We start from the raw sequence: 144,179 nt of genomic DNA, 5'->3' as shown, positions 1-144,179 counted from the left end.
TTCTAGGGTTCTTGGGGTTTGATTTGGGGTTCGAACGATTCCGGTCTGATTCGAACCAAACCAACGGTGGTTTGGTGACGAGGGAGGTCAGGGATTCCTTAGTGTGAGTTTGGGACCGGTTGGGGAAGATTTAGGTTCTGCTCGAATCTTCGATTGAAGATTCGAGAAACTACAGGCCGATTCGAGGCAAACGGTTAACAGATCCGTAACGAGGGTGGTCAAGGGGTGCCTTGGTGTGAGTTTGGGATTGGTTGGGGTGGGTTTCAAGTTTTGCTCGAATCTTTGATTGAAGATTCGAGAAGCTACAGGCTGATTCGAGCAAAACAGGTAAGGGATTCGTGGAGAGGGTGGTTAGGTGCTCTAGGGGTGTTAGTTTCATGGTAATCGGCATTGTTGCCGCCGGCTTTCAGGCGAAAGGGTTTCAGGGCGGCTAGGGTTTCGAGGGTCGTTTGGTTTGTCTCTGCAAGAGACGATGAACAGGGGGTATGGCTTAGGGGGTGCGAGGTGAGAGGTTGGATTTATATACGGAGGGGGTGGTTTAATCCTGGTCGTTGGATCAAGCATGATCAATGGCCTGGATCAGCTCACTTAAAGGAAACGGTGATGTTTGGTCATTCCTCGAGACTGGGTCGACCCGGGTTGAAATGGACCGGGTTATGGGGGAAGCCTGGGACCGTTAGATCAAAACAAATCAATGGCTTGGATTTATTGGCCAGATACGACGTCGTTTAGATATATCTGGAGACGGACTGGACCGTTTGATCGTATGAGATTGACGGTCCAAATTCACAATGCCCAAACGATGTCGTTCTGGACTGGTCGCAAGTGGACTGGATTTGGGACGGGTATGGGCTGACTTGGGGGTGACATTTGGGCCTGAACTTTTCCCTTTTAAACTGGCCCAGTCCGAATTTTTACCCTTTCTTCTCTTGTTTCTTCTTTTCCCTTTTACTTTCTTTAATTCCTAAAAACCAAAATTCCTAAATTAAATTGTAAAACCAAGATTATTTTAAAAAGATATTAATTAACCCTTAACAACAATTAACACACAAGATCAAATATTGATTAAAATAAAAATCACATAATTAAACAATAAAAATGACAAAGCTACCAAAAATTCATATTTTTGTGATTTTCATTCTTTAAAATAGGACATGGTTTAATTAATTCAAAAATGCATAATTAAATTCTAAATATGCATGCAACAAGTATTTTGGTATTTTTCAATTAATTAAAACAAAATAAACATTTACAGACAAAAATAATTATCCAAAATATCACGCAAAAATTCTCAAAAATGTACCCAAAGGCAATTTGTTTTATTTTCGATTTCTTTTGGAGTAGTTTTCGTGAAGCAAAAATCATGTGCTCACAAAATTTACTAAATACTGGGCAGAATTAGTTGGTCGTACATATTCTGCCGTACATATTAATTTTATATACATTATTTCAACTTCAACTTGAAATTTTAATTATAAATTAATGTTCATTTTATAATTTAGTACATTATTTCAACATTAACTTGAATGAATTTGAAGTTGAAAAATTGGTTTGAGAAGTATTTCAAATAAAATAATAGTTTTAATAAAAAAATATTTTTTTAAGCGAAATTCATGTTCAAACACAAATATAGTTAAACCTCTCTATAGTAGCCTCACTTGTTTCTATATTTTTTGCTGCTATAGTAAAGTATTATTATAGAGGACATATATTATAACATAATTTAAAAATTGATTCCAAGAAAATTTGGCTTTTATAGTGAATGACTGTTATATGAGGATACTGTTATAGAGAGATCTGACTATATTACGAATCTTACCCACTAAATATTATAATAACTACGTATTTAAGCTTAAGAAGGCTAAAAGTTGGTAAAATTTGCACGGGGGGCGCCCTATTTGGTCGCCCCCATTTAACTTATACCCATTTTTAAAAAAAAAATATTAACTTGTATCCACTTTTTAAATAACTTCAGCCCCCTTTCTCCTCCTCTTTTTCCTCCTTCGTTTTCTTCTTCTTCTTCTTTCTTCTGCTACTGTTGGTGCTGGTATGAAACTTCAGTTCATTGGATGATTGCCATAAATATGTTTATCAGATTATTTAAAAATAAATTATAAATAATTACGTAAGTTAGTAGACAATAATGTGTAAATATTTCCACGTACGTAACAACAACAACAACAACAACCCAGTGTAATCCCACAAGTGGGGTCTGGGGAGGGTAATATGTACGCAGACCTTACCTCTACCCCGAGGGGCAGAGAGGCTGTTTCCAGGAGACCCTCGGCTCAAAGAGGCAACAAGAGACACTATATTAGTACTATCAATAGACTCATAATAAAACAACATAAAGTACCATAAAATCCATAACATAACATAAATACCATAAAAAACAAAGTAACAGCAATATAAGAGATATAGGAAATACGAGAAAGATGTAAGGTATTAATACACAGGAGATAAAGCCCATCATCAGTAGTTGATCAATAGCATCCTAAGACTACTTCCTAACTGGCTAGTCTCACTCTAGTGCGCTGTAACAAAGACATCACAATTTCCCTAACCTACCACCTTAATGCTCGATTTCCACATACGTAACACTACTAGAAATTTGAAAAAAAAAACGACCAAAATTTGGCGACCAAAATTGGTCTGTCAAGAAAAGCGACCAACGTTGGTCGCTAAATTGGAGAAAATAATTAAATAATTATTCTAAATACATTAGCGACCAAGGTTGGTCACTTTTTGGTCGATAATTTGGTCAAACTGTTGATCGGACTGGTCAGACTTGCTTGGTCAAAGAAATACTGAAATTAGAGACCAACTTTGGTCGCTGAAAGTGGGACACACTTATAAAATTTTAATAATTATATTATTATTTTAAAAAAATTATAAAATATAAATAAATATAATTTAAAATTAGCGACCAAAGTTGGTCGCTCACGAAAGGGGAAGCAGATAGAGACCAACTTTGGTCGCTAATCTGGGACCCAGTTATAAAATTTTAATAATTATATTATTATTTAAAAAAATTATAAAATATAAATAAATATAATTCAAAATTAGCGACCAAAGTTGGTCGCTTACTAAAGGGGAAGCAGATAGAGACCAACTTTGGTCGCTAATCTGGGACCCAGTTCTAACATTTAACAATTATATTATTATTTTAAATATTATATAAAATATAAATAAATCTGATTTAAATTTAGCCACCAACGTTAGTCGCTAATTTTAATTTTCTAGATATTTAGCGACCAACTTTGGTCGCTAATTTGAATTTCTGGATAATTAGCGACCAAAGTTGGTCTCTTTTCAGGTCAACATTGGTCAAAATTAAAAATCACTTTTATATTTACTATCTAAATAATATAAATTTAATCCGTTAACACTTTTGTAATACAAGAGATGAATACACTAAAATATACTCTAACATGCTATATATGTAGTTAAAGTAGTACAACGAAGCGTGATATATATATATATATATATATATATATATATATATATATATATATATATATATATGTTAATTGAATCATCGACTTATAACCTACTCAGATGCATCGTTGAATATTAAAAACAAAACGTCTCGACTTATATTAATTAATCTGTTATAATTGATTCATCGACTTATAACCTAGTGATGAATGAATGTAATTCATTAACTCTGTTACGATACAACTAATGAATACAGTATCATGTACTATAATATACTATATATGTAGTTAAAGTAGCACGAAGTGTGTGTGTGTTATATATATACACACACTAACATATACTATAACAAGTTATATATACATTATAGTATCACAGTGAAGTATCTATGTGTGTGTATGTGTGTGTGTGTGTGTGTGTGTGTATGTATAAGAACATGAAGCATTCCAAGCAGGGTTCTTTTAGGTATTGATACTTTTTTAAATTGATTCATCAACTTATAACCTACTTAGATGCATGTATATATATTAAAAGCAAAACATCTCGACTTATATCAATTAATATGGTATAATTGATTCATCGACTTATAACCTAGTGATGAATGAATGCAATTCATTAACTCTGTTACAATACAACTAATGAATACAGTGTGAGCACGTGATTTTTGCCCTATGAGAACTACTCCCAGAAATTCAAAATAAAATAGTTTTGTGTTGTTTGTGATTTATTTGTAATTGCCTGTGCACGTTTGTTTTTACTTTAATTAAGAAATAAAATATGTGTTGTATGTATAGTTAGGGTTCAATTTCACAATTAGGAATTGATTAAACAATATTCGTTTTACGAAAAATGAAAAATCGAAAAATAACGTACTTCGCATTTTAAGTGTTTAATGTCAAAGTGTGTGATTATCTTTGTATTTAATCTTGTGTAATAATTGTTAATAAGGGTTAATTAGTATTTTTGAGTTAATTTTGGTTTTACAATTTATTTGACAAATTTTTGGTAATTAGGAATTAAAAAATAAAATAGAAGAAAAAGAAGAAACAAGAGAAGAAAATCGGACGGGGCCAATTTTAAAAGAAAGTTCAGGCCTAGTCCAAATACCCTCTTACCCGGTCCAATCCAACCAGTCTCGGAGACGGGTGGAACGACGCCGTTCGGGCATGAAAAATCTGGGCCGTTGATCTTACTCGATCGAACGGTCCAGTCCATCTCCAGATATATCCAAACAACGTCGTATATAGCCAATAGATCCAGGCCATTCATTTCATTTGATCCAACGCCTCAGAACAATCCCCATAACCCGGTCTGTTTTACCCAGGTTAACTCGGTCTCTTAATGAGACCAAACGACACAGTTTGATTTAAGTGAATTGATCTGGACCCTCGATCTCTCTTGATCGAACGGCCAAGATCAAACCACCCCCCACTATATAAGGTCAATCTCATACCTAACCCCCCCAATCCAAACCCCTGTTCATTATCGTCTCTCAGAGACGAAGTCCCTTCCCCAAACCCTAGCCGCCATGGCACTCCTTCACCTGAAACCCGGCGGAAACAACGCCGCCGGTCACCAAATTAACACCCCTTAAGCATTTAACCACCCTCGATCCAAATCCAGGAACCACTTGCCTCGAATCAACTTGGAACTTCTCGAATCTTCAATTGAAGATTCGAGCAAACCATGAACCAAAACCAATCCACCCCAAATTCATACCCTGGCACCCCATGACCTCCCTCGTGCCCAAACCACCTTTGGTTTGTTTCGAATCTGGCTAGAAACACTCGAACCCCAAATCGAAACGTAAGAACCCTAGAAAACCAAAACTGGTTTCTGTCCGAAATTTAAAGGAATTTGGGTGTTTAATTGACCTTAGTCGAAGTGTTTTTAGTTGAGAACACTCAATTAAGGTCCGTTTGACCTCAAAAAGTTCAAGTCCGAGTCAATTCAAGTCCGTCTGTTCTCTGTTCCATTTAAGGTACTTTTCCTTCTTTCCTTTTATTCTATTTTTGATGTTTTAAATGTCTGTTTATTTGTTTAGCATTGTTATATTAATTTTTTAATTTTTTGTCGATTGTTCTGTTCTTCTCCCTCGGACCTTTTATTTGGTCGAATTTGTTTCTGCTCATTGTTGTGTATAATTATAGGCTGTGTAATCGATTCGAATAAGTTTCGTCGATTAGTTAAGTTTTATTATAAATCCATGTTCTTGTCAATGCCGCTTGAATTGCCTGATTATCTATTTCTAATTGATTGTTGTCAATTGTTGTAGGCAATCAGTTAATTAGTTATTGTCAATTAATTCAGTTTTATTAGTAGTTTCGTCAAATGGTTTGAGGTCGAATGTTGTATGTGCTGATCTTTAGGCAATTAGCTTCAGGGCATTGTCAATATGCTGACAATGATCCTGCATTCTTGTATAGGTTTGACTTAGAATCCCTGCATTTATGATTGATTTTGATTCAGTTTCAGTTTCAATTTTAATGATTCTGTTGAGTTCTGTGTTGTGATTTAAATTCAGTTCATTTGTTTCAATTGGATTTCAACCTTAGTCATTCAGTTGTCATGAGGATTGGTTATAGCTGTTAATCATAATCAGTTTTAGATGATTGTTAGCTTGAACAGATTTTAGAGTTAAAAGAGTTTAATGCAAATGAATAATTTGTATTGGGGCAGTAATATTAAGGGGTTTCAGGGGTGATTTGGGAATGGAACAGTTAGGATAATATTTTAATGTTAGTGTCTTGTTAGTGGGGTATTAAATGTCTTTAAATTAATGTGTTAATGGGGAACAAGAGGGAATTGGGGCTGAAAATAAGGAAAAGCATTCCTTAGTGGGTTTTAAGTGGAAATATGCAGATTTTTGTTTGCTGGGGGGTCGGGTAGTTAAGTTTTAAAGAGGGGGCAGGTCTGTAATGGCTATAAAAATAGAAGGCATTTGGACTGATTGAGAGGGGATTTTTTTGGAGATCAGAAATTCAGAATTAGAAATATATAAAATAGGCTAATTTTAATGTTAAGGAGGTCAGTTGAGTTTGAGAGTAAGAAAGTCTAGTCTGCTTTGATTGCTGAACATCAATTAAAAGAGTAGAGTTTCTTGAAAGTGTTCTTCTTTGAGAGTTAAAGAATAGAGAATCAGAAAGTACTGTTTCATTGCATTTCTGAGTTGATTTCTGCTCTCCGTTTGTTTCTAGGATTTCTCTGGTTCAGTATGGTATTGTTGGGGTTGTCAACTGGTTTTTCTGAGTTTCTTGTGGGTTTCCCGTTACTGTTCCATTGGTTATTGCTGGGATTTTGCTGGTTTTAATCTGTTATTGGGCTATTGTTGTTTGTTGCTATTGCTGTGCTGCTACTGCATCTACTGTTTCTCATCTTCCTCTTCTTTTGTTTCCAATACCAGGTACACGACTGTAACGCTGGCTATTATAAGCTGAAATATGTGGAAGCATGAATACCTATAAAAATGGAAGTCTGAAGTTTGATTCAACTTTTTCTTTGTTTACTGATTGTAGTTAGAACATTTTGTATACTACTGCTATGTAAATTTTTGATGCTTTGTATAGTTGGACTGTTATATGTTGATGCCTAAGTAATGTAGACGCAATGGTTTAGTATAGTTTAGATTTGATTTGTATATGATTGTATAAAGTGGGCTGAAGTTGGATGTGTATGTTTATGCTAATTAGCCTGCATATTGGTGCTAATCACCAATCTTGATGTAAGATGATTTATCCATGTGGTTTAAATGTTGAAAAAATCAGAATAGTTTGAAGCATGAGACAAAAAATGTGAGATTTACATCTTTCGCGTGTAGTGATAAGTAGAAACTGGTTGTCATCTAGGATATATGCATTAATTCAAAGACATCCTTTTGACATTTGTTTGCTAATAACATTTCAATATCATAGCTTCAAAATATTGGGTGTTTTAATTATTGATCTAGTAAGGCTAACTTGAATCAATTAGTTTAATCAGTCGCTTCGCATCTTTGGCAAAAATCATGTTCCTAGTAGTGACTTGAACAACCCCAAATGTATTAGTGGTAGTAGAATTAGTAATAAAATTAAGATTTTTTTAAAAAAAATATATATAGAAAATCGTAGTCATTTTAGCATGGACCTTTAAATAAAACATGAGACGAGCCTCGCCGGATAAAACGTGTAAATTGCGAGGCTCTCAATAATTGGCTAAAAATAAAACATTTAGAATTCGGGATGGGTCGTTTAGTGAATTTCACGGCCCTCCCCAAAGATAATAACGCGCTAGTCACTTTAGGCGCACTTTTAATAATTTACTTTCTTAAACCCAGGTGCACATTTATGTGACCCAAATCCAAATCTCGACGGAGTCGAAATGTATCGATAACCACGGGTGCATTGATGTGACGTGGTTCGAGATGTATTTTACAACGTCGCAATTCCCGGTAAAAATAATAATAATAAAAACGTTAAATAGTTAAAATTTGCGCATAGGTTCAACATGTATTAAAATCAGATAAATAAGCCGAATATGACAGTTGAGCGACCGTGCTAGAACCACGGAACTCGGGAATGCCTAACACCTTCTCCCAGATTAGCAGAATTCCTTATCCGAATTTCTGGTTTGCGGACTGTAATACAGAGTCAATTTGTTTCCTCGATTCGGGATTCAACCGGTGACTTGGGACACCATAAATCTCCTAAGTGGCGACTCTGAATTAAATAATAAATCCCGTTTTGATTGTCCTTTAATTGGAAAAACTCCCCCTATACATCCCTTCCCCGGGTGTAGGTGAAAAAGGAGGTGTGACAGCTCTGGCGACTCTACTGGGGACATTAACCCAGAACCACTTGTTCAGAGTTAGAAATTTGAGCTTGGAATAATTGTTATATTAGCTTTATTTATTATCTGATTTTATTACATTTTTTCATCTAATGTGCTAAATGTTGATTTTACCGCTTTGTTATTCGGTGAATTGTATATAAATTGTTACGAAACTCATCTTCTCTCTGAGTCTTCTAAATCATGAAGAAGGGTGCACTTCGTGTGACTTCTTTTCTATTTAGAGTCAATCCCATTTTTTAGAACGAGGTTCGGATAAGTTGCTAAGCCGGTGAAACTTCTGTATTCCCGGTACGCTGCCTCCTCCTCGGCTCGAGTTGTCCACTCGGGTAAGCCAGGTTTAGAACAATACACTCAGGTTTTAAACCTAGTATGACAAAACCACATGCCGGATCCCTAGTAGGAACGTTTGTTTGCATCATGTGCATTTGACTTTGGAGACTCAACATAAGGGTTGGGTCTGTCTAGGACAGGTGTACCAGAAATAAAAAAGACCATCATGATGCATCTTACTTGCTACATGTGCATTTATATGCTTCGGACTCGCATGCTGACCGACTTTTAAATATTGGGAAAAATGAAAAAAAAAAGAGAAATAGCAGTGTAGAGGGTTAAGAGAGTTAATCACTAGTTTTGAAAATACCAATGCCCGAATAGTGTCGAAATTCTGCCAAATTTTGTTTTTAGAAAATGAAAAAAAAAGTTTTTATTTTAAATAGTTTGTTTTATTCAAAAAGCAAAAAAAAAGTCTTTATTTTTTGTTTGTCTTGTTTTCAAAATAGTTTATTTAGGAAAAAAAAATAGTCTATTTTATTAGCCCGAACTACGTCGGTTTGATTCTCACCGGATGTGAGATACGTAGGCAACCCTCATCGGGTCCAACTTCCCCTTTTTACAAAAATACCCAGAAAATGTCAAAAATTTTATGATAAGTCGGGGGGTCAAAAATACCCAGAAACTTCCCCTTTGGCTGACTTTGCATAAACGGCCACTTTTGGTCATTTTTTTTTGTTTTGAATTTTGAACAATTAGCCCACACAACCTTAAAATCCTCGTCCCCGAGGCTTTGTAAGGTCGTGTTCTTAATGTCGGGTTACTATTTTGAAAAAACCAGAAAAGAGTCTTAAATAAATCAAGTGATGCTATTTTTGTCAAAAATAGCCAAATGTTCCCGAAAAGGACGCCGGAAGGCTGACTTTGCATAAACGGTCACTTTTGATCATCCTTTAGAGTTTTGATCGGTTGACCCTCACAGGCTTCATCCCCGAAGTGCTGAAAGGTCGTGTTCGGAAAATCGGATCTTTCTTTTTGAAAATATAGTCAAATAATTTTTTGAGTCAAATAATTTTTTGCTTTTGTTTAAATCACCTTAATAAATGTGCAGGATGAGCACAAGTGAAAACAAACCCTTCACCATCTTTAGCAAGGTCCCTCTCCAGCTCCATATGTGGTGGGACGATTTGGGAAAAAGCAGCAAAGAAATAGTGGTCAGAGTCTTGGGGGGTTTTATCAGTCTACTAAATGTCAAGGCAAGCACGGATGTCATCGAGGCTTTGATACCATTTTGGGACTCGACCCGAAATGTATTTCGCTTTGCGGATTTTGAGCTTACACCCATACTGGAGGAAGTAGCAGGTTATGGGGGTATGAATGGGAATCTGAGAAGTTAGTATCTGTTGTCACCAAGGTCGGTATCGCCACACCGATTTCTGGACTTGTTAAATATTAGCCGGACTGTGCAAAATAATGATTTATCAGAAGGATGTTGCGCTCTTCAGTTCTTATATCAGCGTTATGGTAATCCGCGGGGTTTTGACGAGCCAAATTTGGGACTGATTCACGCCGGAAACAGAGGTAAATGGGAAGCAAGACGAACCTTGGCATTCATAACGGCATTCTTGGGAATCATGGTTTGCCCACGAGACGACAAGAAAATAGAGATAGGTCTCGTGGGGATGGTTGATGTCGCAATGAAAAGGGCTGACAACACTATAGTTCCCCTGATCTTATCAGAAATATACCGAGCATTGACCGTGTGTAAGGAGGGAGGAAGTTTTTTCCAAGGTTGCAATCTATTACTTCAGTTGTGGATACAGGAACATCTCTGCCATCGAGTGGGGTATATGAACTTCGGGCTGACTGGTTTAAACTGCATTGAAAAGTTTGAGAAGCGGGTAACGGGTGTTGCATTCCCTGAGGGTACTGGAGATTGGTTTATACGACTGAGATCACTAACGGCGGACCAAATTGAATGGGCATTTGGGTGGTTGCCCGCTACTGAAGCAATATACATGTCGGCCAAAGAATGTTATGTTCTTTTGATGGGTGTCCGTAGTATCCAACCATACGCTCCCCATCGGGTATTGTGTCAATTGGGAAGGTTCCAGATTATCCCTCATGATGAAGATTTGAGCAAGCATACCATCAAGCTAATACCGAATGCCACAGTCCTGGAAGATACAATTCGCAAATTGTGGCATGAATGCAGATTCCTTGAGCCCAAAACTATGGTGCGAGATTTAGCCAAAGGCGAGGTGAACCCGAAGTATGATGCATGGTTTGGGAAAAGGTTCCGGATTCGTCAAAGGCCTGCTAAAAGAGCCCATGTCCCGCAATTCACGAATGACTCGCAAGAACAATGGGGCTGGCTGGCAAAAAAATTAGGCTATCTGGTTGAAATTGGCAAGCTGAAACAGCAAATTGAGGATCTGAAATATGAAAATAGCGTGCAAGTCGATGCTGACACAGGAAAAAAGAACAGATTGACTCAAGCAAATAAGGCCTTGAAAGCCCAAATCCAACGAGTCAGAATGGATGCCGACAACCAACAAAGGAGTCGGTCCGACGAAGGTATGATAACTGGGTTGAGAAACCAAGTCATTGAAAGCCGAGAGGGTTTGGCAAGATCAGAGGCCTGCATAGCAAGAATTCGGGCCAGATGGGCAAAACGTACAACAACGCGAGCAAAGCACTTACGGCAAGTGAGAAGGGATTATGAAGCTAGCATTGAAATATTAAGAGAAACAAATTCCACTCTCAAAGATCGGGTCTTTAAACAAGCCCGAGATGTCAGAACGGACAGGAAGCGCTGCTATGATTTAATGACCCGAATGGAAGAACAAATGGAGAGGTTCCAAGATCAACTCGCTGACAACGCTCAAGTACTGGGAGCAAAGAATCAACGAATAGAGCAACTATTCACGGAAAGGGATAGAATCAGGGGTAGAATTGAGGAGATTGGGCATTACGTCACCATGAGGTGCCTAGCTTGTGAGGAAATACTCCGTGATACCCTTTTTGCTTCAGTCATGGGTTACGTCCACCGAATCATGGAAGAATTGAAAAGCTTGCAAAGGGGCCTTGCACCAAAGCCCGCGGAAAGGCCGAACGATGCCCCGTGGGCACCAAAATTCAAAGCGTTAATGTACTCCTAGTTTCAAATCTGTATTTTTCTATTTTCAAAAGTCTGTTGTCTGTCCGTGTGTTTCCTTTTGGCATCAAATTATGTTAGTACTTCGGAGTCTGTATTTTGTTTTCCTTTTCCAAATGGGTAGTTTGTAATAGAAGTTTTAGTAATGAAATAAATTTTCCAAAAATTGGTGTCTTTATTTGTGGTAGAACTACGCATGGTCTGATTCATGCGGGGACATGATACATAGGCAATCCACATAAGATTCGACCACCGCTAAAAGAAAAAGTTAATAAAAGAAAGGAAAATAAAGAAAGAAAAAGAGAGAAAGAGAAAACAAATAAAGGAAAGTTTCAGAAACACCTAAAGGGCACAAGTAAAATAAGCCGGGATGATGCATACGGAGCAAAGACATGTTAGAAATGGTTAAACTGCCTAGGAACATTGCATTCCCCAACGTGCAATTGCAATATATGTTAAACTCTAACGCTAACAAGTTTGATGTTTTCCAGAGATTTCAAACCAGTTAGTTTGTTAGAACGTTTTGGCAGATTACCATTACCAAACAAGATCCAAAGGGCCCATACCGAAAAGCATGACTAACTCAGAAAACAGTGTTGAAGAGGAAAGGACGGAAAGTCAGATGCTGAAAGAGGCAATGGAAAAAATGGAAAAAATGAGACTGGAAACTCTCCCACCAGGACACACGCCGGAATACCCTTCACCCGGCCCTTCGACAAGCTTCCCAAGTCACCACTACTATCAGGGAAGAAATCCCTATGATCCCCAAGCTCCACCACCCAATCAGAACCTTCCCCCACCAAATGTTCCTGTTTTCGTGGCACCCCCACCAGCCACGTTACAAAGATCATCCAGTGGGCCGTTGTTTCAGGCTCACGATAACCAATATTACCCCCTAAATCTACCCTCAAAGCACCCGAGCCATATACTTATAATCCTCACTTTGAAATCCCAGTGGAGACTGAAAAGTCGGCTAAGGGCCCGGAGCAGGACGAAGTACTTCGAAAATTTAAAAGCCTGGAGCAGTCCTTCAGGAATATACATGGATTAGGCATTCAGGTCAGTGTAGCTTACAAAGATCTATGTCATTTCCCTGATTTTCAATTACCGGTAGGGTTTAAGATGCCAAAGTTTGATCTATACGAGGGGCACAGTGATCCAATGGCACATCTGCGAGGGTTTTGCAGCAAGATGAGAGGAGTAGGTGGTAAAGATGAGCTGCTAATAGCTTACTTTGGTCAAAGTCTAAGTGGGTCAGCACTGGAATGGTACACAAGACAGGATCCGAGCAGGTGGTACACCTGGGACGATCTAGCACAAGCATTCGCAGGTCACTTCCAGTACAACCTTGATATCGTCCCTGACCGTCTCACATTGCTGAAACTTGAGAAGAAGCCGGGAGAGAGCTTTAGAGAATTTGGGTTCCGGTGGAGAGAACAGGCAACAAGAGTTGATCCTCCGATGAGAGAGGGGAAATGGTGGACTACTTTCTGCAGACTCTAGAGCCAACTTACTTTGGTCACTTGGTGACGTCAGTTGGCAAATCTTTCAACGAGGTGGTGAAAATGGGCGGTATGATTGAAGATGGACTTAAGTCCAACAAAATCCTGAGCTATTCGGCAATCAAAGCAACAACTCAGGCCATTCAGAGCGGCACGAGAGGTGCGCTCGGGAAGAAGAAAAGAGAAGAGGTCGCAACAATAGAGGCAGGTAATTCGTCCAGATCGAGAGGTCCTTTCCCCCGCTACCAAGCCATACCCCATCACCCAAATTACCCACACACTCCAAATTACCCCCCATAGCCCTACTACCCACCACAAGAACCATATTTCTCCGTCCATCAAGCCCAGACATATACCCAGCCTCCGGCTCGCCCACAGTGGCGTGCGCCGGCTCCCTAAAATACCTATCCACCTCCACAGAATACATATCCACCTCCACAAAACATATATCCACCACCAAGGGCCTACAGGAACCCCGCAGGGCCAGGTTTCCGGGGGAATCAAGCTTTCAGAAATGAAAGGGTGCAGAGACAAAGAACATTCACTGAGTTGGGAGAAACCTATACTACTTTGTTCCACAAATTAAGGCCGTTAAGTTTGTTGAGTCCTGTTGAGCCCAGATTGCCGAATCCCCTTCCCCAAAATATGGACCACTCGGTAAGTTGTGAGTATTGTTCGGGGGCTCCCGGACATGATACCGAGAAGTGCTGGAAGTTGAAATGTGCAGTGCAAGATCTTATTGACACCAACAAGATCGAGGTACAGACATCGGAGGCACCCAACATCAATCAGAACCCGTTGCCAGCACACCACGAAACTCACATGATCGAGCTTGTGCACGAAAGAGGGGAGCTAAAGAAACCCTCACAGACGGTGATGATGATCCGTGCCAGTCCAAAAGAAAAGTCGACAGGTGGAGAAGAGGTGGTACAGTTGGAAAAGGTAGACGTCAAGCCAGTAGTGGTGATGGGGAAGAGTTCGCCTGTTGTTGCAAAGAATCCAGAGCCGGTCAAAGTAACGGTGCGAGGGGTACCAAGCAAGCCAGCATGCATAGGGCCAGTTATCATCAGGCCAGTAATGCAGATGCCGATAACCAGCGAGAAAGTCGTGCCATGGAGCTATAGTAAAGCGATGGTAATGTAAAAAGGGAATGAGGTTGTGGAAGAAGTATATGAGGCCCAGGGCTTAACTCGTTCGGGAAGGTGTTTTGCTCCCGTAGAGTTAAGAAGGTCCAACCCAGCGGTGGTAAAGAAGCCAGTGATGGAGGAAGAGGCTGAGGAGTTTTTGAAGAAAATGAAGGCACAAGACTACTCCATTGTGGAGCAGTTAAGAAATACCCCAACGCAGATTTCGTTACTATCACTGCTGATCCATTCCAGCGATCATTGCCAGGCACTGATGAAAATCCTGAACGAGGCCCATGTTCCGGATAAAATCTTTGTAAATCACTTGGAGAGGATAGTGCACAAAATCTTCAAGGTAAACCGAGTGACGTTTTCTGATGATGAATTGCCAGCAGAGGGTACAGAACATAACAAAGCCCTATACTTGACCGTGAAATGCGAAGACTCGATGGTCACCCGAGTATTGATTGATAATGGATCAAGCACCAACATCTGTACTTTGACTACTCTGAACAAGCTGAAAGTTGATCATGACCGGATTCACAGGAACAGCGTCTACGTCCGAGGTTTCGATGGAGGTGGTACCGACACAGTGGGTGATATCATACTGGGATTAACCACTGGTCCAGTAGAATTCACTATGGAATTCCAAGTGGTAGACGTGGCAGTATCATACAATCTTCTATTGGGGCGACCCTGGATCCATGCAGCCAAAGCAGTGTCTTCTACATTGCACCAGATGGTGAAATTTGAATGGGACAGGCAGGAGATAGTGGTGTTGCACGCGGATGACGGTACAGGTATTGTAAGTGATGCCGTTGTGCCATTCATAGAAACTGATGACGACAAAGGTCCATGGGTGTACCAGGTTTTCGATGCAGTTTCACTAGATAAAATTTCTGAAGGCGAGGACCTTCCACTTCCCAGGATCGTAGCTGCGACCTTCATGGTAGACTCGGAAATGCTAAACAGCGGGTTTGTACCAGGAAAAGGTTTGGGGGTTGATCTGCAAGGTATGGTCCAACCATTTTCTTTGCCCAAGAACCTGGACACTTTTGGGCAAGGATTCAAGCCTACGACAGCAGATGTAAGGCGGGCCCGAAAGTTGAAGAAGAAAGTTTGGGTTCTTCCCAAGCCAGTTCCACGTCTTTCTAGATCCTTTGTCAGAGCAGGTATCAGAAGGTTGTCAGTCCCCAAAATTCTCGGACCTCTGATTAGGTCAGATGGAGATTTGAATCAGGGTTTTGAAAGGTTGTTCGCCGATGTCAACATGATAGAAGCTGGAGAAGGTTCCAGTAGGGCAGATATACAGTTTGTGGGGCCTAGGGCCAATATCAACAATTGGACAGCTACTCCTCTTCCTACCCGGAGGGAGTCTTGGTAGTAGGCTCTGGATTTTCTTTCTTGTTTTCTGGATTATTCCAGAGTTGTAATCCAGTTTTGTTTTATTTTTGTATTCGACAAAAGCGTGAAACTCTGTTATCCCGCATTTTAATAAAGTGAAAGTTTTCTCTCTTTATTTTGTTTTAATTCTGTTTTCTTCTTTTCTCTTTCTGAACAGTTCTCTTTATACTGGTTCTAATGACATGGCATGCACAACGGATCTTCAACCTAGTCTAAAAAATCAATCTGATTCCAAACTAATGGTACAAGAGGTCGATTATGATGATGAATCGGAATACGATGAGGATGAAGCCTTTGAAGAGATAAATAGAGAATTAAGCCAGTTCGAAGAGAAACCCAAGCCCAATTTGAACGACACTGAAGCTGTCAATTTAGGGAATGCAGACGATGTCAGGGAAATAAAAATAAGCATCCACATTGAGCCGAACATCAGGAAGGAACTAATCAAAGCACTCATTGAATTCAAAGATGTTTTTGCATGGTCGTACGATGACATGCTGGGCTTAAGCACCGATCTAGTGGTTCACAAATTGCCCACTGACCCGGTGTGCCCTCCAGTCAAGCAGAAATTGAGGAAGTTCAAGACAGATATGAGTGTGAAGATTAAATAAGAAGTAACCAAGCAGCTGCAGGCAAAGGTTATTCGGGTCACTCGATATCCTGAGAGGTCAGCAAGCAGTAAAAACAGCACGAAGCAGCAGTAACATCACAGTCCCACGGTAGTCCCAGCTACCCAAAATTCCCGAACTACATTGACCTGATTCCTTTATAGCCAAGGATATGTAGGAAACCTTTGAAGCAGAGGTTCGGTCAAATCTTTCTAAAAATGCTTCCCACGGAGTATTCGAACGGGCAAAAATCGCTCGTATCCGCTCACTTTATCTTTGCACGAAAACTCTTCGAGTTTCCGCACAAAGAGGGGCAGCTGTGAGCACGTGATTTTTGCATTACGAAAAATTGCTCCAAAATAAATCAAAATAAATTTCTTTTACTGTGTAATTTGTGAATTTGCGTGGTGTTAAATATTTGTATTATGTCCGTAAATGTTTATATTTGTCATAATAAAATAAAAATAAAATAAAATACATATTGCATGCATATAGGATTTAATTATGCATTTAAGAGATAATTTAAATAAAATCATAAAAATATGCATTTTGTGCTATTTTTAATGTTCCACTGTGTGATTAATGTTGTCTATGTGTTAATAGTTGTTAAAAAGGTAATTAATATCTTTGTAATGGTAATTTTGTTTTTATAATTTTTAATTAAGATTTTTGTTAATTAATAATGAAATTAGAAAATAATGAAAAAAAAAAAAAATAGCACAAGTTATACAAAATTGGACCTGGATTAAAATCCAGGCCCAAAACGTTAAATCCCCCCACAGCCCAATCCAAACAGCCAAGTCTGACCCAGTCCCAAGCTGATACCAAACGACGTCGTTTGGTCATCTCTAATCAAGGGCCGTCAGATTAAATACAACCAACGGCCAAGATCTCATCACCCTTACCCGCAACCCATAACCCGATCCATTAACCCGATTCAATCCGACCCCAACTTCAAATCAAACGACGTCGTTTGGTTTAATGAATCAATCCTGGCCTTTCATCTTGCTTGATCGGACGGACGAGATCGATCCATCCCACCCCTATATAAATCCCAAACCCTTACCCCGGCCCCTAACTAAACACCCCCCCATCCTCTCTTGTTCATCATCTTCTCAAACAGACCCCTAACCCTAGCCGCCCCTATTCCCCTTCGCCTGAAACCCGGCGGCATCAACGCCGCCGGTCACCAAAGTAACACCCCAGAACCCCCTGAGCCTCCTCTATCCGAATATGTTACCTGCTTGGTTCGAATCTCCCTGGAGGTTCTCGAATCTTCATTTGAAGATTCGAGCCAAGTTCAGACTTAAACCAATCAACCCCAAATTAACACCATGGCTTCCCCTAACAACCCTTGTTATGGATCTGAAGATAGTTTGGCTCGAATCACTTCAGAGCTTCTCGAATCTTCTTTTGAAGATTCGAGTCAAACAAAAAATTACCCAGAGTCTGATTAAAGTTCAGAGGTATTTTTCTATTTATTTTGTGTATTCTACGTGTATTGTTGTCCGTATTAATAGCTTGTTAATTTTTCATATTTGTTTTGATCAATTCTGTCATTTCTGTCTATTTAATCCGAATGTGAATTGTTTCTGTTGGTTGTGGTTATTTACAATGTGTGTAATCGACTCGATTAAGTTCGTCGATTAATTATATTACGAATTTTTTCATTTCTGAAAATGTTGACTAAAACAGTCTGCTTCTATTATTTTAGACTAATTATTGACAAATGTTGTAAATAGTCAATTGATTAATGCTCGTCAATTAAATCATGATTGTCTGTGAATCAGTGAATTCAAATGTATGTTGTATATGTTATTGTCTGAACATTAAAATTTCAGGACATTGTCAGTATTGACAATGATCCTGTGTGTGTTTGATTCTAGTTCAGTATTAAGTCCAGTCTGAATTGTTTTGATAATTGCAGTAATATGTTGTTAGTTCTGAATTCAGTATAATATTGCTGTAATGTCCAGTTTGAATTCAAGTTTGCAAAAGTTGGTCAAATGCAATTGTGTTAGGAAGTTAATAGGATTGGTTATAGCTGTAAATCAGAAAGATAACTAAGTTTGTACAGATTTTAGAATCTGTTTTGCTGTAGGTTCTGATTTTGTTTTCAGTAATAACATTAGGATTTCAGGGGCATTTCTGGGAATGAGCAGTAAAAAACAGGGTGTTAGTACTAGTATATTATAATGTAATGTTAGTTGCTATTAGTTAATAATACTAATGGGGAACAAGGGATAATGGGCTGCTGAAAATCAGGGAAAAGGTTTTACATAATGGGATTTTCTGTTTTTAAAAAGAAGAAGGGGGTCCAAGAAGCACTTAAATTGCCTAGGACCAGCCCTGTATAAATACAGGAGCTGGACAGACAGTTAAGGGGACAGAATTTTTGAGTGAGAAAAAAAGAGAGAATTTTTGAGTGAGAAAACAGAATTTTTAAGAGAGAAAAAACAGAATTTTTGAGTAAGAAAGACAGAATTTTAAAGGAGAGAAACAGAATTTTCAGAGAGCTTTTTTAACAGACAGAGAAATTTTTTAAGAGAGAATTTTTTTTAAGAGATTTTGAGGGCTGAGATTTTAAAGGAAGGAAACAGAAAATAGAACATTCACATACACACTCACATACAGATACAGCAGCAGAAACAGAAAATTAGAAACAAACTGAATTTGAAACTGAAGAAAGAAAAAAAAACTGAAATCTGAAATGATGTTCTTTTGTTGAATCTGTTCAACTTTATGTGATTCCACTGTTCAGTTAAAATCTGAAGTGTCTTTCAAAGTATCTTACTGTGCATCTGGGCTCTTCGAATCCTATTCTTGATCAGATTTACTGTGTTATCAGTATATTCTACTGAATTTGTTACTGCTGTAACTGCTGAAACTTACTTCTTCTACCTCCATTTTCAGGTATATGTCTTTTAAATTTTAAGTCGGAAAGAGATTTCAGCATGACCCGTCAATGAAGCTTGAATTGAAATGTTATTTTCCAATTGTCCAAGTTCATTAGTTCTAATTTCATTTTTATGTTAGTTAACTAATAGTGAATTCAATTTGATAGCTATGAGTTAAATTGTCTTATTTTGAAATTCATATAAAGTTTTGTAATAATGTTAGCTATTCCGAAATCTCATTGGTATAGATATATGTGAATTGTCAAAACAGGGAGTGAGGCATAAAAATGGGCCATTGATTACATCCCATAATACCATTAGTTGAATGTAATGATTAAGAAGTTACATTAGTAGAATATCTTGTAACAAATATGATTTTTTTTGTTTAGGTTGGTATAAGTTATTATATGGTATGATGACAGGTATAATCATATGAGTAAAGTAAGTTGGTATAGCTCATCATGATGTTAAAACGTTATGAATATTTACGCCAAACAGTTAGGTTATATGTAAGGTAACTTTGTTGAATTAACTTGCATAATAACGCCTTTTCTATAAATTTGATGCTTATCTACTTTCATAAAACAAAGTGACCAAATAATTAGGTCTATTAAGATTAAAACGAGCATATGAGAATAAGTTGATTTGTATATACATAAATGGCAACTTCTTAAATCAATGGTAATTAAAAATAGAATTTGCATTAAATAATCATGAAAATTCCCGGAAAATATTTCCTTCCTTTATGAATTATTTATTTTCGGTTTCATATGCAATTTATTCTTTGGCATATTTATATATGTCACATTTGTTTTAAAGTTAGTACTAATCATATTTTTATTCTGTCTTTTGAATTTGAATAATTGGAATGAATATGATTTATATTCGGAAATTATAATCAATGGTCGATATTTAATAAATTGTGGATTATTTTCCAAAAATTTAAAGAATATCTTAAAACAAGATTTTTCGTGATATAACAAACATTTTTTTTCAAAATTTCATAATATCATTACAAATATGTTGTGCAATTAGGGATACGTTCGCGTACCCTGATTATACCTTTTAAAGAAACAAAACTTCGGATTATGCGTACGCGCAATTTCGAGCGAATATTTAATAAAAGGATTTTTCTAAAGGCGTTAAATCAATTTCATAAAAAACCCGAGATGTACGGTTCACTATTCAAGAAAAATAAATATTCTTGATTCAAAACAATCTCGGAGAAATGATTGCTTAATATATTATAAAAAATTATTGTGTACACGTACGCGTGACACAATTCCGCATTTTTAATTTATAACACGAATATACGTACGCGTAATTCGATTCAAAGAAGGTTTCAATCGTAATAAGTATAAGCAGTAGTAAAATCAGAAAACATCAATATTTAATAAAATCAAGTTGATTAAGCCAATAATAAAAACAGTTAAGCGACCGTGCTAGAACCACGGAATTCGGAAATGCCTAACACCTTCTTCCGGATTAACAGAATTCCTTACTCAGGATTTCTGGTTCGCGGAAAAAAATAAACAGAGTCATATTCTCCTCGATTCAGGGATTATAATTGGTGACTTGGGACGCCTCAAAATTCCCAGGTGGCGACTCTGAAACAAATAAACAAATCCCGTTTCGACTGTCCTTTAATTGGAGAAAACTCCCCACGCGCCCCGCGGGCGCGGTGCTGGGGACCCGAACCCAGAATCTCTGGTTCAGGGTTTAAAGAATTCGAACTTAAAATATCTGTTTTATTGGCTTTACTTACTATATAATTTTCAACTGTTTATATGCTAATATGCTAAATGTTTTTTTTTACCGCTTTAATATTATTTGAATTGTGAATATATACAACTGCTACGAAACCCCCTTCTTTCTGAGTCTTCTGAATTTATGGTGTACACGTGCGCGTGACCCACCTTTCTGTTAAAGTCATACCAAATAAGACGGAGTTGGGACAAGTAACTAGGCCGGGCAGACTTTCGTGCTCCCGGTACGTTGCCCCCGCTTCGGCTCAAACTGTCCGTTTGGGTAAGCCAGGTTTAGAACAATCAACCTAAGGTTTTACACTTAGAATAACTCAGCCATGTACCGGATCCCTAGTAGGAACGAATATTTGCATCATATGCATTTGCCCTTGGAGACTCAACACAGGGGTTGGGTCTGTCTAGGACAGGTGAACCCAAAATTAAAAGACCATCATGATGCATCCTACTTGCTACTTGTGCATTCATTTGCCTCAAACATGCTTGTTGACCAGCTTAAATAAAATCATGGTAAGAAGCAAGGAATAAAATGGGTTGTTTTAAAATTTTCGAAAAAAAAATAGTTTTAAATTTTGAAATAAAAATATTTAATAAAAAAAAATTCGAAAATAAATTTTAGTATAAATTTTCCCAAAATAAATTTTGACTTTATTAAAATTAAATTTCAGATACAAAATGAGCACCACACAAAGCCCCTCATCCACAAGTACGGAGGAATTTCTATGTCAGCTTCAAATGTGGTGGTATGATTTGGGCGAAGACGGTCAAAAATGGGTCGTCAAGCATTTGGGAAATCTCACGGACATTATGAAAGTTGAGCCTCGGGATGATCTGATTACGGCATTAGTAACTTTCTGGGACCCTGTTCACAATGTTTTCCGTTTCTCTGACTTCGAGCTTACTCCTACATTAGAGGAGGTAGCTGGCTATGTTGGTTTTGACGGAAGTTTAAGAAATCAAAGCTTGATATTCACAAAGGCTCCTTCAATACATCGATTCTTCGGTCTTCTGAACATCAGCAGTCAAATCAGGAAAAGCAATGTCATCAATGGATGTTGTTCCTTCAACTTTTTGTATTCCAGATTTGGAAAGTCAGATGGGTTCGAAATTCATGAGAAAGGCCTTACTAATAAGCAAAACAAAGACACTTGGCAGATACACCGACGATTTGCTTTCATGGTGGCTTTTCTAGGAGTCATGGTCTTCCCAAATAAAGAGCGAACAATTGATATTCGCACCGCAAAAATTGTGCAAATCCTCACCACTAAAGAAAATCACACCCTTGTCCCCATCATTCTGTCAGATATTTATCGGGCTTTGACTTTATGCAAATCAGGGGCGAAGGTTTTCGAAGGATGCAAAATTTTGTTGCAAATGTGGGTGATTGAACATCTCCAACAACAACCCAAGATCATACAGTATGGGTCGAACAGAGCTAATTGCATCGAGAGCTATGAGGAAAGAACAAAAAATTACCAAGCTCCAGAAGGGATAGAAGCATGGGTATCTCATCTAAAGGCTTTAACGGCAAATCAAATTGAATGGACTCTGGGATGGCTCCCGATGAGAGAAGTAATACATATGTCAACCTCAAATAGTTATCTACTACTATTGGGATTGAGAAGCATTCAGCCATATGCACCACTAAGAGTCCTAAGACAACTAGGGAGATATCAAATAGTTCCTGATGAGGAAGATTTGAGTATGCAAGTAATCGAATTACACCCAGAAGCCACTATTCCCGAAGCTCTACTTCAGCAGATGTGGAATGGGTGCCGATACTTGAAAAGTGATACTCAAGTCCTAGACGCTACCAAGGGTGAGATAAATCCTGGATATGCAAGGTGGTTCGAAAAGCGGTCCCGCGTGGATGATGTACCGGAACCTGAGCTAAAAAGGCCAACAAAAAGACCCCATGTTCAAAATTTCAATGATAAAATCCAAGAACGGTTAATCTGGGGAGAAAAAGAAAAAGGGTACAAAGCCACTATCCATGCCCTAAAAGAAAATCTAAGAAGCCTCAGTTTGGAGAAAGATTTGCAAGAACAAGAAGCCAAAGGCGAGAAAAAGAGTCTAGCTTGTGAGAATGAAAATCTTCATGCTCGATTCCAAAAAATGAAAAGAGTCTCTGAAACGCCAAAGAGAAGCTGGAAAGATCAAAAAACCATCGCCAATCTCTTCGAAAAAATGCAAGATTTTGACTCCATTCTTGCAGAAAACGAAAGGGCATTGAGCAAAGCAAAAGAAAGGATCCAACAATTAAATGAAGAAGCCAGATCTAACAAGGAACGCCAGGATAGGCAATCCGAAAAAGACAAGGCTCAATTCAAGAAGGAAAAAGACTATTGGATGCGATCAGAAGACCAGCTTCGTGCACAACTAGAAGAGGCAAGAAGATGCAACAGAGAATACCAACAAGCAGACCTCGACAGGGAAAGATCACAAGCAAGATTAGAGCAGGCCAGACTCCGAGCTCTATTAGAATCAGCTTTAGATCGTGAAAACCGTGTCAGAGACATAGCCACCACTCGTCAGCAGCAATTGCAAGACCAAGACCAACGTCTCCAAGGTTTCAGGGCACAAGTCCACGACTTGGCAGTCTTCACATCTCAAAGTTATGTAAACTGCCAAGGAATGGATTGTGAAAGGTTTACAGAGCATGCGCCCACTTTTGCTCGTCATCTAGCAATAGAGTTGGAAAGGATGTATCGTACGCTGGGAGGCCATCCAGGTCAAGCCCCACATTGAGCAGATAATCCAATATTAGAGAACAAAAGTGGAAAGTGGGGCATTTTGTGAGATGTTATGAATTGTATCTTTTATTCTGATTTAAGTGTGTGTATTTCAAGCTATTTTCTTAAAGTTTTCGAATGTAATTCCATCTTTGTGTAATAAATAAACATGATTGACTTTGGTCCGAACTACGCAAGGTCTGATTCATGTTTGACATAATACATAGGCAATCTCTAAGAGTCGACCACCACGATAAAGATATCTATAGTAAATAAAAGCGAATGACAATTTTTCAATTTCAATAAAGCTGGGACGATACAAGCAACCGAGCGAATGCATAATAGAAAGGGATTATTTGTCTAGGAGCATTGCATCTCAACGTGTGATTATATATGTGTTAAACTCTCAAAACTAACAAGTTTGTCCATTTTCAGAATTCGACCAGTTAGTTTCTCTAAAGAGTATACTGGCATATTATCACTATCATACAAGATCAAAGGACCAGTACCCGAAAGTATGTCTATCCCAGATGTTGACACAGGAATGGAGATAGAAGAGATGGATGTCGGGAAAATGAAAGAAGAAATGCTTAAGCTCAAGCAGCAAATGGCAGAAATGTACCAAGCTTGGTCTACAGGACAATTGCCCCCATCTTACCCAAATAACCCTGCTCCATCAATAATCCAAACTCAGGATAATATCACCACTGAATTATCCCCAAGTTTCCCCATTTATCAGCACTACCGAGGCACCACCTCTCAGACACCACAGTCTCCACCTCCAAAACCAGTTCCGTACCTTCCTCCACCTATGACTCCTGTTTTTGTAGCACCTCCCCCTGCTACATTTCACAAATCTCCTAGTGAGCCTACATTTCAGGCCCAAGACAACCAATATTACCCCCCGGAGCCCACCTTCAAAGCCTCCGAAATCAATTCACCTGCTCCTCAGTTTGATCTCCCAACCGAAATTAACAAGCCAGCCAAAAATGCTGAACAAGAAGAGATGTTCAGGAAGGTCAAAAGTCTAGAACAGTCGTTCCGAGACATGCGAGGATTAGGTGGGCAAGTCAGTGTAGCCTACAAAGATTTATGCTTATTCCCTAATGTACAATTGCCATTTGGCTTCAAGATGCCCAAATTTGACCTATACAGCGGGCACGGCGACCCAGTAGCCCACTTAAGGGGTTTCTGTAGCAAGATGCGAGGAGCTGGGGGAAAGGATGAATTATTGATGGCTTACTTCAGTCAAAGTCTAAGCGGATCAGCTTTGGAGTGGTATACACGCCAAGACCATGGAAGATGGTACACCTGGGATGACCTGGCACAGGCATTCGCATACCATTTCCAATACAATCTGGAAATCATCCCAGATCGATTATCTTTGACCAAATTTGAGAAGAAACACAATGAAAGTTTCAGAGAGTATGGTTTTCGGTGGAGAGAACAGGCGGCAAGAGTGGATCCTCCTATGAAGGAGAGCGAAATGGTAGACTACTTCCTCCAAGCCTTGGAACCAACTTACTACGCCCACTTGGTTTCAGCGGTTGGAAAATCATTCAACGAGGTAGTGAAGATGGGAGGTATGGTAGAAGAAGGCCTCAAGACAAACAAAATCATGAGCTATTCAGCAATTAAGGCAACTACTCAAGCTATTCAAGGCGGGGTAGGAGGAATCGGAAGAAAGAAGAGGGAGGAAGCAACCGTAGTTGATTCAGGAATTTGGCCAGGACCCAGGGGTTCACCGCTTTACTATAATCAGCAACGACCTCGCCAATCAGCTTACCACCATGATTCATCCCAACATTACTATCACCCTTCAGAGCCTCATTTCGCCATTAACCACGCTCAAGCATACAATCAGCCACCTGTTCACACCAATTGGCGTGCTCCTGTCACACCAAATACCTACCCCCGAGCTTATCCCGGACCAGGTTTCAGGCCTAGACCAGCATTCAGGGGAGAAAGGGAACAGAAAAAGAAAACTTACACTCCATTGGGAGAGTCTTACACTAGTCTGTTCCACAGGCTGAGACAGTTAGACATGTTGAGACCAATACAATCCAAGCTACCCAATCCTCCACCAAAGAATCTGGATTACACCATTAGCTGTGAATATTGCTCCGGTACACCAGGCCATGATACGGAGAAATGTTGGCATTTGAAAAATGCAATACAAGAGCTGATTGATACTAATAAAATCGAGGTTCAAACCCCCGAAGCTCCAAATATCAATAGAAATCCAATGCCAGCCCATCAAGAGGCTAATATGATAGAAATCATACAAGCTGATGGGGAGACAAAGAAGCCGTCACAAACTGTCATGATGATCAAGTCTCATGAAACCAAGCCAGATAAGCAGTTAATGGAGGAGAAGCCGGTGTCTAAGCATAACAAGAATGGTGGTGAACCGTCTATGATAGTCGATGAGGGATCATCGAACAAAGTTGCCGCAAAACAAGAGAGGACAAAGGTGATAGTACCAGGGGTTGCTAACAAACCCGTCGTAATTGTGGAAGGAGCACGTACAGATCGAGTTATTATTGCACCTGTAATTCAGCTGCCAATCATCAACAACAAAGCCATCCCATGGAACTATGAACGGGTGACCGTAATGTACAAAGGCAAAGAAATCAAGGAAGAAGTGTGTGAGGTACAAGGCTTGACTCGTTCGGGAAGATGTTTTACTCCCGAAGAGCTGAGAAAAACTAAAAACAATCCAATGCCCACGAAGAAAGCTGTGACGGAAGAAGAGGCGGAGGAGTTTTTAAGAAAAATGAAGCTCCATGATTATTCTGTTGTGGATCAATTAAAGAAGACCCCCGCTCAAATTTCATTGTTGTCATTACTGATCCATTCAGAGGAACACCGTCTGGCATTGATGAAAATCCTGAATGAAGCTCATGTTCCTGAAAAGATCTCTGTAAATCATTTGGGCAAAATAGCCAACAGAATCTTTGAGACGAACAGGATTACATTTGCTGATGATGAATTACCTGTGGAAGGTACCGAGCACAACAGAGCTCTTTACCTCACCGTGAAATGTGAAAACTCCGTAGTAACCCGGGTATTGGTCGACAATGGGTCCAGTGCAAACATATGCCCTCTCTCCACTTTAAACAAATTAAAAATTAAAGAGGAGAGGATTCAAAAGAACAGTATCTGCGTACGAGGATTTGACGGTGGAAGTAGAGATTCATTTGGCGACATAGTGTTGGAACTAACTATAGGGCCAGTTGAATTCACAATGGAATTCCAAGTTTTGGACATGACTGTTTCTTACAACTTGTTGTTGGGTCGACCATGGATCCATGCTGCTAAAGCAGTCCCGTCAACATTACATCAGGTTGTCAAGTTTGAATGGGACCATCAAGAAATAGTCGTGCATGGAGAAGAAAATTTAAATGCTCACAACAGCACCATTGTACCAGTCGAGGGAGCAGAAATTGACCAAGGACCATGGGTATACCAAGTGTCAGACACAGTGTCGGTAGAGAAAATTCCAGAAGGAAAATACCTTACGAATCCAAAGGTATCCTCTACATCAGTCATGGTAGCTTATGAAATGCTGAAGAATGGCTTTATACCCGGCAAAGGCCTGGGCTTATCTTTGCAAGGAATTGTACAACCAGTATCTCTCCCCGAGAACTGGGGAACATTCGGTTTAGGATTCACACCGACCGCCAATGACGTGATGAGAGCCAGGAAGTTGAAACACCAAGCATGGGTTCTTCCAAAACCAGTACCACAGCTGTTGAAGTCTTTTGTCAAGACCGGTGCTAAAAATCGCCCGATAACAACAATTCCTAAATCCCAGGTCAATCCTGAGGAGGAATTAATTGAAAGGTTCGAGAAATTGTTTAGTGATGTAAATATGCTGGAAGACGGAGAAGGGTGTAGCAACGCAGAAGTTCAATTCGTTGGACCAAAAACAAAGCTCAATAATTGGAAAGCCACTCCTCTCCCAATTCGAAAGGAGTCTTGGTAGTTTATTTTGATTTTTTTCAGTTTGTTTGGGATATTTCAAGGTTGTAATCCCAAAATTTATCTTACAGTTGGTTTGAAGCGTGCAAAACCTTGTTATTTTTCATTATCCAATAAAAAGCAGTTTCCTTTTTATTATCATTCCTAATAGCTTTCTTTTCTTTTTCTTCTTTTTTGTACAGTTCTTTTTATGCTGGCTCTAGTGATATGGCATGCATGAGGAATCTTCAGCCCAGTCTTAAAAATCAATCTGATTCCGAAATATTAATTCAAGAAACATATTGTGATTATGAATCAGAATATGATGAAGATGAGGTTTTTGAAGAGATTAGTAAAGAGTTAATTCACTTTGAGGAAAAAATCAAACCTAACTTGAATGATACCGAGGATGTCAATATAGGGGACACGAGTAATGTCCGAGAAACTAAAATAAGTGTCCATCTCGAGCCAAAAATCCGAGAGGAGTTAATTAAAGCACTCATAGAATTCAAAGATATTTTTGCATGGTCGTATGACGACATGCCGGGCTTGAGCACTGATTTAGTGGTCCACAAATTACCCACCGATCCAACAATGCCTCCTGTCAAGCAGAGGTTGAGAAAATTCAAGCCTGATATGAGTGTGAGAATTAAAGAAGAAATCACCAAACAATTGGAAGCAAAGGTCATTCGAGTCACTCGATATCCTGTTTGGTTAGCTAATATCGTTCCTGTGCCAAAGAAAGACGGCAAAATTAGAGTATGCGTCGACTATCGCAATCTCAACAAAGCAAGTCCAAAGGATAATTTCCCATTACCCAATATCCATATCTTGATCGACAATTGTGCCAAGCATGATATAGGATCTTTCGTGGACTGTTATGCCGGATATCATCAAATTCTAATGGATGAAGAAGATGCAGAAAAGACGGCATTCATCACACCATGGGGAACTTATTGCTACAGGGTAATGCCATTCGGTTTGAAGAACGCCGGAGCAACCTATATGAGAGCAATGACCACAGTGTTTCATGATATGATACACAAGGAAATTGAGGTATACGTGGATGATGTAATCATAAAATCAAAGCATCAGACCAACCACGTTGGGGATTTGAGGAAGTTCTTCTTAAGACTTCGCAGGTACAACCTCAAGCTTAACCCTGCCAAGTGCGCATTCGGAGTTCCATCTGGAAAATTGCTGGGATTCATAGTCAGTCGACGAGGCATCGAGCTAGACCCATCAAAGATCAAAGCCATCCAAGAACTGCCACCCCCAAGAAACAAAACTGAAGTAATGAGTTTGTTGGGAAGGTTAAATTATATCAGTAGGTTTATTGCTCAGCTCACAACAACCTGCGAGCCAATTTTCAAATTGTTAAAAAAGGATGCTGCAGTCAAATGGACCGATGAGTGTCAGGAAGCGTTCGATAAAATAAAAGGGTACTTATCAAACCCACCCGTGTTGGTCCCGCCAGAGCCAGGAAGACCTTTGATTCTTTACTTGACGGTTTTGGAAAATTCATTTGGTTGTGTATTGGGGCAGCATGACCTCACTGGCAGAAAAGAACAGGCCATCTACTACCTTAGCAAGAAGTTCACAGCTTATGAGGTTAAGTATACTCATCTGGAAAAGACATGTTGCGCCCTAACATGGGTAGCTCAAAAATTGAAACACTATTTGTCATCCTACACTACTTACCTCATTTCTCGGTTGGATCCATTGAAATACATTTTTCAAAAGCCTATGCCAACAGGAAGACTTGCAAAGTGGCAGATATTGCTCACAGAATTCGACATCGTCTATGTGACTCGAACTACAATGAAGGCTCAAGCACTGGCTGATCATTTAGCCGAAAACCCGGTCGATGAGGAATATGAGCCGCTGAAGACTTATTTTCCTGATGAGGAAACAATGCATATCGACGAGGTGGATCAAATTGAAAAACCTGGCTGGAAACTTTTCTTTGATGGAGCTGCTAACATGAAAGGAGTCGGAATAGGAGCTGTAATCATTTCTGAAACAGGGCATCACTATCCTGTTACGGCTCAACTACGATTTTATTGCACCAATAATATGGCTGAATATGAAGCTTGCATTTTGGGGTTAAGGCTAGCTGCAGACATGGGTATCCGAGAAATCTTAGTCATGGGAGATTCGGATCTTTTGGTACATCAAATTCAAGGAGAATGGGAAACCCGAGATTTGAAGCTCATACCATACCGACAATGTCTACATGATCTTTGTCAGCGGTTTCAATCAGTGGAATTCCAACATATTCCAAGAATCCATAATGAAGTTGCTGATGCATTGGCTACTCTAGCATCAATGTTGCACCATCCAGACAAAGCTTATGTGGATCCAATACATATTCAAATCCACAATCAGCACGCTTATTGCAATATGGTTGAAGAAGAATTTGATGGAGAACCATGGTTCCACGACATCAAGGAATATATCAGGATGAGCATATATCCCGCACAAGCCACAGGAGATCAAAAGAGGACCATCAGGCGATTAGCAAATGGATTCTTCTTAAGCGGAGGAGTTTTGTATAAAAGAACACCAGATCTTGGATTATTAAGATGCATAGATGCCAGACAAGCTACAACTGTCATGACTGAAGTACATTCAGGAATTTGCGGACCCCACATGAGTGGATATGTGTTGGCAAAGAAAATCCTCCGAGCTGGTTACTATTGGCTTACCATGGAGAGAGATTGTATCAGTTTTGTACGCAAATGTCATCAATGCCAAATACACGGAGATTTGATTCATTCTCCACCATCCGAGTTGCACACAATGTCGGCACCATGGCCTTTCGTTGCTTGGGGCATGGATGTGATTGGACCAATTGAACCGGCAGCATCCAATGGACACAGATTCATTCTGGTAGCTATTGATTATTTTACCAAATGGGTTGAGGCCAAGACATTCAAATCAGTGACCAAGAAAGCTGTGGTCGATTTTGTCCACTCAAATATCATATGTCGATTCGGAATCCCGAAGGTGATCATCACAGATAACGGTGCTAATCTTAACAGCAACTTAATGAAAGAAGTATGTCAACAGTTTAAGATTACACATCGTAACTCTACCCCATATCGGCCCAAGGCGAATGGAGCAGTAGAAGCAGCCAACAAAAACATAAAGAAGATACTGCGGAAAATGGTAGAAGGTTCAAAACAATGGCATGAAAAATTACCCTTTGCATTATTGGGATACCGCACTACTGTTCGCACTTCAGTAGGAGCAACTCCTTATTTGTTGGTATACGGCACCGAAGCAGTAATTCCTGCAGAAATTGAGATTCCTTCCCTTCGGATCATTGCCGAAGCAAAGATTGATGATGATGAATGGGTCAAAACCCGTCTAGAACAGTTAAATTTGATTGATGAAAAATGATTGACCGCAGTATGCCATGGTCAATTATATCAAAGAAGAATAGAAAGAGCATACAACAAAAAGGTGCGTCCCCGGAAGTTCGAAGTAGGTCAGCATGTGCTGAAACGCATTCTTCCACATCAGGTTGAAGCAAAAGGCAAATTTGCTCCGAATTGGCAAGGACCATTCATTGTGACCAGAGTATTATCGAATGGTGCACTATGTTTAACAGATATTGAAGGCAAATGCATAGATATGGCGATCAATTCTGACGCGGTAAAGAGATATTATGCATAACTTTTGAATGTTTGTATTTAGCACTATTTCAAAGATTGAAATGACAAAGGCAATTTATTCTGCTGTCCAAACACTATACCATTTGCTTCCCCTTTGAGCCATACTTGTTTCTTTCCTAACCTCTCTTGGAATCAATAAAATAAAATAAAATAAAATAAAAAAATCTTCACTATTATGGAGTGAACTACGTTTGACCTGATTCCTCAAAGAAGGATACGTAGGCGCCTCACGGCTCGGTCATAGGGTGCACAACATGCACAATGTGCACGGAAAAGAAATATCAAGAGACCCCAATCAAGAGACTGGGGCAGGAATTGTATGGGAAATAAGAAAAGATTCCAAGAGTTGTAATTTTAAACCCATACCAAAGCTATTTAGCTTTTAATACTTCTTCCATTCTTAACCTTATACCAAAAAGACCTTTCGATCAATCATTGAAAAATGCTGAGGCAAGCAAATGAAGTGGTTCATAACACTTTGGTACAAACAAGGAAAGAAAAATGAGAGAGTCTTATAGGTGAAAACCCACGCGGGCACCATAAGGAGACGAAAGTTGAGAGAAAAGTAAAATGAGAGAGTCTTATTGGTGAAAACCTTCGCAGGCACCATAAGGCGAAAAGGAAGTGAAGAAGTGAAAAACGAGACAAATTTATCGATGAAAACTCCTTGAGACAATTGAAAGGAGATTGATTAAAAGACTGGGTTGATTAATCCGAAATGCATACCCTGATCATTGGCGCCAGTAATTCCAATCAGATAAGTCCTTTATTATTTTTCCAACAGTCATCCAAAAATTGGATATTTCTTTTCATTCTATAATTGTCGAAATCAGCGTATTTTGTTACTAATAATCTTACTTTTTCCAAGCTTTAAGATAAGTTTTATTCCAAACAAATAAGAAAGAATGTCAAGGTATACTACCAAGATTCGAGGTTACAAAATACGGCCACGAAAGGTGGGAGATAAAATATGGATGTAAGAAAGAGGAAATCAAAAGTGGATCAGCAAAGTCAGAAGAGGCATATGATTACAGTTAAAAGGTTTTGAAGGAAAACATACAGAGGGAAATCCTATAGTCAAGGATCAATTACAAAGACAAAACAGTCTTTTCAATCATTCCAAGGCAATAAAGAGAGACGAAGAGAAACATCACCATCGGCAAGAATACCACAGCCAGCCACCCTGCTTTAAACTAACGAAGTTTTCTTTGATTTAAAACAGGGGCAAATAGAATATTTGTGTCAGGAAATACCTGGTAAAGAAGAAAGAAGAAATCAGGCGTCCACCTGGAGAATGAGGATGAAAATTAAAGAAATCAGGCGTCCACCTGGAGAATGAGGATGAGAATTAAAGAAGTCAGGCGTCCACCTGGAGAATGAGGATGAGAATTAAATAAATCAGGCATCCACCTGGAGAATGAGGATGAGAAGTCAGGCGTCCACCTGGAGAATGAGGATGAGAATTAAAGAAGTCAGGCGTCCACCTGGAGAATGAGGATGAAGAATTAAAGAAGTCAGGCGTCCACTTGGAGAATGAGGATGAGAATTAAAGAAGTCAGGCGTCCACCTGGAGAATGAGGACAAAGAAAAGAAGAAATCAGGCGTCCACCTGGAGAATGAGGATGAGAATTAAAGAAGTCAGGCGTCCACCTGGAGAATGAGGATGAGAATTAAAGAAATCAGGCGTCCACCTGGAGAATGAGGATAAGAAGTCAGGCGTCCACCTGGAGAATGAGGATGAGAATTAAAGAAGTCAGGCGTCCACCTGGAGAATGAGGATGAAGAATTAAAGAAGTCAGGCGTCCACTTGGAGAATGAGGATGAGAATTAAAGAAGTCAGGCGTCCACCTGGAGAATGAGGACAAAGAAAAGAAGAAATCAGGCGTCCACCTGGAGAATGAGGATGAGAATTAAAGAAGTCAGGCGTCCACCTGGAGAATGAGGACAAAGAAAAGAAGAAGTCAGGCGTCCACCTGGAGAATGAGGACAAAGAAAAGAAGAAATCAGGCGTCCACCTGGAGAATGAGGATGAGAATTAAAGAAGTCAGGCGTCCACCTGGAGAATGAGGACAAAGAAAAGAAGAAGTCAGGCGTCCACCTGGAGAATGAGGACAAAGAAAAGAAGAAATCAGGCGTCCACCTGGAGAATGAGGATGAGAATTAAAGAAGTCAGGCGTCCACCTGGAGAATAAGGATGAAGAAAAGAAGAAGTCAGGCGTCCACCTTGGAGAATGAGGACAAAGAAAAGAAGAAGTCAGGCGTCCACCTGGAGAATAAGGATGAAGAAAAGAAGAAGTCAGGCGTCCACCTGGAGAATGAGGACAAAGAATTAAAGAAATCAGGCATCCACCTGGAGAATGAGGATAAAAAAAAATTGAAGAAGTCAGGCGTCCACCTGGAGAATGAGGATAAAGAGAAAGAAGAAGTCAGGCGTCCACCTGGAGAATGAGGACAAAGAATTGAAGAAAACAGGCGTCCACCTGGAGAACGAGGATGAAGGAAGAAAGAAAAGCAGTCGAGGCACCCACCTGAAGAACGAGGGAATGCAATTGAAGTGTTGAAACCAAAAGCCCACTCATGTGAGAAAGGAGCACACTTAGAATCAATAAAGCAGAGGAGTCCAACAGAATCCCCAGCAAGAAACAACAAAGAGTTCCAAGAGGAATACGGAATAAGCCAAATGCCCAAGATTCACCAAGATATCAAGACAACAAGAAACAAGGGCATGATCTAGATAAGATTTTTTATAATTCTTGTACCATAATCTAGCTTAATTTTGTATTTCCTTTAAAGTAAGGTGTAATAAGGAGGTCAGTAAGCAGTAAAAACAGCACGAAACAGCAGTAACATCACAGTCCCACGGTAGTCCCAGCTACCAAAAATTCCCGAACTACATTGACCTGATTCCTTTATAGCCAAGGATATGTAGGAAACCTTTGAAGCAGAGGTTCGGTCAAATCTTTCTAAAAATGCTTCCCACGGAGTATTCGAACGGGCAAAAATCGCTCGTATCCGCTCACTTTATCTTTGCACGAAAACTCTTCGAGTTTCCGCACAAAGAGGGGCAGCTGTGAGCACGTGATTTTTGCATTACGAAAAATTGCTCCAAAATAAATCAAAATAAATTTCTTTTACTGTGTAATTTGTGAATTTGCGTGGTGTTAAATATTTGTATTATGTCCGTAAATGTTTATATTTGTCATAATAAAATAAAAATAAAATAAAATACATATTGCATGCATATAGGATTTAATTATGCATTTAAGAGATAATTTAAATAAAATCATAAAAATATGCATTTTGTGCTATTTTTAATGTTCCACTGTGTGATTAATGTTGTCTATGTGTTAATAGTTGTTAAAAAGGTAATTAATATCTTTGTAATGGTAATTTTGTTTTTATAATTTTTAATTAAGATTTTTGTTAATTAATAATGAAATTAGAAAATAATGAAAAAAAAAATAAAAAAAAATATAGCACAAGTTATACAAAATTGGACCTGGATTAAAATCCAGGCCCAAAACGTTAAATCCCCCCACAGCCCAATCCAAACAGCCAAGTCTGACCCAGTCCCAAGCTGATACCAAACGACGTCGTTTGGTCATCTCTAATCAAGGGCCGTCAGATTAAATACAACCAACGGCCAAGATCTCATCACCCTTACCCGCAACCCATAACCCGATCCATTAACCCGATTCAATCCGACCCCAACTTCAAATCAAACGACGTCGTTTGGTTTAATGAATCAATCCTGGCCTTTCATCTTGCTTGATCGGACGGACGAGATCGATCCATCCCACCCCTATATAAATCTCAAACCCTTACCCCGGCCCCTAACTAAACACCCCCCCCATCCTCTCCTGTTCATCATCTTCTCAAACAGACCCCTAACCCTAGCCGCCCCTATTCCCCTTCGCCTGAAACCCGGCGGCATCAACGCCGCCGGTCACCAAAGTAACACCCCAGAACCCCCTGAGCCTCCTCTATCCGAATATGTTACCTGCTTGGTTCGAATCTCCCTGGAGGTTCTCGAATCTTCATTTGAAGATTCGAGCCAAGTTCAGACTTAAACCAATCAACCCCAAATTAACACCATGGCTTCCCCTAACAACCCTTGTTATGGATCTGAAGATAGTTTGGCTCGAATCACTTCAGAGCTTCTCGAATCTTCTTTTGAAGATTCGAGTCAAACAAAAAATTACCCAGATCTGTTCCAAAGTGACACCAATCAACCCCTAGGCTTCCCTCACCCTTGTGTCATACTTGGTTTCTCTCGAATCTAACCAGAAATGATTAGATCCCAAATCGAGTCTTCAGGAAACCTAGAAATACCAAATTTCTGGATTTTTTGTCCAAATTGATTCAAGGATTGAGGTTTAATCGACCTTAGTCGAAGTATTTTCAGTGGAAAATACTTCGACTAAGGTCTGTTTGATTTCAAACAAAAATCCGAAGCTGAGTTGGGATCGAGTCTGATTAAAGTTCAGAGGTATTTTTCTATTTATTTTGTGTATTCTACGTGTATTGTTGTCCGTATTAATAGCTTGTTAATTTTTCATATTTGTTTTGATCAATTCTGTCATTTCTGTCTATTTAATCCGAATGTGAATTGTTTCTGTTGGTTGTGGTTATTTACAATGTGTGTAATCGACTCGATTAAGTTCGTCGATTAATTATATTACGAATTTTTTCATTTCTGAAAATGTTGACTAAAACAGTCTGCTTCTATTATTTTAGACTAATTATTGACAAATGTTGTAAATAGTCAATTGATTAATGCTCGTCAATTAAATCATGATTGTCTGTGAATCAGTGAATTCAAATGTATGTTGTATATGTTATTGTCTGAACATTAAAATTTCAGGACATTGTCAGTATTGACAATGATCCTGTGTGTGTTTGATTCTAGTTCAGTATTAAGTCCAGTCTGAATTGTTTTGATAATTGCAGTAATATGTTGTTAGTTCTGAATTCAGTATAATATTGCTGTAATGTCCAGTTTGAATTCAAGTTTGCAAAAGTTGGTCAAATGCAATTGTGTTAGGAAGTTAATAGGATTGGTTATAGCTGTAAATCAGAAAGATAACTAAGTTTGTACAGATTTTAGAATCTGTTTTGCTGTAGGTTCTGATTTTGTTTTCAGTAATAACATTAGGATTTCAGGGGCATTTCTGGGAATGAGCAGTAAAAAACAGGGTGTTAGTACTAGTATATTATAATGTAATGTTAGTTGCTATTAGTTAATAATACTAATGGGGAACAAGGGATAATGGGCTGCTGAAAATCAGGGAAAAGGTTTTACATAATGGGATTTTCTGTTTTTAAAAAGAAGAAGGGGGTCCAAGAAGCACTTAAATTGCCTAGGACCAGCCCTGTATAAATACAGGAGCTGGACAGACAGTTAAGGGGACAGAATTTTTGAGTGAGAAAAAAAGAGAGAATTTTTGAGTGAGAAAACAGAATTTTTAAGAGAGAAAAAACAGAATTTTTGAGTAAGAAAGACAGAATTTTAAAGGAGAGAAACAGAATTTTCAGAGAGCTTTTTTAACAGACAGAGAAATTTTTTAAGAGAGAATTTTTTTAAGAGATTTTGAGGGCTGAGATTTTAAAGGAAGGAAACAGAAAATAGAACATTCACATACACACTCACATACAGATACAGCAGCAGAAACAGAAAATTAGAAACAAACTGAATTTGAAACTGAAGAAAGAAAAAAAAACTGAAATCTGAAATGATGTTCTTTTGTTGAATCTGTTCAACTTTATGTGATTCCACTGTTCAGTTAAAATCTGAAGTGTCTTTCAAAGTATCTTACTGTGCATCTGGGCTCTTCGAATCCTATTCTTGATCAGATTTACTGTGTTATCAGTATATTCTACTGAATTTGTTACTGCTGTAACTGCTGAAACTTACTTCTTCTACCTCCATTTTCAGGTATATGTCTTTTAAATTTTAAGTCGGAAAGAGATTTCAGCATGACCCGTCAATGAAGCTTGAATTGAAATGTTATTTTCCAATTGTCCAAGTTCATTAGTTCTAATTTCATTTTTATGTTAGTTAACTAATAGTGAATTCAATTTGATAGCTATGAGTTAAATTGTCTTATTTTGAAATTCATATAAAGTTTTGTAATAATGTTAGCTATTCCGAAATCTCATTGGTATAGATATATGTGAATTGTTAAAACAGGGAGTGAGGCATAAAAATGGGCCATTGATTACATCCCATAATACCATTAGTTGAATGTAATGATTAAGAAGTTACATTAGTAGAACATCTTGTAAAAAATATGATTTTTTTTGTTTAGGTTGGTATAAGTTATTATATGGTATGATGACAGGTATAATCATATGAGTAAAGTAAGTTGGTATAGCTCATCATGATGTTAAAACGTTATGAATATTTACGCCAAACAGTTAGGTTATATGTAAGGTAACTTTGTTGAATTAACTTGCATAATAACGCCTTTTCTATAAATTTGATGCTTATCTACTTTCATAAAACAAAGTGACCAAATAATTAGGTCTATTAAGATTAAAACGAGCATATGAGAATAAGTTGATTTGTATATACATAAATGGCAACTTCTTAAATCAATGGTAATTAAAAATAGAATTTGCATTAAATAATCATGAAAATTCCCGGAAAATATTTCCTTCCTTTATGAATTATTTATTTTCGGTTTCATATGCAATTTATTCTTTGGCATATTTATATATGTCACATTTGTTTTAAAGTTAGTACTAATCATATTTTTATTCTGTCTTTTGAATTTGAATAATTGGAATGAATATGATTTATATTCGGAAATTATAATCAATGGTCGATATTTAATAAATTGTGGATTATTTTCCAAAAATTTAAAGAATATCTTAAAACAAGATTTTTCGTGATATAACAAACATTTTTTTTCAAAATTTCATAATATCATTACAAATATGTTGTGCAATTAGGGATACGTTCGCGTACCCTGATTATACCTTTTAAAGAAACAAAACTTCGGATTATGCGTACGCGCAATTTCGAGCGAATATTTAATAAAAGGATTTTTCTAAAGGCGTTAAATCAATTTCATAAAAAACCCGAGATGTACGGTTCACTATTCAAGAAAAATAAATATTCTTGATTCAAAACAATCTCGGAGAAATGATTGCTTAATATATTATAAAAAATTATTGTGTACACGTACGCGTGACACAATTCCGCATTTTTAATTTATAACACGAATATACGTACGCGTAATTCGATTCAAAGAAGGTTTCAATCGTAATAAGTATAAGCAGTAGTAAAATCAGAAAACATCAATATTTAATAAAATCAAGTTGATTAAGCCAATAATAAAAACAGTTAAGCGACCGTGCTAGAACCACGGAATTCGGAAATGCCTAACACCTTCTTCCGGATTAACAGAATTCCTTACTCAGGATTTCTGGTTCGCGGAAAAAAATAAACAGAGTCATATTCTCCTCGATTCAGGGATTATAATTGGTGACTTGGGACGCCTCAAAATTCCCAGGTGGCGACTCTGAAACAAATAAACAAATCCCGTTTCGACTGTCCTTTAATTGGAGAAAACTCCCCACGCGCCCCGCGGGCGCGGGAAAAAAGGAGGTGCGACAGCTCTGGCGACTCTGCTGGGGACCCGAACCCAGAATCTCTGGTTCAGGGTTTAAAGAATTCGAGCTTAAAATATCTGTTTTTATTGGCTTTACTTACTATATAATTTTCAACTGTTTATATGCTAATATGCTAAATGTTTTTTTTACCGCTTTAATATTATTTGAATTGTGAATATATACAACTGCTACGAAACCCCCTTCTTTCTGAGTCTTCTGAATTTATGGTGTACACGTGCGCGTGACCCACCTTTCTGTTAAAGTCATACCAAATAAGACGGAGTTGGGACAAGTAACTAGGCCGGGCAGACTTTCGTGCTCCCGGTACGTTGCCCCCGCTTCGGCTCAAACTGTCCGTTTGGGTAAGCCAGGTTTAGAACAATCAACCTAAGGTTTTACACTTAGAATAACTCAGCCATGTACCGGATCCCTAGTAGGAACGAATATTTGCATCATATGCATTTGCCCTTGGAGACTCAACACAGGGGTTGGGTCTGTCTAGGACAGGTGAACCCAAAATTAAAAGACCATCATGATGCATCCTACTTGCTACTTGTGCATTCATTTGCCTCAAACATGCTTGTTGACCAGCTTAAATAAAATCATGGTAAGAAGCAAGGAATAAAATGGGTTGTTTTAAAATTTTCGAAAAAAAATAGTTTTAAATTTTGAAATAAAAATATTTAATAAAAAAAAATTCGAAAATAAATTTTAGTATAAATTTTCCCAAAATAAATTTTGACTTTATTAAAATTAAATTTCAGATACAAAATGAGCACCACACAAAGCCCCTCATCCACAAGTACGGAGGAATTTCTATGTCAGCTTCAAATGTGGTGGTATGATTTGGGCGAAGACGGTCAAAAATGGGTCGTCAAGCATTTGGGAAATCTCACGGACATTATGAAAGTTGAGCCTCGGGATGATCTGATTACGGCATTAGTAACTTTCTGGGACCCTGTTCACAATGTTTTCCGTTTCTCTGACTTCGAGCTTACTCCTACATTAGAGGAGGTAGCTGGCTATGTTGGTTTTGACGGAAGTTTAAGAAATCAAAGCTTGATATTCACAAAGGCTCCTTCAATACATCGATTCTTCGGTCTTCTGAACATCAGCAGTCAAATCAGGAAAAGCAATGTCATCAATGGATGTTGTTCCTTCAACTTTTTGTATTCCAGATTTGGAAAGTCAGATGGGTTCGAAATTCATGAGAAAGGCCTTACTAATAAGCAAAACAAAGACACTTGGCAGATACACCGACGATTTGCTTTCATGGTGGCTTTTCTAGGAGTCATGGTCTTCCCAAATAAAGAGCGAACAATTGATATTCGCACCGCAAAAATTGTGCAAATCCTCACCACTAAAGAAAATCACACCCTTGTCCCCATCATTCTGTCAGATATTTATCGGGCTTTGACTTTATGCAAATCAGGGGCGAAGGTTTTCGAAGGATGCAAAATTTTGTTGCAAATGTGGGTGATTGAACATCTCCAACAACAACCCAAGATCATACAGTATGGGTCGAACAGAGCTAATTGCATCGAGAGCTATGAGGAAAGAACAAAAAATTACCAAGCTCCAGAAGGGATAGAAGCATGGGTATCTCATCTAAAGGCTTTAACGGCAAATCAAATTGAATGGACTCTGGGATGGCTCCCGATGAGAGAAGTAATACATATGTCAACCTCAAATAGTTATCTACTACTATTGGGATTGAGAAGCATTCAGCCATATGCACCACTAAGAGTCCTAAGACAACTAGGGAGATATCAAATAGTTCCTGATGAGGAAGATTTGAGTATGCAAGTAATCGAATTACACCCAGAAGCCACTATTCCCGAAGCTCTACTTCAGCAGATGTGGAATGGGTGCCGATACTTGAAAAGTGATACTCAAGTCCTAGACGCTACCAAGGGTGAGATAAATCCTGGATATGCAAGGTGGTTCGAAAAGCGGTCCCGCGTGGATGATGTACCGGAACCTGAGCTAAAAAGGCCAACAAAAAGACCCCATGTTCAAAATTTCAATGATAAAATCCAAGAACGGTTAATCTGGGGAGAAAAAGAAAAAGGGTACAAAGCCACTATCCATGCCCTAAAAGAAAATCTAAGAAGCCTCAGTTTGGAGAAAGATTTGCAAGAACAAGAAGCCAAAGGCGAGAAAAAGAGTCTAGCTTGTGAGAATGAAAATCTTCATGCTCGATTCCAAAAAATGAAAAGAGTCTCTGAAACGCCAAAGAGAAGCTGGAAAGATCAAAAAACCATCGCCAATCTCTTCGAAAAAATGCAAGATTTTGACTCCATTCTTGCAGAAAACGAAAGGGCATTGAGCAAAGCAAAAGAAAGGATCCAACAATTAAATGAAGAAGCCAGATCTAACAAGGAACGCCAGGATAGGCAATCCGAAAAAGACAAGGCTCAATTCAAGAAGGAAAAAGACTATTGGATGCGATCAGAAGACCAGCTTCGTGCACAACTAGAAGAGGCAAGAAGATGCAACAGAGAATACCAACAAGCAGACCTCGACAGGGAAAGATCACAAGCAAGATTAGAGCAGGCCAGACTCCGAGCTCTATTAGAATCAGCTTTAGATCGTGAAAACCGAGTCAGAGACATAGCCACCACTCGTCAGCAGCAATTGCAAGACCAAGACCAACGTCTCCAAGGTTTCAGGACACAAGTCCACGACTTGGCAGTCTTCACATCTCAAAGTTATGTAAACTGCCAAGGAATGGATTGTGAAAGGTTTACAGAGCATGCGCCCACTTTTGCTCGTCATCTAGCAATAGAGTTGGAAAGGATGTATCGTACGCTGGGAGGCCATCCAGGTCAAGCCCCACATTGAGCAGATAATCCAATATTAGAGAACAAAAGTGGAAAGTGGGGCATTTTGTGAGATGTTATGAATTGTATCTTTTATTCTGATTTAAGTGTGTGTATTTCAAGCTATTTTCTTAAAGTTTTCGAATGTAATTCCATCTTTGTGTAATAAATAAACATGATTGACTTTGGTCCGAACTACGCAAGGTCTGATTCATGTTTGACATAATACATAGGCAATCTCTAAGAGTCGACCACCACGATAAAGATATCTATAGTAAATAAAAGCGAATGACAATTTTTCAATTTCAATAAAGCTGGGACGATACAAGCAACCGAGCGAATGCATAATAGAAAGGGATTATTTGTCTAGGAGCATTGCATCTCAACGTGTGATTATATATGTGTTAAACTCTCAAAACTAACAAGTTTGTCCATTTTCAGAATTCGACCAGTTAGTTTCTCTAAAGAGTATACTGGCATATTATCACTATCACACAAGATCAAAAGGACCAATACCCGAAAGTATGTCTATCCCAGATGTTGACACAAGTATGGAGATAGAAGAGATGGATGTCGGGAAAATGAAAGAAGAAATGCTTAAGCTCAAGCAGCAAATGGCAGAAATGTACCAAGCTTGGTCTACAGGACAGTTGCCCCCATCTTACCCAAATAACCCTGCTCCATCAATAATCCAAACTCAGGATAATATCACCACTGAATTATCCCCAAGTTTCCCCATTTATCAGCACTACCGAGGCACCACCTCTCAGACACCACAGTCTCCACCTCCAAAACCAGTTCCGTACCTTCCTCCACCTATGACTCCTGTTTTTGTAGCACCTCCCCCTGCTACATTTCACAAATCTCCTAGTGAGCCTACATTTCAGGCCCAAGACAACCAATATTACCCCCCGGAGCCCACCTTCAAAGCCTCCGAAATCAATTCACCTGCTCCTCAGTTTGATCTCCCAACCGAAATTAACAAGCCAGCCAAAAATGCTGAACAAGAAGAGATGTTCAGGAAGGTCAAAAGTCTAGAACAGTCGTTCCGAGACATGCGAGGATTAGGTGGGCAAGTCAGTGTAGCCTACAAAGATTTATGCTTATTCCCTAATGTACAATTGCCATTTGGCTTCAAGATGCCCAAATTTGACCTATACAGCGGGCACGGCGACCCAGTAGCCCACTTAAGGGGTTTCTGTAGCAAGATGCGAGGAGCTGGGGGAAAGGATGAATTATTGATGGCTTACTTCAGTCAAAGTCTAAGCGGATCAGCTTTGGAGTGGTATACACGCCAAGACCATGGAAGATGGTACACCTGGGATGACCTGGCACAGGCATTCGCATACCATTTCCAATACAATCTGGAAATCATCCCAGATCGATTATCTTTGACCAAATTTGAGAAGAAACACAATGAAAGTTTCAGAGAGTATGGTTTTCGGTGGAGAGAACAGGCGGCAAGAGTGGATCCTCCTATGAAGGAGAGCGAAATGGTAGACTACTTCCTCCAAGCCTTGGAACCAACTTACTACGCCCACTTGGTTTCAGCGGTTGGAAAATCATTCAACGAGGTAGTGAAGATGGGAGGTATGGTAGAAGAAGGCCTCAAGACAAACAAAATCATGAGCTATTCAGCAATTAAGGCAACTACTCAAGCTATTCAAGGCGGGGTAGGAGGAATCGGAAGAAAGAAGAGGGAGGAAGCAACCGTAGTTGATTCAGGAATTTGGCCAGGACCCAGGGGTTCACCGCTTTACTATAATCAGCAACGACCTCGCCAATCAGCTTACCACCATGATTCATCCCAACATTACTATCACCCTTCAGAGCCTCATTTCGCCATTAACCACGCTCAAGCATACAATCAGCCACCTGTTCACACCAATTGGCGTGCTCCTGTCACACCAAATACCTACCCCCGAGCTTATCCCGGACCAGGTTTCAGGCCTAGACCAGCATTCAGGGGAGAAAGGGAACAGAAAAAGAAAACTTACACTCCATTGGGAGAGTCTTACACTAGTCTGTTCCACAGGCTGAGACAGTTAGACATGTTGAGACCAATACAATCCAAGCTACCCAATCCTCCACCAAAGAATCTGGATTACACCATTAGCTGTGAATATTGCTCCGGTACACCAGGCCATGATACGGAGAAATGTTGGCATTTGAAAAATGCAATACAAGAGCTGATTGATACTAATAAAATCGAGGTTCAAACCCCCGAAGCTCCAAATATCAATAGAAATCCAATGCCAGCCCATCAAGAGGCTAATATGATAGAAATCATACAAGCTGATGGGGAGACAAAGAAGCCGTCACAAACTGTCATGATGATCAAGTCTCATGAAACCAAGCCAGATAAGCAGTTAATGGAGGAGAAGCCGGTGTCTAAGCATAACAAGAATGGTGGTGAACCGTCTATGATAGTCGATGAGGGATCATCGAACAAAGTTGCCGCAAAACAAGAGAGGACAAAGGTGATAGTACCAGGGGTTGCTAACAAACCCGTCGTAATTGTGGAAGGAGCACGTACAGATCGAGTTATTATTGCACCTGTAATTCAGCTGCCAATCATCAACAACAAAGCCATCCCATGGAACTATGAACGGGTGACCGTAATGTACAAAGGCAAAGAAATCAAGGAAGAAGTGTGTGAGGTACAAGGCTTGACTCGTTCGGGAAGATGTTTTACTCCCGAAGAGCTGAGAAAAACTAAAAACAATCCAATGCCCACGAAGAAAGCTGTGACGGAAGAAGAGGCGGAGGAGTTTTTAAGAAAAATGAAGCTCCATGATTATTCTGTTGTGGATCAATTAAAGAAGACCCCCGCTCAAATTTCATTGTTGTCATTACTGATCCATTCAGAGGAACACCGTCTGGCATTGATGAAAATCCTGAATGAAGCTCATGTTCCTGAAAAGATCTCTGTAAATCATTTGGGCAAAATAGCCAACAGAATCTTTGAGACGAACAGGATTACATTTGCTGATGATGAATTACCTGTGGAAGGTACCGAGCACAACAGAGCTCTTTACCTCACCGTGAAATGTGAAAACTCCGTAGTAACCCGGGTATTGGTCGACAATGGGTCCAGTGCAAACATATGCCCTCTCTCCACTTTAAACAAATTAAAAATTAAAGAGGAGAGGATTCAAAAGAACAGTATCTGCGTACGAGGATTTGACGGTGGAAGTAGAGATTCATTTGGCGACATAGTGTTGGAACTAACTATAGGGCCAGTTGAATTCACAATGGAATTCCAAGTTTTGGACATGACTGTTTCTTACAACTTGTTGTTGGGTCGACCATGGATCCATGCTGCTAAAGCAGTCCCGTCAACATTACATCAGGTTGTCAAGTTTGAATGGGACCATCAAGAAATAGTCGTGCATGGAGAAGAAAATTTAAATGCTCACAACAGCACCATTGTACCAGTCGAGGGAGCAGAAATTGACCAAGGACCATGGGTATACCAAGTGTCAGACACAGTGTCGGTAGAGAAAATTCCAGAAGGAAAATACCTTACGAATCCAAAGGTATCCTCTACATCAGTCATGGTAGCTTATGAAATGCTGAAGAATGGCTTTATACCCGGCAAAGGCCTGGGCTTATCTTTGCAAGGAATTGTACAACCAGTATCTCTCCCCGAGAACTGGGGAACATTCGGTTTAGGATTCACACCGACCGCCAATGACGTGATGAGAGCCAGGAAGTTGAAACACCAAGCATGGGTTCTTCCAAAACCAGTACCACAGCTGTTGAAGTCTTTTGTCAAGACCGGTGCTAAAAATCGCCCGATAACAACAATTCCTAAATCCCAGGTCAATCCTGAGGAGGAATTAATTGAAAGGTTCGAGAAATTGTTTAGTGATGTAAATATGCTGGAAGACGGAGAAGGGTGTAGCAACGCAGAAGTTCAATTCGTTGGACCAAAAACAAAGCTCAATAATTGGAAAGCCACTCCTCTCCCAATTCGAAAGGAGTCTTGGTAGTTTATTTTGATTTTTTTTCAGTTTGTTTGGGATATTTCAAGGTTGTAATCCCAAAATTTATCTTACAGTTGGTTTGAAGCGTGCAAAACCTTGTTATTTTTCATTATCCAATAAAAAGCAGTTTCCTTTTTATTATCATTCCTAATAGCTTTCTTTTCTTTTTCTTCTTTTTTGTACAGTTCTTTTTATGCTGGCTCTAGTGATATGGCATGCATGAGGAATCTTCAGCCCAGTCTTAAAAATCAATCTGATTCCGAAATATTAATTCAAGAAACATATTGTGATTATGAATCAGAATATGATGAAGATGAGGTTTTTGAAGAGATTAGTAAAGAGTTAATTCACTTTGAGGAAAAAATCAAACCTAACTTGAATGATACCGAGGATGTCAATATAGGGGACACGAGTAATGTCCGAGAAACTAAAATAAGTGTCCATCTCGAGCCAAAAATCCGAGAGGAGTTAATTAAAGCACTCATAGAATTCAAAGATATTTTTGCATGGTCGTATGACGACATGCCGGGCTTGAGCACTGATTTAGTGGTCCACAAATTACCCACCGATCCAACAATGCCTCCTGTCAAGCAGAGGTTGAGAAAATTCAAGCCTGATATGAGTGTGAGAATTAAAGAAGAAATCACCAAACAATTGGAAGCAAAGGTCATTCGAGTCACTCGATATCCTGTTTGGTTAGCTAATATCGTTCCTGTGCCAAAGAAAGACGGCAAAATTAGAGTATGCGTCGACTATCGCAATCTCAACAAAGCAAGTCCAAAGGATAATTTCCCATTACCCAATATCCATATCTTGATCGACAATTGTGCCAAGCATGATATAGGATCTTTCGTGGACTGTTATGCCGGATATCATCAAATTCTAATGGATGAAGAAGATGCAGAAAAGACGGCATTCATCACACCATGGGGAACTTATTGCTACAGGGTAATGCCATTCGGTTTGAAGAACGCCGGAGCAACCTATATGAGAGCAATGACCACAGTGTTTCATGATATGATACACAAGGAAATTGAGGTATACGTGGATGATGTAATCATAAAATCAAAGCATCAGACCAACCACGTTGGGGATTTGAGGAAGTTCTTCTTAAGACTTCGCAGGTACAACCTCAAGCTTAACCCTGCCAAGTGCGCATTCGGAGTTCCATCTGGAAAATTGCTGGGATTCATAGTCAGTCGACGAGGCATCGAGCTAGACCCATCAAAGATCAAAGCCATCCAAGAACTGCCACCCCCAAGAAACAAAACTGAAGTAATGAGTTTGTTGGGAAGGTTAAATTATATCAGTAGGTTTATTGCTCAGCTCACAACAACCTGCGAGCCAATTTTCAAATTGTTAAAAAAGGATGCTGCAGTCAAATGGACCGATGAGTGTCAGGAAGCGTTCGATAAAATAAAAGGGTACTTATCAAACCCACCCGTGTTGGTCCCGCCAGAGCCAGGAAGACCTTTGATTCTTTACTTGACGGTTTTGGAAAATTCATTTGGTTGTGTATTGGGGCAGCATGACCTCACTGGCAGAAAAGAACAGGCCATCTACTACCTTAGCAAGAAGTTCACAGCTTATGAGGTTAAGTATACTCATCTGGAAAAGACATGTTGCGCCCTAACATGGGTAGCTCAAAAATTGAAACACTATTTGTCATCCTACACTACTTACCTCATTTCTCGGTTGGATCCATTGAAATACATTTTTCAAAAGCCTATGCCAACAGGAAGACTTGCAAAGTGGCAGATATTGCTCACAGAATTCGACATCGTCTATGTGACTCGAACTACAATGAAGGCTCAAGCACTGGCTGATCATTTAGCCGAAAACCCGGTCGATGAGGAATATGAGCCGCTGAAGACTTATTTTCCTGATGAGGAAACAATGCATATCGACGAGGTGGATCAAATTGAAAAACCTGGCTGGAAACTTTTCTTTGATGGAGCTGCTAACATGAAAGGAGTCGGAATAGGAGCTGTAATCATTTCTGAAACAGGGCATCACTATCCTGTTACGGCTCAACTACGATTTTATTGCACCAATAATATGGCTGAATATGAAGCTTGCATTTTGGGGTTAAGGCTAGCTGCAGACATGGGTATCCGAGAAATCTTAGTCATGGGAGATTCGGATCTTTTGGTACATCAAATTCAAGGAGAATGGGAAACCCGAGATTTGAAGCTCATACCATACCGACAATGTCTACATGATCTTTGTCAGCGGTTTCAATCAGTGGAATTCCAACATATTCCAAGAATCCATAATGAAGTTGCTGATGCATTGGCTACTCTAGCATCAATGTTGCACCATCCAGACAAAGCTTATGTGGATCCAATACATATTCAAATCCACAATCAGCACGCTTATTGCAATATGGTTGAAGAAGAATTTGATGGAGAACCATGGTTCCACGACATCAAGGAATATATCAGGATGAGCATATATCCCGCACAAGCCACAGGAGATCAAAAGAGGACCATCAGGCGATTAGCAAATGGATTCTTCTTAAGCGGAGGAGTTTTGTATAAAAGAACACCAGATCTTGGATTATTAAGATGCATAGATGCCAGACAAGCTACAACTGTCATGACTGAAGTACATTCAGGAATTTGCGGACCCCACATGAGTGGATATGTGTTGGCAAAGAAAATCCTCCGAGCTGGTTACTATTGGCTTACCATGGAGAGAGATTGTATCAGTTTTGTACGCAAATGTCATCAATGCCAAATACACGGAGATTTGATTCATTCTCCACCATCCGAGTTGCACACAATGTCGGCACCATGGCCTTTCGTTGCTTGGGGCATGGATGTGATTGGACCAATTGAACCGGCAGCATCCAATGGACACAGATTCATTCTGGTAGCTATTGATTATTTTACCAAATGGGTTGAGGCCAAGACATTCAAATCAGTGACCAAGAAAGCTGTGGTCGATTTTGTCCACTCAAATATCATATGTCGATTCGGAATCCCGAAGGTGATCATCACAGATAACGGTGCTAATCTTAACAGCAACTTAATGAAAGAAGTATGTCAACAGTTTAAGATTACACATCGTAACTCTACCCCATATCGGCCCAAGGCGAATGGAGCAGTAGAAGCAGCCAACAAAAACATAAAGAAGATACTGCGGAAAATGGTAGAAGGTTCAAAACAATGGCATGAAAAATTACCCTTTGCATTATTGGGATACCGCACTACTGTTCGCACTTCAGTAGGAGCAACTCCTTATTTGTTGGTATACGGCACCGAAGCAGTAATTCCTGCAGAAATTGAGATTCCTTCCCTTCGGATCATTGCCGAAGCAAAGATTGATGATGATGAATGGGTCAAAACCCGTCTAGAACAGTTAAATTTGATTGATGAAAAATGATTGACCGCAGTATGCCATGGTCAATTATATCAAAGAAGAATAGAAAGAGCATACAACAAAAAGGTGCGTCCCCGGAAGTTCGAAGTAGGTCAGCATGTGCTGAAACGCATTCTTCCACATCAGGTTGAAGCAAAAGGCAAATTTGCTCCGAATTGGCAAGGACCATTCATTGTGACCAGAGTATTATCGAATGGTGCACTATGTTTAACAGATATTGAAGGCAAATGCATAGATATGGCGATCAATTCTGACGCGGTAAAGAGATATTATGCATAACTTTTGAATGTTTGTATTTAGCACTATTTCAAAGATTGAAATGACAAAGGCAATTTATTCTGCTGTCCAAACACTATACCATTTGCTTCCCCTTTGAGCCATACTTGTTTCTTTCCTAACCTCTCTTGGAATCAATAAAATAAAATAAAATAAAATAAAAATCTTCACTATTATGGAGTGAACTACGTTTGACCTGATTCCTCAAAGAAGGATACGTAGGCGCCTCACGGCTCGGTCATAGGGTGCACAACATGCACAATGTGCACGGAAAAGAAATATCAAGAGACCCCAATCAAGAGACTGGGGCAGGAATTGTATGGGAAATAAGAAAAGATTCCAAGAGTTGTAATTTTAAACCCATACCAAAGCTATTTAGCTTTTAATACTTCTTCCATTCTTAACCTTATACCAAAAAGACCTTTCGATCAATCATTGAAAAATGCTGAGGCAAGCAAATGAAGTGGTTCATAACACTTTGGTACAAACAAGGAAAGAAAAATGAGAGAGTCTTATAGGTGAAAACCCACGCGGGCACCATAAGGAGACGAAAGTTGAGAGAAAAGTAAAATGAGAGAGTCTTATTGGTGAAAACCTTCGCAGGCACCATAAGGCGAAAAGGAAGTGAAGAAGTGAAAAACGAGACAAATTTATCGATGAAAACTCCTTGAGACAATTGAAAGGAGATTGATTAAAAGACTGGGTTGATTAATCCGAAATGCATACCCTGATCATTGGCGCCAGTAATTCCAATCAGATAAGTCCTTTATTATTTTTCCAACAGTCATCCAAAAATTGGATATTTCTTTTCATTCTATAATTGTCGAAATCAGCGTATTTTGTTACTAATAATCTTACTTTTTCCAAGCTTTAAGATAAGTTTTATTCCAAACAAATAAGAAAGAATGTCAAGGTATACTACCAAGATTCGAGGTTACAAAATACGGCCACGAAAGGTGGGAGATAAAATATGGATGTAAGAAAGAGGAAATCAAAAGTGGATCAGCAAAGTCAGAAGAGGCATATGATTACAGTTAAAAGGTTTTGAAGGAAAACATACAGAGGGAAATCCTATAGTCAAGGATCAATTACAAAGACAAAACAGTCTTTTCAATCATTCCAAGGCAATAAAGAGAGACGAAGAGAAACATCACCATCGGCAAGAATACCACAGCCAGCCACCCTGCTTTAAACTAACGAAGTTTTCTTTGATTTAAAACAGGGGCAAATAGAATATTTGTGTCAGGAAATACCTGGTAAAGAAGAAAGAAGAAATCAGGCGTCCACCTGGAGAATGAGGATGAAAATTAAAGAAATCAGGCGTCCACCTGGAGAATGAGGATGAGAATTAAAGAAGTCAGGCGTCCACCTGGAGAATGAGGATGAGAATTAAATAAATCAGGCATCCACCTGGAGAATGAGGATGAGAAGTCAGGCGTCCACCTGGAGAATGAGGATGAGAATTAAAGAAGTCAGGCGTCCACCTGGAGAATGAGGATGAAGAATTAAAGAAGTCAGGCGTCCACTTGGAGAATGAGGATGAGAATTAAAGAAGTCAGGCGTCCACCTGGAGAATGAGGACAAAGAAAAGAAGAAATCAGGCGTCCACCTGGAGAATGAGGATGAGAATTAAAGAAGTCAGGCGTCCACCTGGAGAATGAGGATGAGAATTAAAGAAATCAGGCGTCCACCTGGAGAATGAGGATAAGAAGTCAGGCGTCCACCTGGAGAATGAGGATGAGAATTAAAGAAGTCAGGCGTCCACCTGGAGAATGAGGATGAAGAATTAAAGAAGTCAGGCGTCCACTTGGAGAATGAGGATGAGAATTAAAGAAGTCAGGCGTCCACCTGGAGAATGAGGACAAAGAAAAGAAGAAATCAGGCGTCCACCTGGAGAATGAGGATGAGAATTAAAGAAGTCAGGCGTCCACCTGGAGAATGAGGACAAAGAAAAGAAGAAGTCAGGCGTCCACCTGGAGAATGAGGACAAAGAAAAGAAGAAATCAGGCGTCCACCTGGAGAATGAGGATGAGAATTAAAGAAGTCAGGCGTCCACCTGGAGAATGAGGACAAAGAAAAGAAGAAGTCAGGCGTCCACCTGGAGAATGAGGACAAAGAAAAGAAGAAATCAGGCGTCCACCTGGAGAATGAGGATGAGAATTAAAGAAGTCAGGCGTCCACCTGGAGAATAAGGATGAAGAAAAGAAGAAGTCAGGCGTCCACCTTGGAGAATGAGGACAAAGAAAAGAAGAAGTCAGGCGTCCACCTGGAGAATAAGGATGAAGAAAAGAAGAAGTCAGGCGTCCACCTGGAGAATGAGGACAAAGAATTAAAGAAATCAGGCATCCACCTGGAGAATGAGGATAAAAAAAAATTGAAGAAGTCAGGCGTCCACCTGGAGAATGAGGATAAAGAGAAAGAAGAAGTCAGGCGTCCACCTGGAGAATGAGGACAAAGAATTGAAGAAAACAGGCGTCCACCTGGAGAACGAGGATGAAGGAAGAAAGAAAAGCAGTCGAGGCACCCACCTGAAGAACGAGGGAATGCAATTGAAGTGTTGAAACCAAAAGCCCACTCATGTGAGAAAGGAGCACACTTAGAATCAATAAAGCAGAGGAGTCCAACAGAATCCCCAGCAAGAAACAACAAAGAGTTCCAAGAGGAATACGGAATAAGCCAAATGCCCAAGATTCACCAAGATATCAAGACAACAAGAAACAAGGGCATGATCTAGATAAGATTTTTTATAATTCTTGTACCATAATCTAGCTTAATTTTGTATTTCCTTTAAAGTAAGGTGTAATAAGGAGGTTCAGTAAGCAGTAAAAACAGCACGAAACAGCAGTAACATCACAGTCCCACGGTAGTCCCAGCTACCAAAAATTCCCGAACTACATTGACCTGATTCCTTTATAGCCAAGGATATGTAGGAAACCTTTGAAGCAGAGGTTCGGTCAAATCTTTCTAAAAATGCTTCCCACGGAGTATTCGAACGGGCAAAAATCGCTCGTATCCGCTCACTTTATCTTTGCACGAAAACTCTTCGAGTTTCCGCACAAAGAGGGGCAGCTGTGAGCACGTGATTTTTGCATTACGAAAAATTGCTCCAAAATAAATCAAAATAAATTTCTTTTACTGTGTAATTTGTGAATTTGCGTGGTGTTAAATATTTGTATTATGTCCGTAAATGTTTATATTTGTCATAATAAAATAAAAATAAAATAAAATACATATTGCATGCATATAGGATTTAATTATGCATTTAAGAGATAATTTAAATAAAATCATAAAAATATGCATTTTGTGCTATTTTTAATGTTCCACTGTGTGATTAATGTTGTCTATGTGTTAATAGTTGTTAAAAAGGTAATTAATATCTTTGTAATGGTAATTTTGTTTTTATAATTTTTAATTAAGATTTTTGTTAATTAATAATGAAATTAGAAAATAATGAAAAAAAAAATAAAAAAAAAATATAGCACAAGTTATACAAAATTGGACCTGGATTAAAATCCAGGCCCAAAACGTTAAATCCCCCCACAGCCCAATCCAAACAGCCAAGTCTGACCCAGTCCCAAGCTGATACCAAACGACGTCGTTTGGTCATCTCTAATCAAGGGCCGTTGGATTAAATACAACCAACGGCCAAGATCTCATCACCCTTACCCGCAACCCATAACCCGATCCATTAACCCGATTCAATCCGACCCCAACTTCAAATCAAACGACGTCGTTTGGTTTAATGAATTAATCCTGGCCTTTCATCTTGCTTGATCGGACGGACGAGATCGATCCATCCCACCCCTATATAAATCCCAAACCCTTACCCCGGCCCCTAACTAAACACCCCCCCCATCCTCTCCTGTTCATCATCTTCTCAAACAGACCCCTAACCCTAGCCGCCCCTATTCCCCTTCGCCTGAAACCCGGCGGCATCAACGCCGCCGGTCACCAAAGTAACACCCCAGAACCCCCTGAGCCTCCTCTATCCGAATATGTTACCTGCTTGGTTCGAATCTCCCTGGAGGTTCTCGAATCTTCATTTGAAGATTCGAGCCAAGTTCAGACTTAAACCAATCAACCCCAAATTAACACCATGGCTTCCCCTAACAACCCTTGTTATGGATCTGAAGATAGTTTGGCTCGAATCACTTCAGAGCTTCTCGAATCTTCTTTTGAAGATTCGAGTCAAACAAAAAATTACCCAGATCTGTTCCAAAGTGACACCAATCAACCCCTAGGCTTCCCTCACCCTTGTGTCATACTTGGTTTCTCTCGAATCTAACCAGAAATGATTAGATCCCAAATCGAGTCTTCAGGAAACCTAGAAATACCAAATTTCTGGATTTTTTGTCCAAATTGATTCAAGGATTGAGGTTTAATCGACCTTAGTCGAAGTATTTTCAGTGGAAAATACTTCGACTAAGGTCTGTTTGATTTCAAACAAAAATCCGAAGCTGAGTTGGGATCGAGTCTGATTAAAGTTCAGAGGTATTTTTCTATTTATTTTGTGTATTCTACGTGTATTGTTGTCCGTATTAATAGCTTGTTAATTTTTCATATTTGTTTTGATCAATTCTGTCATTTCTGTCTATTTAATCCGAATGTGAATTGTTTCTGTTGGTTGTGGTTATTTACAATGTGTGTAATCGACTCGATTAAGTTCGTCGATTAATTATATTACGAATTTTTTCATTTCTGAAAATGTTGACTAAAACAGTCTGCTTCTATTATTTTAGACTAATTATTGACAAATGTTGTAAATAGTCAATTGATTAATGCTCGTCAATTAAATCATGATTGTCTGTGAATCAGTGAATTCAAATGTATGTTGTATATGTTATTGTCTGAACATTAAAATTTCAGGACATTGTCAGTATTGACAATGATCCTGTGTGTGTTTGATTCTAGTTCAGTATTAAGTCCAGTCTGAATTGTTTTGATAATTGCAGTAATATGTTGTTAGTTCTGAATTCAGTATAATATTGCTGTAATGTCCAGTTTGAATTCAAGTTTGCAAAAGTTGGTCAAATGCAATTGTGTTAGGAAGTTAATAGGATTGGTTATAGCTGTAAATCAGAAAGATAACTAAGTTTGTACAGATTTTAGAATCTGTTTTGCTGTAGGTTCTGATTTTGTTTTCAGTAATAACATTAGGATTTCAGGGGCATTTCTGGGAATGAGCAGTAAAAAACAGGGTGTTAGTACTAGTATATTATAATGTAATGTTAGTTGCTATTAGTTAATAATACTAATGGGGAACAAGGGATAATGGGCTGCTGAAAATCAGGGAAAAGGTTTTACATAATGGGATTTTCTGTTTTTAAAAAGAAGAAGGGGGTCCAAGAAGCACTTAAATTGCCTAGGACCAGCCCTGTATAAATACAGGAGCTGGACAGACAGTTAAAGGACAGAATTTTTGAGTGAGAAAACAGAATTTTTAAGAGAGAAAACAGAATTTTTAAGAGAGAAAAACAGAATTTTTGAGTAAGAAAGACAGAATTTTAAGGGAGAGAAACAGAATTTTCAGAGAGCTTTTTAACAGACAGAGAAATTTTTTAAGAGAGAATTTTTTTAAGAGATTTTGAGGGCTGAGATTTTAAAGGAAGGAAACAGAAAATAGAACATTCACATACACACTCACATACAGATACAGCAGCAGAAACAGAAAATTAGAAACAAACTGAATTTGAAACTGAAGAAAGAAAAAAAAACTGAAATCTGAAATGATGTTCTTTTGTTGAATCTGTTCAACTTTATGTGATTCCACTGTTCAGTTAAAATCTGAAGTGTCTTTCAAAGTATCTTACTGTGCATCTGGGCTCTTCGAATCCTATTCTTGATCAGATTTACTGTGTTATCAGTATATTCTACTGAATTTGTTACTGCTGTAACTGCTGAAACTTACTTCTTCTACCTCCATTTTCAGGTATATGTCTTTTAAATTTTAAGTCGGAAAGAGATTTCAGCATGACCCGTCAATGAAGCTTGAATTGAAATGTTATTTTCCAATTGTCCAAGTTCATTAGTTCTAATTTCATTTTTATGTTAGTTAACTAATAGTGAATTCAATTTGATAGCTATGAGTTAAATTGTCTTATTTTGAAATTCATATAAAGTTTTGTAATAATGTTAGCTATTCCGAAATCTCATTGGTATAGATATATGTGAATTGTCAAAACAGGGAGTGAGGCATAAAAATGGGCCATTGATTACATCCCATAATACCATTAGTTGAATGTAATGATTAAGAAGTTACATTAGTAGAATATCTTGTAACAAATATGATTTTTTTTGTTTAGGTTGGTATAAGTTATTATATGGTATGATGACAGGTATAATCATATGAGTAAAGTAAGTTGGTATAGCTCATCATGATGTTAAAACGTTATGAATATTTACGCCAAACAGTTAGGTTATATGTAAGGTAACTTTGTTGAATTAACTTGCATAATAACGCCTTTTCTATAAATTTGATGCTTATCTACTTTCATAAAACAAAGTGACCAAATAATTAGGTCTATTAAGATTAAAACGAGCATATGAGAATAAGTTGATTTGTATATACATAAATGGCAACTTCTTAAATCAATGGTAATTAAAAATAGAATTTGCATTAAATAATCATGAAAATTCCCGGAAAATATTTCCTTCCTTTATGAATTATTTATTTTCGGTTTCATATGCAATTTATTCTTTGGCATATTTATATATGTCACATTTGTTTTAAAGTTAGTACTAATCATATTTTTATTCTGTCTTTTGAATTTGAATAATTGGAATGAATATGATTTATATTCGGAAATTATAATCAATGGTCGATATTTAATAAATTGTGGATTATTTTCCAAAAATTTAAAGAATATCTTAAAACAAGATTTTTCGTGATATAACAAACATTTTTTTTCAAAATTTCATAATATCATTACAAATATGTTGCGCAATTAGGGATACGTTCGCGTACCCTGATTATACCTTTTAAAGAAACAAAACTTCGGATTATGCGTACGCGCAATTTCGAGCGAATATTTAATAAAAGGATTTTTCTAAAGGCGTTAAATCAATTTCATAAAAAACCCGAGATGTACGGTTCACTATTCAAGAAAAATAAATATTCTTGATTCAAAACAATCTCGGAGAAATGATTGCTTAATATATTATAAAAAATTATTGTGTACACGTACGCGTGACACAATTCCGCATTTTTAATTTATAACACGAATATACGTACGCGTAATTCGATTCAAAGAAGGTTTCAATCGTAATAAGTATAAGCAGTAGTAAAATCAGAAAACATCAATATTTAATAAAATCAAGTTGATTAAGCCAATAATAAAAACAGTTAAGCGACCGTGCTAGAACCACGGAATTCGGAAATGCCTAACACCTTCTTCCGGATTAACAGAATTCCTTACTCAGGATTTCTGGTTCGCGGAAAAAAATAAACAGAGTCATATTCTCCTCGATTCAGGGATTATAATTGGTGACTTGGGACACCTCAAAATTCCCAGGTGGCGACTCTGAAACAAATAAACAAATCCCGTTTCGACTGTCCTTTAATTGGAGAAAACTCCCCACGCGCCCCGCGGGCGCGGGAAAAAAAGGAGGTGCGACAATGACTACGGTGTTTCATGACATGATACACAAAGAGATTGAGGTGTACGTAGATGATGTGATCATAAAATCTAAGCGTCAGGAAGACCACGTGGCAGACCTAAGGAAGTTTTTCCAAAGACTTCGAAGGTACGACATTAAGCTCAACCCGGCCAAATGTGCATTTGGTATTCCATCTGGAAAGCTATTGGGATTCATCGTCAGTCGGCGAGGCATTAAGTTGGACCCGTCAAAAATCAAATCCATCCAGGAATTGCCACCGTCGAAGAACAAAACAGAAGTAATGAGTCTATTGGGAAGGTTGAATTATATCAGCTGGTTCATCGCTCAACTCACGGCGACCTGTGAACCCATTTTTCGGCTACTGAAGAAAGATGCTGCGGTAGAATTGATGACAGAATGTCAGGAAGCTTTCGACCAAATCAAGGGGTATCTATCAAACCCATCTGTGTTGGTCCCACCTAAACCAGGAAGACCGTTGATTCTCTATCTAATGGTACTGGAGAATTCATTTGGTTGCATACTGGGGCAACATGATATCACAGGAAAGAAGGAGCAAGCCATCTATTATCTCAGTAAGAAGTTTACGGTCTATGAGGTTAAGTATACTCAACTTGATAAGACGTGTTGCGCCCTAACTTGGGTGGCACAGAAGTTTAAACATTATCTGTCATCATATACTACTTATCTCATTTCACGCTTGGATCCACTAAAGTATATTTTCCAGAAGCCTATGCCCACAGGGAGGTTAGCGAAATGGCAAATATTACTCACGAGGACGGCCATGAAAGCCCAAGCATTGGCCGATCACTTGGCTGAGAATCCTGTTGATGAAGAATACGAGCCATTGAGGACATATTTTCCTGATGAAGAAGTGATGCATATAGATGAGTTGGAATTATCTGAGGAACCAGGTTGGAAGCTCTTCTTTGATGGAACCGCAAATGCGAAAGGAGTTGGAATAGGAGTGGTACTTATTTCTGAAACAGGACATCATTATCCTGTTACGGCACAACTACATTTCTATTGTACCAATAACATGGCTGAATATGAGGCATGCATTTTGGGCTTATGGTTAGCTGCAGACATGGATGTCCAGGACGTCTTGGTCTTGGGAGACTCGGACCTCCTGGTGCATCAAATCCAGGGTGAATGGGAAACACGGGATTTGAAGCTTATACCATATCGACAATGTTTGCACGATCTGAGTAAGCGATTTCGATCAGTGGAGTTCAGACACATCCCAAGAGTTCACAATGAGGTTGCCGATGCTTTGGCCACTTTAGCATCGATGTTGCACCACCCAGACAAAATTCATGTTGACCCATTGCATATCCAGGTTCGTGACCAGCATGCTTATTGCAACATGATAGAGGAAGAAATGGATGGCGAGCCATGGTTTTATGATGTCAAGAAATACCTCAGGATGGGGTATACCCAGAGCAGGCCACCGGAGATCAAAAGAGAGTCATTCGGCGATTGGCAAATGGATTTTTCCTCAGTGGAGGATTGTTATACAAAAGAACACCAGATTTGGGATTGCTGAGATGTATAGATGTTGGTCAAGCCACGACAGTGATGACATAGGTACATGCGGGAGTTTGTGGGCCACATATGAACGGATATGTATTGGCGAAGAAGATTCTTAGAGCAGGGTATTATTGGCTCACTATGGAGCGTGATTGTATCAATTTCATGCGAAAATGCCATCACTGTCAGATACACGGAGATTTGATTCATTCTCCGCCAACAAAATTGCATACAATGTCAGCACCGTAGCCATTTGTTGCATGGGGCATGGATGTCATTGGACCGATTGAGCCAGCAGCTTCCAACAGTCATAGGTTCATTCTAGTCACCATCGATTATTTCACCAAGTGGGTTGAGGCTAAAACTTTCAAGTCGGTAACCAAGAAGGCAGTGGTGGATTTCGTTCATTCCCATATCATCTGTAGATTTGGGATCCCCAAAGTGATCATCACGGACAATGGCGCTAATCTTAACAACAGTTTGATGAAAGAAGTATGTCAACAGTTCAAGATTACACACTGTAATTCCACCCCGTATCGTCCCAAAGCGAATGGCGCGGTTGAGGCAGCCAACAAGAACATAAAGAAGATATTGAGGAAGATGGTAGAAGAGTCCAGGCAATGGCACGAAAAGTTGCCATTTGCATTGTTGGGATATCGCATTACTGTCCGCACTTCAGTAGGTGCAAATCCTTATTTGTTGGTATACAGAACTGAAGCAGTGATACCGGCAGAAGTAGAAATTCCGTCCCTCCGGATTATCGCTGAGGCTGGGATTGATGATGATGAATGGGTCAAAGCCCGATTGGAGCAGTTGAGCTTGATTGATAAAAAGAGATTGGCAGCAGTATGCCATGGCCAGTTGTATCAAAAGAGGATGGCAAGAGCATATAATAAGAAGGTGCGTCCTAGGAAATTTGAAGTAGGACAGCAGGTGCTGAAACGAATCTTGCCACATCAGGCCGAAGCAAAGGGCAAGTTCGCCCCGAATTGGCAAAGGTCGTTTATTGTGACCAGAGTGTTATCCAACGGCGCCTTATGTCTGACACATGTCGAGGGAAGATGCATCGACATGGCTATCAATTATGACGCAGTCAAGAGATATTATGTGTAATTCCTTTGATTGCAATTGATGTTTGTCTGTTTGTACTTGGCATTTATCGGAGAATGAAATGACGGAGGCAATTCTTTCTTCTATCCAAACACTTTAACCTTTGCTTCCCCCTTTGAGCCTTATTTATTATTTCATACCCCTATCTTGGAATCACTAATGAAAATGAAAAAAAAGGAAGAAAAAATAATAACAAAACAAAAAGAAAAGCCACAAGAAAAAGAAATACAAAGGAATCGAATGAACTACGTTCGACCTGATTCCTCAAAGAGGATACGTAGGCGCCTCACGGCTCGGTCATAGTATAACAAAAATCAAAAAAATCCCCCAAACAAGAAAACTGGGGCAGAAGTTACTTTTTAAATTGTGGAAAAAGGTTTGATTCCGAGAGTTGTAATGTTTTGCCCATTAAAGTTATTTTGAATCTTTTGATATCCTTTTCCTTTTAGCCCCACACAAAAACCCATATTTGATGTCCAAAAAGACCTCTCGATCAGTATCCAAGAGATGTCGAGAAGGCAAATGAAAGCCGAGAATAACACACTGATCCCCGACTGAAAGAGGATTATGAGCCGACGAAATTGATAGCCAAAGGAATCCCTAGTAGAGAGAATCTTATCAGTAACACTCCAATCCCCAGCTGAGAAAGAGAAAATAAAATGAGAGTCTTATGGTGAAAACCTTCATAGGCACCAGAAGGCGACGGGCATTGAGAGAGTATTATTAGTGAAAACCCCTCGAAGGGCACTATGAGGCGACAAGATAAGATTGGCGAAAAGGATCCGTTGAGGCATCAAGCAATGCAAAAGTGTTGATTTGGCAAAAAGAGTTCGGCGCCTACATATTGCGAAATGAGGCCACCAGAAAGATTGATTGATATAAATAGACTGGGTTGATTAATCCTGAATGCACGACATGATCGTTGGGATCGGTTATATCATTTAGATAAGTCCTTTCCCTTTTATTCTCCCCAGCATTCGTTCGGAAAGACTTCTTCTTTTTCGATCTTTTGAAATCATCACTTTTCATTTCTTTTGTTTTAAGAATTTTTCCTCCAGCAGTTTGTTTTGAGAAAGATTTTTCAGAGCTTACTACCAGTTTCCAAACGATGCAAAGCAAAATGCGAATAGGACAGGCCAAAGATAAGGCGACAAAGCAAAAAGAAGTTTGTCGCAAGACCAAATGATGAATGGGTCTAGATTCCAAGATGACCAAATTTCCAGGGGAAGTTGGAGCAAAACAGAAAAACAACAGTTGAAAAGTTATGGATCAAATTCCAAGAGGATCCCCAGTAGATTTGCGAGATGCAGGAACAACTCCGACAGATTATCAACCAAGTTCCGCGATGGTCGGACAACACAGAGCGGGGAAGGAAGAGAAAAGAAAAACCATCCCCAGCAGGAATATCATCCCCAGCAAATAATATCATCCCCAACAAGTTTACTAAAAAACGCAAGGCAGGGAAAGGAAAAAGGGAAAAAAACATCCCCGGCAGGTGTGACACGACCACTCACCACGTTTTAAATTAACAAATTTTTCTTTGATTTGAAGCAGGGAAAGGAAATGTTATTGACAGCGGGAAGACATGACCACAAAGAAGATTATCAAACTGGGGCAGAAAATTTTCTCTCATTGCGGAAATTTTCTTGAAATCAGATACCCACTTGGGGAAGATGGAAGATAACACAAGTTTTGAAGGAAGTGGAATCCCCAGCAGTTTACGGGAAAAGGCAATACAAGTTTTAAAGAAAGCAATCTTGGAAGAATCAAGATAACCCAAGTTTTAAGGGTAAGGGTCTTTGAATCAGTATCATCCCTACCATTGTTAAAAGGAGGAAAGTAAGTAGTCTTAAAGAAGGAAGATAATTCCCCAGCAGTGTTATCCCCAGTAGGTTTTAGAGAAGTGAAAATACCAGTTTGAGAGAAGTAGTTGCTGATGGAGTCAGGAGCCCGCCTAGAGAATGGAGGTTGTTAAATTTTAAGTTGGAGTCAGGAGCCCGCCTGTAGAACGGAGGTTGTTATATTTTAAGTTGAAGAAGTCAGGAGCCCACCTGTAGAATGGAGGTTGTTAAATTTTAAGTTGGAGTCAGGAGCCCGCCTGTAGAACGGAGGTTGTTATATTTTAAGTTGAAGAAGTCAGGAGCTCGCCTGTAGAATGGAGGTTGTTAAATTTTAAGTTGATGAAGTCAGGAGCCCGCCTGTAGAACGGAGGTTGTTATATTTTAAGTTGAAGAAGTCAGGAGCCCGCCTATAGAATGGAGGTTGTTAAATTTTAAGTTGATGAAGTCTGGAGCCCGCCTGTAGTTGTTATATTTTAAGTTGAAGAAGTCAGGAGCCCGCCTGTAGAATGGAGGTTGTTAAATTTTAAGTTGATGAAGTCAGGAGCCCGCCTGTAGAACGGAGGTTGTTATATTTTAAGTTGAAAAGTCAGGAGCCCGCCTGTAGGATGGAGGTTGTTATGTTTTAAGTTAATGAAGTCAGGAGCCCGCCTGGAGAATAGAGGCTGATTTATTTGCAAAGTCGCTATTGGAGTCAGGAGCCCGCTTGTAGAACAAAGGAGTACACGTTCGAGTTGAAGTCAGGAGCCCACCTGCAGAATAGAGGAATACATTTCAAGATCAAGTCAGAAGTCAGTAATGCAGAGGGTCACAACAAAAATAGCCCCAGCATGAATCCCATTTCAGAAATCAGAAAGAAGACTACAAGAGCAAGTCAAAGATAGATAAGATTCTGTAATCATTAGTTTAGTCTAACTTTTATTTTCTTTCTAGCAATGGTGTAATAAGGAGGTCGAAAAGCAGTAGTAACAGCATGCAATAGCAGTAACAACAACATCGCTGTCCCATGGTAGTCTCAGCTACCAAAACTTCCCGAACTACATTAACCTGATTCCCTCTAAGCCAGGGATATGTAGGAAACCTTTGAAGCAAAGGTTCGGTTAAATCTTTTCAAAAATGCTTCACACGGAGTATTCCAACGGGCAAAAAATCGCTCGTATCCGCTCACTTTGTCTTTTCACGAAAACTCTTTGTGTTTTCGGACAAAGAGGGGCAGTTGTGAGCACGTGATTTTTGCCCTATGAGAACTACTCCCAGAAATTCAAAATAAAATAGTTTTGTATTGTTTGTGATTTATTTGTAATTGCCTGTGCACGTTAGTTTTTACTTTAATTAAGAAAAAATATAAAATATGTGTTGCATGTGTAGTTAGGGTTCAATTTCACAATTAGGAATTGATTAAACAATATTCTTTTTACGAAAAATGAAAAATCAAAAAATAACGTACTTCGCATTTTAAGTGTTTAATGTCAAAGTGTGTGATTATCTTTGTATTTAATCTTGTGTGATAATTCTTATTAAGGGTTAATTAGTATTTTTGAGTTAATTTTGGCTTTACAATTTATTTGACAAATTTTTGGTAATTAGGAATTAAAAAAAGAAAATAGAAGAAAAAGAAGAAACAAGAGAAGAAACTCGGACTGGGCCAATTTTAAAAGAAAGTTTAGGCCCAGTCCAAATACCCTCTTACCTGGTCCAATCCAACCAGTCTTGGAGACGGGTGGAATGATGCCATTCGGGCATGAAAAATCTGGGCCGTTGATCTCACTCTATCGAATGGTCCAGTCCATCTCCAGATATATCCAAACGACGTTGTATATAGCCAATAGATCCAGGCCATTCATTTCATTTGATCCAACGCCTCAGAACAATCCCCATAACCCGGTCTGTTTTACCCAGGTTAACCCGGTCTCTTAATGAGACCAAACGACACCGTTTGATTTAAGTGAATCAATCTGGACCCTCGATCTCTCTTGATCGAACGGCCAAGATCAAACCACCACCACCCCCCACTATATAAGGTCAATCTCATACCTAGCCCCCCAATCCAAACCCCTGTTCATTATCGTCTCTCAGAGACGAAGTCCCTTCCCCAAACCCTAGCCGCCATGGCACTCCTTCGCCTGAAACCCGGCGGCAACAAAACCGCCGGTCACCAAATTAACACCCCTTAAGCATTTAACCACCCTCGATCCAAATCCAGGAACCACTTGCCTCGAATCAACTTGGAACTTCTTGAATCTTCAATTGAAGATTCGAGCAAACCATGAACCAAAACCAATCCACCCCAAATTCATACCCTGGCACCCCCTGACCTCCTTCGTGCCCAAACCACCTTTGGTTTGTTTTGAATCTGGCTAGAAACACTCGAACCCCAAATCGAAACGTAAGAACCCTAGAAAACCAAAACTGGTTTCTATCCGAAATTTAAAGGAATTTAGGTGTTTAACTGACCTTAGTCGAAGTGTTCTCAGTTGAGAACACTCGATTAAGGTCCGTTTGACCTCAAAAAGTTCAAGTCCGAGTCAATTCAAGTCTGTCTGTTCTCTGTTCCATTCAAGGTATTTTTTCTTCTTTCCTTTTATTCTATTTTTGATGTTTTAAATGTCTGTTTATTTGTTTAGCATTGTTATATTAATTTTTCAATTTTTTGTCCATTGTTCTGTTCTTCTCCCTCAGACCTTTTATTTGGTCGAATTTGTTTCTGCTCTTTGTTGTGTATAATTATAGGCTGTGTAATCGATTCGAATAAGTTTCGTCGATTAGTTAAGTTTTATTATAAATCCCTGTTCTTGTCAATGCCGCTTGAATTGCCTGATTATCTATTTCTAATTGATTGTTGTCAATTGTTGTAGGCAATCGGTTAATTAGTTATCGTCGATTAATTCAATTTTATTAGTAGTTTCGTCAAATGGTTTGAGGTCGAATATTGTATGTGCTGATCTTTAGGCAATTAGCTTCAGGGCATTGTCAATATGCCGACAATGATCCTGCATTCTTGTATAGGTTTGACTTAGAATCCCTGCATTTATGATTGATTTTGATTCAGTTTCAGTTTTAATTTTTTTGTTGAGTTCTGTGTTGTGATTTAAATTCAGTTCATTTGTTTCAATTGGATTTCAACCTTAGTCATTCAGTTGTTAGGAGGATTGGTTATAGCTGTTAATCATAATCAGTTTTAGATGATTGTTAGGTTGAACAGATTTTAGAGTTAAAAGGTGTTAATGTAAATGAATAATTTGTATTGGGGCAGTAATATTAAGGGGTTTCAGGGGTGATTTGGGAATGGAACAGTTAGGATAATATTTTAATGTTAGTGTCTTGTTAGTGGGGTATTAAATGTCTTTAAATTAATGTGTTAATGGGGAACAAGATGGAATTGGGGCTGAAAATAAGGAAAAGCATTCCTTAGTGGGTTTTAAGTGGAAATATGCAGATTTTTGTTTGCTGGGGGGTCGGGTAGTTAAGTTTTAAAGAGGGGGCAGGTCTGTAATGGCTATAAAAATATAAGGCATTTGGACTGATTGAGAGGGGATTTTTTTGGAGATCAGAAATTCAGAATTAGAAATATATAAAATAGGCTGACTTTTAATGTTGAGGAGGTCAGTTGAGTTTGAGAGTAAGAAAGTCTAGTCTGCTTTGATTGCTGAACATCAGTTAAAAGAGTAGAGTTTCTTGAAAGTGTTCTTCTTTGAGAGTTAAAGAATAGAGAATCAGAAAGTGCTGTTTCATTGCATTTCTGAGTTGATTTCTGCTCTCTGTTTATTTCTGGGATTTCTCTGGTTCAGTTTGGTATTGCTGGGGTTGTCAACTGGTTTTTCTGAGTTTGTTGTGGGTTTCCCGTTACTGTTCCATTGGTTATTGGTGGGATTTTGTTGGTTTTAATCTGTTATTGGGCTATTGTTGTTTGTTGCTGTTGTTGTGCTGCTACTGCATCTGCTGTTTCTCATCTTCCTCTTCTTTTGTTTCCAATACCAGGTACACGACTGTAACACTGGCTATTATAAGCTGAAATATGTGGAAGCATGAATACATATAAAAATGAAAGTCTGAAGTTTGATTCAGCTTTTTCTTTGTTTACTGATTGTAGTTAGAACATTTTGTATACTACTGCTATGTAAATTTTTGCTGCTTTGTATAGTTGGACTGTTATATGTTGATGCTTAAGTAATGTAGACGCAATGGTTTAGTATAGTTTAGATTTGATTTGTATATGATTGTATAAAGTGGGCTGAAGTTGGACGTGTATGTTTATGCTAATTAGCCTGCATATTGGTGCTAATCACCAATCTTGATGTAAGATGATTTATCCATGTGGTTTAAATGTTGAAAAAATCAGAATAGTTTGAAGCATGAGACAAAAAATGTGAGATTTACATCTTTCGCGTGTAGTGATAAGTAGAAACTGGTTGTCATCTAGGATATAGGCATTAATTCAAAGACATCCTTTTGACATTTGTTTGCTAATAACATTTCAATATCATAGCATCAAAATATTGGGTGTTTTGATTATTTATCTAGTAAGGCTAACTTGAATCAATTGGTTTAATCAGTCGCTTCGCATCTTTGGCAAAAATCATGTTTCTAGTACTGACTTGAACAACCCCAAATGTATTAGTGGTAGTAGAATTAGTAATAAAATTAGGATTTTTTTTAAAAAAAATATATAGAAAATCGTAGTCATTTTAGCATGGACCTTTAAATAAAACATGAGACGAGCCTAGCCGGACAAAACGTGTAAATTGCGAGGCTCTCAATAATTGGCTAAAAATAAAACATTTAGAATTCGGGATGGGTCGTTTAGTGAATTTCACGGCCCTCCCCAAAGATAATAACGCGCTAGTCACTTTAGGCGGGCTTTTAATAATTTACTTTCTTAAACCCAGGTGCACATTTATGTAACCCAAATCCAAATCTCGACGGAATTGAAATGTGTCGATAACCACGGGTGCATTGATGTGACGTGGTTCGAGATGTATTTTACAATGTCGCAATTCCCGGTAAAAATAATAATAAAAGCGTTAAACAGTTAAAATTTGCACATAGGTTCAACATGTATTAAAATCAGATAAATAAGCCGAATATGACAGTTGAGCGACCGTGCTAGAACCACGGAACTCGGGAATGCCTAACACCTTCTCCCAGGTTAACAGAATTCCTTATCCGGATTTCTGGTTCGCGGACTGTAATACAGAGTCAATTTTTTTCCTCGATTCGGGATTCAACCGGTGACTTTGGACACCATAAATCTCCTAAGTGGCGACTCTGAATTAAATAATAAATCCCGTTTCGATTGTCCTTTAATTGGAAAAACTCCCCCTATACATCCCTTCCCCGGGTGTAGGTGAAAAAGGAGGTATGACAGCTCTGGCGACTCTACTGGGGACATTAACCCAGAACCACTTGTTCAGGGTTAGAAATTTGAGCTTGGAATAATTGTTATATTAGCTTTATTTATTATCTGATTTTATTACATTTTTTCATCTAATGTGCTAAATGTTGCATTTACCGCTTTGTTATTATGTGAATTGTATATAAATTATTACGAAACCCATCTTCTCTCTGAGTCTTCTAAATCATGAAGAAGGGTCCATTTCATGTGACTTCTTTTCTATTTAGAGTCAATCCCATTTTTTTAGAACGAGGTTCGGATAAGTTGCTAATCCGGTGAAGCTTCTGTTTTCCCGGTACGCAGCCTCCTCCTCGGCTCGAGTTGTCCGCTCGGGTAAGCCAGGTTTAGAACAATACACTCAGGTTTTAAACCTAGTATGACAAAACCACATGTCAGATCCCTAGTAGGAACGTTTGTTTGCATCATGTGCATTTGACTTTGGAGACTCAACACAGGGGTTGGGTCTGTCTAGGATAGGTGTACCTGAAATAAAAAAGACCATCATGATGCATCTTACTTGCTACATGTGCATTTATATGCTTCGGACTCGCATGCTGACCAACTTTTAAATATTGGGAAAAATGAAAAAATGAAAAAAAAAAGAGAAATAGCAGTGTAGAGGGTTAAGAGAGTTAATCACTAGTTTTGAAAATACCAATGCCCGAATAGTGTCGAAATTCTGCCAAATTTTGTTTTTAGAAAATGAAAAAAAAGTTTTTATTTTAAATAGTTTGTTTTATTCAAAAAGCAAAAAAAAGTCTTTATTTTTAGTTTGTCTTGTTTTCAAAATAGTTTATTTAGGAAAAAAAATAGTCTATTTTATTTGCCCAAACTACGTCGGTTTGATTCTCACCAGATGTGAGCTACGTAGGCAACCCTCATCGGGTCCAACTTCCCCTTTTTGCAAAAATACCCAGAAAATGTCAAAAATTTTATTATAAGTCAGGTCGTGTCGTTGTTGTCAAAAATAGCCAAATGTTCCTGAAAGGGACGCCGGAGGGCTGACTTTGCATAAACGGCCACTTTTGGTCATTTTTTTTTGTTTTGAATTTTGACCAATTAGCCCACACAGCCTTAGAATCCTCGTCCCCGAGGCTCTGTAAGGCCGTCTTCTCAATGTCGGGTTACTATTTTGAAAAACCAGAAAAGAGTCTTAAATAAATCAAGTGATGCTGTTTTTGTCAAAAATAGCCAAATGTTCCCGAAAGGGACGCCGGAAGGCTGTCTTTGCATAAACGACCACTTTTGATCATCCTTTAGAGTTTTGATCGGTTGACCCTCACAGGCTTCATCCCCGAAGTGCTGAAAGGCCGTGTTAGGAAAATCGGATCTTTCTTTTTGAAAATATAGTCAAATCATTTTTTGAGTCAAATAATTTTTTGCTTTAGTTTAAATCGCCTTAATAAATGTGCAGGATGAGCACAAGTGAAAACAAACCCTTCACCATCTTTAGCGAGGTCCCTCTCCAGCTCCATATGTGGTAGGACGATTTGGGAAAAAGCAGCAAAGAAATAGTGGTCAGAGTCTTGGGGGGTCTCATCAGTCTACTAAACTTCAAGGCAAGGACGGATGTCATCGAGGCTTTGATACCATTTTGGGACCCGACCCAAAATGTATTTCGCTTTGCGGATTTTGAGCTTACACCCACATTGGAGGAAGTAGCAGGTTATGCGAGTATGAATGGGAATCTGAGAAGTCAGTATCTGTTGTCACCAAGGCCGGTATCGCCACACCAATTTCTGGACTTGTTAAATATCAGCCGGACTATGCAAAATAATGATTTATCAAAAGGATGTTGCGCTCTTCAGTTCTTATATCAGCGTTATGGTAATCCGCGGGGTTTTGACGAGTCAAATTTGGGACTGACTCACGCCGGAAACAGTGGTAAATGGGAAGCAAGACGAACCTTGGCATTCATAACAGCATTCTTGGGAATCATGGTTTGCCCACAGGACGACAAGAAAATAGAGATAGGTCTCGTGGGGATGGTTGATGTCGCAATGAAAAGGGCTGACAGCACTATAGTTCCCCTGATCTTATCAGAAATATACCGAGCATTGACCGTGTGTAAGGATGGAGGAAGTTTTTTCCAAGGTTGCAATCTATTACTTCAGTTGTGGATACAGGAACATCTCTGTCATCGAGTGGGGTATATGAACTTCGGGCTGACTGGTTTAAACTGCATTAAAAAGTTTGAGAAGTGGGTAACGGGTGTTGCGTTCCCCGAGGGTACTGGAGATTGGTTTATATGACTGAGATCACTAACGGCGGACCAAATTGAATGGGCATTTGGGTGGTTGCCCGCTACTGAAGCAATATACATGTCGGCCAAAGAATGTTATGTTCTTTTTATGGGTGTCCGTAGTATCCAACCATACGCTCCCCATCGGGTATTGCGTCAATTGGGAAGGTTCCAGATTATCCCTCATGATGAAGATTTGAGCAAGCATACCATCGAGCTAAGACCGAATGCCACAGTCCCGGAAGATACAATTTGCAAATTGTGGCATGAATGCAGATTCTTTGAGCCCAAAACTATGGTGCGAGATTTAGCCAAAGGCGAGGTGGACCCGAAGTATGATGCATGGTTTGGGAAAAGGTTCTGAATTCGTCAAAGGCCTGCTAAAAGAGCCCATGTCCAGCAATTCACGAATGACTCGCAAGAACAATGGGGCTGGCTGGCAAAAGAAGAAGGCTATCGGGTTGAAATTGGCAAGCTGAAACAGCAAATTGAGGATCTGAAATATGAAAATAGCGTGCAAGTCGATGCTGACACAGGAAAAAAGAATAGATTGACTCAAGCAAATAAGGCCTTGAAATCCCAAATCCAACGAGTCAGAATGGATGCCGACAACCAACAAAGGAGTCGGTCCGACGAAGGTCTGATAACTGGGTTGAGAAACCAAGTCATTGAAAACCGAGAGGGTTTGGCAAGATAGAGGCCTGCATAGCAAGAATTCGGGCAAGATGGGCAAAAGGTACAACAGCGCGAGCAAAGCACTTACGGCAAGTGAGAAGGGATTATGAAGCGAGCATTGAAATATTAAGAGAAACAAATTCCACTCTCAAAGATCGGGTATTTAAACAAGCCTGAGATGCCAGAACAGACAGGAAGCGCTGCTATGATTTAATGGCCCGAATGGAAGAACAAATGGAGAGGTCCCAAGATCAACTCGCTGACAACGCTCAAGTACTGGGAGCAAAGAATCAACGAATAGGGCAACTATTCATGGAAAGGGATAGAATCAGAGGTAGAATTGAGGAGATTGGGCATTACGTCACCATAAGGTGCCTAGCATGTGAGGAAATACCCCGTGATACCCTTTTTGCTTCAGTCATGGGTTACGTCCACCGAATCATGGAAGAATTGAAAAGCTTGCAAAGGGGCCTTGCACCAAATCCCGCGGAAAGGCCGAACGATGCCCCGTGGGCACCAAAATTCAAAGCGTTAATGTACTCCTAGTTCAAATCTGTATTTTTCTATTTTCAAAAGTCTGTTGTCTGTCCGTGTGTTTCCTTTTGGCATCAAATTATGTTAGTACTTCGGAGTCTGTATTTTGTTTTCCTTTTCCAAATGGGTAGTTTGTAATAGAAGTTTTATTAATGAAATAAATTTTCCAAAAATTGGTGTCTTTATTTGTGGTAGAACTACGCACGATCTGATTCATGCGGGGACATGATACGTAGGCAATCCACATAAGATTCGACCACCGCTAAAAGAAAAAGTTAATAAAAGAAAGGAAAATAAAGAAAGAAAAAGAGAGAAAGAGAAAACAAATAAAGGAAAGTTTCAGAAACACCTAAAGGGCACAAGTAAAATAAGCCGGGATGATGCATACGGAGCAAAGACATGTTAGAAATGGTTAAACTGCCTAGGAACATTGCATTCCCCAACGTGCAATTGCAATATGTGTTAAACTCTATCGCTAACAAGTTTGATGTTTTCCAGACCGTCTCACATTGCTGAAACTTGAGAAGAAGCCGGGAGAGAGCTTTAGAGAATTTGGGTTCCGGTGGAGAGAACAGGCAGCAAGAGTTGATCCTCTGATGAGAGAGGGGGAAATGGTGGACTACTTTCTGCAGACTCTAGAGCCAACTTACTTTGGTCACTTGGTGACGTCAGTTGGCAAATCTTTCAACGAGGTGGTGAAAATGGGCGGTATGATTGAAGATGGACTTAAGTCCAACAAAATCCTGAGCTATTCGGCAATCAAAGCAACAACTCAAGCTATTCAGAGCGGCACGGGAGGTGCGCTCGGGAAGAAGAAAAGAGAAGAGGTCGCAACAATAGAGGCAGGTAATTGGTCCAGATCGATAGGTCCTTTCCCCCGCTACCAAGCCAGACCCCATCACCCAAATTACCCACACACTCCAAATTACCCCCCACAGCCCTACTACCCACCACAAGAACCACATTTCTCCGTCCATCAAGCCCAAACATATACCCAGCCTCCGGCTCGCCCACAATGGCGCGCGTCGGCTCCCCAATATACCTATCCACCTCCACAGAATACATATCCACCTCCACAAAACATATATCCACCACCAAGGGCCTATAGGAACCCCGTAGGGCCAAGTTTCTGGGGGAATCAAGCTTTAAAAAATGAAAGGGTGCAGAGATAAAGAACATTCACTGAGTTGGGAGAAACCTATACTGCTTTGTTCCACAAATTAAGGCCGTTAGGTTTGTTGAGTCCTGTTGAGCCCAGATTGTCGAATCCCCTTCCCCAAAATATGGACCACTCGGTAAGCTGTGAGTATTGTTCGGGGGCTCCCGGACATGATACCGAGAAGTGCTGGAAGTTGAAATGTGCAGTGCAAGATCTTATTGACACCAACAAGATCGAGGTTCAAACATCGGAGGCACCCAACATCAATCAGAACCCGTTGCCAGCACACCACGAAACCCACATGATCGAGCTTGTGCACGTCGGAGGGGAGCTAAAGAATCCCTCACAGACGGTGATATTGATCCGTGCCAGTCCAAAAGAAAAGTCGACAGGTGGAGAAGAGGCGGTACAGTTGGAAAAGGTAGACGTCAAGCCAGTAGTGGTGATGGGGAAGAGTTCGCCTATTGCTGCAAAGAATCCAGAGCCGGTCAAAGTAACGGTGCGAGGGGTACCAAGCAAGCCAGCATGCATAGGGCCAGTTATCATCAGGCCAGTAATGCAAATGCCGATAACCAGCGAGAAAGTCGTGCCATGGAGCTATAGTAAAGCGATGGTAATGTAAAAAGGGAAGGAGGTTGTGGAAAAAGTATATGAGGCCCAGGGCTTAACTCGTTCGGGAAGGTGTTTTGCTCCCGTAGAGTTAAGAAGGTCCAACCCAGTGGTGGTAAAGAAGCCAGTGACGGAGGAAGAGGCTGAGGTGTTTTTGAAGAAAATAAAGGCACAAGACTACTCCATTGTGGAGCAGTTAAGAAAGACCCCAACGCAGATTTTGTTACTATCACTACTGATCCATTCTAGCGATCATTGCCAAGCACTAATGAAAATCCTGAACGAGGCCCATGTTCCGGATAAAATCTTTGTAAATCACTTGGAGAGGATAGTGCACAAAATCTTCGAGGTAAACCGAGTGACGTTTTCTGATAATGAATTGCCAGCAGAAGGTACAGAACACAACAAATCCCTATACTTGACCATGAAATGCAAAGACTCGGTGGTCACCCGAGTATTGATTGATAATGGATCAAGCGCCAACATCTGTACTTTGACTACTCTGAATAAGCTGAAAGTTGATCATGACCGGATTCACAAGAACAGCGTCTGCGTCCGAGGTTTCGATGGAGGTGGTACCGACACGGTGGGTGATATCATACTGGGATTGACCATCGGTCCAGTAGAATTCACCATGGAATTCCAAGTGGTAGACATGGTAGTATCATACAATCTTCTATTGGGGCGACGCTGGATCCATGCCGCCAAAGCAGTGCCTTCTACATTGCACCAGATGGTGAAATTTGAATGGGACATGCAGGAGATAGTGGTGCACGGGGATGACGGTACAAGCATTGTGAGTGATGCCGTTGTGCCATTCATAGAAACTGATGACGACAAAGGTCCATGGGTGTACCAGGTTTTCGATGCGGTTTCAGTGGATAAAATTTCTGAAGGCGAGGACCTTCCACTTCCCAGGATCGCAGCTGCGACCTTCATGGTAGCCTCAGAAATGCTAAACACCGGGTTTGTACCAGGAAAAGGTTTGGGGGTTGATCTGCAAGGTATGGTCCAACCAGTTTCTTTGCCCAAGAACCTGGACACTTTTGGGCTAGGATTCAAGCCTACGGCAGCAGATGTAAGGTGGGCTCGAAAGTTGAAGAAGAAAGTTTGGGTTCTTACCAAGCCAGTTCCACGTCTTTCCAGATCCTTTGTCAGAGCAGGTATCAGAAGGTTGTCAGTCCCCAAAATTCTCGGACCTCTGATTGGGTTAGATGGAGATTTGAATCAGGGTTTTGAAAGGTTGTTCGCCGACGTCAACATGATAGAAGCTGGAGAAGGTTCCAGTAGGGCAGATATACAGTTTGTGGGGCCTAGGGCCAATATCAACAATTGGACAGCTACTCCTCTTCCTACCCGAAGGGAGTCTTGATAGTAGGCTCTGGATTTTCTTTCTTGTTTTCTGGATTATTCCAGAGTTGTAATCCAGTTTTGTTTTATTTTTGTATTCAACAAAAGCGTTAAACTCTGTTATCCCACATTTTAATAAAGTGAAAGTTTTCTCTCTTTATTTTGTTTTAATTCTGTTTTCTTCTTTTCTCTTTCTGAACAGTTCTTTTTATACTGGTTCTAATGACATGGCATGCACAACGGATCTTCAACCTAGTCTAAAAAATCAATCTGATTCCGAACTAATGGTACAAGAGGTCGATTATGATGATGAATCGGAATACGATGAGGATGAAGCCTTTGAAGAGATAAATAGAGAATTAAGCCAGTTCGAAGAGAAACCCAAGCCCAATTTGAACGACACTGAAGCTGTCAATTTAGGGAATGCAGACGATGTCAGGGAAACCAAAATAAGCATCCACATTGAGCCGAACATCAGGAAGGAACTAATCAAAGCACTCATTGAATTCAAAGATGTTTTTGCATGGTCGTACGATGACATGCTGGGCTTAAGCACCGATCTAGTGGTTCACAAATTGCCCACTGCCCGGCGTGCCCTCCCATCAAGCAGAAATTGAGGAAGTTCAAGACAGATATGAGGGTGAAGATTAAAGAAGAAGTAACCAAGCAGCTGCAGGCAAAGGTTATTCGGGTCACTCGATATCCTGATTGGTTGGCTAATGTGGTGCCAGTGCCGAAGAAAGATGGGAAGATCAGAGTGTGTGTCGATTACCGCAATTTGAACAGGGCAAGCCCCAAGGATAACTTTCCATTACCCAACATCCATATCTTGATTGATAATTGTGCCGGACGTGAGATCGGGTCTTTTGTAGATTACTATGCTGGGTATCATCAGATTCTGATGGATGAAGAAGATGCGGAAAAGACGGCATTCATTACGCCGTGGGGGACATATTGCTACCGGGTAATGCCTTTTGGCTTGAAGAACGCTGAGGCAACATACATGAGAGCAATGACTACGGTGTTTTATGACATGATACACAAAGAGATTGAGGTGTACGTAGATGATGTGATCATAAAATCTAAGCGTCAGGAAGACCACGTGGCAGACCTAAGGAAGTTTTTCCAAAGACTTCAAAGGTACGACATTAAGCTCAACCCGGCCAAATGTGCATTTGGTGTTCCATCTGGAAAGCTGTTGGGATTCATCGTCAGTCGGCGAGGCATTGAGTTGGACCCGTCAAAAATCAAATCCATCCAGGAATTGCCACCGTCGAAGAACAAAACAGAAGTAATGAGTCTGTTGGGAAGGTTGAATTATATCAGCAGGTTCATCGCTCAACTCACGGCAACTTGTGAACCCATTTTTCGGCTACTGAAGAAAGATGTTGCGGTAGAATGGATGGCAGAATGTCAGGAAGCTTTCGACCAAATCAAGGGGTATCTATCAAACCCACCTGTGTTGGTCCTACCTGAACCAGGAAGACCGTTGATTCTCTATCTAACGGTACTGGAGAATTCATTTGGTTGCATACTGGGGCAACATGATATCACAGGAAAGAAGGAGCAAGCCATCTATTATCTCAGTAAGAAGTTTACGGTCTATGAGGTTAAGTACACTCAACTTGAGAAGACGTGTTGCGCCCTAACTTGGGTGGCACAGAAGTTTAAACATTATCTGTCATCATATACTACTTATCTCATTTCACGCTTGGATCCACTGAAGTATATTTTCCAGAAGCCTATGCCCACAGGGAGATTAGCGAAATGGCAAATATTACTCACGGAGTTCTACATCGTCTATATGACGAGGACGGCCATGAAAGCCCAAACATTGGCCGATCACTTGGCTGAGAATCCTGTTGATGAAGAATACGAGCCATTGAGGACATATTTTCCTGATGAAGAAGTGATGCATATAGATGAGTTGGAATTATCTGAGGAACCAGGTTGGAAGCTCTTATTTGATGGAGCTGCAAATGCGAAAAGAGTTAGAATAGAAGCGGTACTTATTTCTGAAACAGGACATCATTATCATGTTACGGCACAACTACGTTTCTATTGTACCAATAACATGGCTGAATATGAGGCATGCATTTTGGGCTTACGGTTAGCTGCAGACATAGATGTCCAGGACGTCTTGGTCTTGGGAGACTCGGACCTCCTGGTGCATCAAATCCAGGGTGAATGGGAAACACGGGATTTGCAGCTTATACCATATCGACAATGTTTGTACGATCTGAGTAAGCGATTTCGATCAGTGGAGTTCAGACACATCCCAAGAGTTCACAATGAGGTTGTCGATGCTTTGGCCACTTTAGCATCGATGTTGCACCACCCAGACAAAATTCATGTTGACCCATTGCATATCCAGGTTCGTGACCAGCATGCTTATTGCAACATGATAGAGGAAGAAATGGATGGCGAGCCATGGTTTTATGATGTTAAGGAATACCTCAGGATGGGGGTATACCCAGAGCAGGCCACTGGAGATCAAAATAGAGTCATTCGGCGATTGGCAAATAGATTTTTCCTCAGTGGAGGAGTGTTATACAAAAGAACACCAGATTTGGGATTGTTGAGATGTATAGATGTTGGTCAAGCCACGACAGTGATGACATAGGTACATGCGGGAGTTTGTGGGCCACATATGAGCGGATATGTATTGGCGAAGAAGATTCTTAGAGCAGGGTATTATTGGCTCACTATGGAGCGTGATTGTATCAATTTCGTGCGAAAATGCCATCAGTGACAGATACACGGAGATTTGATTCATTCTCCGCCAACAGAATTGCATTCAATGTCAGCACTGTGGCCATTTGTTTCATGGGGCATGGATGTCATTGGACCGATTGAGCCGGCAGCTTCCAACGGTCATAGGTTCATTCTGGTCACCATCGATTATTTCACCAAGTAGGTTGAGGCTAAAACTTTCAAGTCGGTAACCAAGAAGGCAGTGGTGGATTTCGTTCATTCCCATATCATCTATAGATTTGGGATCCCCAAAGTGATCATCACGGACAATGGCGCTAATCTTAACAGTAGTTTGATGAAAGAAGTATGTCAACAATTCAATATTACACACTGTAATTCCACCCCGTATCGTCCCAAAGCGAATGGCGCGGTTGAGGCAGCCAACAAGTACATAAAGAAGATATTGAGGAAGATGGTAGAAGAGTCCAGGCAATGGCACGAAAAGTTGCCATTTGCATTGTTAGGATATCGCACTACTGTCCGCACTTCAGTAGGTGCAACTCCTTATTTGGTGGTATACAGAACTGAAGCAGTGATACCGGCAGAAGTAGAGACCCTACGGATTATCGCTGAGGCTGGGATTGATGATGATGAATGGGTCAAAGCCCGATTGGAGCAGTTGAGCTTGATTGATGAAAAGATATTGGCAGCAGTATGCCATGGCCAGTTGTATCAAAAGAGGATGGCAAGAGCATATAATAAGAAGGTGCGTCCCAGGAAATTTGAAGTAGGACAGCAGGTGCTGAAACGAATCTTGCCACATCAGGCCGAAGCAAAGGGCAAGTTCGCCCCGAATTGGCAAGGGCCGTTTATTGTGACCAGAGTGTTATCCAACGGCGCCTTATGTCTGACAGATGTCTGTCACACCTCCTTTTTCCGCACCCGCATGGGCGCAAAGGAGTTTTTTCCAAGTAAAGGACAATCGAAACGGGATTGGTTTAATTATTTCAGAGTCGCCACTTGGGAGATTTAGGGTGTCCCAAGTCACCAATTTTAATCCCGAGTCGAGGAAAAGAATGACTCCATATTACAGTCTGCGTACCAGAAATCCGGATAAGGAATTCTGTTAACCCGGGAGAAGGTGTTAGGCATTCCCGAGTTCCGTGGTTCTAGCACGGTCGCTCAACTGTTATATTCGGCTTGATTATCTGATTTCATACAAGTGTGAACTTATGTGCAAAATTTAACTTTTAACCGCTTTTATCATTTACTGTTTTTATCAAGAATTGCAACGTTGTGAAAATGTATCTCGAACCACGTCACAATCAATGTACCCGTGGTCGTCGACACACTTTGACTCCGTTGAGATTTGGATTTGGGTCACATCAATGTGCACCCGAGTTTAAGGAAATTAAATTATTAAAGGCGCGCCTAAAGCGACTAGCGTATTTATTTTGGGTAGGACCGTGGAATTTTACTAAACGGTCCATCCCGAAGTCTAAACAATTTTTAAAGCAAATATTTACTGAGGGCCCCGCAATTTGTATTTTATTTGGCGAGGCTCATCTCATTCCTTTTTTTTTTTTCTTTTTTTTTGAAATGAATTTGCAACGTCATGGACACGCACCTCGAACCACGTCACAATCAATGTACCCGTGATTAGAGACACATTTCGAATCCGTCGAGATTTGGATTTGGGTCACATAAATGTGCACCCAAGTTTAGGAAGGTAAGGTTTATTAAAGCGTGTCCTAAAGAGACTAACGTGTTGTTATTTTAGGAGGGTTGTGAGATTTGCTAAACAACCCGTCCGGGAAACTAAATGCTTCAATGATTTACATTTAACAAGGGCCCCGCATCTGCGTGTTTTGTTTATTTTCATCGAGGCTCATCTCGTTCTTATTTTAAAAGGACATCCTATAGCAACTACGTTTCTTGTCGTGTTCGTCTCTATCAATTGAAAACGGTAGACAGTCCTAATTAATTACATGATTGCGAGTTTATCTATAACAGAATTCCGAGTGCTTGCGCAAAATCAGAAAACATGGCCATGCACGTGGGCAGCTAATCGGTCATTATGGGCCCAAACCCAGCCAACATAGTATCGGCTGGGCCTGGGCCGCTGCCTTTCTGATGAAAGCCTGCTGGGTTCGTTTGATTCGGGCTCGACCTTCGTGAGGTTGAGAAGTGCAGACTTGCGCTGTTTATTTTAAAGCAATGGTTCGCCAATTATAAGGAGGCAATTTATCAAAAGGAAATGAAGTTAACTAACATGGACGGTTTTATGCATTTAAAGACATGTTAAACGCAATTAGATAAAGCCTAGGTACAACCTATTGCATTGGGAATACTTTTATCTATCAACCCATATATACAAACTAACATTCTATCACCACACATTGATATCTACTAGGCATGCAGGCTAGCTTCAGTATCTAGACAAGAAAGTAAGCTATTATACATTACATGAAGTTTAATATAACAGTCTATGTATGAAATAAACATCTTCAGCTCTTCTCTTTTATATTCATGCTCAACTTTCAAGTTACATTGACACTATTAATCGTGTACCTGGTATAGCAAAGAAAAAGAAGAAGGAGAATGGTCAGCTGAGTAGTATGCAGCAAATACAGCAACAGCAGATAAACACCAACAACACAGCAACAACAACCAGCCACAATGATGGAGCTCACAAGTGGTCGAGCAACAAACAAACAGTCCCAGAGGCAGAATGATGAACCAACAATATTTCCCAGAACAAAGAGGAACAACCAATAGTCGAGTACCAAACCAATGAACCCAGAAAAGAAAGATGAAACAACAGCAAACAGAGTATTCAATGCAGCAACACTACCAATTCAATAACCAGAAACAGCTCAACCAATGCAAACCAAGAACTTGGCCAAGACAGCTTGACCAATATGCACTCTTATACAACTTTCAGGCAGTGTTTGGTTGCAGTGTTTATTGGAAACTAACTTATGTTTTTTCAGTTTTCTTTGAACTCACCAGACCTCTCTTTAGACTACAAATTTTCCAGCCCTTTGTTTTTCCCTCTCTGAAAGCTAAAAGTCCAGCCTAAGACCCTTAAACTTCAGCCCCTGTTTTAGTTATCAAATGGCCTATTTATAGGCCAAATGCACCATTACAGCTGAGCTGCCCTGCCTGCCAATTGGCAGAATGCCCATACTCTTTAAGCCCATGCTCAGCATGCTTGGTGTCAGCTCCCTTTATTCCCCACGCCTGGTTTTGTTTAATCCAGAATTATGGGCTCATTTGTTTATTCATTTTGAGCCCCCATACCCTTGTGTCTTGTTCCCCCATTGGTATTAGTTTAATCCTAAGTTAGTACCCTTTTTGTCAGCTCACTTAAACTAATTACTTCTGTTCTTTTTAAACACCCCAGAATACCCCCGTTAACCTTGATTATTACTGCCCCTGCCTATTGCAGCATTAGGGCATTTTTGCACTGATGAAAACTCGAACTCAGGACTGCCTAGACTGAACCCTTTTAGTCATTTTTATAATGCCAACAGACCATTTCAAACATTACTAGGTCATCCAGCCAGTGTCCGAGTTTAATTAGTTATGTGAAACTCCTAGCTCCTTCGATCCATTAGTTATAGAAAACTAATCGACGACATTTATCGAGTCGACTATACTAATTATAGCAGGTAATAATCAGTCGCTCATATAAACAACACGTTCGGGGACCTAAAGGGTATCAGACAACTTTTATTAAATTACTGGGCCTATATGAATTAGTTCCTTTGACGATTAATCTAACTGACGATCATGTTTATCACAGAGTGTATTCAGAACAAACAGAAGACAATCGACCAAATAAAGGGTCTTTAACAGAGATGAAAGAAATCTGGAAGAAGTAACAAAATAACAAACAAACACAAAGAGATATGCTGACAACTTATTTGGAAATAAAACAAAAGAACGGAAAACTTACCAAAATGTTTAAACCAAACAGACCCAAATCAAACTCGACTTCGAACCTTTGAGGCCGAACAAACCTTAATCAGGGTGTTCTCACATGAGAACACCTTGGTTAAGGTCTATTAGACCTCAAACCTATGTCAAAACTGGCCGGGTTCCCCAGGTGCATGTGCTTCAGAAGTCTGGATTTCCAGATCTGGATTTTTGGGAGTTGTGGGTGGATTCGGACCAAACCAAGCTTGGTTTGGTCACGAGGAAGGTCAGGAGAGTGTCTAGCATGAAGATGGGGTGGTTTGGCATAGGTCCAGGTTCGACTCAAATCTTCAAACGAAGATTCGAGACGAACGGAAGTGATTCGAGGCTTGTGGTTAGTGGATTCGTGTTCAGGATGGTCGGGTGCATCGGGGGTGTTATTTTGGTGGTCATCGGAACTGTGGTTGCCAGGCTTATGGTGGGAAACCTAGGCTGCTAGGGTTTGAGAGGAAAGGGAGCCTGGGGAAGATGGTGAATAGTGGCCGAGGGGGGGGTGTGGCTTGGGGCGTGGGGTAAGGGGGTTAGGTTTATATATGTATTGAGGGTTTAGATCCTGGCCATTGGATCAATTGAGATCAAGGGCCAGGATCTAACCATTGAGGAGGGACGACGTCGTTCGGGAGATGATAGTGGGTTATGACCGGGTAGGGGATTGGATCGGGTCATGTTGACGGGTTTAGAGGAAGGCCTGGATCCGTTGGATCAATGGGAATGAACGGCCCAGATTAACTTGCCTGAAACGACGTCGTTTCGACTTAGCAGGGGCTGTATTGGACCGTTTGATTGCCATGAATCAACGGCTCAGATTGAGGCGCTGATACGACGTCGTTTGGGACGTGTCCGGGCAGCCTGTGTTTGGACTGGATCTGTGTCCTGGTCTTGGGCCTATTTTGTTTCATTTCTTGGCCCAAACCGATTTTCCCTACTCTTTTGCTTTTGTTTTCTTTCTTATTATTTTTTCTTTTCTTTTAAACAAAATAAAAATAACAAATAATAAGGTAACGGATTTAAACAACAATGCAACATTTTAACACAATTATCACAAAAATATTTACGTAGGTTAGCTAAAAGCCTAGGGCGAACGGTGCACATATATATTTTTTGAATTTTCTTTTACTGACCGAATTATGGTTTAACCATCCTAATACATATATTTTGTATTTTGTTTGTTAATGATTAAATGCAAAAAAAAAAAAAAGAATGGACAGATCCACAAGTGACTAACAACACATGAAAACTCGAACAATTGTACAACGAAGCCATTTGTCACTATTTTTATTTTCTTTTGGAGCGAATGTCCGTAAAGCAAAAATCACGTGCTTACAGCTGCCCCTCTTTGCACGGAGACACGAAGGGTTTTCGCGCAAAGATAAAGCGAGCGATTTTTGCCCGTCCGAATACTCCGTGTGAAGCATTTTTGAAAAAGATTTGACCGAACCTTTGCTTCGGAGGTTTCCTACATATCCTGGGCTGAACAGGAATCAGGTCAATGTAGTTCGGGAAATTTTGGTAGCTGGGACTACCATGTGACTGTATTGCTTGCTGTTGTTGTGCGCTGTTGCATGCTGCTGTAGGATGCTACTGCTCAACCGATCTCCCTATTACATTGCTCTAAAAGGAAAAACAAGAAGTTAAGCTAGAGTATGAGGTCTCATCTATCTCCCACTTGTTCTTGTTGTCTTGCTTTCTTGTCGGCTAATGCTTTCCTCTGACGCCTGTATTTTGTGAACTTGGAGATGATGCTGATCCTTCGCTGACGTTTGAATGCCAGTTTTCGTCACTTTGCTTGACCCGCTGGGGATACGACTTTCTTCTTTAAATCTTTCAATGGTTTCCTCAGTGGTATGGCTTTTCATCAGAATTGTTATGTTGGGCATGCCATAGCGTTCCCAAACTGCTCTTTTGAGACGCGTTCCTTCTTCCCTTTGAATGTGCGCTTGCTTTTGCAGTTGTCTGCTTCTTGGTGCTGAGGATTTTATTGTTTCCCGTTTGGGGATCTCTGTCGTAACCTTCCGTCTTCAGGTGGGGTGACTGATTCCAAAATCTAGAGCTGAATGTATTCCCGCATTATACTGGTGGGCGACCTAGAACTTAAATGTATTCCCGCATTATACTGGTGGGCGACCTAGAAAAAGTATTCCCGCATTATACTGGTGGGCGACCTAGAACTTAAATGTATTCCCGCATTATACTGGTGGGCGACCTAGAACTTAAAAGTATTCCCGCATTATACTGGTGGGCGACCTAGAACTTAAATGTATTCCCGCATTATACTGGTGGGCGACCTAGAACTTAAATGTATTCCCGCATTATACTGGTGGGCGACCTAGAACTTAAAAGTATTCCCGCATTATACTGGTGGGCGACCTAGAACTTAAAAGTATTCCCGCATTATACTGGTGGGCGACCTAGAACTTAAATGTATTCCCGCATTATACTGGTGGGCGACCTAGAACTTAAAAGTATTCCCGCATTATACTGGTGGGCGACCTAGAACTTAAAAGTATTCCCGCATTATACTGGTGGGCGACCTAGAACTTAAAAGTATTCCCGCATTATACTGGTGGGCGACCTAGAACTTAAAAGTATTCCCGCATTATACTGGTGGGCGACCTAGAACTTAAATGTATTCCCGCATTATACTGGTGGGCGACCTAGAACTTAAAAGTATTCCCGCATTATACTGGTGGGCGACCTAGAACTTAAAAGTATTCCCGCATTATACTGGTGGGCGACCTAGAACTTAAAAGTATTCCCGCATTATACTGGTGGGCGACCTAGAACTTAAATGTATTCCCGCATTATACTGGTGGGCGACCTAGAACTTAAAAGTATTCCCGCATTATACTGGTGGGCGACCTAGAACTTAAAAGTATTCCCGCATTATACTGGTGGGCGACCTAGAACTTAAATGTATTCCCGCATTATACTGGTGGGCGACCTAGAACTTAAATGTATTCCCGCATTATACTGGTGGGCGACCTAGAACTTAAATGTATTCCCGCATTATACTGGTGGGCGACCTAGAACTTAAAAGTATTCCCGCATTATACTGGTGGGCGACCTAGAACTTAAAAGTATTCCCGCATTATACTGGTGGGCGACCTAGAACTTAAAAGTATTCCCGCATTATACTGGTGGGCGACCTAGAACTTAAAAGTATTCCCGCATTATACTGGTGGGCGACCTAGAACTTAAATGTATTCCCGCATTATACTGGTGGGCGACCTAGAACTTAAAAGTATTCCCGCATTATACTGGTGGGCGACCTAGAACTTAAAAGTATTCCCGCATTATACTGGTGGGCGACCTAGAACTTAAATGTATTCCCGCATTATACTGGTGGGCGACCTAGAACTTAAATGTATTCCCGCATTATACTGGTGGGCGACCTAGAACTTAAAAGTATTCCAATTGTTTCCCCGTTCTTCCGAGAAAATTTTCGACAATCGGCAGAAAATTTTCTGCCCCGGTTTTTGGTAACTTCCATGGCATTGCATCTTGTTGCCGTCATCAATTCTTTGCTCTCCTGCAAAAGACAAAAGGTTTTAGTCAGTTTTAATCGTGGGGGTAGAGGGTGCCTTTCTGGCGAGCCATTTTTCTCTCTTCCCCTTTTCTTGCTCTTTGTCCCCATAATTGGTTGGCAGGCAAAGTTGCCTGTTGGGGATCTCTAGCCTGCTGGGGATATGGTTTTCAATTTATCCCCTTTTCTGCTTTCTTTTAAAACACATGATGTGGGAGTCTGCTTCTAACTCCCGAAACCACTCCCTTTGGAGCTTACTTCTTCCAACATTTCCGAGCACAGTCCCTGCATCGCCTGGGGCCGGCCTTTTAAGACTGTTTGTATTACCCTGCATTGGGTGAATTTCCCTTCGGTTTCTGGTAGTAAGCTTTGAAAAATCCTTTAAAGAACACTTTTTTAGGAAAAGAAAATAAAGATATGGAAAAGAGAAAATCTTTCTGAACCAATCTTTTGTGGGAGGAGACAATCAAAAGAACTTATCTGGATGACACAACTGGTCCCCGTGATCATGACATGCACCATAGATTCCCGACCCAGTCTATTTGTATCAATTGATTTGTCCGACGGGCTGACTTGCTGGGGATGATAAATGGATGTTCATCTTGTTGCGAATGTGGTAGGTTTCGCTGCTCTATCTTGTCGCCTCATAGTGCCCTTCGAGGGGTTTTCACTAATGAGACTCTCTCTTTTCTCTCATCTCCCGGCGCCTTATGGTGCCTGTGAAGGTTTTCACCAATAAGACTCTCTCATTTCATTTCCCTCATCTTACATCGCCTCTCGGTGCCTGTGAAGGTTTTCACCGATGAGACTCTCTCATTTTATTTCTTTTCGAGGAATCGGGGTGTTGTAGATATGATCCTCTCTTCTGGAGATTCTTTTGACTATCAACTCATTCCCAGTCTTACGATCCTTTTCTTTGCTGGGGATCGGTGTATCATTCTCGGCCTTATTTGCCGGATTTGGCATCTCTCGAACATTGATCGGGAGGTCTTTTGGATGTCGATGTTGGTTTTGGTGTGGGATTGAAGGAAGGCTAAAAAAAAATGAAAACAACTTGGAGGGTGATGTGCTACAACTTTTGGAATCAAACCTTTGTTGGAACTTAAAACATAACTTCTGCCCCAGTTTTCTTGCTTGGGGAATTTATTTATTTTTTACTTTTATGTTGTGCTACGTGCATTACGCACGCTGTGTCTATTATGCATACTATGTACATTATGCATCCTATATTTATTATGATGCATACTATGACCGAGCCGTGAGGCGCCTACGTATCCTCTTTGAGGAATCAGGTCAAACGTAGTTCCCACGGTTTTGTATTTCTTTATGATTTCATCTTCTTTTTCTTCTTCTTTTTCTTTTCTCTTTTTTTTTTTTTTTTTTTCATGTCCTTTCCATTAGTGATTCCAAAAGAGGGGTATGAAAGGATTACTTAAGGCTCAAAGGGGGAAGCAAGGGTTAAACAGTGTTTGGATAGAAGAAAGAATTGCCTCCGTCATCTCATTATCCATCAAATGCCAAATACAAACAAATAAACCAAAAATTGCCATAATTAAAGAAATTACGCATAATATCTCTTGACTGCATCTGAATTGATAGCCATGTCGACACATCTACCTTCGATATCTGTCAAACACAGAGCGCCGTTGGACAATACTCTGGTCACGATATAAGGCCCTTGCCAATTTGGGGCGAATTTGCCTTTTGCTTCGACCTGATGTGGGAGGATCTTCTTTAACACCTGCTGCCCTACCTCAAACTTCCTGGGGCGCACCTTCTTGTTATATGCTCTTGCCATTCTCTTCTGATACAGTTGACCATGGCACACTGCTGCCAATCTTTTCTCATCTATCAGGCTCAACTGTTCCAATCGAGCTTTTACCCATTCATCATCATCAATCCCGGCTTCAGCGACAATTCGGAGGGATGGAATTTCGACCTCCGTTGGTATCACGGCCTCAGTTCCATACACCAACAAATAAGGAGTTGTGCCTATGGAGGTCCGGACGGTAGTGCGGTACCCCAACAAAGCAAAGGGTAATTTCTCGTGCCATTGTCTGGACCCTTCCACCATTTTTCGTAGTATCTTCTTGATATTCTTATTGGCTGCTTCGACTGCTCCATTCGCCTTGGGACGATATGGGGTGGAATTGCGGTGTGTAATCTTGAATTGTTGGCACACCTCTCTCATCAGGCTGCTATTAAGATTCGCGCCGTTATCCGTAATGATCACTTTTGGGATCCCAAATCTGCAGATGATATGGGAGTGAACAAAGTCCACCACCGCCTTCTTGGTTACCGATTTGAAGGTTTTAGCCTCCACCCATTTGGTGAAGTAATCAATGGTCACTAGAATGAACCTATGACCGTTGGACGCTGCTGGCTCGATGGGCCCAATGACATCCATGCCCCATGCTACAAACGGCCAGGGTGCTGACATCGTATGTAACTCTGTTGGCGGAGAATGAATCAAATCTCCATGTATCTGGCACTTATGGCATTTCCTTACGAAAGTGATACAGTCGTGTTCCATGGTTAGCCAATAACACCCTGTTCGAAGGATCTTTCTTGCCAATACATATCCGCTCATGTGTGGCCCACAAACTCCGGCATGTACTTCCGCCATAACCGTCGTTGCCTGCCCGGCATCTATGCATCTCAACAACCCCAAATCCGGGGTTCTTTTGTACAATACTCCTCCACTGAGGAAGAAACCATTCGACAAACGCCGAAGGGCTCTTTTTTGGTCTCCAGAGGCATGTTCTGGATATATCCCCATTTTGAGATATTCCTTGATATCATGAAACCAGGGTTCGCCATCTGCTTCTTCTTCTATGGTATTGCAGTAGGCGTGCTGATCACGGACTTGGATATGCAGAGGATCAACATACATTTTGTCAGGGTGGTGCAGCATTGATGCTAAGGTGGCTAAAGCATCTGCAACCTCATTGTGAACTCTCGGGATGTGTTTGAACTTCACCGATCGAAATTGCTTGCTCAGATCATGCAAGCATTGTCGGTATGGTATGAGCTTCAGATCTCGTGTTTCCCATTCACCCTGAATTTGATGTACCAAGAGGTCCGAGTCTCCCAAGACCAAGACGTCTTGGACATCCATGTCAGCAGCCAAGCGCAGACCCAGAATGCAAGCCTCATATTCGGCCATATTGTTAGTGCAATAGAAGCGCAGTTGGGCCGTAACAGGATAATGCCGTCCTGTTTCAGAGATGAGTACTGCCCCTATTCCCACCCCTTTTGCATTTGCCGCTCCATCAAAGAAAAGCTTCCAACCCGGTTCCTCGGGTAATTCCAACTCATTTGTATGCATCACCTCTTCGTCAGGAAAATACGTTCTTAAAGGCTCGTATTTTTCGTCAACGGGATTCTCTGCCAAATGGTCTGCTAGTGCCTGGGCTTTCATGGCCGTCCTTGTTACGTAGATGATATCAAACTCTGTGAGCAGAATTTGCCACTTTGCCAACCTTCCCGTGGGCATAGGTTTCTGAAAGATATACTTCAATGGGTCCAAGCGGGATATGAGATAAGTAGTATATGAGGACAGGTAGTGCTTCAACTTCTGAGCTACCCAAGTCAGGGCGCAGCATGTTTTCTCGAGTTGAGTGTACTTGACCTCATGCACTGTGAATTTCTTGCTAAGATAGTAGATGGCCTGCTCCTTCCTTCCTGTGTCATCATGTTGCCCCAGTACACAACCAAATGAATTTTCCAAGACTGTCAGGTAAAGGATTAGGGGTTTCCCGGGCTTAGGCGGGACCAACACGGGTGGATTAGACAGATACCCTTTGATTTGGTCGAAAGCCTCTTGACACTCTGTCGTCCAACCTTCTGCAGCATCCTTTCTCAGTAGCCGAAATATGGGCTCACAAGTTGCTGTGAGTTGAGCGATGAACCTGCTGATGTAATTGAGTCTACCCAGCAAACTCATTACCTCTGTTTTGTTCCTTGGCGGTGGCAAATCTCGGATGGATTCAATTTTGGATGGGTCTAACTCAATCCCCCGTCGACTGACGATGAATCCTAGCAACTTTCCTGATGGAACCCCGAATGCGCATTTGGCCGGGTTAAGCTTGATATCATACCTCCGGAGTCTTTGGAAAAATCTCCTTAGGTCTGCCACATGGTCCTCCTGACGCCAAGATTTGATGATCACATCATCGACGTACACCTCTATTTCTTTGTGTATCATGTCATGAAACACAGCAGTCATTGCTCGCATGTACGTTGCCCCAGCGTTCTTTAAACCGAACGGCATTACCCGATAGCAGTAGGTTCCCCATGGCGTAATAAATGCTGTCTTCTCAGCATCCTCCTCATCCATTAGGATCTGATGATAACCCGCATAGCAATCCACAAAGGATCCGATCTCGCGCCCAGCGCAATTATCGATCAGGATATGAATGTTGGGTAACGGGAAATTGTCCTTGGGACTTGCTTTGTTGAGGTTGCGGTAGTCGACGCACACCCTGATTTTTCCATCCTTCTTTGGGACTGGTACCACATTGGCCAACCATTCGGGATACCGAGTGACCCGAATGACCTTCGATTGTAATTGCTTGATCACTTCTTCTTTGATCTTTACACTCATTTCTGTTTTAAATTTCCTTAGTTTTTGCTTGACCGGAGGGTGTGCCGGGTCAGTGGGCAATTTGTGAACCACTAAATTGGTGCTCAATCCAGGCATATCATCATATGACCATGCAAAAACATCTTTGAATTCCCTGAGAGTTTTGATCAATTCTGCTTTGACATTCGGCTCAATGTGGATGCTAATTTTGGTCTCTTGGATGTTATCAGCGTCTCCTAGGTTCACAGCCTCAGTGTCATTTAGGTTAGGCTTGGGTTTCTCTTCAAATTGGCATAGTTCTCGATTTATTTCTTCGAAGGCTTCCCCTTCGTCACCTTCGGGTTCATTATCACAAACGACCTCTTGCATTGTTGAGTCAGATTCAGATTGATTTATTAGACTAGGTCGAAGATCCGCTGTGCATGCCATGTCATTAGGACCAGTAAAAAGAGAACTGTTCAGAAAGAAAAAGAACAAAACAAGAAATTAAAATGGGACAAAAGAAAAGAACTTTATTAAATTCGCAGGATAAAAAGGGTTCACACTTTTACAAAACGAAAGTAAAATTGGGATTACACCCTTGGATAATCCGATCAAACAAACAAACAAACAAAACATTAATCAAAGCCTACTACCAAGACTCCCCTCGGACAGGAAGAGGAGTAACCGTCCAATTGTTGGTCTTGGCCTCAGGCCCCACAAATTGTATCTCTGCCCTGCTGGAACCCTCTCCAGCTTCCACCATACTGACATCCGCAAATAGCCTTTCAAAACTCTGATTGAGGTCTTCATTTATTCCGATCAAAGGTCCTCGAATCTTTGGGATTGCTGACCCCTTGGTACTAGCTTTAACAAAAGACCTCGAGAGGCGTGGTACTGGTTTAGGCAGAAACCAGACTCTCTTCTTCATTTTTCGCGCTTGCTTCCTGTCTGCTGGGGTTGGTTTGAACCCCAACCCGAAAGTTTCCAGATTCTTAGGAAGGGAGACAGGTTGGACTATCCCTTGAAGTTCAACTCCCAGGCCTTTTCCCGGCACAAACCCATTACCCAGCATCTCCGATACCATCATGACTGTCGCGGCAGCTACCCTAGGGTGCGGGATGATTTCTCCTTCAGAGATTTTGTTGGCCGACCCTGTATCGAGAATCTGGTAGACCCAAGGACCCTTGTCATCAGTGGTCTCTATGAAAGGCACAATGGTTCCGCCCATGGTGCATGTTGTATCCTCACCGTGCAACACGACCTCTTGTCTTTCCCACTCGAACTTCACTGCCTGATGTAGGGTGGAAGGCACCGCTTTAGCTGCATGAATCCAAGGTCGTCCTAACAGCAAATTGTAAGATACCGTGGCGTCCAATACCTGGAATTCCATGGTAAACAGGACCGGGCCAATGGTTAGTTCAAGTACAACATCCCCCACAGTGGCTGTTCCGTTTCCGTCAAACCCTCGGACACAGATGCTATTCTCCCGGATTCTTCCACGGTCAATCTTTAACTGGTCCAGGGTGGATAATGGACAAATATTGGCGCTTGAGCCGTTATCCACTAATACTCGGGTTACCACCGAGTCTTCACATTTGACAGCTAGGTATAGAGCTTTGTTGTGCTCTGTACCTTCCACCGGCAGGTCATCATCTGAGAATGTCACTCTGTTCACCTCGAAAATCTTGCTGGCAATGGTTTCCAGGTGGTTTACAGAAATCTCACTGGGTACATGGGCCTCGTTCAATATTTTTAACAGGGCTCGGCGATGTTCCTCGGAATGGAGGAGTAATGACAATAGTGAGATCTGGGCAGGTGTTTTTCTCAGCTGCTCAACCACAGAATAGTCTTGCACTTTCATCTTCCTCAGGAAGTCTTCGGCCTCTTCTTCTGACACTGGCTTCTTGGTTGCCACTGGGTTGGTTTTCCTTAACTCCATCGGAGCAAAACATCGACCTGATCGAGTCAGCCCTTGCGCTTCACAACTGACTTCTTCCACCTGTTTTCCTTGGTACGTTACCACTGCTTTTTCATATTTCCAGGGGACAGCCCTGCTGTCAAGCATTGGCAGTTGGACCACCGGCTTTATGGTTACCCGTTCTCTACATACCCCTATCAACACGACCGCCGGTGTGGGCAGGATCCCTGGTATTACCAACTTGCTTGGCTCGGGTTTGCTTGCTATGACGGACGGGTTCTTCCCCCATAATACTACCGGCTTGACACCTTCTCCCTGCGACTGTGCATTTGTTCCTCCCCTGGTTAAGACTTCTTTTGGGGCAGCTTGGATCATCATCACTGTTTGTGAGGGTTTTCTTAATTCACCTCCCTCACACACCAACTCAATCATGTGAGCTTCGTGGTGCGCTGGCAGTGGATTTTGGTTGATGTTAGGAGTCTCCGGTGTCTGGACCTCGATCTTATTGGTGTCAATAAGATCCTGTATGGCATGCCTTAACTTCCAACACTTCTCGGTATCGTGCCCGAGCATCCCTGAACAGTATTCACAACTGATTGAACGATCCAAATTCTGAGGCGGGGGATTTGGTTCCCGAGTATGGACGGGACTAACCAAACCCAATTGCCGCAGCTTGTGGAACACAGCGGTGTAGGTTTCTCCCAGTTCGGTGAAGGTTCTTTGCTTCCGCAACCTGTCATTTCTGGCATCTGGATTTCCCCGGAAACCTGCCCCTGAAGGATTTCTATATGCCCTTGGTGGAGGGTAAGTGTTTTGTGGTGGTGCATATATGTTCTGGGGAGCCGGTGCGCGCCATTGTGGGCGAACCGGAGGCTGAGTGTATACCTGGGCTTGGTGTACGGAACAATGTGGTTCTCGAGGTGGATAGAAATTTTGTGGTGGGTTGTATGGATAGTTTGACCTGTGAGGCCTGGGTTGGTTGTAGTGTGGCCTGCCAGCCCTGGACCAACTGCCTGCCTCGATCGTGGCAACCTCTTCTTTCTTTCTTCTTAGCGCACCTCCCGTGCCGCTTTGAATAGCCTGGGTCGTGGCCTTAAGTGCCGAATAGTTTAAGATCTTGTCCGACCTCAAACCTTCTTCTATCATGACCCCTATTTTGACTACCTCGTTGAAAGATTTTCCAACCGTTGTCACCAAGTGACCAAAGTAGGTTGGATCCAATGTCTGCAAAAAGTAGTCTACCATTTCTCCCTCTCTCATGGGAGGATCGACCCTAGCTGCTTGTTCTCTCCAACGGAACCCGAACTCGCGAAAACTTTCCCCGGGTTTCTTCCCAGTCCTCAATAACGTGAGACGGTCAGGGACTATCTCTAGATTGTACTGGAAATGACCTGCAAAAGCCTGTGCCAGATCATCCCACGTGTACCACCTGCTGAAATCCTGCCTGGTATACCATTCCAGCGCAGATCCGCTCAGACTTTGGCCGAAGTAAGCTATCAAAAGCTCATCCTTGCCTCCTGCCCCTCTCATTTTGCTACAGAACCCCCGCAAATGTGCCATGGGATCACCGTGCCCTTCATATAAATCAAACTTGGGCATCTTGAACCCAGCCGGGAGTTGGACATCTGGGAAAGGGCACAGATCTTTGTATGCCACGCTGACTTGATTGCCCAGCCCGTGCAAGTTTCTGAAGGATTGCTCCAGGCTTTTGAACTTTCTTAACACTTCATCCTGTTCTGGGGCCTTAACAGGCTTCTCAACCTCTGCCGGTACTTCCAAATGGGGATTGTAAACCTGTGGTTCCGGTGCGTGGAATGTAGGCTCAGGGGGATAGTACTGTGTATCGTGAGCCTGAAACAATGGCTCACTGGTCGTTCGCTGCAAAGGGGCTGATGCAGGTCCCACAAAAATGGGAATATTGGATGTTGGGAGAGGTTGGTGGGGTGGTGGAGCTTGGGAATCATGAGGGCTTCTCTCTTGATGATAGAGGGGGTTTGGGCGGCTTGTGGAAGGGCCAGAGTGAGGGTACTCCGGTACGTGTCCCAGTGTCTCAGGGCTCTTTTGCGTTTTGGCCAGGGCTAGCTGCATGGCATGCATCTCCAGTCCCATCCTCTCAATTTTTTCCATTGCCTCTTTTAGCAACTGGCTCATCGGCCTTTCTTCCTCATTACTATTCTCAGAAGTGGTCATGCTTGTTGCTACCGGTCCTTTGGATCTGGTTTGGTATGAATGTGTTGCCAGAATTCTTTAACAACTAACTGTCTGGTATCAGACAACAACAAACTTTGTTAGTGTTAGAGCTTAACAGATTTGATCATAACACATAGAGGATGCAATGCACCTAGGCAGTTAACCGTTTCTACATGCTTTGCTTCAAACCACATGCGTCATCCCGGTTTGTTCATTCGTCTCTTTTTTAGAGTATTATGCGAAACCCCGCGTTTTTATTTTGTATTTTTATTTTTATTTATTAAAAGCGGTCGAATCTTATGGGGATTGCCTACGTATCACGTCCCCGCGTGAATCAGACCAGGCGTAGTTCTGCCTTAAAGTAAAGAAACACAAAATTCTTGTGAAATCGTTAAATTCATTCTCAAAATTTTGCTATTACAAATTACTTCAAGCAAGGAATAGCAATAGTACAGGACTCCACAGTTCTTAAGCCGTTTTGACTAAAAGAAAAGAAAACAACATATGGAAAAACAACAAAACCAAATAAACAAAACTCAACCAAAGATTAATTTTCCAACTTAGGGGCCCACGAGGCATCATTCGGCCTTTCCGCGGCCCTTGGTGTGAGGTCTCTCTGCAGACCTTTCAACTCATTCATGATTCGGTGAACGCAACCCATGATGGAAACAATGAGGGTCTTCCGGGGCATTTGCTCGCATGCCAGGCATCTCACGTAGATGTAATGCCCAATCTCGTCGATCCTTCCTCGAATGTTGTCCCTTTCTGCGAACAAATGCCTTATCTGCCGGTTCTTCAATCCCAGTGTTCGCGCGTTGTTGGCAAGCTGATCCTGGAATATCTCCATTTGTCGTTCCATTCTGTTCATTGCATCGTAACATTGCCTTCTGTCGGCTTGGGCATTTCGTGTTTGCTTGAGGATCCTTTCTCGAAGAGAGGCATTCGTTTCCTTTAAGGTCCCGATGCTCAATTCATACTCCCTTATGACTTGTTGCAGGTGCTGCCTCCGAGCCATCGCACCGTTTGCCCACTTGGTTCGCAATTTTGCCGTGCTGGCCCTGGCTTTTTCCAACTCTTTCTGGCATTTCGCAACCTGATCCTTTAACCCTGCTATCAATCTTTTATCTGCCCGGCTTCTCAGCTGGCTATTAGCCTCTTTTTTCATTCTCCGGATCTGAGCTTTGAGGACCTCGCCTTCTCTGATTAACTTGTTCCTTTCTCCCTCGTGGGCAGCAGACTGTAATTGGCACTCAAACCTCATATCCTGAACTTGTTGCTTTAGTTTGCCTGCTTTGACGAGATATTCCTGCTCTTTGGCCAACCAGCCCCACTGCTCTTGTGAAGATTTGACAAATTCTTGCAGGTGAGGTCTTTTGGTCGGTCTTCCAGATGATGTCTCCCCTTTGTACCAGGCCTGATACCCGGGCGAAACTTCCCCTTTTGCCTGATTCATTACACAAGTATTTGCTTCTAAGTATTGACATTGGCTCCAAATTTGACGAACCCTTGCTTCAGGAAACTGGCCGTCGGGACTGATCTCGATTACCTGGATGCTCAGATCCTCGTTTTTCGGCACTATCTGATACCTCCCAAGTTGCCTTAAAACCCGATGTGGTGCGTATGGTTGAATGCTCTTAAGTCCCATTAAGAGGAAATGGGGCCTAGCTGCTGGCATGTATATGACTTCGTCGATTGATAACCATCCTAGCGCCCATTGTATTCGACTGGCGTTGAGGGTATGGAAATATGAGGTCCATGCTGTGACTCCTTCTGGCAGGTAGGTTTCATTAACTCTGGTATAGAACTCCTCTATGCAGGTCTTTCCTGCGGATCCATGGCTCAGAAACGGGGCTCGGTGACATAGGTGTTCGGTCATCCACATTTGCAACAACAAATTGCAACCCTCGAAAAAGCTTCCTCCGGCTTTGCAAGAAGTGAGTGCCCGGAATATATCAGCTACTATCATGGGCGCCAACGTACTATCACTCTGTGTGAGCAACGTACTGACGACCCCTGCTATCTTTATGTCAATATTCCCATCTTTTCTTGGGAATACTAGTAGTCCTAAGAAAGTTATCATGAAAGCAATTCGTCTATGTTCTTCCCACTTCTGGCGATTACCTTTGCTGCACAACTGGTTTTCTGGCTTGTCGAATCCTCCTATGTGACCATATCTTTGATATATGAAACTCATGCTGCAAAAACCTTTTGCCAAGTCAGGGTTATGAATTGTTCTGACTATTTTTAAGGAGTCCAGGAACCGGTGTACTGCCACAGCTCTCGGAGCAATCAGATATTTGTGCCTCAAAGGAGTCTCAGCGCTGCCGATATACCCTGCTATTTCTTCTAAAGTTGGGGTAAGTTCGAAATCTGAGAAGCGGAAGACATTGTGCGCAGGATCCCAGTGGGGGACTAGTGCCCTTATGATATCTCCTCGTGGCCTGATATCCAACAAACTCGTGAGGCCTTTCAGATACTTCTTGATTTCGTCATGCCCCTCTTTGCCCAAATCATTCCACCAGAGCCGCAATTGGAGGGGAATTTTATTCATGATTGAAAATGGTTCATTCGGAATCGTGCTCATTCTGCACATTTATTAATAAGATTTTAACAAACGACACTTATCCTGCTAAAAGCAAAAACATATGCGATTTTTTGAATTTTGAATTTTCATGTATATATATATAAAACTTTCTAAAGAAGTCAATATATATTATTTTTATTGTTTATTTGTTTATTTATTTATTATATTTTTTTTTTTTTTTTTTTCGAAAAACTGGGAGCCTGAAAGGACTTTTCTAGACTTATAACAAGATAAATACTTTTACCATAAGTAAAGATATATACATTTGGAAATAAAGCAAAACTTTCGAATTTTTCATATATATATATACATATATTTGTAACAAATGATAAAAGTAAAGACAACACAAGACTTTTTTTTTTTTTTTTTATTATTATAAAAAACAATTTTAAAAATAAGATTTTTTTTTGATTTTTATGATAAGACAACTCTATATTTCTATTGATATAATTTTATTATGAAAGATAGAACAACGACTTTTCAAAATTTTGGCCGAGTTTTGACAGTATTTGTTTTTTTTTCAAAATCAATTCCCAACCGTTATTTCCCTTTTTTTTTTTTTCACAATATTCCAAATATCAAAAACACCGGTCAGCATGCGGGTATGAGACAAATAAATGCACGGAGAACAGTGGGATGCACCAGAATGGTCTTTTCATATCAGGTTGCTAGTCCTAGACGGACCCAACCCCTGTGTTGAGTCCCCTAAGTCATATGCAACGTGATGCAAATAAGCGTTCCTACTAGGGATCCGGCATGAAGTCACGTTATTCTATGTTCAAAACCTGGGTCGGTGTTCTAGACAGTGTACCCGAGCGGACAACTCGAGTTGAGGAAGGAGCTCCTTTCCGGGAACCAAAAGGCCAGCCGGCTTAGAAACTTTCCGAACCTCTTTTATTTGGGGTATGACACTAACAGAATAGGGAGTCTCAACCAGTAAGCACATCCCCGGAGGTAAGAAGAGAAAGGTTTCGGCACAGTTTATATACAGTTCAAATAATATCAAAGCGGTAAAAGCAGCATTTAGCACATTAGGCTCAAAACATGTAATAATCAGATAATAAATAAAGCCAAATAATAACAATTATTTTAAGCTCGAATTCTTAACCCTGAACCAGTGGTTCTGGGTCATATCCCCAGCAGGAGTCGCCAGAGCTGTCACACCTCCTTTTTCCGCACCCGCATGGGCGCAAAGGAGTTTTTTCCAAGTAAAGGACAATCGAAACGGGATTGGTTTAATTATTTCAGAGTCGCCACTTGGGAGATTTAGGGTGTCCCAAGTCACCAATTTTAATCCCGAGTCGAGGAAAAGAATGACTCCATATTACAGTCTGCGTACCAGAAATCCGGATAAGGAATTCTGTTAACCCGGGAGAAGGTGTTAGGCATTCCCGAGTTCCGTGGTTCTAGCACGGTCGCTCAACTGTTATATTCGGCTTGATTATCTGATTTCATACAAGTGTGAACTTATGTGCAAAATTTAACTTTTAACCGCTTTTATCATTTACTGTTTTTATCAAGAATTGCAACGTTGTGAAAATGTATCTCGAACCACGTCACAATCAATGTACCCGTGGTCGTCGACACACTTTGACTCCGTTGAGATTTGGATTTGGGTCACATCAATGTGCACCCGAGTTTAAGGAAATTAAATTATTAAAGGCGCGCCTAAAGCGACTAGCGTATTTATTTTGGGTAGGACCGTGGAATTTTACTAAACGGTCCATCCCGAAGTCTAAACAATTTTTAAAGCAAATATTTACTGAGGGCCCCGCAATTTGTATTTTATTTGGCGAGGCTCATCTCATTCCTTTTTTTTTTTTCTTTTTTTTTGAAATGAATTTGCAACGTCATGGACACGCACCTCGAACCACGTCACAATCAATGTACCCGTGATTAGAGACACATTTCGAATCCGTCGAGATTTGGATTTGGGTCACATAAATGTGCACCCAAGTTTAGGAAGGTAAGGTTTATTAAAGCGTGTCCTAAAGAGACTAACGTGTTGTTATTTTAGGAGGGTTGTGAGATTTGCTAAACAACCCGTCCGGGAAACTAAATGCTTCAATGATTTACATTTAACAAGGGCCCCGCATCTGCGTGTTTTGTTTATTTTCATCGAGGCTCATCTCGTTCTTATTTTAAAAGGACATCCTATAGCAACTACGTTTCTTGTCGTGTTCGTCTCTATCAATTGAAAACGGTAGACAGTCCTAATTAATTACATGATTGCGAGTTTATCTATAACAGAATTCCGAGTGCTTGCGCAAAATCAGAAAACATGGCCATGCACGTGGGCAGCTAATCGGTCATTATGGGCCCAAACCCAGCCAACATAGTATCGGCTGGGCCTGGGCCGCTGCCTTTCTGATGAAAGCCTGCTGGGTTCGTTTGATTCGGGCTCGACCTTCGTGAGGTTGAGAAGTGCAGACTTGCGCTGTTTATTTTAAAGCAATGGTTCGCCAATTATAAGGAGGCAATTTATCAAAAGGAAATGAAGTTAACTAACATGGACGGTTTTATGCATTTAAAGACATGTTAAACGCAATTAGATAAAGCCTAGGTACAACCTATTGCATTGGGAATACTTTTATCTATCAACCCATATATACAAACTAACATTCTATCACCACACATTGATATCTACTAGGCATGCAGGCTAGCTTCAGTATCTAGACAAGAAAGTAAGCTATTATACATTACATGAAGTTTAATATAACAGTCTATGTATGAAATAAACATCTTCAGCTCTTCTCTTTTATATTCATGCTCAACTTTCAAGTTACATTGACACTATTAATCGTGTACCTGGTATAGCAAAGAAAAAGAAGAAGGAGAATGGTCAGCTGAGTAGTATGCAGCAAATACAGCAACAGCAGATAAACACCAACAACACAGCAACAACAACCAGCCACAATGATGGAGCTCACAAGTGGTCGAGCAACAAACAAACAGTCCCAGAGGCAGAATGATGAACCAACAATATTTCCCAGAACAAAGAGGAACAACCAATAGTCGAGTACCAAACCAATGAACCCAGAAAAGAAAGATGAAACAACAGCAAACAGAGTATTCAATGCAGCAACACTACCAATTCAATAACCAGAAACAGCTCAACCAATGCAAACCAAGAACTTGGCCAAGACAGCTTGACCAATATGCACTCTTATACAACTTTCAGGCAGTGTTTGGTTGCAGTGTTTATTGGAAACTAACTTATGTTTTTTCAGTTTTCTTTGAACTCACCAGACCTCTCTTTAGACTACAAATTTTCCAGCCCTTTGTTTTTCCCTCTCTGAAAGCTAAAAGTCCAGCCTAAGACCCTTAAACTTCAGCCCCTGTTTTAGTTATCAAATGGCCTATTTATAGGCCAAATGCACCATTACAGCTGAGCTGCCCTGCCTGCCAATTGGCAGAATGCCCATACTCTTTAAGCCCATGCTCAGCATGCTTGGTGTCAGCTCCCTTTATTCCCCACGCCTGGTTTTGTTTAATCCAGAATTATGGGCTCATTTGTTTATTCATTTTGAGCCCCCATACCCTTGTGTCTTGTTCCCCCATTGGTATTAGTTTAATCCTAAGTTAGTACCCTTTTTGTCAGCTCACTTAAACTAATTACTTCTGTTCTTTTTAAACACCCCAGAATACCCCCGTTAACCTTGATTATTACTGCCCCTGCCTATTGCAGCATTAGGGCATTTTTGCACTGATGAAAACTCGAACTCAGGACTGCCTAGACTGAACCCTTTTAGTCATTTTTATAATGCCAACAGACCATTTCAAACATTACTAGGTCATCCAGCCAGTGTCCGAGTTTAATTAGTTATGTGAAACTCCTAGCTCCTTCGATCCATTAGTTATAGAAAACTAATCGACGACATTTATCGAGTCGACTATACTAATTATAGCAGGTAATAATCAGTCGCTCATATAAACAACACGTTCGGGGACCTAAAGGGTATCAGACAACTTTTATTAAATTACTGGGCCTATATGAATTAGTTCCTTTGACGATTAATCTAACTGACGATCATGTTTATCACAGAGTGTATTCAGAACAAACAGAAGACAATCGACCAAATAAAGGGTCTTTAACAGAGATGAAAGAAATCTGGAAGAAGTAACAAAATAACAAACAAACACAAAGAGATATGCTGACAACTTATTTGGAAATAAAACAAAAGAACGGAAAACTTACCAAAATGTTTAAACCAAACAGACCCAAATCAAACTCGACTTCGAACCTTTGAGGCCGAACAAACCTTAATCAGGGTGTTCTCACATGAGAACACCTTGGTTAAGGTCTATTAGACCTCAAACCTATGTCAAAACTGGCCGGGTTCCCCAGGTGCATGTGCTTCAGAAGTCTGGATTTCCAGATCTGGATTTTTGGGAGTTGTGGGTGGATTCGGACCAAACCAAGCTTGGTTTGGTCACGAGGAAGGTCAGGAGAGTGTCTAGCATGAAGATGGGGTGGTTTGGCATAGGTCCAGGTTCGACTCAAATCTTCAAACGAAGATTCGAGACGAACGGAAGTGATTCGAGGCTTGTGGTTAGTGGATTCGTGTTCAGGATGGTCGGGTGCATCGGGGGTGTTATTTTGGTGGTCATCGGAACTGTGGTTGCCAGGCTTATGGTGGGAAACCTAGGCTGCTAGGGTTTGAGAGGAAAGGGAGCCTGGGGAAGATGGTGAATAGTGGCCGAGGGGGGGGTGTGGCTTGGGGCGTGGGGTAAGGGGGTTAGGTTTATATATGTATTGAGGGTTTAGATCCTGGCCATTGGATCAATTGAGATCAAGGGCCAGGATCTAACCATTGAGGAGGGACGACGTCGTTCGGGAGATGATAGTGGGTTATGACCGGGTAGGGGATTGGATCGGGTCATGTTGACGGGTTTAGAGGAAGGCCTGGATCCGTTGGATCAATGGGAATGAACGGCCCAGATTAACTTGCCTGAAACGACGTCGTTTCGACTTAGCAGGGGCTGTATTGGACCGTTTGATTGCCATGAATCAACGGCTCAGATTGAGGCGCTGATACGACGTCGTTTGGGACGTGTCCGGGCAGCCTGTGTTTGGACTGGATCTGTGTCCTGGTCTTGGGCCTATTTTGTTTCATTTCTTGGCCCAAACCGATTTTCCCTACTCTTTTGCTTTTGTTTTCTTTCTTATTATTTTTTCTTTTCTTTTAAACAAAATAAAAATAACAAATAATAAGGTAACGGATTTAAACAACAATGCAACATTTTAACACAATTATCACAAAAATATTTACGTAGGTTAGCTAAAAGCCTAGGGCGAACGGTGCACATATATATTTTTTGAATTTTCTTTTACTGACCGAATTATGGTTTAACCATCCTAATACATATATTTTGTATTTTGTTTGTTAATGATTAAATGCAAAAAAAAAAAAAGAATGGACAGATCCACAAGTGACTAACAACACATGAAAACTCGAACAATTGTACAACGAAGCCATTTGTCACTATTTTTATTTTCTTTTGGAGCGAATGTCCGTAAAGCAAAAATCACGTGCTTACAATGTCGAGGGAAGATGCATCGACATGGCTATCAATTCTGACGCAGTCAAGAGATATTATGTGTAATTCCTTTGATTGCAATTGATGTTTGTCTGTTTGTACTTGGCATTTATCGGAGAATGAAATGACGGAGGCAATTCTTTCTTCTATCCAAACACTTTAACCTTTGCTTCCCCCTTTGAGCCTTATTTATTCTTTCATACCCCTTTCTTGGAATCACTAATGAAAATGAAAAAAAAAGAAGAAAAAATAATAACAAAACAAAAAGAAAAGCCACAAGAAAAAGAAATACAAAGGAATCGAATGAACTACATTCGACCTGATTCCTCAAAGAGGATACGTAGGCACCTCACTGCTCGGTCATAGTATAACAAAAATCAAAAAAATCCCCCAAACAAGAAAACTGGGGCAGAAGTTACTTTTTAAATTGTGGAAAAAGGTTTGATTCCGAGAGTTGTAATGTTTTGCCCATTAAAGTTATTTTGAATCTTTTGATATCCTTTTCCTTTTAGCCCCACACAAAAACCCATATTTGATGTCCAAAAAGACCTCCCGATCAGTATCCGAGAGACGCCGACAAGGCAAATGAAAGCCGAGAATAACACACTGATCCCCGACTGAAAGAGGATTATGAGCCGACGGAATTGATAGGCAAAGGAATCCCCAGTAGAGAGAATCTTATCGGTAACACTCCAATCCCCAGCTGAGAAAGAGAAAATAAATTGAGAGAGTCTTATGGTGAAAACCTTCATAGGCACCAGAAGGCGACGGGAGTTGAGAGAAATGAGAGAGTCTTATTAGTGAAAACCCCTCGAAGGGCACTATGAGGCGACAAGATAAGATTGGCGGAAAGGATTCGTCGAGGCATCAAGCAATGCAAAAGTGTTGATTTGGCAAAAAGAGCTCGGCGCCTACATATTCCCCAGCGAAATGAGACCACCAGAAAGATTGATTGATACAAATAGACTAGGTTGATTAATCCTGAATGCACGACATGATCGTTGGGATCGGTTATATCATTCAGATAAATCCTTTCCCTTTTCTTCTCCCCAACATTCGTTCGGAAAGACTTCTTCTTTTTCCATCTTTTGAAATCATCACTTTTCATTTCTTTTGTTTTAAGAATTTTTCCTCCAACAGTTTGTTTTGAGAAAGATTTTCAGAGCTTACTACCAGTTTCCAAAACGATGCAAAGCAAAATGCGAATAGGACAGGCCAAAGATAAGGCGACAAAGCGAAAAGAAGTTTGTCGCAAGACCAAATGATAAATGGGTCTAGATTCTAAGAGGACCAAATTTCCAGGGGAAGTTGGAGAAAAATAGAAAAACAACAGTTGAAAATTTATGGATCAAATTCCAAGAGGATCCCCAGCAGATTTGCGAGATGCAGGAACAACTCCGACAGATTATCGACCAAGTTCCGCAATGGTCGGACAACACAGAGCGGGGAAGGAAGAGAAAAGAAAAACCATCCCCAACAGGAATATCATCCCCAGCAAATAATACCATCCCCAGCAAGTTTTGTTAAAACGCAAAGCAGGGAAAGGAAAAAGGGAAAAAAACATCCCCAGAAGGAGTGGCACGACCACTCACCACATTTTAAACTAACAAATTTTTCTTTGATTTGAAGCAGGGAAAGGAAATGTTATTGACAGCGGTAAGACATGACTACAAAGAAGATTATCAAACTGGGGCAGAAAATTTTCTCTCATTGCGGAAATTTTCTTGAAATCAGATACCCACTTGGGGAAGATGGAAGATAACACAAGTTTTGAAGGAAGTGGAATCCCCAGCAGTTTACGGGAAAAGGCAATACAAGTTTTAAAGAAAGCAGTCTTGGAAAAAGCAAGATAACCCAAGTTTTAAGGGTAAGGGTCTTTGAATCAGTATCATCCCTACCATTGTTAAAAGGAGGAAAGTAACTAGTCTTAAAGAAGGAAGATAATTCCCCAGCAGTGTTATCCCCAGCAGGTTTCAGAGAAGTGAAAATACCAGTTTGAGGGAAGTAGTTGCTGATGGAGTCAGGAGCCCGCCTGGAGAATGGAGGTTGTTAAATTTTAAGTTGGATTCAGGAGCCCGCCTGTAGAATGGAGGTTGTTATATTTTAAGTTGAAGAAGTCAGGAGCCCGCCTGTAGAATGGAGGTTGTTAAATTTTAAGTTGGAGTCAGGAGCCCGCCTGGAGAATGGAGGTTGTTAAATTTTAAGTTGGAGTCAGGAGCCCGCCTGTAGAATGGAGGTTGTTATATTTTAAGTTGAAGAAGTCAGGAGCCCGCCTGTAGAATGAAAGTTGTTAAATTTTAAGTTGATGAAGTCAGGAGCCCGCCTGTAGAACGGAGGTTGTTATATTTTAAGTTGAAGAAGTCAGGAGCCCTCCTGTAGAATGGAGGTTGTTAAATTTTAAGTTGATGAAGTCAGGAGCCCGCCTGTAGAATGGAGGTTGTTATATTTTAAGTTGAAAAAGTCAGGAGCCCGCCTCTAGAATGGAGGTTGTTAAATTTTAAGTTGATGAAGTCAGGAGCCCGCCTGTAGAACGGAGGTTGTTATATTTTAAGTTGAAAAGTCAGGAGCCCGCCTGTAGAACGGAGGTTGTTATGTTTTAAGTTAATGAAGTCAGGAGCCCGCCCGGAGAATAGAGGCTGATTTATTTGCAAAGTCGCTATTGGAGTCAGGAGCCCGCCTGTAGAACAAAGGAGTACACGTTCAAGTTGAAGTCAGGAGCCCGCCTGCAGAATAGAGGAATACATTTCAAGATCAAGTCAGAAGTTAGTAATGCGGAGGGTCACAAAAAAAATACCCCCAGCATGAATCCAATTTCAGAAATCAGAAAGAAGACTACAAGAGCAAGTCAAAGATAGATAAGATTCTGTAATCATTAGTTTAGTCTAACTTTTATTTTCTTTCTAGCAATGGTGTAATAAGGAGGTCGAAAAGCAGTAGTAACAGCATGCAACAACAGTAACAACAACATCGCAGTCCCATGGTAGTCCCAGCTACCAAAACTTCCCGAACTACATTAACCTGATTCCCTCTAAGCCAGGGATATGTAGGAAACCTTTGAAGCAAAGGTTCGGTTAAATCTTTTCAAAAATGCTGCAAACGGAGTATTCCAACGGGCAAAAAATCTCTCGTATCCACTCACTTTATCTTTGCACGAAAACTCTTTGTGTTTTCGGACAAAGAGGGGCAGCTGTGAGCCCGTGATTTTTGCCCTATGAGAACTACTCCCAGAAATTCAATATAAAATAGTTTTGTGTTGTTTGTGATTTTTTTGTAATTGCCTGTGCACGTTTGTTTTTACTTTAATTAAGAAAAAATATAAAATATCTGTTGCATGTGTAGTTAGGGTTCAATTTCACAATTAGGAATTGATTAAACAATATTCGTTTTACGAAAAATGAAAAATTGAAAAATAACATACTTCGCATTTTAAGTGTTTAATGTCAAAGTGTGTGATTATCTTTGTATTTAATCTTGTGTGATAATTGTTATTAAGGGTTAATTAGTATTTTTGAGTTAATTTTGGCTTTACAATTTATTTGACAAATTTTTGGTAATTAGGAATTAAAAAAGAAAATAGACGAAAAAGAAGAAACAAGAGAAGAAAATCGGACTGGGCCAATTTTAAAAGAAAGTTTAGGCCCAGTCCAAATACCCTCTTACCCGGTCCAATCCAACCAGTCTTGGAGACGGGTGGAACGACGCCGTTCGAGCATGAAAAATCTGGGTCGTTGATCTCACTCTATCGAATGGTCCAGTCCATCTCCAGATATATCCAAACGACATCGTATATAGCCAATAGATCCAGGCCATTCATTTCATTTGATCCAACACCTCAGAACAATCCCCATAACCAGGTCTGTTTTACCCAAGTTAACCCGGTCTCTTAATGAGACCAAACGACACTGTTTGATTTAAGTGAATTGATCTGGACCCGCGATCTCTCTTGATCGAACGACCAAGATCAAACCACCACCACCACCACCCCCCCACTATATAAGGTCAATCGCATACCTAGCCCCCCCAATCCAAACCCATGTTCATTATCGTCTCTCAGAGACGAAGTCCCTTCCCCAAACCCTAGCCGCCATGGCACTCCTTCGCCTGAAACCCGGCGGCAACAACACCGCCGGTCACCAAATTAACACCCCTTAAGCATTTAACCACCCTCGATCCAAATCCAGGAACCACTTGCCTCGAATCAACTTGGAACTTCTCGAATCTTCAATTGAAGATTCGAGCAAACCATGAACCAAAACCAATCCACCCCAAATTCATACCCTGGCACCCCCTGACCTCCCTCGTGCCCAAACCACCATTGGTTTGTTTTGAATCTGGCTAGAAACACTCGAACCCCAAATCGAAACGTAAGAACCCTAGAAAACCAAAACTGGTTTCTGTCCGAAATTTAAAGGAATTTGGGTGTTTAACTGACCTTAGTCGAAGTGTTCTCAGTTGAGAACACTCGATTAAGGTCCGTTTGACCTCAAAAAGTTCAAGTCCGAGTCAATTCAAGTCTATCTGTTCTCTATTCCATTTAAGGTATTTTTCCTGCTTTCTTTTTATTCTATTTTTGATGTTTTAAATGTCTGTTTATATGTTTAGCATTGTTATATTAATTTTTCAATTTTTTGTCGATTGTTCTGTTCTTCTCCCTCAGACCTTTTATTTGGTCGAATTTGTTTATGCTTGTTGTTGTGTATAATTATAGGCTGTGTAATCGATTCGAATATGTTTCGTCGATTAGTTAAGTTTTATTATAAATCCCTGTTCTTCTCAATGCCTCTTGAATTGCCTGATTATCTATTTCTGATTGATTGTTGTCAATTGTTGTAGGCAATTGGTTAATTAGTTATCGTCGATTAATTCAGTTTTATTAGTAGTTTTGTCAAATGGTTTGAGGTCGAATGTTGTATGTGCTGATCTTTAGGCAATTAGCTTCAGGGCATTGTCAATATGCTGACAATGATCCTGCATTCTTGTATAGGTTTGACTTAGAATCCCTGCATTTATGATTGAATTTGATTTAGTTTCAGTTTCAGTTTTAATTATTCTGTTGAGTTCTGTGTTGTGATCTAAATTCAGTTCATTTGTTTCAATTGGAATTCAACCTTAGTCATTCAGTTGTCAGGAGGATTGGTTATAGATGTTAATCAGAATTAGTTTTAGATGATTGTTAGCTTGAACAGATTTTAGAGTTAAAAGGTTTTAATACAAATGAATAATTTGTATTGGGGCAGTAATATTAAGGGGTTTCAGGGGTGATTTGGGAATGGAACAGTTAGGATAATATTTTAATGTTAGTGTCTTGTTAGTGGGGTATTAAACGTCTTTAAATTAATGAGTTAATGGGGAACAAGAGGGAATTGGGGCTGAAAATAAAGAAAAGCATTCCTTAGTGGGTTTTAAGTGGAAATATGCAGATTTTTGTTTGCTGGGGGGTCGGGTAGTTAAGTTTTAAAGAGGGGAAGGTCTGTAATGACTATAAAAATAGAAGGCATTTGGACTGATTGAGAGGGGATTTTTTTGAAGATCAAAAATTCAGAATTAAAAATATATAAAATAGGATGACTTTTAATGTTTAGGAGGTCAGTTGAGTTTGAGAGTAAGAAAGTCTAGTCTGCTTTGATTGCTGAACATCAGTTAAAAGAGTAGAGTTTCTTGAAAGTGTTCTTCTTTGAGAGTTAAAGAATAGAGAATCAGAAAGTACTGTTTCATTGCATTTCTGAGTTGATTTCTGCTCTCCGTCTGTTTTTGGGATTTCTCTGGTTCAGTTTGGTATTGTTGGGGTTGTCAACTGGTTTTTCTGAGTTTGTTGTGGGTTTCCCGTTACTGTTCCATTGGTTATTGCTGGGATTTTGTTGGTTTTAATCTGTTATTGGGCTATTGTTGTTTGTTGTTGTTGCTGTGCTGCTACTGCATCTGCTGTTTCTCATCTTCCTCTTCTTTTGTTTCCAATACCAGGTACACTATTGTAACGCTGGCTATTATAAGCTGAAATATGTGGAAGCATGAATACCTATAAAAATGGAAGTCTGAAGTTTGATTAAGCTTTTTCTTTGTTTACTGATTGTAGTTAGAACATTTTGTATACTACTGCTATGTAAATTTTTGCTGCTTTGTATAGTTGGACTGTTATATGTTGATGCCTAAGTAATGTAGACGCAACGGTTTAGTATAGTTTAGATTTGATTTGTATATGATTGTATAAAGTGGGCTGAAGTTGGACGTGTATGTTTATGCTAATTAGCCTGCATATTGGTGCTAATCACCAATCTTGATGTAAGATGATTTATCCATGTGGTTTAAATGTTGAAAAAATCAGATTAGTTTGAAGCATGAGACAAAAAATGTGAGATTTACATCTTTCGCGTGTAGTGATAAGTAGAAACTGGTTTTCATCTAGGATATAGGCATTAATTCAAAGACATCCTTTTGACATTTATTTGCTAATTGTCGCACCTCCTTTTTACCGCGCCCGCGGGGCGCGTGGGGAGTTTTCTCCAATTGAAGGACAGTCGAAACGGGATTTATTTAATTATTTCAGAGTCGCCACCTGGGAATTTTAAGGCGTCCCAAGTCACCGGTTTTAATCCCTGAATCGAGGAGAATATGACTCTGTTTATTATTCTGCAAACCAGAAATCCTGAGTAAGGAATTCTGTAAATCCGGAAGAAGGTGTTAGGCATTTCCGAATTCCGTGGTTCTAGCACGGTCGCTCAACTGTTTTTATTATTGGCTTATCTTGATTTTTACATATATATTGCAGGATTTTGTCACCGCTTCTGTTTATTATTTATGACGAATTACGCGTACGTATATCCGTATCATATACCTTTTTATAATTATAGAGGATCGTGCCACGCATACGTGTACACAATAAAATTGTTATAGTTTTTATTAAAAATCATATGTTCGAAATTTAAAATAAAATCAGGAACATCATCACCCTTGTATTTAGACAATGAACTGCACATCTCGGGTTATATGAAATTATTTTAATATTTTCCAAAGAAATTCGTTTTTTATTAAATATTCACTCGAAATTGCGCGTACGCATAATCCGAATTTTTGCTTTTAAAAATATAATCAGGGTGTGCGAACGCATCCCTGATTGCACAAAATCTTTGTTAATAATATTATGGACTTTCCCCAAATTGTTTATTATATCATGAGAAATATCCATTTAAGGTACCCTTGAACTCTTGAAAAGAATTCACAATTTATTAAATGTTGTCCGTCGATTATAATTCCCGCGTATAAATTATATTTATCCAGACTATTCAAATTCAAAGAAAAGAATAAAAATATGATTAACACTATTTTTGGCAAATACAACATTATATATCTATCAAAGAATGAATTGCATATGAAACTAAAAAATGATTCATAAAGGGAATAAATATTTTCCAAGAATTGTTTTTTATTTTTATTTAGTGCAAATTCTATTTCTACTTACCATTGATATAAAGTATTGCAATTTATGCTTGTACACCTCATTTTATTCTCATATACTTGCTTTTGATCTAATTGGCCTAATTGTTTGGTTAATTTATTTATGAGGGTGAATAGGCATCAAGTTGATAAGAAAGGAATTATTATACAAGCTAATTCAATAAAATTGCCTTACATGCAACCTAACTGTATGTCGTAAACATCGTAACAAGCTACATCATATCACCTTTCGCTAATGGTTATACACACATCTATTATTTTATTCATGAAAAACACCACCAACACCATTTTAACCTTATTTAACAATAGATGTTACTAATGTAGTTTTCTTGATATTTCTACATTACTCTTCACTTAGCTAACAACACCAAAAATTTAAATAATGGCCAACATTCATGCCCTATTCCCTGCCTTGACAATTCAATCATATACTTTAATGAAATTCTAGAATAGATAATATTATTACAACACTTATATGAATTTCAAAAGAGAATGATTAACTGAATATTAACATGTCAGGCATGCTACTATATTAAGCGACATGAAACAAAACTGAAATTTATAATAACAACTTAGATAAATGAAAAAATAGAATTGCAATTCAATCTTCATCGATTTGTCATGCTGAATCTCTTTCCAACATAGAATTTAAAAGATAAGTACCTGGAAATGAAGGTAGAAGAAGTAAATTTCAGCAGTTGCAGCAGTAACAAAATACTGGTAGAATATCAGTACTTCCACAGATTTGAGCAATAATAAGACCCGAGAAATCCAGATTCACAAGAGCAAAGCTTCTTAAAGAATTTCAAATTTTAAAACCAAATAGTATCAATACACAGACTCGGACAGATTCCAAAAGAACAACAAGGTTTCAGATCTTTCTTTTCTTTTCTATTTTTTCTGCTTCAGCTTCACTGTGTGTGTGTGTGTGTGTGTGCGAATACTCTCTTTTGGTTTCTTTTCTGTTTCTTTTTCCTCTTCAGATTTTCATTTCTGATTTTTCTGCTTGATTTTCCACACTCAAATCTGACTTTTCACTCTCTTAAAAACTCTCCCTGAAGACTGATATTCAGTCCTAAACTCTTTGTCTGAAAACTGATTTCTCTCTCTCAATTCCCTCTTAAAATCTGATTTTTTTTCCTCTCTTTTTCTCTTTCCTTTCTTTCTGTCTGAAAGGCCCTCCTAAGTCAGTCCCAATCCCCCTCTATTTATACAGGGCTGGTCCTATCTTTTTTAAGTGCTGCCTGGACCCCTTTTCTTCTTTAAAAAACAGAAAGTTCCATTAAAACTGCTTTTTAATACTTTAAGTGATCTTATCCTGATTCTAAGTAGCCCATTATCCTTTGTTTCTCATTATCCCATTAAATTAAAAGCCATTAACAAACCACTTTCAGCCCACTATTATATCATATTACCCTTACTATTTTATCCCAGAAATGCCCCCTGAATCCTACTGTGATTACTATTATTACTGCTGTCAAACTTAAAATCTAACAATACAGATTTTTAAAATCTGTTCAAACCTGATTATTAATCTGATTTAAGACAGCTACAACCAATCCTAAAGTTTTGGACTGAATCCTAACTAAGAATGTAACCTTCTAACACAATTACATCTAATCAACATTTGTAAAATCACACTGAATTCAGAACTAACATCATAACAACATATTACTGAAATTATTATAACAATTCAGACTGGACTTAAACATTGAACCAAGATCAAACACACACAGGAGCATAGTCAATATACTGACAATGCCCTGTTCAGAAAACAATATATACACATCATACATTTGAATTTACTGATTTGCAAACAAACATGATTTAATTGACGAGTATTAATCAGTTGGCTATTTACAACATTTGTCCATAATCAGTCTAAAACAATAGAAGCAGACTGTTTCAATCAGCATTATCATAAATGAGAATTCATAATATAACTAATCGACGAACTTAATCGAGTCGATTACTTACATTGTAAATAATCACTAGAAACAGTTTCATATTTTGATCATATAGACGGGCATGAGACAAAGATGACAGAATTAATCAAATAAAAATCATGAAAAATTAACAAGTTATTAAGACAAACAACAATACACGTAGAATACACAAAAGAAATAGAAAAATACCTCTGAATCTTCAAACTTCATACGGACTCGAACTCAACTTGGATTCGGACTTTGTTTGAAATCAAACAGACCTTAGTCGAAGTATTTTCCACTGAAAATACTTCGACTAAGGTCGATTAAACCTCAATCTTTATTTAATTTGGGCAGAATCCAAAAGTCTGGTATTTCTAGGGTTCTTGAAGGTTCGATTTGGGACTTAACCATTTCTGGTCAGATTCGAGGGGAACCAAATACGACACAAGGGTGAGGGTAGCCTAGGGGTCATTTGGTGTCAGTTTAGAACAGATCTGAGTTTGTTCTTGTTTGGCTCGAATCTTCAAAAGAAGATTCGAGAAGCTCTGAAATGATTCGAGCCTAACAAACACCAGATCCATAACGAGGCATGCTAGGGGGTACTATGGTGTTAACTAGGGGTTGTTTGGTTTAGATCTAAGCTCGGCTCGAATCTTCAAATGAAGATTCGAGAACCTTCAGGAAGATTCGAGCCAAGTGGCTAGCATATCTGGATAGAGGATGTTCAGGGGGTTCTAGGGTGTTATTTTGGTGACCGGCGGCGTTGATGCCGCCGGGTTTCAGGCAGTGGGATGCTAGGGCAGCTAGGGTTAGGGGTGGGTTTGGGAAGACGATGAACAGGAGAGGAGGGGGGGTGTTTAGTTAGGGGGGCCGAGGTAGGGGTTTGGCCTTATATAGGGGATTGGTGGGTTGATTCTGACCGTTAGATTTAGCAGAATGGAAGGCCAAGATTTATCCACTTAACCAAACGGTGTCGTTTGACTTAAGCTGGGGGGACGGGTTGAACCGGGTATCGGATCGGGTAAAGGCTATGGGTTAAGGTTCGTGAGATCTCAGTCGTTGGTTGGCTTTGATCCAACGGCCCTTGATGAGGGACGACCAAACGTTGTCGCTTTGGTTCGTTTGAATTTGGACCGGACATGGGAGTGTTGGGATTGGGCTATGGAGGGTTAAAATTGTTTCGGCCTGATTTTTTGTTTAGGATTTTTGGCCCAGATCCGTTTTACCCACTTAATTTCCACTTCTTTTAATTTCCAATTTAATTATTAAAATCCTAATTAAAATTATAAACACAAGAATTAACTTTACAACATTAATCAACCTTTAACAATTATTAACACATAGATAAAAAATATTAATCACATAGTGAAACATTAAAATTAGAACAAATGCATATTTTGTAATTTTATTTTTAACCAATTATTAAATGCCTAATTAAACCCTAGATATGCATGCAACATATATATATTTTTATTTTTATTTTCATTTTGTTACGACAAAGTAAACATTTACGGATATAAGACAACTATTTAACAAACAACACGCAAATTGAAAAATTGCACAGTAAAAGAAATTTATTTTATTTTTGATTTATTTTGGAGTAGTTTTCGTAAGGCAAAAATCACGTGCTCACAGCTGCCCCTCTTTGTGCGGAAACTCGAAGAGTTTTCGTGCAAAGATAAAGTGAGCGGATACGAGCGATTTTTGCCCGTTCAAATACTCCGTGGGAAGCATTTTTTGAAAGATTTGACCGAACCTCTGCTTCAAAGGTTTCCTACATATCCTTGGCTATAAAGGAATCAGGTCAATGTAGTTCGGGAAGTTTTGGGTAGCTGGGACTACCGTGGGACTGTGATGTTACTGCTGTTTTGTGCTGCTTTTACTGCTTGCTGACCTCCTTATTACACCTTACTTCAAAGGTAATACAAAAAGCTAAACTAGACTATGGTACATGAATTATAAAAATCTTATCTAGATCATGCCCTTGCGTTTCTTGTTGTCTTGATATCTTGGTGACTCTTGGGCATTTGGCTTATTCCGTTTTCCTTTTCATCGTGTCCCGTATTTTCTTCATCTGTTTGGGACTCTTGTTGTTTCTTGCTGGGGATCTTGTTGGACTCCTCTGCTTTATTGATTCTAAGTGTGCTCCTTTCTCATATGAGCGGGCTTTTGACTTCAATACTTCAATTGTATTCCCTTGTTCTCCAGGTGGGTGCCTGACTGCGGATTCATCCTTATTATCCAGGTGGACGCCTGACTTCTTAAATTCTTCATCCTCATTCTCCAGGTGGACGCCTGATTTCTTCAATTCTTATCCTCATTCTCCAGGTGGACGCCTAATTTCTTTAATTCTCATCCTCGTTCTCCAGGTGGACGCCTGATTTCTTCAATTCTTCATCCTCATTCGCCAGGTGGACGCCTGACTTCTCTAATTCTTCATCCTTATTCTCCAGGTGGACGTCTGACTTCTTCTTTTCTCATCCTCATTCTCCAGGTGGACGCCTGACTTCTTCAATTCTCATCCTCATTCTCCAGGTGGACGCCTGACTTCTTTAATTCTCATCCTCGTTCTCCAGGTGGACGCCTGATTCCTTCTTTAATTCTTCATCCTCATTCTCCAGGTGGACGCCTGACTTCTTCAATTCTTATCCTCATTCTCCAGGTGGACGCATGACTTCTTTCTTTAATTCTTCATCCTCTCTCTCCAGGTGGACGCCTGACTTCTTCTTTTCTCATCCTCATTCTCCAGGTGGATGCCTGACTTCTTCTTTTCTCATCCTCATTCCCCAGGTGGACACTTGATTTCTTTAATTCTCATCCTCATTCTCCAGGTGGACGCCTGACTTCTTCAATTCTTATCCTCATTCTCCAGGTGGACGCCTGATTTCTTTAATTCTCATCCTCATTCTCCAGGTGGACGCCTGATTTCTTCAATTCTCATCCTCATTCTCCAGGTGGACGCCTGATTTCTTTAATTCTCATCCTCATTCTCCAGGTGGACGCCTGACTTCTTCAATTCTCATCCTCATTCTCCAGGTGGACGCCTGACTTCTTTAATTCTTCATCCTCATTCTCCAGGTGGACGCCTGACTTCTTCAATTCTCATCCTCATTCTCCAGGTGGACGCCTGACTTCTTTAATTCATCATCCTCATTCTCCAGGTGGACGCCTGACTTCTTCAATTCTTATCCTCATTCTCCAGGTGGACGCCTGACTTCTTCTTTTCTTCTTTACCAGGTATTTCCTGACACAAATATTGTCTTTGCCCCTGTTTTAAATCAAAGAAAACTTCGTTAGTTTAAAGCAGGGTGGTTAACTGGGGTATTCTTGCCGATGGTGAGGCTTCTCTTCGTCTCTTTTTTATTGCCTTGGAATGATTGAAAAAGACTGTTTTGTCCTTGTAATTGATCCTTGACTATAGGATTCCCCTCTGTATGTTTTCCTTCATACCCTTTTAACCGTAATCATATGTCTCTCCTGACATTGTTGATCCACTTTTGATTTCACTTTTCTTCCTCTTACACCAATATCTTTTTATCTCCCGCCTTTCATGGCCGTATTTTGCATCATGTAACCTTGAATCTTGGTAGTATACCTTGACATTCCTTCTTATTTGTTTGGAATAAAACTTATCTCAAAGCTTTTAGAAAAGTAAGATTATTAGTGACGAAACACGCTGATTTCGACAATTATAGAATGAAAAGAAAAATCCAAATTTGGATGACTGTTGGAAAAGGAATAAACTTATCTGATTGGAGTCACTGGCGCCAATGATCAGGGTATGCATTTTGGATTAATCAACCCAGTCTTTAATCAATCTCCTTTCAATTGTCTCATTTTTGTTTTCCCCAAAATTTTCGTAATCCAACTTCATTTTTCATTTTACAGACCTGTTGGACTTGTAATATCTCAAAGAGATTTCACCGACAAACCTTCCTCATTTGTTCATTTCTCACTTCCTTTTCGCCCTATGGTGCCTACGAAAGTTTTAACCAATAAGACTCTCTCATTTTACTTTTCTCTCAACTTCCGTCGCCTTATGGTGCCCGTGTGGGTTTTCACCTATAAGACTCTCTCATTTTTACTTTCTTTTATTGTTTGTACCAGAGTGTTATGAACCATCTTCATTTGCTTGTCTCAGCATTTTTCTAAGATTGATCGAAAGGTCTTTTTGGTATGGGGTTAGAAATGGAAAAGGTATTAAAAACTAAATAGCTTTGGTATGGCTTTAAAATTACAACTCTTGGAATCTTTTTCTTATTTCCAATACAGTTCTTGCCCCAGTTTCTTGATTGGGGTCACTTGATGTTTCTTTTTGTGCACATTATGTATATTGTGCACCCTATGACCGAGTCGTAAGGCGCCTACGTATCCTTCTTTGAGAATCAGGTCAAACGTAGTTCACTAAATAATAGTGATTTTTTTTTATATTTGATTTTCATTGATTCCAAGAGAGGGTAAGAGAGAAACAAATATGGCTCGAAGGGGAAGCAAATGGTATAGTGTTTGGATAGCAGAATAAATTGCCTTTGTCATTCCAATCTTCGAAATAATGCTAAATACAAACATTCAAAAAGTTATGCATAATATCTCTTTACCGCGTCAGAATTGATCGCCATGTCTATGCATTTGCCTTCAATATCTGTTAAGCATAGTGCACCATTCGATAATACTCTGGTCACAATGAATGGTCCTTGCCAATTCGGGGCAAATTTGCCTTTTGCCTCAACCTGATGTGGAAGAATACGTTTCAGCACATGTTGACCCACTTCAAACTTCCGTGGACGCACCTTTTTGTTGTATGCTCTTGCTATTCTTCTTTGATATAATTGACCATGACATACTGCGGCCAATCGTTTTTCATCAATCAAGTTTAACTGTTCCAGACGGGTTTTGACCCATTCATCATCATCAATCTTTGCTTCGGCGATGATCCGAAGGGAAGGAATCTCAACTTCTGCAGGAATTACTGCTTCAGTGCCATATACCAACAAATAAGGAGTTGCTCCTACTGAAGTGCGAACAGTAGTGCGGTATCCCAATAATGCAAATGGTAATTTTTCATGCCATTGTCTTGAACCTTCTACCATTTTCCGAAGTATCTTCTTTATGTTTTTGTTGGCTGCCTCGACTGCTCCATTCGCCTTGGGCCGATATGGGGTAGAGTTGCGATGTGTAATCTTAAACTGTTGACATACTTCCTTCATTAAGTTGCTGTTAAGATTAGCACCGTTATCTGTGATGATCACCTTTGGGATTCCGAATCGACATATGATATTTGAGTGGACAAAATCGACCACGACTTTCTTGGTCACCGACTTGAATGTCTTGGCCTCAACCCATTTGGTAAAATAATCAATGGTTACCAGAATGAACCTGTGCCCATTGGATGCTGCCGGCTCAATTGGTCCAATCACATCCATGCCCCAAGCAACGAAGGGCCATGGTGCCGACATTGTGTGCAACTCGGATGGTGGAGAATGAATCAAATCTCCGTGTATCTGGCATTGATGACACTTGCGCACAAAACTGATACAATCTCGCTCCATGGTAAGCCAATAGTAACCAGCTCGGAGGATTTTCTTTGCCAACACATATCCGCTCATGTGGGGTCCACAAACTCCCGAATGTACTTCAGACATGACAGTTGTAGCTTGTCTGGCATCTATGCATCTTAATAATCCAAGATCTGGTGTTCTTTTATACAAAACTCCTCCGCTTAAGAAGAATCCATTTGCCAATCGCCTAATGGTCCTCTTTTGATCTCCTGTGGCTTGTGCGGGATATATCCCCATCCTGATATACTCCTTGATGTCGTGGAACCATGGTTCGCCATCAAATTCTTCTTCAACCATATTGCAATAAGCGTGCTGATCGTGGACTTGAATATGTATCGGATCTACATAAGCTTTGTCCGGATGATGCAACATTGATGCCAGGGTAGCCAATGCATCGGCAACCTCATTATGGATTCTTGGAATATGTTGGAACTCCACTGATTGAAACCGCTGACAAAGATCATGTAGACATTGTCGGTATGGTATGAGCTTCCAAGTCTCGGGTTTCCCATTCTCCTTGAATTTGATGTACCAAAAGATCTGAATCTCCCATGACTAAGATTTCTCGGATACCCATGTCTGCGGCTAGCCTTAACCCCAAAATGCAAGCTTCATATTCAGCCATATTATTGGTGCAATAAAATCGCAATTGAGCCGTAACAGGATAGTGATGCCCTGTTTCAGAAATGATTACAGCTCCTATCCCGACTCCTTTCATGTTAGCGGCCCCATCAAAGAAAAGTTTCCAGCCAGGTTTTTCAATTCGCTCCACCTCATCGATATGCATTGTTTCTTCATCAGGAAAATAGGTTTTCAACGGCTCGTATTCCTCATCGACCGGGTTTTCGGCTAAATGATCGGCCAGTGCTTGGGCTTTCATTGCAGTCCGAGTCACATAGATGATGTCAAACTCTGTGAGCAAAATTTGCCACTTTGCAAGTCTTCCCGTTGGCATAGGCTTTTGAAAAATATATTTCAATGGATCCAAACGCGAAATGAGGTAAGTAGTGTAGGATGACAAGTAGTGTTTCAATTTTTGAGCTACCCAAGTCAGGGCGCAACATGTCTTCCCCAGATGAGTATACTTAACCTCATAAGCTGTGAATTTCTTGCTAAGGTAGTAGATGACTTGTTCTTTTCTGCCAGTGAGGTCATGTTGCCCCAATACACAACCAAATGAATTTTCCAAAACTGTCAAGTAAAGAATCAAAGGTCTTTCTGGCTCTGGCGGGACCAACACGGGTGGGTTTGACAAATACCCTTTTATCTTATCGAACGCTTCTTGACACTCATCGATCCATTTGACCGCAGCATCGTTTTTCAAAAATTTGAAAATTGGCTCACAGGTTGTCGTAAGCTGAGCAATAAACCTGCTGATTTAATTCAACCTTCCTAACAAACTCATTACTTCAGTTTTGTTCCTTGGAGGTGGCAATTCTTGGATAGCTTTGATTTTTGATGGGTCTAGCTCGATGCCTCTTCGACTGACTATGAATCCCAGCAACTTTCCAGATGGAACTCCAAATGCGCATTTGGCCGGGTTAAGCTTGAGGTTGTATCTGCGAAGTCTTAAGAAGAACTTCCTCAAATCCCCAACATGGTCGGCCTGATGCTTTGATTTTATGATCACATCGTCCACGTATACCTCAATCTCCTTGTGTATCATATCATGAAACACTGTGGTCATCGCTCTCATATAGGTTGCTCCGGCGTTCTTCAAACCGAATGGCATTACCCGATAGCAATAAGTTCCCCATGGTGTGATGAATGCCGTCTTTTCTGCATCTTCTTCATCCATTAGAATTTGATGATACCCGGCATAACAATCCACGAAAGATCCTATATCATGCTTGGCACAATTGTCGATCAAAATATGGATATTGGGTAATGGGAAATTATCCTTTGGACTTGCTTTGTTGAGATTGCGGTAGTCGACGCATACTCTAATTTTGCCGTCTTTCTTTGGTACAGGAACGATATTAGCCAACCAAACAGGATATCGAGTGACTCGAATGACCTTTGCTTCCAATTGTTTGGTGATTTCTTCCTTAATTCTCACACTCATATCAGGCTTGAATTTTCTCAGCCTCTGCTTGACAGGAGGCACCGTTGGATCGGTGGGCAATTTGTGAACCACTAAATCAGTGCTCAGGCCCGGCATGTCGTCATATGACCATGCAAAAACATCTTTGAATTCTATGAGTGCTTTAATTAACTCTTCTCGGATCTTTGGTTCGAGATGGACACTTATTTTAGTTTCCCGGATATTACTCGTGTCCCCTATATTGATGTCCTCGGTATCACTCAAGTTAGGTTTGATTTTTTCCTCAAAGTGAATTAACTCTTTACTAATCTCTTCAAAAACCTCATCTTCATCATATTCTGATTCATAATCACAATATATTTCTTGAATTAATATTTCGGAACCAGATTGATTTTTAAGACTGGGCTGAGGATTCCTCATGCATGCCATATCACTAGAGCCAGCGTAAAAGGAACTGTACAGGAAAGAAGAAAAAGAAAAGAAAACTATCAGGAATGATAATAAAAAGGAAACTGCTTTTTATTGGATGATGAAAGATAACAAGGTTTTGCATACTTCAAACAAACTGTAAGATAAGCTTTGGGATTACAACCCTGAAGTAACCCAAACAAACTGAAAGAAAATCAAAATAAACTACCAAGACTCCTTTCGAATGGGGAGAGGAGTGGCTTTCCAATTATTAAGCTTTGTTTCTGGCCCAACGAATTGAACTTCTGCGTTGCTACACCCTTCTCCGCTTTCCAACATATTCACATCATCAAACAATTTCTCGAATCTTTCAATCAATTCCTCCTCAGGATTGATCCGGGATTTAGGAATTGTTGTTATCGGGTGATTTTTAGCACCGGTCTTGACAAAAGACTTTGATAGAGGTGGGACTGGTTTTGGAAGATCTCATGCCTTATGTTTCAGCTTTCTAGCCTTTTTCACATCGGTGATAGTGGGTATAAATCCCAAACCAAATGTTCCCCAGTTCTCGGGGAGAGATACTGGTTGTATAATTCCTTGCAAAGATAAGCCCAGACCTTTGCCGGGTATAAAACCATTCTTTAACATTTCATAAGCTACCATGACTGAAGTAGAGGTTATCTTTGGATTCGGAAGGTACCTCCCTTCTGGAATTTTCTCTACCGACACTGTATCGGACACTTGGTATACCCATGGTCCCTGGTCATTTTCTATTCCCTCGACCGGTACAATGGCACTGCTGCGAGCATTTAAACTTTCTTCCCCATGCACAACTATTTCTTGATGATCCCATTCAAACTTGACAGCCTGATGTAGTGTTGACGGGACTGCTTTAGCAGCATGGATCCATGGTCGACCCAACAACAAGTTGTAAGAAACAGTTATGTCCAACACTTGAAATTCCATTGTGAATTCAACTGGCCCTATTGTTAGTTCCAACACTATGTCGCCACATGAATCTCTGCTTCCACCGTCAAACCCCCGTATGCAAATACTATTCTTCTGGATCCTCTCCTCTTTAATTTTTAATTTGCTTAAAGTGGAGAGAGGGCAGATGTTTGCACTTGACCCATTGTCAACCAATACCCGGGTTACTACGGAGTTTTCACATTTCACGGTGAGGTAAAGAGCTCTGTTGTGCTCGGTACCTTCCACAGGCAATTCATCATCAGTAAATGTAATTCTGTTTGTCTCAAAGATTCTGTTGGCTATTCTTCCCAAATGATTTACAGAGATTTTTTTCAGGAACATGAGCCTCATTCAGGATTTTCATCAAAGCCAGACGGTGCTCCTCTAAATGGATTAGTAATGACAACAATGAAATTTGAGCGGGCGTCTTCTTCAATTGATCCACAACAGAATAATCATGGAGTTTCATTTTTCTTAAAAACTCTTCCGCCTCTTCTTCCGTCACAGCTCTCTTTATTGGTGTTGGATTATTTTTAGTTTTTCTTAACTCTTCGGGCGTAAAACATCTTCCCGAACGAGTCAAGCCTTGCACCTCACACACTTCTTCCTTGACTTCTTTTCCCTTGTACATTACAGTCACCCATTCATAGTTCCATGGGATGGCTTTGTTGTTGATAACTGGCAGTTGGGTTACAGGTGTGATAATAACCCGATCTGTACGGGCTGCTTCCACGAATACAATGGGTTTGTTGGCAACCCCTGGTACTATCACTTTCGGCCTTTCTTGTTTTGTGGCAACTTTGCTCGATGATCCCTCCTCGACTATCGTAGATGGTTCATCACCATTTCTGTTCTGCTTAGGTATCGGCTTCTCCTCTGTTAACTGCTTATCTGACTTGGCTTCATGAGACTTGATCATCATGACAGTTTGTGACGGCTTCTTTGTCTCCCCATCAGCTTGTATGATTTCTATCATATTGGCCTCTTGATGGGCTGGCATTGGATTTTTATTGATATTGGGAGCTTCGGGAGTTTGAACCTAGATTTTATTAGTATCAATCAGCTCTTGTATTGCATTTTTTAAATGCCAGCATTTCTCTGTATCATGGCCTGGTGCACTGGTGCAATATTCACAGCTAATGGTGTAATCCAGATTCTTTGGAGGAGGATTGGGTAGCTTGGATTGTATTGGTCTTAGCATGTCTAGCTTCCTCAGCTTGTGGAACAGACTAGTGTAAGACTCTCCCAATGGAGTGTAAGTTTTCTTTTTCTGTTCCCTTTCTCCTCTGAATGCTGGCCTAGGCCTGAAACCTGGTCCGGGATAGGCTCGTGGGTAAGTACTTGGTATGGCAGGAGCACGCCAATGGGTGTGAACAGGTGACTGATTGTATACTTGAGCATGGTTAATGGAAAAATGAGGCTCTGAAGGGTGATAGTAGTGTTGGGATGAATCGTTGTGGTAAGTTGATTGGCGAGGTCGTTGTTAATTATAGTAAGGCGGTGAACCTCTGGGTCCCGACCAAATTCCTGAATCAACTACCGCTGCTTCCTCCCTCTTCTTTCTTCCGATTCCTCCTATCCCGCCTTGAATAGCTTGAGTAGTTGCCTTAATTGCTGAATAGCTCATAATTTTATTTGTTTTGAGACCTTCTTCCACCATACCTCCTATCTTCACCACTTCGTTGAATGATTTCCCAACCGCTGAAACCAGATGGGCATAGTAAGTTGGTTCCAAGGCTTGGAGGAAGTAGTCTACCATTTCACTCTCCTTCATAGGAGGATCCGCTCTTGCTGCCTGTTCTCTCCACCGGAAGCCATACTCTCTGAAACTTTCATTGTGTTTCTTCTCAAATTTTGTCAATGATAGTCGATCTGGGATGATTTCCAGATTGTATTGGAAATTGTATGCAAATGCCTGTGCTAGGTCATCCCAGGTGTACCATCTCCCATGGTCCTGGTGTGTATACCACTCCAAAGCTGATCCGCTTAAACTTTGACTGAAGTAAGCCATCAATAATTCGTCCTTTCCCCCAGCTCCTCGCATTTTGCTGCAGAAACCCCTTAAGTGGGCTACTGGGTCGCCGTGCCCATTGTATAGGTCAAATTTGGGCATCTTGAAGCCAACTGGAAATTGTACATTGGGGAATAAGCACAAATCTTTGTATGCTACACTGACTTGCCCACCTAATCCTCGCATGTCTCTGAATGATTGTTCTAGACTCTTGACCTTCCTGAACATATCTTCTTGTTCAGCATTTTTGGCTGGCTTGTCAATTTCGGTTGGGAGATCAAAATGAGGAGCAGTTGAATGGATTTCGGAGGCTTTGAGGGTGGGCTCCGGTGGGTAATATTGGTTGTTCAGGGCCTGGAATGTAGGCTCACTAGGAGATATGTGGAATGTACCCGGGGAAGGTGCTACGAAAACGGGAGTCATAGGTGGAGGAAAATATGGAACTGGTTTCGGCGGTGGAGACTGTGGTGTCTGAGATGTGGTGCCTCGGTAGTGCTGGTAAATGGGGAAATTTGGGGATAATTCAGTGGTAATATTATCCTGAGTCTGGGTCATTGATGGAGCAGGGTTATTTGGGTAAGATGGGGGTAACTGTCCTGTAGACCAGGTTTGGTACATCTCAGCCATTTGCTGCTTGAGTTTAAACATCTCTTCTTTCATTTTCCCGACATCCATCTCCTCTAGCTCCATTCCTGTGTCAATATCTGGGATAGACATACTTTCGGGTATTGGTCCTTTTGATCTTGTGTGATAATGATAATATGCCAGTATACTCTTTAGAGAAACTAACTGCTTGAATTCTGGAAATGAACAAACTTGTTAGTTTTGAGAGTTTAACACATATATAATCACACGTTGAGATGCAATGCTCCTAGACAAATAATCCCTTTCTATTATGCATTTGCTCGGCTGCTTGCGTCGTCCCAGCTTTTCTTGAAATTTTTATTTGTTATTTGCTTTTAATTTTATTTATCATATTGTGGTGGTCGAATCTTATAGAGATTGCCTACGTATCATGCCCCCGCATGAATCAGACCTTGCGTAGTTCGGACTAAAGGCAATCATTTTTATTAATTATACAAAGATGAACTTACATTTGAAAACTTTGTAAGAAAATGGCTTGAAACACACACTTAAATCAAAATAAAAGATACAATTCTTAACATCTCACAACGTTCCCCACTTTCCACTTGTGTTGTAAATTAATAGATTATTTGCTCAATGTGGGGCTTGACCTGGATGACCTCCCAGCGTACGATACATCCTTTCCAACTCCATTGCTAGATGACGGGCAAAAGTGGGTGCATGCTCTGTAAACCTTTCATAATCCATTCCTTGGCAGTTTACATAACTTTGAGAGGTGTAGACCGCCAAGTCGTGGATTTGTGCCCTGAAACCTTGGAGACGTTGGTCTTGGTCCTGCAATTGCTGCTGGCGAGTGGTGGCTATATCTCTGACACGGTTTTCACGATCTAGAGCTGATTCTAATAGAGCTCGGAGTCTGGCCTGCTCTAATCTTGCTTGCGCTCTTTCCCTGTCGAGGTCTGCTTGTTGATGTTCTCTGTTGCATCTTCTTGCTTCTTCTAGTTGTGCACGAAGCTGGTCTTCTGATCGTATCCAATGGTCTTTTTCCTTTTTGAATTGTGCCCTGTCTTTTTCAGATTGCCTATCTTGGCGTTCCTTATTAGATCTGGCTTCTTCGTTTAATTGTTGGATCCTTTCTTTTGCTTTGCTCAATGCCCTTTCGTTTTCCGCAAGAATGGAATCATAATCTTGCATTCTTTCAAAGAGATTGGCGATGGTTTTTTGATCCTTCCAGCTCCTCTTTGGCGTTTCAGAAACTCTTTTCATTTTTTGGAATCGAGCATGAAGATTTTCATTCTCACAAGCTAGACTCTTCTTCTCGCCTTCGGCTTCTTGTGCTTGCAAATCTTTCTCCAAACTGAGGCTTCTCAGATTTTCTTTTAGGGCATGGATAGTTGCTTTGTACCCTTTTTCCTTTTCTCCCCAGATCAACCGCTCTTGGATTTTATCATTGAAGTTTTGAACATGGGGTCTTTTTGTTGGCCTTCTTAGCTCAGGCTCTGGTACATCATCCACGCGAGACCGTTTTTCAAACCACCTTGCATATCCAGGATTTATCTCACCCTTTGTAGTGTCTGGGACTTGAGTATCACTTTTCAAGTATCGACATCCATTCCACATCTGCTGAAGTAGAGCCTCGGGAATAGTGGCTTCTGGGTGTAATTCGATTACTTGCATACTCAAATCTTCATCATCAGGAACTACTTGATATCTCCCTAGTTGTCTTAGGACTCTTAGTGGCGCATACGGCTGGATGCTTCTCAATCCCAATAGTAGCAGATAACTATTTGAGGTTGACATGTGTATTACTTCCCTCATCGGGAGCCATCCCAAAGTCCATTCAATTTGATTTGCCGTTAAAGCCCTTAGATGAGATACCCATGCTTCTATCCCTTCTGGAGCCTGATAATTTTTCATTCTCTCTTCATAACTCTCGATGAAATTATCGTTGCTTGGCCCATACTGTATGATCTTGGGCTGTTGTTTGAGATGTTCAATCACCCACATTTGCAACAAAATTTTGCATCCTTCGAAAGACTTTTGCTCCTGATTTACATAAAGTCAAAGCCCGATAAATGTCTGAGAGAATGATGGGGACAAGGGTGTGATTTTCTTTGGTGGTGAGGATTTGCACAACTTTCGCGGTGCGAATATCAATTGTTCGCTCTTTGTTTGGGAAGATCATGATTCCTAGAAAAGCCACCATGAAGGCAAAGCGACGGTGAATCTGCCAAGTGTCTTTGTTTTGCTTGTTAGTAAGGCCTTTCTCATGAATTTCGAACCCATCTGACTTTCCGAACCTTGAATACAAAAAGTTGAAGGAACAACATCCATTGATGACATTGCTTTTCCTGATTTGACTGCTGATGTTCAGAAGGCCGAAGAATCGAAGTACCGAAGGAGCCTTTGTGAATATCAGGCTTTGATTTCTTAGACTTCCGTCAAAACCAGCATATCCAGCTATTTCCTCTAATGTAGGAGTAAGCTCGAAGTCAGAGAAACGAAAGACATTGTGAGCAGGGTCCCAAAAAGTTACTAATGCCGCAATCAGATCATCACGGGGTTTAACTTTCATAATATCCGTGAGATTTCCCAAATGCTTGACGACCCATTTTTGACCAGCTTCGCCTAAATCATACCACCACATTTGAAGCTGAAATAGAAACTCTTCTGTATTCGTGGATGGGGGGTTTTGCGTGGTGCTCATTTTGTATCTGAAATTTAATTTAATAAAGTCAAGACTCATTTTGAAAATATACACTAAAAAAAATCATTTTAAAAAAAATATTTATTAAATACCTTTATTTCAAGATTTAAAACTATTTTTTTTTTTGAAATTTTTAAAACAACCCATTTTATTCCTCTCTTCTCACCATGATTTCATTTAAGCTGGTCAACAAGCATGTTCGAGGCAAATGAATGCACAAGTAGCAAGTAGGATGCATCAGGATGGTCTTTTTATTTTGGGTTCACCTGTCCTAGACAGACCCAACCCCTGTGTTGAGTCTCCAAAGTCAAATGCACGTGATGCAAACAATCGCTCCTACTAGGGATCCGGCATGAAGCTGAGTTATTCTAAGTGAAAAAACCTGAGGCATATTGATCTAGCCCTGGCTTACCCAAACGGACAGTTTGAGCCGAAGCGGGGGCAACGTACCGGGAGCACGAAAGTCTACCCGGCCTAGTTACTTGTCCCAACTTCGTCTTATTTGGTATGACTTTAACAGAAAGGTGGGCCACGCGCACGTGTGCACCATAAATTTAGAAGACTCAGAAAGAAGGGGGTTTCGTAGCAGTTGTATATATTCATAATTCAAATAATATTAAAGCGGTAAAAGTGTCATTTAGCACATTGGGCATATATCATGTAAAAAAATCATATAGTAAATAAAGCCAATTATCGCAGTTATTTTAAGCTCGAATTCTTTAAACTCTGAACCAGTGGTTCTGGGTTACAGTACACCAATATTGTCCCCAGCAGAGTCGCCAGAGCTGTCGCACCTCCTTTTTACCGCGCCCGCGGGGCGCGTGGGGAGTTTTCTCCAATTGAAGGACAGTCGAAACGGGATTTATTTAATTATTTCAGAGTCGCCACCTGGGAATTTTAAGGCGTCCCAAGTCACCGGTTTTAATCCCTGAATCGAGGAGAATATGACTCTGTTTATTATTCTGCGAACCAGAAATCCTGAGTAAGGAATTCTGTTAATCCGGAAGAAGGTGTTAGGCATTTCCGAATTCCGTGGTTCTAGCACGGTCGCTTAACTGTTTTTATTATTGGCTTAATTATCTTGATTTTACTAAATACGTTTTTATTGCATGATTTTACTACCGCTTTTTACTTATTGTTTACAATTATATGGACGAATTACGCGTACGTATATTCGTATTATATACTTTTTATAATTACCGGGGATCGTGCCACGCGTACGTGATAAAATTGTTATAGTTTTTATTAAAAATCATATGTTCGAAATTTAAAATAAAATCAGGAACATCATCACCCTTGTATTTAGACAATGAACTGCACATCTCGGGTTATATGAAATTATTTTAATATTTTCCAAAGAAATTCGGTTTTTACTAAATATTCACTCGAAATTGCGCGTACGCATAATCCGAATTTTTGCTTTTAAAAATATAATCAGGGTGCGCGAACGCATCCCTGATTGCGCAAAATCTTTGTTAATAATATTATGGACTTTCCCCAAATTGTTTATTATATCATGAGAAATATCCATTTAAGATACCCTTGAACTCTTGAAAAGAATTCACAATTTATTAAATGTTGCCCGTCGATTATAATTCCCGCGTATAAATTATATTCATCCAGACTATTCAAATTCAAAGAAAAGAATAAAAATATGATTAACACTATTTTTGGCAAATACAACATTATATATCTATCAAAGAATGAATTGCATATGAAACTAAAAAATGATTCATAAAGGGAAGAAATATTTTCCAAGAATTTTTTTTTATTTTTATTTAGTGCAAATTCTATTTCTACTTACCATTGATATAAAGTATTGCAATTTATGCTTGTACACCTCATTTTATTCTCATATACTTGCTTTTGATCTAATTGGCCTAATTGTTTGGTTAATTTATTTATGAGGGTGAATAGGCATCAAGTTGATAAGAAAGGAATTATTATACAAGCTAATTCAATAAAATTGTCTTACATTCAACCTAACTGTATGTCGTAAACATCGTAACAAGCTACATCATATCACCTTTCGCTAATGGTTATACACACATCTATTATTTTATACATGAAAAATACCACCAATACCATTTTAACCTTATTTAACAATAGATGTTACTAATGTAGTTTTCTTGATATTTCTACATTACTCTTCACTTAGCTAACAACACCAAAAATTTAAATAATGGCCAACATTCATGCCCTATTCCCTGCCTTGACAATTCAATCATATACTTTAATGAAATTCTAGAATAGATAATATTATTACAACACTTATATGAATTTCAAAAGAGAATGATTAACTGAATATTAACATGTCAGGCATGCTACTATATTAAGCGACATGAAACAAAACTGAAATTTATAATAACAACTTAGATAAATGAAAAAATAGAATTGCAATTCAATCTTCATCGATTTGTCATGCTGAATCTCTTTCCAACATAGAATTTAAAAGATAAGTACCTGGAAATGAAGGTAGAAGAAGTAAATTTCAGCAGTTGCAGCAGTAACAAAATACTGGTAGAATATCAGTACTTCCACAGATTTGAGCAATAATAAGACCCGAGAAATCCAGATTCACAAGAGCAAAGCTTCTTAAAGAATTTCAGATTTTAAAACCAAATAGTATCAATACACAGACTCGGACAGATTCCAAAAGAATAACAAGGTTTCGGATCTTTCTTTTCTTTTCTATTTTTTCTGTTTCAGCTTCACTCTGTGTGTGTGTGTGCGAATACTCTCTTTTGGTTTCTTTTCTGTTTCTTTTTCCTCTTCAGATTTTCATTTCTGATTTTTCTGCTTGATTTTCCACACTCAAATCTGACTTTTCACTCTCTTAAAAACTCTCCCTGAAGACTGATATTCAGTCCTAAACTCTTTGTCTGAAAACTGATTTCTCTCTCTCAATTCCCTCTTAAAATCTGATTTTTTTTCCTCTCTTTTTCTCTTTCCTTTCTTTCTGTCTGAAAGGCCCTCCTAAGTCAGTCCCAATCCCCCTCTATTTATACAGGGCTGGTCCTATCTTTTTTAAGTGCTGCCTGGACCCCTTTTCTTCTTTAAAAAACAGAAAGTTCCATTAAAACTGCTTTTTAATACTTTAAGTGATCTTATCCTGATTCTAAGTAGCCCATTACCCTTTGTTTCTCATTATCCCATTAAATTAAAAGCCATTAACAAACCACTTTCAGCCCACTATTATATCATATTACCCTTACTATTTTATCCCAGAAATGCCCCCTGAATCCTACTGTGATTACTATTATTACTGCTGTCAAACTTAAAATCTAACAATACAGATTTTTAAAATCTGTTCAAACCTGATTATTAATCTGATTTAAGACAGCTACAACCAATCCTAAAGTTTTGGACTGAATCCTAACTAAGAATGTAACCTTCTAACACAATTACATCTAATCAACATTTGTAAAATCACACTGAATTCAGAACTAACATCATAACAACATATTACTGAAATTATTATAACAATTCAGACTGGACTTAAACATTGAACCAAGATCAAACACACACAGGAGCATAGTCAATATACTGACAATGCCCTGTTCAGAAAACAATATATACACATCATACATTTGAATTTACTGATTTGCAAACAAACATGATTTAATTGACGAGTATTAATCAGTTGGCTATTTACAACATTTGTCCATAATCAGTCTAAAACAATAGAAGCAGACTGTTTCAATCAGCATTATCATAAATGAGAATTCATAATATAACTAATCGACGAACTTAATCGAGTCGATTACTTACATTGTAAATAATCACTAGAAACAGTTTCATATTTTGATCATATAGACGGGCATGAGACAAAGATGACAGAATTAATCAAATAAAAATCATGAAAAATTAACAGGTTATTAAACAAACAACAATACACGTAGAATACACAAAAGAAATAGAAAAATACCTCTGAATCTTCAAACTTCATACGGACTCGAACTCAACTTGGATTCGGACTTTGTTTGAAATCAAACAGACCTTAGTCGAAGTATTTTCCACTGAAAATACTTCGACTAAGGTCGATTAAACCTCAATCTTTATTTAATTTGGGCAGAATCCAAAAGTCTGGTATTTCTAGGGTTCCTGAAGGTTCGACTTGGGATTTAACCATTTCTGGTCAGATTCGAGGGGAACCAAATACGACACAAGGGTGAGGGTAGCCTAGGGGTCATTTGGTGTCAGTTTAGAATAGATCTGAGTTTGTTCTTGTTTGGCTCGAATCTTCAAAAGAAGATTCGAGAAGCTCTGAAATGATTCGAGCCAAACAAACACCAGATCCATAACGAGGCATGCTAGGGGGTACTATAGTGTTAACTAGGGGTTGTTTGGTTTAGATCTAAGCTCGGCTCGAATCTTCAAATGAAGATTCGAGAACTTTCAGGAAGATTCGAGCCAAGTGGCTAGCATATCTGGATAGAGGATGTTCAGGGGGTTCTAGGGTGTTATTTTGGTGACCGGCGGCGTTGATGTCGCCGGGTTTCAGGCGGTGGGATGCTAGGGCGGCTAGGGTTAGGGGTGGGTTTGGGAAGACGATGAACAAGAGAGGAAGGGGGGTGTTTAGTTAGGGGGGCCGGGGTAGGGGTTTGGCCTTATATAGGGGATTGGTGGGTTGATTCTGACCGTTAGATTTAGCAGAATGGAAGGCCAAGATTTATCCACTTAACCAAACGGTGTCGTTTGGCTTAAGCTGGGGGGACGGGTTGAACCGGGTATCGGATCGGGTAAAGGCTATGGGTTAAGGTTCGTGGGATCTCAGCCGTTGGTTGGCTTTGATCCAATGGCCCTTGATGAGGGACGACCAAACGTTGTCGTTTTGGTTCATTTGAATTTGGACCGGACATGGGAGTGTTGGGATTGGGCTATGGAGGGTTAAAATTGTTTGGGCCTGATTTTTTGCTTAGGATTTTTGGCCCAGATCCGTTTTACCCACTTAATTTCCACTTCTTTTAATTTCCAATTTAATTATTAAAATCCTGATTAAGATTATAAACACAAGAATGAACTTTACAACATTAATCAACCTTTAACAATTATTAACACATAGATAAAAAATATTAATCACATAGTGAAACATTAAAATTAGAACAAATGCATATTTTGTAATTTTATTTTTAACCAATTATTAAATGCATAATTAAACCCTAGATATGCATGCAACATATATATATATTTTTATTTTTATTTTAATTTCTTTACGACAAAGTAAACATTTACGGATATAAGACAACTATTTAACAAACAACACGCAAATTGAAAAATTGCATAATAAAAGAAATTTATTTTATTTTTGATTTATTTTGGAATAGTTTTCGTAAGGCAAAAATCGCGCGCTCACACTAATAACATTTCAATATCATAGCTTCAAAATATTGGGTGTTTTGATTATTGATCTAGTAAGGCTAACTTGAATTAATTGGTTTAATCAGTCGCTTCGCATCTTTGGCAAAAATCATGTTTCTAGTAGTGACTTGAACAATACCAAATGTATTAGTGGTAGTAGAATTAGTAATAAAATTAGGAATTTTTAAAATATATATATAGAAAATCGTAGTCATTTTAGCATGGACCTTTAAATAAAACATGAGACGAGCCTCGCCGGATAAAACGTGTAAATTGCGAGGCTCTCAATAATTGGCTAAAAATAAAACATTTAGAATTCGGGATGGCTCGTTTAGTGAATTTCACGGCCCTCCCCAAAGATAATAACGCGCTAGTCACTTTAGGCGCGCTTTTAATAATTTACTTTCTTAAACCCAGGTGCACATTTATGTGACCCAAATCCAAATCTCGACGGAGTCGAAATGTGTCGATAACCATGGGTGCATTGATGTGATGTGGTTCGAGATGTATTTTACAACGTCGCAATTCCCGGTAAAAATAATAATAATAAAAGCGTTAAACAGTTAAAATTTGCACATAGGTTCAACATGTATTAAAATCAGATAAATGAGCCGAATATGACAGTTGAGCGACCGTGCTAGAACCACGGAACTCGGGAATGCCTAACACCTTCTCCCAGGTTAACAGAATTCCTTATCCGGATTTCTGGTTCGCGGACTGTAATACAGAGTCAATTTTTTTCCTCGATTCGGGATTCAACCGATGACTTGGGACATCATAAATCTCCTAAGTGGCGACTCTGAATTAAATAATAAATTCCGTTTTGATTGTCCTTTAATTGAAAAAATTCCCCCTATACATCCTTTCCCCGGGTGTAGGTGAAAAGGGAGGTGTGACATACAGTATCATGTACTATAACATGCTATATATGTAGTTAAAGTAGCACGAAATGTGTGTGTTATATATATACACACACTAACATAGACTATAACAAGTTATATAAACGTTATAGTATTACAGTGAAGTGTGTGTGTGTGTCTATATATATATATATATATATATATAGTATATGTTAGTGTTAGTGTGTGTCCATACACACACACTTGTTATAGTATATGTTTGTGTGTGTATATATATAACACACACTTCATGCTACTTTAACTACATATATAGCATGTTATAGTACATGATACTATATTCATTATTTGTATTGTAACAGAATTAATGAATTACATTCATTCATCACTAGGTTATAAGTCGATGAATCAATTATAACATATTAATTGATATAAGTCGAGACGTTTTGTTTTTAATCAATAATATATATATATATATATATAAATAAACATCTAATATATATGTACCGATAGACTTTTTTTTTGTCGCTTATAGTAATTAGTAAGTGTATTAGTTGTAATTAACTTATAGATTGACATTACACTAAGTATTAGTGCATTAGCTAATATTATATCGAATATAGCTTATATATATATATATACTATACTATACTATATATGTACATAATTTTAAATTGAATTAAAATCCTAAATTTTAATATTCAATATTTAATATCGAATATATATATATATATATATATATATATATATATATATATATATATATATATATATATATATATATATATATATTTATATATATAAATTAGAAAAAAAAGTTATTTTTTTTTTTTTTTAGAAATAGCGACCAATTTTGGTCACTATATTGGTCAAACGGTCAGAAAATAGCGACCAACATTGGTCGCTATTTTGGTCAAACAGTCAAAACTTAATTAGCTACCAAAATAGCGACCAACGTTAGTAGCTTTTTGTAAATCCAGAGTCAAAAAACGAGTTTCCCCCTCCCATTCTCTTATTTTCTTCCCCAAATTTTCTCAAACTCTCTCTCAACATATTCCCCTCCCCTTCTCTATTTCCCTCACATAAATCAATCCCCCCACCCCGCGCCACCACTGTGACCGCGCGCCACCACCGCCGGAGCCGCTATCACTGTCCGCCGGAGCCGCTGCAGCACCACCACTGCTTTTTAATCCTTCTTTTAATCTACCAAGTTTAGTAATCTACCTTATTAGCTTTTTAATTTTTAATTTTTGCTATATAATTTTATGTATTTTTAGTGTTTTTGTCTATTTAGTATTAGGGTTTTTGGTTTGAACTACATTAGATTTAGATTTAAGGTATAGAACTCAAATTAATGCATTTATATTATTTAATGTATAAATTTTGAACTTAAGGTAGAAATTATGAACTACCTTAAATTATGAACTTATGGTTCTTAATAGAACTCAAATTAATGTATTTAAATGATTTAAGGTATAAATTATGAATTGAATTTTTTGGATATAAATTAAACTTTTAGTTTATAAATTGAAATTTTTGGATATAAATTGAACTTTTAGGATATGAATTGGACTTTTAGGATATGAATTGGACATTTAGGATATGAATTGAACTTTAGGATATGAATTGGACTTTTAGTTAACTAAAAAAGATTAGGATATGAATTAACTAAATTAATTTGTTCTTGTTTTATTTGTATAGATGGAACATCGTACTTGGATGTACAATAGGAATTCTACTAATCGGCAGGGATTGCGGGATGATTTTGTAGAAGGGGTGGATGACTTTATTAGACATGCAATGTCACTTCTACCATACCTAAGTGAAAGAGTAATTAGGTACCCTTGTGTTAGGTGCGACTATATGAAGTTTGAAAAACCGGCGGAAGTTAAGCATCATCTTTATATGAAGGGGTTTATAGCAAATTACTTTGTGTGGACTAATCATGGAGAGATCGATGGTAGCCATGGGATATTTCATAACATGGTTGTGGGTGAAAGTAATAGGCCGGTGAAGAATACAAATCGTGATTCTAGAATTCATGATATGGTTGCGGATGCTTTTGGGATGCACTTAGGGGTGAGCCCAATGAAAATGTTGAACAAACTCCTAATGATGACGCAAAATATTTTTATGAATAGTTAGAGGAAGCTAGTCATCCACTACGTAATGGAAGTCCGCACTCTGAGCTGTCTGTTGCAGTTAGATTACTAAGTATCAAATCTGATTGGAATATTTCTCAAGGAGCCATGGACTTTTTCATTGACCTTATGAGTGAACTAGTTGACTTTAATATCAAATTACCTAGTGATTTCTATAAGGCAAAGAATTAGTTTCTAAGTTAGGACTTTCGTCAATGAGAATTGATTGTTGTGAAGATGGTTGCATGTTATATTATAAAGATTATGCAAATTTAAGCAATTGTAAATTTTGCGAAAAGCCTCATTTCAAGAGGCTTTCCAGCGGGAATATGGTCGTTGTCAATGCGATGCATTATTTACCTCTTATACCTAGGTTAAAGAGGTTATATGTGTCGATGAGTTCTGCTCCTCATATGAGATGGCACTTTGAAAATAGAAGACCACCTGGTGTTATGTGTCATCCTTCAGATGGAGAAGCTTGGAAGCACTTTGATAGGACATATCCAGATTTTGCTAGTGAACCAAGGAACATTCGGTTAGGTCTGTGTGCGGATGGCTTCATGCCTTTTTTTGTATCTGCTACACCGTATTCATGTTGGTCTGTCTTTATTACACCTTATAATCTACCACCCGAGTTGTGCATGACTAGTCCATATATATTCTTAAATTGTATTATCCCCGGTCCATGTAATTAGAAAAGTTTGATAGATGTATATTTGCAACCTTTGATTGATGAGCTGAAACAATTGTGGTACGATGGTGTTGAAACACATGACATATCAACCAAGTAGAATTTCAATTTGCGTGCTAATTTAATGTGGACAATTAAAGATTTTTCCTGCGTATGGAATATTGTCTGGGTGGATGACTGCTGGGAAGCTAGCTTGTCTTTACTGCATGGAAAATAGTAAAGCGTTCACTTTGAAACATGGCCGAAAGCAATCATGGTTTGATTGTCATCGTCAATTCTTGCCTCCTGATCATGAGTTTAGAAGGATGAAGAATGCATTCAAAAAGAATAAAATAGAATATGATTCTCCACCTCCGATACTTTCAGGTGAGGAAATTTGGGAGAGGGTCCAGAACTTCAGTAAGTTACTAAAGCTCCACCTTATAGATTCCCCCGGATACGGTGTTACTCATAATTGGACGAAACAGAGTATATTTTGGGAGTTGCCTTATTGGAAGGATAATCTTCTCCGTCACAACCTTGATGTCATGCATATTGAGAAGAATTATTTTGACAATTTGTTCAACACAGTAATGGATGTTAAAGGTAAGACAAAGGATAACCTGAAGGCTAGAATGGACTTACAAGAATATTGCAGGCGACCTGAATTATACTTGCAGACAGCAAACAATGGTAAGATATTCAAGCCCAAAGCAAGTTACACATTCACTTTGGAGGAAAGACGGCAAATTTGTGATTGGGTAACAAAATTGAAGATGCCTGAGGGTTATACGTCGAATCTTGGGAAAAAGTTGATATGAAGGTAGGGAAGTTGAACCATTTGAAAAGTCATGACTACCATGTTTTCATGGAGACCTTAGTGCCTATTGCATTTTGTGGTTTGCTTGAAAGAATCTGGAAACCCATCACAGAGATTAGTTTGTTTTTCAAAGACTTGTGTTCTTCCACATTAAGGGAAGAAAACCTACTCTGTATGGATCAGAACATTCGTGTAACTTCTAGTAATATGGAAAAGATATTTCCAGTGTGGAAGTCGAGAATGTGTTAGATGTTGCATATCAAAACGATATCTCCAGTGTTCACCAAATAGCGGACGAACTTTTAGAAAATGGTTTGGAACATCCTGAACACATATTGGAAGAAGTTGATATAAATGAAGTAAGGATTATAGAAAACGAGGAAGAAGAATCAACTGATGAAGCTTAAACTAGTGAGGAAGAAGAATTCTCTAACGAGAAACAATACGTCGATGAGCTTTAAAAAGTTGGTTTCTTTAATAACTCTCGTTTATAGGTAGTTTCTTTATATGTTTCAATCTAAATATGTATTATATTATGCAGATGACATGCAAGGTTCGAGGTAACAATGACCCTACTGGTTCTCGGGGTCGAGAAAAGGCTAGGAAACCAAATAGGAGGGTAGAAGATAATACTCAATCTTTTCCACCCTCTTCAGAGGTGCCTATGCCTATGCCTATGTCTTTGCCTCCACCCCAGGGATATTCTGAGCTGCCACAGCATCAAGAGTCTTACACCTTCATGCAGACACCAGGTCTTTCATCACAGGGCCATAGGACTATACATCCGACATACAGTCCACCTACCTCATGACCACGTGGATTGCAAACATCTGCATCGCATGGATCGCGTCGATCCATGTCACATCCACATGGATCACAGCCATCAGTGTCACAGCCACTCAGGTTATAACAATCAGTATCACACCCACTTGCGGTCCATCCAGCTATGTCGCAGTCACAGGGATCACATCCATCTTCATCAAGGACTCCATCTATTTTAGGCATTCGCATGCGAGATACTAGCTCTGACACCCTACGCCTTCCACACATGCCTCTGATATACATGCTTCGGACGGTGATATTGATGATGACGAGGAGGTGCATTATGATCAATATGGCAGGATCATCATAGTCCCTGAGGGTGATGGGTAAGAGTTATTTGTTATTTTTACGTTTATTGTTTTGTACAGTTTTTACTAAGATATTAATGTGTTTTTCTTATTAAATTGCAGGTTCATCCCGAGTAATATTACTACGAGGATAATCACCAAAGCAACCAGAAAGCTTTATGATGGACCTTATGCGACTTAGAGTGAATTCCCATTCTAGCTGAAGGAGCAAATTTTCAATCAATTTAAGGTATAAATGTTCTTTTAAGTAGTATAATTATTTATATTTATGATATTTTCATATAATATTTAACTTTTGAAATACAGAGCAAGTGTGTATGGAAACACCGCTATAGCGCGAAAGTGGCTGCAAATTTTCATCTCAAAGCTCGCAAGCAGTTGTCGCATACTTTCTCCAAAGCTAGAAAGTTGAACCAGAAGCCTGACTGGTTGCTTCAGAATTTATGGGAGGATTTGCAAAGGCAATGGCTTACCGCAAAGTTCTTAGAGAAGAGCGAAAAAGGAAAGAAAGTTCGCGCATCTGAGAAGGGAGGATCCTTGCACACTGGAAGTGCGATTAGCCTAGGGACAATAAAAAGAAGAATAGTACGTAATTGCTTAATTTATTTTAATTTTCAAAGTATATCTATTCTGTTTATTAACTAAAATATATGAGTTTTCAGGAAAAGAAGTTGGGGCGTCCGATGAACCAAGATGAGCTATTGAAGGAGACTCATATTGTAAAAAAGAAGAAAAAGACGGATCAAGAAAGGTGGGTCGAGGGTCGAGCCTTGACTGTACATGTAAGTTTTCACTTTTCATTAAGTATTTTGATTTACTTTTATATAAATTTGAAATACTAATTCAATGTAATTTTTCTTATAGGGTCGCTTCGCAGCTGAAGTGGAGGAATTCATACGCAGTCAGTCACCTAATGAGTCGAGCGAGCCAATCTAACCTTCGAATGAGGATGCTGAAAAAATGTGGACGGAGGCTGCAGGCGATCCAAAAATGGGGGAAGGTATACGGGCTTCCTACTAAGAAATTCCATTGCTATAAGTGTGGAATGTAAGGAATATGGACTTCTTCGCAAGCCGAGCAACTTGATGGGCAGAGCCTTTCCGCTATGCGAGAGACTGTGACAAAGCTCACATCCGAGCTAGAAGCGGCTAAGGAAAGAGAAAAGCTTAGAGATGCTCAGTACATTGGCATGCAAGCTCAATGCTAGGGCATGCAAGAGCAGCTCAAATCTCTCCTAGCTTCTGGAGGTTTTCCGATTCCCCGGTCTCGTGAGTCATCGCCGGAGGCTCGCCTTCCCTATACTCGTTCCTCCCGTCCTTCCCGTGATCGTTCTTCCCGTCCTCGACAAGTAGACCCTTCCGGATACCGTCTTGGTGATGAAAGTTCATCAGATGGTGATGATAATGATGTACAAAACACTCATTGACTTTTATACACTTTGAACTAGACAAATAGAATCGGTTTTCGAATGGGCTTGTAATAAGAGTTAACTTAGTTTGGTTAGCTTAATGTGTTAGTTCTATTGAACTTTATACTTTGTTGGTTTTAATGTTGTTGTTGAGTTGTTGTTGTTGTGTTGTTATTGGTTCTGTTTTTGGTATTGTTGTTGTTGTTGCTTGTAATAGGGAGTTGGTATGCTGGCAGGTGGTGTAGCTGACAAAACAGGCAGTTTCTGCCAAAATTATACCCAGATCGCTTTTCTATTTTAAAAAAATTATTTTCTGGAAAATAGCGACCAAGGTTGGTCGCTAATTAGCCCAGATTTCTCAAAAAGCGACCAACTTTGGTCGCTATTCTATTAAAAAAATAATTTCTGGAAAATAGCGACCAATTTTGGTCGCTTATGTTTAAAAAATAATTAAATTCTTGAAATTAGTGTCCAATTTTGGTCGCTTATGTTTAAAAAAAATAATAAAAAAAGCGACCAACTTTGGTCACTATTTTCCAGATTTTAAAATATAATATTTGGTTTACAGACCAAAGTTGGTGGCTATATTTTGATTAATAATAAATAAAAAAACGTAATTTAAATATAGAGACCAACTTTGGTCGCTAAATTTATATTATTAAAATATTAAAGCGACCAAAGTTGATCGATATATTGTTTACCCGGAATATTTGGTCCTTTTACCTTAGAGACCAAAGTTGGTCGCTAATTAGCAACCAACTTTGGTCCCTAAGGTAAAGGGACCGGCAAAATAGCGATCAGACTTGTTTGGACGCTTTTTGGTCGCTTTTTAACCTGTTAGAGACCAATTTTGATCGCTTTTTGTGATCATTTTTTTCCGGATTTCTAGTAGTGTAAGTTAGTAGACAATGATAATTCTGTTCTTTTCACGTTTATTGTTTCAAAAATTTATGATTTAGATACTGTTGTCAATCTGATTATTTATCTAATATGTTAGATAGCTTTTTCAAAAACTTCAGCTTATATAGTGCTGAAGTTTTTATAAATAAACTAAATAACTTCAGCATCTTCTGCTGAAGTTTTTGAAAAAGCTTTATGACAAAACTAATAAATCCAGGACAAAAAAATTCAGCTTATTTAGTGCTGAAGTTTTTACAAATGAACTAAATAACTTCAGCATCTTCTGCTGAAGTTTTTGAAAAAGCTTAATGACAAAACTAATGAATCCAGGACAAAAAAACTTCAGTTTATTTAGTGCTGAAGTTTTTACAAATGAACTAAATAACTTCAGCATCTTCTGCTGAAATTTTTGAAAAAGCTTAATGACAAAACTAATAAATCCAGGACAAAAAACTTCAGCTTATTTAGTGCATTTACAAACAAAAACTTCAGCAAATAGCGAACAAAACTTCAGCTACTATGCTTAAGTTCAGCAATTACAAACAAAAACTTCAGCAAATAGAGAACAAAACTTCAGCTACTATGCTTAAGTTCATCAATTACAAACAAAAACTTTAGCACACTTCAGCTACTATGCTTAAGTTCAGCAATTACAAACAAAAACTTCAGCAAATAGAGAACAAAACTTCAGCTACTATGCTTAAGTTCATCAATTACAAACAAAAACTTTAGCACACTTGGTTCAGCACACTTGCTACTTCAGGTCCGTCTATTAGAATGCTAAAGTTTTGTGTGACTGTCTTTGCTACTTTAGCCCCGTATGATGAAATTACGCGAAAAAGTGGATACGCTTGCAATTTTTTTTTTGCAAAGCGGGCACAAGTTAAAACGTGACCCAAAAGCGGGTATAGATGCAAATGCCCCTAAAAGTTGCACACTATTTTGAATAGCCCTAGATGGCCCTAAGGCTGCCACCTTGTTAAAAATACGCTCAAGTTATATAGTAAAACGTTGCAGTATATTATATAACATTACAATATACTATTACAATATAGTTGTATACTCTTTTAGTATATTATACAATATAATAGTATATTATTGAGTAATTGTATTCCCCTTCAAATTTTAGCTGAAAAGGTCAATCTGAATCACCTCAAATCAGCTCTAAATGCGACCAAATTTCAATATGAACTTCAAAATATAAGCAATATTTTATAACATCCACTTCAAATCAAACAATACATCCACTTCAAATCAAACAATACATCTTCAAAATAAAATATCAAATTCAGGAGCTTCAAGCTCAACAATGATGGATCTTCAAACACACATAAAAATTCAGATCCGGGAAGCCTAATATATACCACAACATATGTATTCAGAAATACAAACGAAATACGCACAAACAGTGGCGGATGCACGTAGGGAGTTGTGGGTGCTTAAGCACCCATTAACTTTGACCATATTAATAAACTTATATAGGCAACCTTACAAATATTTAGATAAATATTGAGCGAGCACCCATAAGTAAATTCATTTTTCCTTTTCTTTTGAAGTTTTTATCGGCAAACACCCATAACTTTAAAATCCTGGATCCGCCACTGCGCACAAAAAAGGTGTTTGAAAAATAACATTGATATGTAAAGAGAGTTTTGAAATATACTAATATAGAAAGATAATTTTTGAGTGAGAATGACGTAAAATAATGTGGAAACAGAAAGCTTCAGGGAAATGCATAGGTTGTATTATGTTTTAACCATGGAATTTTTACACCCTATAGAAAACCTTAGTACCCTATTTATTTTAAATAAATACCATTTTAAAATATTACATCCTATAAATACCTTTTATAGTTTATAACCAAATATCTAATTATAGTTACATCCTACATTTAAGGCACCATATATGCTAAATAATATTTTTCTCTCTCCTTTTTAGTCTTTTCTCTCACATAATCACAGTAAAATTGACTAACCACGTTCTCTCTCTTTTTGCATACACTTTACTCTTTCTCCCTCAACCCACGATTCATACCTCTCCTCCCACCCAAATTCTCTAGTTCTCCTCCATTATCACTCCATTACAATCGCCTAGGGTAAGTTTAATTCGTTGATTTTGATAGACGAAATGCAATTGGTTCAACTGTAGCGGCTCGATTCTGCTTTGGCAATGGTCGTTGAAGTAGGGTTCACAGCTTTTGCGTAATTCATGGCTTCGTTTGTGGGATTTGAGGGTTGGGGATTGTTTGTAGTTGTTGTAGGAGGTTGGGCAGATGTGTTAAGGGGCTGACCAGCCGGAATTAATGGCTGGCCGCCGGCCGGCGAAGCCATCAGGCTGCTTCTCTCTCTAGATCGCCCAAATCGCCTATTTATATTCAGTTGTATTCGAATGTATATTTCAGTTGTATTCACATGTATTCAGTAGCATTAATTTATATATTGTACATGTATTAAAAAGTTATGCGTATTCTCTTGTATTCAGTTTTAATCAGTTGTATTTAACTATTTTATTCAGCAGAAGTTAGTTGTATTTTGTTGCATTCAAGAGTTTTATTCAGCTGTATTCAGTTGTATTTTGTTGTATTCAAGTATTTTATTCAGATGAATTAAGTTGTATTTTGTTGTATTCAACTGTATACAGTTCTACTCAACTGTATTATTCATATGTATTTCTCTTTATTCAGCTATAATTTTTATTATGTATCTTTCAAATACAGATTAATGAGGGATCGTTTTAGTTCGTTGAGTTAAATTAGGAAAATATCATGTGATTTGATTTCCTTAGTTCGTGGAGTTAAATTAGGAGAATATCATGTGATTTGATTTCCTTAGTTCGTGGAGTTAAATTAGGAGAATATCATGTGATTTGATTTCCTTCCGTTTTTAACCAGTTTAACCTTCTGTATTTAACGTTAATGCCGCTTGAATACAGCTAAATACATGTCAAACTTAGCTGGAATTCCAGTTTTTACGCCTATTTTTTTGAATGTATTAATGAATACAACAACTTAAATACATAAAATACATTGTATAAAAACATAAAAGGTATCTATAACACGTAATATAGCAAAGGGTATCTATATATGGCTAATTAGACTTAAAAGATGGTGTTTTATGAAAAATTCCCTTTAATCATCCACTAAGAAGACAAACTATGGAGTTATTAAAAGGTGAAGAGAACATTTGGGTGTGGGACTACGCGTGTTCAAAAAATTGGGCCGAATAGGTAAAAATTGGGGAGAAATTTAAAAATAGCCAGATCTACAAGTGGTCATTTAAAAATAGTTACAGTTACAAAAGTAATTGAAATTTAGTCACTTTTCATGTAAAGATAAATCTGAACAAAAACATTCTTTAAAATCCGGAAAAATACTTTAGCATAATTTACTGAAGTTCCAGTATAATATACCGATCCAGCATAATATATTGAAGTTTGGAGCACCGGTGTTCCAGTCTCCAGTATATTATACTGGAGCCAGCAAAGTATACCGGTCCAGCATAATATGCTTGAAGTTCATACGCAGATGCACCGAACTCCAGTATATTATGCTGGACCCGTCTCTGTTGTAGCAAAATAGTGGCTATTTTTCATTGACTTGGCAAACGCTGGCTATTTTTGAATGATCAATCCGAAAACTGACTAGATCGTTCTATTGTAACTAAAAATTGTAATAAGTTTGAGGTTGGGCAAAAACGTATAATAATTTTGGGCCTGACAAGCAGTTTGTGGGGTATTATCACTTTTGGCCCCAGCTAGAAGCTATTTATATTTGGTAGTCGAAAAAGTGTATCAAATTTGTATAATTTTTGTATATAACAAATATAATGTGTATATATACAAAAATTATATTTTTCGACTATTATTTTGAGAGTGACTATACAGTGTCATTTTTCCAAGTTTGTATAGTTTCCTCCGGTTTATGCCCCAAGTATTGTTTTGCTTCCTCTTCCTCCATGTTGGACTAGGACAAGCAATTCGGAAGCCACCATAACATTGGGCCCATAATGTTAAGACGCAAGATCATTTCCTCACTCTTTCTTTTGGGCCCATTAAAAGAATTACTTCACATGTATGCACTTGAATTTCATGATTATATATCTTGTAAATGTCCACGATTAATGTAACAATAGAGACATAACTTGATAGTTTATCTTGTAAATGTCCATGATTATATATACTGCCCTTCCCGGCCCCAACTTATGATATTACAATGGATTTGTTGTTATTGTTACAAATACATATACCAAGATAGAACCAACTGTCCAACTAGATGCAACTGCTATTCAATTTCTTCCCTCCTCTAAAGAGTTGCTTAGTAGTTACAAATAAAATGTTTAGATTTTTCAAGATTTACCTCCATGCATGCAGTGGATCTTTGGTCTACAATATGCATGGAGGTAAATCTTGAAAAAACAAAAGTATTTCAATTCGAAGTCTAATGGATAACTTCTTAATAGGAAGCGCTTTATCTTATTAGTGGAACTATCGAACATAAATTTGAATTAGTCGAACCAATAAATTTTAAATACCAGAGGCTTAAACAAAGAAAAACTCCAATTTAATAAAGAGACCTAACTTTTTGTTCTTCTATTTTCCGTTTAATATCACTGTCCATAAGACTATGGTAGCTTCCATCGGATAGTTCTTCAATATTTCCTCATCAACGTGAGTGAACTGTACTTAGTTGCTTAGTAAAACTGCACCGATCTACTGTAGGAGCTAATATGTGAATATGCTTTTCTTTTTGATTTACGAAATGTGATACGGACACGACAAGGAAAAAAAGAAAAGAAATATTGTTCGTCCAATTATGGTCATTGAGGTATATTGGATTTATTTTATAGTTTATTCCTGTAGACTAGTGTTGTGATAATGTTTATGGTCTTTGTACTTCAATTTTGAAAGTCCATTCTGCAACAAAGTGTACCTTGAAATGACTCTTGTTTTAAACCAAGTCACATGGCAAATGCAGAGTAAGCTCAATAGACCAAGAAAAGTACATAACAATTGCCAATAACAAGGCAGATAGGGCTAAATGCCATGGGTTTTATACATGAAAATGGAAAGTCCCTTTGACACTACTAATCAGACTAAATGGAACATGTGAAGTTTGTCATGTTCCTCCACTCCAAAACCAACATTTTTCAAAAATTCATCAATTTCTCTTAGCTGTCAAGTGTTTTTGTTTTTTAGTTTCCCATCTGATATATATTTGCATTGGGCCCGATTAAATTTGAATCCGTGTTAAAAAGGCTCACATTAATAAGTGAAACATTACCTAACAATGGATGATATTCAAAAGAAGGTGGGTGTGGCCCCATGGATGGCAAGCTGCGGGAAGCAAGGCTCATATGGTTCGGATACGTTCAGAGGAGAAGCTCAGAAGCCCGGGTAAGGAGGTGTGAGCGGCTAACTTTGGTGGGTACGGGAAGAGGTAGAGGGCGGCCCAAGAAGTAGTGGGGAAAGATGATCAGGCAAGACATCCCGTGACTTCAAATTACTGAGGACATGACCCTAGACAGGAATTGTGGAGGTCGGGTATTAAGGTTGTAGGTTAGAGGCTAGTTGTGCATATCTCTAGGGTGCTCCAAAGTGAGGCTAGTCTGTTACTCTCTCTAGTCCACAATAAATGACCAATTTATTTTTTTATTTTGGTCCAAAATAAGTGTCCATTTATATAATTAAGAAAGAATTCAATTTGTTTTTACAAAATTACCCTTATGTATATATCCCTAAAAAGTATTCTTACTCCTCACATTAAATATTTAATTAGGGGTAGTTTAGTCATACTAGGTATTTTTGTATAGAATTTAGTATTTTCTTAATGGACGTGCCAAAAGCAAATTGATCACTTATTGTGGACCGGAGGGAGTAAGATTTAGTCTTAGACTGTTAGTGGTTAATGTTGAGTTCACACCACTCTTTTGTTTTTCTTAGTGCCGGACTTTATCTACATGTTATTGTTTTGTTTTTCATCTATTTTTTTTTTTTTTGTGATGATGTTATGTTTTCTATGATTTTTATATTGATGGTATTGGTATATTATCTCTTTTCGTCTTCTTGAGCCGAAGATTTATCGGAAAAAGTTTCTCTATCCCTCGGAGTAGGGATAAAATTTGCGTACACACTACTCTCTTAAAACCCCACTCGTAAAATTTCACGAGGTTATTGTTGTTTGTTGTACTTAAAGCTCGGACTCGTAATTTTTGATTTAGAATAAAGAAATATTCTCTACCGCAACCCTTTTTGGTTGTCACGTGTCAATTCAATTTGAGCTTACAAATTCAGAACCCCTCATCCTCTTTTCCTTCAATTTTTGCCATTTAATTGGCACCCACTTCAATGAGGTACGACCCCTATGATAGGACCCACAATATTCTTATTAGCTTGTAGATGTAGAAAAGTTTATCTGCACCCCGCATTCCTATTAAATTAAATCAAAAATGAATAATATAGCAGTATAGGTTTTATATAAATATATACTCGTACTAAGTATTAATTAAAGTAAACATTATTCATGTCACTTTATGTAGCATTTTTTGACTGAGATTCAACAAACTGAGAAGCTAGGTAAAGTAAGAGAATAGACTCTAACAAGTTAATGAATGTGTCTTAAACATAATTAGCGATATAGTTAGTGAGAAGCTAAGTTTTGTTTTTAATTAGCTTTAGCAAATTTGTGACTGTCTGAATAAACTAATCATTTCATAATTGTTTCGATACTGACAG

Source organism: Nicotiana sylvestris, chromosome 4, assembly GCF_000393655.2.
Source record: "Nicotiana sylvestris chromosome 4, ASM39365v2, whole genome shotgun sequence".
NCBI classification, from domain to species: domain Eukaryota; kingdom Viridiplantae; phylum Streptophyta; class Magnoliopsida; order Solanales; family Solanaceae; genus Nicotiana; species Nicotiana sylvestris.
The sequence above is the reverse complement of the archived record's forward strand: the minus strand, read 5'-3'. Positions refer to the sequence as shown.